A 143835-nucleotide genomic window follows, 5' to 3' on the forward strand; every position below is an offset into this window, starting at 1 on the left:
GGCTATAGATATATATGTCTTTCATTGTGAAAAAAACATCATTACAGATGCCGATTTCTAATATATCTATTGAATGTGTTAATTTCTAGTCTTTCATTTCCAGAGTTTATCATTTACTTTTAGTAATTTTATTGTCCTTCTATTTCATTTTTAGCTTTAAAAACGCTATACACTTTCTTATTCAAAATTGCCACAAAACCCATTTCCATAAAAACCAAGAATCCAACTTTTTCAAGAAGGATCTTTCATCATTTGGATAACCATCCCAATTTCGATGAAACGGCTGGATGCATCTGATTGATATAAGCAAAAAATCAGATCACAACAGGAAAATCCAAGTCTTCACCAACACTGCCTTTAGCCATGCCAAAGCAAATCGAAAGCAACTTCATTCAACGCTAGCTCACTCTTCTTCCATCTCCTTAAATGAACAGAGGGGTCTCCTATTTATAGAGGGAATGGGAGCAGCCTTTGATTCTCATGATTGCTCCTAATTAGTCAAAATAGAAGATCGTATGTCCGAAATCGGTATTCTAATCAACATATGGTATAAACATATACTAAATCATTTTTGAATTTGGTCGGTATTGATGAATGCTAATGTGATTTAGCTCATCCAATTGACTAACTTCTTCACTCAAGTTTCATAGTTTCATCACAAATACATTTCCTAATTTGGTTGGACGGTTACGCTTGCAAACAAACAAGGATGAGAACCCAAATATCGATGCAGAATTATATATTAGACATAGAGATTCTGCTGTCTATAAGTACATTGAAAAGCTACATTATAAATAAGCCATGTGAGTGAGGAATATAATTTAAAGTACTTTCTTTGGTGCATTTAAAAAACTACATAGAAAAAACTGTGGTTTTGGGTGGACCGACTGATGCTATCAAGGGCACTCGATACAATGATCACAGTCCTGTTGAGTATTGTCTATGTTGCATTTTGTTTCCGTACTTGATGCATTATTGAAAAGGAAAGAGAATATGCTCCTTTAATATAAAAATCTTTTGTTGCACTCATTTATCTTAAAGATGAGGAACCAAATTGAGTCAAACTATAGGGATTCGTACCATTCATAGTAGGGGTTATCAGGTCTAGGATGGATAGGTTACCCGACCCTGTTATAACCGGTTCCCCTTTTCTAGACCATGAACCCAATCCTGTTTGCACCGAACCCTATTTTGGAACCATCCTATTTTTCCGATCTGATTCCAAGGTTAATCCTGTTTCCACTTAAACCTATTTTGCAACCGCCCAATATTCTATACAACTTCGAATTTTACATTAATACGCGAAAAAATAGCATAATCCTCTTAATTTGTGTTGAAACATTAAGCACATATAATCAATAACTACATAAATTTTTGACTTAATAAGGAAGAGGAATGAGGAAGGAGGAGCACCATGTGAGAGGGAAAACGCAATTCTAAGATTAGAAATCAAGGAAAACAAAGATAGGGATTTGGAACTTTGGGCTTACAAAACCGGTTCCCAGACAAACTCGGTCGATCACCTTCCCAAGTGGGTATTCATTCGGAACCGGTTCCCAGACTGGTTTCAATGGGAATCGGTTTTGGATCCTGTTTTCCGGATGGACTAGTCCAATTTCCTAGTATATTCGGTCTAGTTGCACACCCCTAATTCATATGGAATAATGTCCTAATTTCATCAAATTTTTGTCACGTGATGCATTTGTCATACCTCAACTCCAACAAGTATAGAGAAATGACATGGCCTTCTATCAAACGTGACACATTGTCTCCTCGTTTTTTATGTTATTTTCTTCCTTTCTTTTTCAAGCCAATCCTTTTTTATTAGTCAACTTACTTCTTCTTTTTTTACACCAATGGTTACAATGTCACTCTCTTAAGTGTGAACATTTGAGATCCCGCACCTCGCTTTCTCTTTCGTTTGTATTTGCATACTTTTGTTTTGTCTTCTTACCTCTTGCAGAGCGCAGGACTCGAACCGGACGGCTTCCCTCCCCACCCCCTCAAAGCCCATGTCACTGGGCACATTACTCGTCTTTATCCTACTACTTGTAGAGCGCAAGATTCGAACGGTGATAATTAAACCCCGCTAAAAAAAAAAAAATGCCACTACCCACGTGGCCTAATGGTATGTGCTTGATTAAATTCTATTTGAATTGAGGAATGGAAACTTGCCCCTTGTGTTGTTCTCCTACTCTTCTGTGAGTTAAACCCTGACTTTCTCTGACAACTTACCCAAACCCCAAAGAGCAGCGAAACTATGGCTACCGAACCTCCACTTGCCTTCTCTCAATCACGAGTGCTTCTTATTCTCTTAGCCATGGCATTAGTCATGTTCCGAACAGTCACTTTGAATAGTCCCTCTCGAAGGTAAAAATTTATATTTTTGTTAATTCAATCCTAAATTTTTAAATTTTTTCAATTTAATCATGAACATTTTCACTTTTTATCAATTCAGTCATAAATTTTTTATTTTCTAAATATATTGGATTTCAAATGTTCACACTTAAGAGAGTGATAGTATAACCATTGGTCAAAAAAGGAAAAAAGGTTAGTTGACTGGTAAAAAAGGAGGGGCTTGAAAAGGAAAGGAAGAAAAAACATGAAAAAAGGAGGAGACGGGTACAATAAGTGTACCATGTCTGCAATGTGCGATAAGTGAGGACAATCTCTATTTTCTAAATGAAGTAAAAAAATTCATCTGATTTTTTCTTTAGTGATCAAAAGACAAATGGAGAGCTCATATGGTGTGATATCCCATTGAATAGCACCAATTTCAATTTTCTTTGAATGCAATTGAAGAGGCTTAATGACTTGATTTTAAAAAGAATTGTACCATATTTGGTTCTTCACTTGAGCACAATTTGAGGGCCTTAGTGGCTTGATCTCGAATCAGATAGCACAATCTGTGATTCTTATTTACGAACTGCATTCAAGGACTTGAAGACTTGATCTCAAATCAGATAGCGCAATCTTTGATTCATTTTTATGAACTGCATTCAAGGATTTGAAGGCTTGATCTTAAAATATAAAATGATCGAGGTTTTGGTGATCCGAATATCAGTGAGGTGTTAATGACCTGTGTTTTGAAATGTTGTATGACCAAAATTTGAATGGAGATCTTGATGACCTAAATTCGATAGGTTTTGTGAAGTTCTTTAATTTCCAAGAACTTCATGATAGCAATTCCATGGAATTTAAATTCGTCGTCCGTTTGCATTTTGAGAAATATACTCGGAAAGTGCCGGGCTTTCTGGCACATGTGCCTCAGGGTAACATCACTGGCCATTACAAGAATCTTTGGGAAATAGCTGCTCAAGAAGCACTCGGGCTGTTTGTCTTCGAAGAGGCAGATTTATATTATGCATATCGTTAATGCATACGAGCACAGAATCCATACAATCTATTAGCGCTAGCGGATCCATGTGAGTCAAGTAGTGGGTCGGCCGTATCCGTGGCAGCGAATATGGCGGCGGTGTTGCTGGGAACAGAGACGGACGGCTCAATTTTGTCTCTCTCCAGTTCTAACTCTGTGGTGGAAATCAAACCCACCCTTGGCTTGCCAGGTGGAGGTGGGGTTGTCCCCGTCGCTCCCAAACAAGACAGTATAGGGTAAATCGTCGTGAAAAACTGCGACACTCTTTATATTCACGTAAATTACTCCAAAAATGTGAACCATATATGTTGGATCTATTAGGCCAATGAGCAGGATTGTTGCACGTACCATCAATGTCCTTGATGTCACTATAGGATTCGATCCTCGATGCTAAAATCACGAGAAAGCATCAAAATACATCCCGAGATGGGGCTACAAGCGATCTCTCAAAGTGGACGGGCTCAAAGGCCAGAGAATTGGAATCATTAGGAACCCTTACTTTGACACCCTCTCAGGATCTCTGGTCCCCAAAGCATTTGAGAACCTTTTTAACACCCTGATGTTTTATATTGATATTAATACCCATTAGTTCCTCAAGTTTGGAATGAATTAAATGTTCGGCAGTGGGCTATGGAAGACTCAAGATGTCTATAACTAGTATATAGTTATAAGGTACAATTTCATATTATTTACTATATGATTCAACTGTTCCGTTACGCATTATCGTTAACATCTATTTCTCAAGAATATTCTACATATAATTGTTGCAATGTAAACAAGCTCCAGTTAACTAATGTGGCAATCATATTTTTTTACAAGAATCTTTTGGGAATATTAAAAATCATGCGCTAGTGAGGGCCCCATGACAGGTGCTTATGAAGCATTTGATCTGTCTGTAATAGAAGAGGCGGATTCGACATAATAATGTAAGGAAAGCCTCCTTTGGATCTATTTACCTGATCCTTAACATTACTACATATGAACAGAATCCATACAATTTATCAGAGGATCCTTGTGGGTCAAGTAGCGGGTCGGCCACATCCGTGGCAGCGAATATGGGGGCGGTTTTGCTGGGAACAGAGACGGACAGCTCAATCTTGTGTCCCTCCAGTTCTAACTCGGTGGTGGGCATCAAACCCACCCTTGGCTTGACGAGCCGAGGTGAGGTTATCCCCATCACTCCTAGAGAGGACACTTCGGGTGAGTCGTGGTGAAACACATTGACTTTTTATACTTATGCAAATGACCCCAAACATATTAACCACTGTACGTGGGATCTCTCAGGCCAATGTGCAGGATTGTTGCAGACGCGGTCGATGCCTCGATGTCATTGTAGGATTCGATCCTTATGATGCTAAAGCCACCACAGAAGCATCGAAGTACATTCCCAGAGGAGGCTACAAGCGATTTCTCAAAGCCGACGGGCTCAAAGGCAAGAGACTTGGAATTGTTAACCTTTACTTCGACTTCTACTCAGGAACTCCGGTCGGCAAAGCATTTGAAAGCCATTTTAACACCCTGAGGTAGTAAATAGTGATATTAATGCCCATTAGTTCCTCAAGTTTGGAACGAATTACTTTGACATAAAATGTATGCATATATTTTCGTTCCTTTCTTGGACAGGAAACAAGGTGCAGTATTGGTGGACCATTTGGATATAGCCAACATCAATGAAATCTACCCTAATGCGAGTGGTGAAGAAGTAGCTAGTGCGGCCGAGTTCAAGCTAGCCCTGAATACTTACCTTTGAGATTTGGTCGTCTCGCCAGTCCGATCCCTCGCGGATGTAATTGCCTTCAATAACAAGCACAAGCACGTGGTGAGTTAGAACTATCGCATAGCAATTTATTTCACCATCTTTTAATCGACTCAAAATTATGTAGTCACAAAATGTTCAGGGAACATATAGCAAAATCAAGCAAGAGGGCAGAGATCCTGTGACGGCGCGGTGCGCAGGGAGAAGAGATGGCAGTGCATCCGCGCCTCGGTCCCTGAACATGCATAGAGAGAGGGCATATCTCTTGTCCCATATCGCCTAGGGAGAGAGTCCTGAGCTACCTTATAAGACAATGGGCCTTTTAAATGTATACACGCGTTTTCTTGGAATAGTATAAACTGTCATGAGAAGAACAAAACTGTGAAGACGTCTACATGTACAGTGGAGACTCAGCCTGTGGCTACCCAGGCGGCGGTGCGCGAGAAGGAGGGATGGTCCCAACTGCCAGACGTGCGCAAGGAGGGGCGCGTCTTTTTTCCCACATCGTCTAGGGAGGGAGTTTTGGGCTACCTTATAAGATAATGGGCCATCTAATTGTATACACGCGTTTTTTTGGGATAATATGAGCTGTTCTGAAAAAAACAAAACACTGTGAACTTAGTATCCAAAACAGACAATAAGTGTACAGTGGAGATGAGCTATCCTGAAAAAAAACAAAACACTGAGAACTTAATATCCAAAGCAGATAATAAGTGTACGGTGGAGATCCGGGCTGTTATAGATGAATGTTTTCCAATCATGATCAATTTACCCTACCCTGTTTAACTCTAGGTTTTAGTCACCAAAATGGCTGTTCTTGCAGGAAAAGATCGACCAGTACGGCCAGAACTTGTTCCTCACAGCGCAAGCCACATGGACAGATTAAGCCGAGACGGGTTTGAGAAGCTTATGAGGCAGAACAAGTTGGATGCATTTGTGACTCCTCTTGCGATCGGAGGCTTCCCAGGAATAAGCGTGCCTGCTGGGTACGACGAGAAAGGAGTGCCCTTCGGGATTTGCTTCGGAGGCTTGAGAGGCTTTGAGCCTGCCCTCATTGAAATCGCTTACGGGTTCGAACAAGCCACCAAGATCAGGAGGCCTCCTTCGTTCATGCAGCGACCGCGAAGATTTTTCAGTTAATATACCTGTATCTCGGTCCGGAGTATTGCGTGAGTGGTGCTTCTCTATTACTGGATTAGATCCAAAAGTGATGAAGGAACGAAGAAATAAGCAGTCAGATTCATGCCGGCTGGCAGGGAATAAAAATTTCAAAGATTAAGAGGCGAGACTGTCAATCAATAGCGATTTAGAATTTGGTACTTCTGGTGACATGGCTGCAAGTTAACTTGGCTATGTATAGGGAGAGCATTCAATCCAAGGCAAAAGTACAAGGATAAGAACGAGCGTCGAAAGTACAAATCGGGTGATGAAACATGATAAGTGCTGCTTGCAGCAATACCGATGAAATGACTTGAATCCAAATCAGAGTGGCGTAATGACTATTGGTAGCTGGGATCAAGCATACCCTGAATGAATACTGTTAGCAATAGTGATGGGGAGTGTCAGATTATTTCTGTCCTAAATGAACTTTGTCTTCATCCATATTTTGAAATTATCATATCAAATGAATGCGTTGCTTACCTATAATTTTTCTTGATGCACTTAAACTAATAATTTGAATAAATTAAAGGCTTATTTTCAAATGAATGCGTTGCTTACCTATAATTTTTCTTGATGCACTTAAACTAATAATTTGAATAAATTAAAGGCTTATTTTTGACATTTTAAATTAAAGGGAGAAGTACACTATCAGTGCCATAACTTATGTATGAAGCTCACTTTAATGTCAAAAGTTTCAGTCGGATTACTTAAGTATCAAAAATTTTGAAAAATGCTCATTTCAATGCCAACGTCAATCAGGTTGGTCGGAAATCCAATGTGACAGTTTTTTTATTAATATTTGAAGCCGACGTGGATCGCTGGAGAATATAATCAGCATGCAAATAACAAAACGACACTGTTTAGCATCTTTTCTCCCAAATAAGAAACCCTAAATCCCCAAATTCGAGCAGAATCGGAAATTGAAAACCCTAAATCCCCAATTCAACCAAGTTGAGTGCATATTTCGATTTTCTCCCAAAGTTATTAGCTCGCTTTTGCAAATGAAGGGCAGAAGCTTCAGCAGTGGCTCACATTCCTATAAAAAAAAAGTGAATTAGATGGTGAGTGTTACTATTATTGTGGGTTACCAAGTCCGAGAAGAACATCTTGGACTCGGTTGAATCTCGGGAGAAGATTCCATGGGTGCATCAGATATAGAGAAGGCTTGAAGTGCAAATATTTCAAATGGGTTGATAGGAAATTCTCTGATCGAGCAACAGAGGTAATCCTGGAGTTATTTGAAGGCCGAAATCAACCTCCACCTGCATTAATGGACGAGTTGGAGGATGTCGACTCAATGTAAGCTCAAATGAAGGGTTTAACATCTCTGGTCGACCATTTGAAGAAGGATGTTTCAAGGCTAAAAATCAAAAGAAACTTTTATCGAGTGTTGATTGTGTTCTTATTTTCTTGGGTAGTTTATTCAAATGTGAAGTGAGTAATGAGAAAAAGTTTGTATGTCTACCATAGTCGAAAACATGGAATATGCACTTGTATTAGATTATTTATAAGTAAGATGCGTTTTTGGTTTGTTGCAATTTTTGTATGAAGCAGAATGTTTTGTTGTAATTTATAGTAGAAATGCAAGGTTGGAGTTGGAATGCATTAGTTGTGAGCACTTAAAAGTTTTATTATTTAATTGTGTATTGTCAATGTTTGTTTTGATTAGTTTTTACTTCAGATATAATGGTTTGCTTACTGCATTTTTTTATTTGGTAATGGTTTGCTGGTTTGCTGCAATTGCAAACCACGGCAAAATGAAAATGTTGGAGTTAGAATGCATTAGTTCTGACCACTTAAAAGTTTTATTGTTTAGTTGTGTATTGTCAATATTTGTTTTGGTTAGTTTTTACTTTAAATAGAATGGTTGCTGCATTTTTATTATTGTAATGGTTTGCTGGTTTGCTAGTTTGCTGTAACTGCAAATCATGGCGAAATTAAGAGATGGTGGCAAATTCATGATTGACCATTTCGGTGTCAAAAGTTGTAAATAGTGATCGCTTGAGTGCCAAGTTTTTATAAAAGTGATCATTTAAGTGTTAATCGCGATTACAAAGTGATCAGTTCTGTTGCACAAGTTGTAAATAGTGATCACTTGAGTGCCAAGTTTCAAACTTGCACCAGTTGTGGTACATCTTGCATCTTGTTGCACTAGGGCATCTTGTTCTTGCACCAGTTGGGTTGCTGGTGCATCTTCTTGCACTAGCCCATACAAGTGTTGATGCAACAAGATGTATCAGCACCTAAAATTGCATCTTGTTCTTGCACCAGCACATACAACTAGAACCCCATAAATAGCAGCCACAACTTCAACTAGTAATACTATATGCACACATCTAAATTTAAAAATAATATCAACTTCATAAGAACATTGTACCAATAGCAAAAAAATATACAGTATAACTGATAACTATCTTGCTATCATTACTAGCCGAAACCAAGCTAAAAGAAAATAATATAAATAGTTATTGTCATTGACATTGATTAATTATTTACAAAAGAAAAGAAAAACATGTTTAACTTCACTCTCCAATCACTGAAGGTTCAGCACCTTCTTTAAAAAAAAAAAAAAAAAAAAACAATGGCAATATGCAGGCAGCAACTATCATCAATGATATAATATTCATCACCCTCCTAAAAAAAGAAAAAATAAAAAGAGAGACCATGTCCACAACACCACATAAAAAGAGACCATGTCCAGCACTCTCCCATAAGCCAATTTGGACAACACCTCGATCTCCTTTTCGATTTGGAACTTTGAATTGATTCATAATCCGAGCACTCTTTCGAACTGGATGTGCAGTTTCTTTAACTAGGGTTTCTGTCATCTTTTTTTTCCTTATTCTTGACAACTGCTATTTTTGTTCTAGCACGTGTCATGTATTGGTCCATATCATTACTATTGCTCCCAATTGTTGGTTGAGATAGAACTGGTGTTAGGTTCTTTTTGGATGGCTGTTTTGCAGCTATACCCGCTGTCTTCTTCTTTGGAGCACTCTTTTTTGGCTACGCTATTAATTCTTGAGTTGGCCCACCTTGAGAGAGAAGTACCTCCGAAATTCTCCTAGGTTACAAGAACATAATGATATTGTCAACCAAATGAATTGAAGTACAACAAATTAAATGTATGAGGCTTACAAATTTTTCATTCAAAATAGTCATTCCAGTATGTTCATCTGTGTAAATCCCATAACCATATTGCCTTAATATTTTTCCAAGAGCCCCTCTTGTTCGCCGTGGTGCATCATTTTCAGTAGTAATTGGGGGAGCAACCTCTGCAACTTGTGCAGTTGGTCGTCTTCTCACTTAAGAAACACATAACAAATTTAAATTTCAACCCATAAAGACAAACATAGTGATGTACAACTTATAGGATATTTTTTTCTCGTTTGCTCAACAATGGACTCAATTGTTGTTGTTGCTGTCCTGCCCGTTCCAGTCCCTATTCCTGCACTTGAGCCTACAACAGGGCCTGTTTCTGACTCTTTGGTAGGCCTTACAATAATGTACTGTATCAGGATTATGACCAACTACAATGATTTGAATAATTAAATATCTACTCATTTTCATGGTGGGAAACAAACGGAGAAAACTTCTCAAATTACAAGTGCATGACAGAGAAAAAGTACAAGAGAAGCCAGTACACGTGGTTAACCATCAAACTCTATTGAATATGAACTGAAAAGTTACTGAGATAAAGAGGAAACTTACCTTACAGCAGGGCTTTCTATTTGCCCTTTAGTAGGCATTACAGCAGAGCCTTCTGTCCTCTCTTCAATAGGCCTAAGAAGAAGCTGTTCAGTAGGTTCTGTCCCTGGCATTAAATCAGCTTACTGTTGATGCTGCTTTTTCAGCTCACAACCTTTCTTATTATGCCATTCCTTAGGGCAATAGGAGCATTTTATCTTTGCCCTAGTCCTACTCATCATCTGACTTGATGCCTCTTCCTACTGAATTCTTCGTCTCCTTTTTGGCATTCCTATTTGCTTCTTTAATGGCAAAGGTAGAGAGCTTTCATGATTTGTTGGCTCCCAAAATTTGCTGCTTTTGATAAGTTGCATCATGAATTGATATGAAGCAAGGTATGAGTTTTTTTTTGTATCGATCATCTAGGTAATCATTTGGGTTTTCTTACTTCATCTAAATAGCACAAATGGCATGGGCACAGGGAATTCCATTCAGTTGCCAGGCTCGGCGTGAACATTTTCTTCTATCCAAGTTGACAACATATTTATCCTGATTTTGAATAATCTCATATCAATTATCTCCATTCTAAACTGGATGACAGAACCTATTAGCAGCAATGTTTGCATCTAATCTCTTCACAATCCTAGGGCCATAGTCTCTAGTCCATTTCGTAGCCTCATCTCTTTGCCTATGCAGTCTAGTCATCACCATAACTCGAATATCATCAAGTATGCTGATGATTGGTTTGCACCTAGCCTCTAAAATTTTGCCATTGAAAGCTCCACTAAGGTTGTTATCAATGATATCGCATTTGAACTCTTCGTTGAAGAAGGCCCGACAACAGTGCTTAGTTTATGTCTGGAAGAGTGCATCAAAACCTTCCTTTGTCAGTTGCAACAATCCTTGTTTAGCTAATCTGAAATCAGCCATGTTGGTACTCTTTGCTATCTGCCGGAACTGCTTCTGTAGCCTATCTCCTTTGAAGTTCCTTGACCAGTTTACATATATATGCCTCGCGCACATTTTATGCTCAGCATGTGGCATCAACTCAACCAATGTAGGAATAAGTCCCTACAAAAATTCAAACCAACAAATACAAGTCAGGGAAAATATGTAAGTGATTTATATTAAAAGGGAGTGAATTAATTAACAATGAAATTACCTTCTGTTGGTTGCTCATGAATGCCCATCCTCCCCATCGGTTATCTCAAGGTCAGCCATTAAATTTTTTAGGAATTCGGACCAAATATCCTTGTTCTCTATCTTCACCACCACCAAAGCTATCGAAAACATTTGATTATTGGCATCTCTCCCCACAACAGCCAACAACTCCCCCTTGCATAAACCCTTTAAAAAGCATCCATCTAATCATATAACTCTTCTACAACCAGCTAAGAAGCCTCATTTGCATGCATCAAAACAGACATAAAATTTATCAAATCTAGGCCCAATATCAGGAAGTGGTCTCTCCACAACCTTTATATATACCCTACTAGATGGGTTTTGAAACATGCATTTGCCAACATAATCTCATATCTGTGCATATTCTTCCTTATACCCACCCATCAATATTTTCATCACTCGCATCTTAGCTCTCTTGTATTGATTCATTGACACATTAACCCCTACTTGCTCATTCACTAACTGTTGAAATTGAGGACTCTTGATTTCTGATATTGCTTTGATAGTATTGAAAAAATGTTTTGATAGCCGCATACTTGTTAGCCTTTTATTATTAAAGATAATTGGATAAGTATATTCCTCCTAGAATGACCTAATATGGAATGACCCCTTCTTACTCAGCGCGCCATAGAGCTTCCATGAACAATTGGGTTGTGAGTACTTAACTCTTACAAATTCCTTCGTGTTTCTAATGAATTGAACACTCCTCTGTTCACCAATGGAGTTCTTCACAACAGCTTCCTTGAACTGTTTGATATCGTCAAATCTCATGTCCACAGACAAAACATGTTTATCAATAGTCGGATCATAGCAATGGTACTTACTTTTTCTTCTACGAGCAGGTTCTTCATCATCATTGTCAAGTTCATTCTCTGAACCAGCAATTTCATCGCCGCAGCTTTCTTCATCTTCACTTTTATTACCTTCAGCTGGAGCTCCATCCCTATTTACTAGCTCGGGCCTTTTTGCTAAAGCTACAAGTTTTTTCCTCAGAAATTCCCTTTGCTTTTGTCTTGACTGTGCAAGTTCATCATCATCTTCGTCATTTGATAAATTTACTAAAGCCAAATATTCATCTTCCGATTCACTAGATAAAGCAATTTCCCATTTTAATCCAATGAAGTCTTCATCGCCCACATCTTCACCCAAGATTTCAGGACATCTCCCTATTTATTCATCTCTATCAATATGACTTCTCTCCCTCTCATTTTGCCTTTCATCTAACCTAAACTCATCCCCGACCTGATTACTTGCTTGAATAGGATCCCTCACTTCTTTAGTAGTGGTCTGCTCATCCTCATCCTCATCCTCATCCTCACCATCACTATAATACTCAACATATAACTTAGCTTCTTTGCCGTGAAGATAATGATAAATGATATTCTTAATACCATTATCGTCATTAAAAAATCTCAAACCATCATTCAATTCCTTCACAGGAACACAGTAATGTAGATTTTGCATTTTGCATTGTAAAAAATACACCAAATCCCTTAGAAAATCAATATATAATGGCTTCCGAACATTGACATAGATAGTACCTTCATTTCCACCAGTATATTCTCAATACTCAGTGCTAATAAGAAACTCTCCACCATAGCAAACAATGATGCCTACCTGATTCGCGTCCATGTCGATGCTACACCCAATGAAAATAAAAAAAAAAAGTTATTACTTGTTGGGACCACATGACAGAATCAACAACTTCACATGTAGGTCATTGTCATTTTGTTGTCAAGAAACAAATGCGACTAATCTCCCTAATTCAGTCCCCCACTGTTTCCCCCACAGAAGCAGTCCAATTAATTAAACAAATTCAGTCCCACCACTGTTTCCCTTCGAGTTGAGCCCAATTTTCCCTTTCGCGCCCTATTTTTCTATTTGGTCCCCACAAAAGAAAGCGAACGAACGACGGAACTCTCAATTTTTCTGTTCGGTCCCCACCACTTTCCCCCTGAGCCGAGCCCTCAATTTGCCCTCCACGCCCTAACTTGCCCGTCGGAACCCTAAATTTTTCACTAAATTGACCCATGTAGAGAACATGACAAACCTGAGTGAGCGAGAGTTGGGGACGTAGCCAGCGAATGAACGTGAATGACGGCGCAACTACAGCAGTGGCCGAGTGACGATGGGCGAGCAAACGACATTGGGTGAGCGAGCTACGGCCAGTGGTGTTGAGCAAGAATCATATACGAACACCATTTTTGGCCGTAGTGAATCCACTCCTCTATTTTACAAAACGACGATCATTTTGTAAGTGATCCACGTGGAATGGTAAAACAACGTCATTTCTTATGAAGAAAGGAAAACAGCGTTGTTTTATGCCATCCATCGTGGACAGTCTTAAGAATTGTTGATTTTTTTTTTTTTTAAAATATAAAAGCCAAGTAATCATTTTGGCCGGAATCTCTCGCCGGTGGCACCAAAGTAATCGTTTTTTCTCCGATTTGGCACTTAAGTGATCTGACGGAAAATTTTGGCACTAAAGTAAGCGCCGTACACAAGTTATGACACTGATAGTATACTTCTCCCTAAATTAAATGATGCTTGAGTTCACTGAGTTCTTACATGAGAGAGAAAATTTTCGCTTGATCTAATTTTCTGTACATTTGTTTGGTGTATTCTCACATGCTCTTTGAGTCCTCCATTGGTGGGAGACCAGCTGTGACTTTTGGTGGTATGTAGTTACCAATCCATGTTCGAATGAGTTGATTACACTTTCTCCAGTGTTGGACCAAGTGCTCATCGAAGGGCATCTGGACATCTTCACCTAGAAAACCGTCGTTGTCCTTCATCATGAGGGCCCGCCGAAAGTCTTGCAACCACTTGGAATAGTTTTCTGGCCCGGTTAGGTGCAAACTAATGAGTCACAATTTTGGTCCTTTGGCGGTCAACACGTATAGGGGGTCACTAGGCTTCGAACGGCCACGATTGGAAAAGGCAAAAAACCGGGCACAAAACTCGGGTAGGAATTTGTCCCCATACCCGAATTGCATGACTCAGCTGCATGACCCAAATTGAAAAATTTCGAGCAAGTGTTTGTTCCCATACCCGGTTTGCCCGACTTGCTCGTCTACTCCGCGTTTAACTTGATCCAACTTGATGGCTAGGCTTGCCCCACTGCTGGTTGGTGGGCTTCAATCAAGTTGGGCATTGTTTTGGTAGCCCTAAACTCCTACCAATGATGGATTTGAGCTTGGTCCAAGGTACCATAGATAAGGTGTCCACTGGTAAGGATGGCCCGCGATGGGTTGACCCAGAATGGGCTACCCCATATTAGATTGAGCTTGGATGGGCTACCATTGCACGTATTGGGCTTGAGTGGGCTATTGTTGGGTGGCGGGAATTTCCACAGCTGGATCCTAAGTTTCTAAGGTAGCAGGCATGACTTCTCCTGTAGGTTGGTCATCCGAAGCAAAAGGCAAGTTCTGTAGTTGTTCGTGGTGGTAAAAGAAATCTTCGCTTTTTTCTTTTTCCTTTTCAAAAAATTGATTCCCATGCGAAGGAATAACTCTATTTTGCAAGTCAGAGTTCTGTGGTAGGCAATCAAATTGGAAGTTAAATTAGGAGCTTGGTAGCTCTAATACCATGAAAGGAAGCAAAAAAGAGCAAGAAAGATAAAGAACAACGTGACCGGAAATCAAGCCTATGTAAATATTGTACGAGATGTACACAATAAATGACAAGAATATATTCAAATCAAACTTAATCTCAATCTAATCCCTAATTAATTAAGTGCACAATCATAATCAGAAATGGATTCTCGAGCATATCTTCTAATACTTTCCTTAGTGGAGAGGAGGAGCTAATAATGGTCCATGTCTATTCATTTGTTTCCACACTTGATGTATTATTGAAAAGGAAAGAGAATATGCCTTTCCTGTCATGGGAGCAAAGAGAGCATTCCATTTGCTCTTTTAAAATAAAAATATTTGGTTGCACTAATTAACCCTAAAACCAAGTTGACTCAAACTGTAGGAATTCGCACCATTCACATGGAACAATCTTTGGTTGCATTCGTCTACCCTAAGAGATGATGAACCAAGTTGACTCAAACTATATGGATTCATACCATTCACATGGAATAATATCTAAATTTCATAAAGTTCTTGTCATGTGATGTATCTATCACATTCCGACTTCAACAAGAATGCAAAAATAACATGGTTGTCTCTTAAATGATTGAATTTGGAACATATTTAGCAACAACTTGTTATATATATAATAAGTGATTTGGCTATTCCTTTTCCTCCTTTCCTCTGTTCTCACTGTCCGCTCCTTTTATTTGGTTTTCTCTTCAAGCCCATCTTTTTTTACCAATCGACTTTCATTTTCCTTTTTCTTTCTTTTTACACCAATGGTTCCACTATCACTTTTTAAGTGTGAACTTATGATATCCCAACACCTTTGGCTTTTTTCTTCTTCTTTTTTTGTATATTTTTTTCTTGTCTACTAAACTCTTGCGGAGCGCAGGACTCGCCCGATGGCATCTTCCCCCTAAAGCCCATGTCACTAAGCACGTTACTCTCATCCCTACACCACTAGGCACGTGGTCTAATGGTGTGTACTTTTTTCTTTTTTCTTTTTTCTTTTTTTGTTCTTAATGGTGTGTACTTGATTATATACTACTTGAATTGAGATATGGAAACTCGCCCCTTCTTTTGTGGTTCTCCTTCTCTGCTCTGAGTTCTGCTGTGCGCTCCTCTACAACTTATCCAAACCTCGAAGAACAGTGAAACTATGGCTACCGAACCTCCCCTTGCCTTTCTTCAATCACGAGTGCTTCGTATTCTCTTAGCCATTTCATTACTCGTGCTCCAAACAGTCGCTCTAGCTCAAGCACAAGCAGTATCTCTCGAAGAAGCGACCGCACACGATCTCCAACTTGCTTTCGGGCAAAACAAACTCACCTCGAGGCAGCTGACTAAGTTCTACCTCAACCGGATTCGGAGGCTCAACCCGCTCCTCAGAGGTGTCATAGAGGTGAACCCAGATGCACTGTGCCAAGCCGATAGAGCAGACCGAGAGCGTAAGGTGAAGCCATATGGCTCGCTATCTGCCTTGCACGGGATCCCCATACTGCTCAAGGATAACATAGCCACCAAAGACAAGATGAACACCACGGCGGGCTCGTTCGCACTTCTTGGCTCTGTTGTGCCTCGTGATGCTGGTGTGGTGGCTCGGCTGAGGAGGGCCGGGGCCGTGTTGCTGGGGAAGGCGAGCTTGAGCGAGTGGGCTCACTATCGTTTTTCTAGTGACCACAGTGGATGGTGTGCCAGAAGCGGCCAGGGAAAGGTCAGCCAAACAACCGATCCACTTTTCTATTCTGGTCTATCTTTGCAAGGTTTAACAATTCAAATGCTTTCGTGTGAGGCTATTAATTTAATCGAACCTCCATACTTAGTGTTGCATTTTGTGAAAAATATTCGGAAAGTGGCACATGTCCCACAGGGATAAATCATTTCAAGAATATGCTGGAAATATTAAAAACATGCGCTAGTGAGTGCGCCATGATAGCTGCTTATGAAGCACGTGAGCTGTTTGTCCTAGAAGAGGCAGATTCCACAAAATAATAGAAGGAAAACCCCCTTTGAATCTATTTATCTGATGACTAAAGTTAATGCATATGAACACAGAATCCATACAATCTATCAGCTACTACTTGTGGGTCAAGTAGCGGGTCGGCCATATCCATGGCAGCGAATATGGGGGCGGTGTCGTTGGGAACAGAGACGGACGGCTCAATCTTGTGTCCATCCAGTTTTAACTCGTTGGTGGGCATCAAACCCACCCTCGGCTTGACGAGCCGAGGTGGGGTTGTCCCCATCACTCCCAGACAGGACACTGTTGGGTAAGTCGAGGTGAAATACGTCCACATTCTTTATACTCACGGAGATTACTCCAGACGTATTAATCACAGTATGTGGGATCTTTCAGGCCAATGTGTAGGACTGTTGCAGATGCCGTCAATGTCCTCGATGTCATTGTAGGATTCGATCCTTATGATGCTAAAGCCACTAGAGAAGCGTCCAAATACATCCCGAGAGGGGGCTACAAGCAATTTCTCAAAGCCGATGGGCTCAAAGGCAAGAGACTCGGAGTCGTGAAAGCTTTCTTCGACTTCTACTCAGGAACTCCGGTCACCAAAGCATTTGAAAGCCATTTTAACACCCTGAGGTAGTTAATAGTGATATTGATACCCATTAGTTCCTCAAGTTTGAATGAATTACTTTTGACATATAATATATGCATATATTCCTTTCTTGGACAGGAAACAAGGCGCAGTATTGGTGGACCACTTGGAATTAGCCAACATGAATGAAATCTACTCTTACAGTAGTGAAAGTGTAGCGATATCGGCCGAATTCAAGCTAGCCCTGAATACTTACCTTCAAGATTTGGTTGTCTCACCAGTCCGATCCCTTGCAGATGTAATTGCCTTCAACAACAAGCACAAGCATGTGGTGAGTTAGTACGATTACATAGCAATTTATATCACCGTCTTCGTTCAAGTCAAAATTATGTAGAATCACATGATGTTCGGGGAACATGTAGCAGAATCAAGCAAGAGGGCAGAGACCCCTCACCGGGATGCGCTGAATAATTTCTGGTTTTTACACTATCTGCAACTTACAATACAGATATGATGGAACAAAATGAATAAATTACGCTTAAGTACTCCATTTTAGTTACAAAAATGGCTGTTCTTGCAGGAAAAGATCGATGAGTATGGTCAGGACTTGTTCATCGCAGCGCAAGCCACGAATGGGATCGACAAGACTGTGAAATCAGCGTGGCAAAACATGACCAGATTGAACCGAGACGGGTTTGAGAAGCTGATGAGACAGAACAAGTTGGACGCATTGGTGACTCCTGAAAATATAGTGTCAACGGTTCTTGCGATCGGGGGCTTCCCAGGAATAAACGTGCCTGCTGGATATGACGAGGATGGAGTGCCCTTTGGGATTTGCTTCGGAGGCTTGAGAGGCTCTGAGCCTACACTCATTGAAATCGCTTACGGGTTCGAGCAAGCCACCAAGATCAGGAGGCCTCCTACGTTCCTACGGTGACCCGCCTGTGATTATCAAGTCCATGTATTTGTATCTCGGTCCGAGCTCCTGCATGTGCGGTAGCTTCTCTGTTATTGGATTAGATCCAAGCGATGAAGCAGCAAAGGAATAAGCAGCCACGCTTATATCGACCGGCGGGGAATGAAAGGTTTTAAAGATTAAGAAGTGAGATTGTCGAACAATAACGATTTATATTGCGGTGTTCACTCATTCCTATTCTTTCATCCATACATGCAACCATCGAAGCCTTCATCACAACTTCTCTGCCAAAACAAGATGTGGAGCACGTCAATTGAAATAATTCAAGTTATGAGAACATTGACAATTATGTGACGTGGACATCGACAGCTATGCAATACGGTCATTGACAACAATGCAATACACATGCAATCAAAAGAGAAAAAATTGTCCAAAATATTCTAAACTTATTATACTTTTGTAAATTCAGTTCTAAACGTTTCATTCTTGTCAGGTGAATCCTAAACATTTTCACTTTTTACCTAGTCCAATAGGTCTTTTTTGGCTTGAAATCGTTGACATAGATGCTGGCCGCAACCATGTGAACGACCGGCGGTGATGTGAATAGTTTTTAATATTTTAATATTTTTTCATTTTTAGTTATTTTTATTTTATTTTTTTCCTTTTCTTTTTTTTTCTTTCTTTTTCCCTCCATCAAACCTTGTTGCCTACCTCGGACAAGGGGGGTAGCCCTCACCTGAGGCCAATGACCTCTTTCGGCCATCGATAAGGTTCAACGGTGGTTGGTAGAGGGAAGAGAAAAGGTAAAGAAAAAAAAGGAAAAATAAAAAATTAATAAAAAATGCATTAGAATTCGGAAAAAAATATTTTAAAATTGTCCATGTTAGTGCCGGTCGTGCCACGTAGAACGGTCAACGTCTACTTCAGAGGTTTCCGACCAAAATTGGTCGAATGAACTCAATGGGCAAAAAGTGAAAAAAGGTTAAGATTCAATTAGCAAAATTGAAATATTTATGACTGAATTTAAAAAGTACATTAAGTTTAGGACTTTTTGGAAAATTTACCTAGTTGAAAGATGTGCAGCAAGCATCATGACTCATCAACAAAGCATACAAAGTGTCACGCCCCAAATCCTTTCTTCAAAGGACGTAGTTGCAAACTATACCCTAAATATCTAGCTCCCAATAGTTCCTGTGATAATGCTTTTGCTTTATTGACCACTAACTAAGGCACTTGAAAAACATGATAAGAAGAAAAAAATAAGCTACCACAGCTTATTGAATGATACATTTTTTTCTAAGTGAATCGAGTAATTACTATGCACATCTAAAACACAAACATAACTCACTCTCACCAAACCTGAAATTTAGCAAACCTTTAAGGGAAAAATGTGATATTTAAAATACACAAGATAATAACAAAGCAAACACCAATGGTCCAACCCATTGGTCAATCTCATAATAGCACAAGTCAATAGTCTATTACATTGGCCAAACTCATGTTCAAATATCTAGCTATAATCACGCATAATGCTCGTAATAAGATGACCAAAATTCCCCCATTAGTTAGGTTTTTATCTATTATAAGCCGGTGGCTCGGCCATAAGGATATCCTAGACCAATATGTGCATACATATCCACATACCCCTCAATGGGTTCACAAAGATACGGAACATAAATCATCAAACTCAATCTCTAGTAATCCACAACCAAAATCAGAAACCATCTCATAATTCAGGTTTAATAACCAAATCATAACTTTTCACCATCACAATTCAAATATCAATGATCAAGTATATTGATTAATCTTTATTAAATCACATTTTATATATTATAATATGTTTCCCAAACTATTTCAAACTCAATTTTGTAAACCAATTCATGAATCAATATATGACTTTTCATAAAGCATAGTTAAAATCAAGAACTTATTATGATTCCTTCCCAAAAGGTTTTGCAAACTCTTTTGCAGGCTATCCGTTTAGACTAGAATCAAATGATAACATTTTCACATTCAATGCACAAATAGTAATAATGCTTGATCCAATTTATACAAAGAATTTGCTCATTGTTAACTCATAACATAACTAATCAATATCACTTTTAAAATATGAGTTTACAAACTCAAAGAGAAATAGTATTACACACCTAAGAAAAGCCGAAAACTAATTTATGGTGGTTACTCGAGCCTAATACCAATGAGGAGATCTATGCTTTGAATCAAGGAAAACCAGGTTAGTTGCAGCAGGTATGCCATCGCATAATGGATGAACATGCGTTCAAGCCCTTTAAGGACTGCCTTTTAGTTGTAGACTATCTAGAAATTTACTTCAGAGCATAGAGACGCTTAGAGATGCTTGGATGATAACATTTCTAACTATCCAAGCTAAATTTCTCAGAGGACCCCATCAGGTTGGAGAAGAAGAAGTGTTTAGAGAGACATTGAGAGAATTTTCACACAGATTGCATAGACTGCAAGAAATCAACTCCATGCTTCATCTGTAACAAGAAATGTCATTTTGTCAAATCCTCCCAGACGAAAAAAGAGTAGAACCATTTGATACACCACATTGAATTGGAAACCGATGTCTCTCTTGAAAATGATGATGTTGAATATTTTTTCCATTGATGAAAATCCACTTAAGCAAATTCTTTGTGTCATTTCTTGCTATCAAACTCCCACTAAAACTAATTTTGATTTAGATTATGAAGATCTTTTTCATTTTGAAAGGGCTAGTAAGATCACTTAGAGGGGGGTGAATAGGTGATAAAATTTTTACGAAACTTCAAAGTAATTTGCTAGCAATGTAAACGGTAGTAAACAGTTATATGAAGCTGTAAATTGAAATAAGGAGTTTAAGGGAAAGAGAATAGAAATACAATGTTTATAGTGGTTTGGCTTAGATCAAGCCTACGTCCACTCTCCTACGCTGATAGGCTGGATTTCACTAAGGATCAAAAGAGATGTTACAACCTTAAGTCCTTGACTTTGCAGTGTAGAGACTCTGCTACACTTCTTCAAAGTTTCACGAGTGTTTGTTCTCTCTTTTGAGTACAAGTAAAGCTCAACAATTGAAATAGCGAAGAACTAAGAGCTTTAGACTTTGGAATTCTTCTTTCACGCACACACTTCAATAACTTGAGCGTCTTCCTTATTACTCCTTCATGCCTTCATGACTGTTGGCACTTTCCAAAAGAGGTCTTCTAATCTACCCATTGGACAGAATCAATCAAGGAGATCTCGAGTCATTTAAGGAATATGACGATAGCCCACCAATACTGCTCGTCCATACAATTAGGATCTAGGTCTCCATAAGTAGAATCTTTCGAGTATACTTCATCTTTCAACAGGTTTGATTATCCGAATTGATTCAAACAAGAATAATTGATCACGAGGTGCTATCTCCAGTCGTAAGACATTCTACAAACCGTGCGAACCGAATCCTTAAAGATAAACTCGCATCTGGATAAGTCTTCTCTTCATCGGTCTGGAAACTATCAGCGAGGGTAGACTTTGAGTCTTGAGTCTTGCAGTCTTCAGACTTTGACGACAGAGTCTAGAGTTCTTTAGACTTTAACACTTGAGTCTAGAAGTCTTCAGACTAAACTGATGGAAATGTTTTGTCAACTTCAAAATAATAAAATGTTTTTCTCCAACAATCTCCCCCTTTTTGATAGTGACAAAATTTTCCTGCAGATTTAAAAACTTTTGTCTTGCAAAACAAAACTTAAGCAATACATGATAACTTATAAAAATAAGTTGATTAGAACTTGGATAGTATCGATTTTGCAACCAAAGAAAACATGTTAATCCTGCAAGATAACTATCCATCCACAATTAGCATCTCAGGCTAAGTTATTGCAAGCATCAAAGATTCAAATCAATAACAGTCAAACAGTCAAGATCCAAATCAAAAGACCATAACCAAACAAAAAGTTTAAAGATAATAAAGACAAAAAGACAAATCTGCACATTCTCCCCCTTTTTGTCAACAGCAAAAAGTGGAGAATAAATAAAAAGAGTTGAGTAAAAAGAGTGGTGTGAAAATCATGGCTGTTTTGGCAAGCGAACAAGCTGGAATTCCCCCATAGAGCTCACTGTCTTCTCAAGCTTTCCAATAGTCTCCTTTAGTTGATGTAAATCTTCACCCTTCACAGTATCGAGCACTTGATTCTTCAGGGCGAGTAACTGTTCTTGCAATGAAATTGAAGTAGCCAAGAAAGCCTTTTTGAGATCTTTTACCTCATAGTCCAAACCATATTGACCCTTTTTAAAATCTAGCAGGATATCCATCATTCGTGAAAAATCCACTGAATGTAGCATTGGGTCCAGCCGAATTGTCCCTAGAGTCTTGAGATTAGAGGGATCTTTAGCAGTTTGCCTACTATGAGAAGGAGTGAATGCCTTAAGGTCTGGTTCTGGATGGTGAGAGGCATACACATCCTCTAGATCTGCTGCAAATTGACTAACATAATTAGTTAGAACAAGTGAAGAAATACCTCGTTTTTCAGTAGCTCCCCCTGTTTGTGTGCCTTCAAGTGGAGAAGTGAATTCTTCTTCCTGTTCTGCTTCAGCAAGGGAGTGATGTTTTCCTTTTCCTTTTGCTCCAGCAGTCCCACTCCTTGTCTTTTCAGAGTTGCTTGACAAGGATACAGCCAAGGTAGGCTCAAATGAATCATCTCAAGCCTCTTCTTCCTCTTCTTCTCCTCTTCCTTCCTTCCTCTTCTTCTTTTCTTCCTTCCTCTCTTTCCTCTGTCTCCTCTCTGGTTTCTCGTTCTTTTGTCTCTTTAAAGCTAACAAAACTCTTCAAGTTCCTTAGGGCTGAAAGAGTCATCTCATCCTCATCTTCTTCATCCTGCAAGATGAGAGTTCTCTTCCTCTTTACTGGAACATCCATGGGCTCCTTGCCTTTCCTTTTGGCCGCTGCAGAGTCTTGTTTCGCTTTGACGGGAGACTTCTCCTTCATGCGCTCTAACACTTTGTTAAGCTCTTTCATACGCATCTCGATGACCATTTTAAAGCCAATCACCATTGGAGTAATGCTTGTCAGATACAAAGATGCAGGAATGTGAATTTTAAAATGTCTGAAAAGGCGTGTGACAAGAGCAAAATAAGGGAGTTGTCCATTGTCTTTCACCACTGTCCTATACATGTGAAACATGATGGTGTGAGGTAGAGAGAATTTGTAGCTAGCATTGATGGCATACATTAATTTCGCTTCAGAACGAGACACATCAGTCTTGGATGTTGATTTTGGACGGATGCAGTTGATCATGATTTTATGCAGCAAGATGTTGGAGGCATTCATCCTAGAGTAGGAGATCTTGCCTTTAGCAAACCTACCTTTTACCAATGCCAGTGTAGTGTGAGCAACGGACACACTGATTGATTGGAAACACGCTTTTTCCATCCCAATCAAGTCAGCCAAAGTGTCCATATCCACCAAAAACTCATTATTCCTGACTGTGAAAGAGAAACTGTTTGCATCCAAAAATGATAGATTTGAATAGAAGTAGGCTGTGAGTTCTGGATAAGCAATTGTAGATTCAGAACAAAAACGCTCCAATTGAAGAAGTGCAAACTTTTCCCTCAAATTTACTTGCATAGAATCAAGAAAATCAAAATTAACGCTTCTAGGGTTCATAACCCCTCTCTTCATCAAATTCGAATAAGCCTTCTTGTGGTTTTTCGATCTAAATAAACTCGTTCCATCACCACCAATATTTGCAGCCACTCCCGTTCTAGGCTGGAAATGTGTGAACATTCGCTCGTCATCGTCCTGTCCTTCTGGCTGATTAAACGTGCTAAAACGCGGGTCACTAGGAAAGTTAGCAAAAGCCTTTTCAGCCGACCTTTTTTTCTGCAATCCCCAACTTTTCCATATCACGCAAGAATAGAGTTTCATTTTTGTAGCCTCTCTCTCTCAGATACTCATCGATCAAAGACATAGCATTCCGTCCTTCTTTCAACTTAGAATAAAGCTTGAAAGCAACTTTCGGTGCTAGTGTTCTTACAGGTTCAACTTCTTCAATTATTTCTTCTTCAGGTTGAGTCAGTGGAGGAGACTGATGCTGTTGAGAGGGTTGTTGCTGACTTGGTCGCTGCGGTTGAGAAGAGTCTTCTTCCTTAGTCAAATCGAAATGCGTAGGACCCTCAGGCATGTGTCGTAGTCCCCTGCTTGTGATTCTCGAAGACTTTCTTGAAGACATTGTTGCTTTAAGGGAGAAATTCTCAAACTGCTCGAAAAGATGCAAACTTTTGGAATAAACTACAGAGAAAGTGAGAGCAAGTGCGGTTTTTTGTATTCTAGGATTTGAGAGTGAAAACGGAGAAGACGAATCTCAACAGTATATAAAACAAATGAAGCGAGGTAAACGAATCGTCATAAAGGAAAAATAAAACTGCCTTTTTGAAAATGAAAAACTACCATAAATTCAAAAACTCGGAAATGACTTACAGTTGTCACTCTTTGTCTTTCCGAGTCTAAATACCTCTAGACTTTACCTCTGAGTCTAGAACACTTCCAGACTTTACTTGATAAAAGATGTGATGTTCAGTTTGGTGCGAATAGATTCAAATAAGCTTTTCTCCAGTGGCTTTGTAAATATGTTTGCCAGTTGATTTTTTGAGTCAATGAATTGAATCATAACTTCTCCATTTTGAACATGATCTCTAATAAAGTGATATCGAATCTCTATATGCTTTGCCCTTGAATGCATAATTGGATTCTTTGTGAGATTTATGGCGTTGGTGTTGTCACATTTGATCTCGGTGCATGATTCTTCAATTCCAAAGTCTCTTAGTTGTTGCTGTATCCACAAGATTTGAGAGCAGCAATTTCCAAGAGCCACATATTCTGCTTCGGCTATTGAAAGAGTTACAGTACTTTGTTTTCTTGAAAACCATGATACCAACTTGTTACCAAACAGTTGACATGTACCAGAAGTACTCTTTCTGTCCACTTTGCCGCCTGCTAAGTCTGCGTCTGAATATCCAAGGAGAGTAAGGTCTCCTTCTTTTGGATACCACAGTCCTAGCTTTGGAGTTGTTGCAATGTACTTGATGATGCACTTTGCAGCATTTAAGTGAGATTCTTTGGGATTTGATTGGAACCTAGCACAAATGCAAACACTAAACAAAATATTAGGTCTAGATGCAGTAAGGTAAAGAAGTGAACCAATTATGCTAATGTATAGCTTCTGGTCTACACTCTTTTCTTCTTCATCTTTATCCAACTTTGAAGAGCTTGACATAGGTATCTCAGTCTTTTTGCAATTCTCTAAACTGAACTTTTTGATGAGATCTTTCACATATTTTTCTTGGTGAATGAAAATTCCATTCTTCAATTGTGTGACTTGTAATCCGAGAAAGAAGATTAATTCACCTATCATGCTCATCTCGAATTCATCCTGCATAGACTTAGAAAACTTATTGCACAGATTTTCATTAGGTGATCCGTAAATAATATCATCAATATAGATTTGAATGAGTAGAAAATCTTTAGCTTCTTTCTTAATGAATAAGCTAGTATCTACTTTACCTTTATCAAAACCATTTTGAATTAGAAATTTACTTAACCTGTCATACCAAGCTCAGGGAGCCTGCTTTAGTCCATAAGAGCCTTTTTCAATATGAAAACTGAGTCTGGCTTTCTTGGATCTTTAAAACCAGGTGGTTGTTCCACATAAACTTCTTATTGGATAAATCCATTAGGAATGCACTTTTTACGTCCATTTAGAATAACCTGAAATTTTTATAGCAAGCAAAAGTAAGTAATAATCTGATTACTTCTAACCTCGTTACTGGTGCATATGTCTCGTCATAGTCTATCCCTTCTTCTTGCGTATATCCTTTGGCTACGAGTCTTGCTTTGTTACTGACCACTTTTCCTTTTTTGCCCATCTTGTTCCGAAAAACCCATTTAGTTCCAATAATAGACTTACCTTTAGGTTTAGGAATAAGTTCCCAAACATCATTAAAGCTAAACGTCTGAGCTCTTCTTGCATAGCTTCAATCCAACTTTCTTCAGCCAAGGCTTTTTCTACAGTTTTGGGTTCAATTTCATAAACAAGTGCTACAGCGCTAAACTCTTCATGCCTTTTGGATCTGGTGCGAATTCCTCCATCGATGTTGCCAATGATGAGTTCCTTGGGATGACTTGACTTATTCTTCCAATTGCTGATTGGGTTGTGAGTCTGCTAATCCTCTGTTTCAGTTGAAACTTCTGGTTCTTGTTGTTGAACTTCAGGAGTCCGAGTCACTTTGGGAGAAGTAGACTTTGTAGGATTTGGAGTAGGTTCAAATTCTTCAAGTTAAGCCTGATTCATTTGATTCTGTATTGAGTCTTAAAACTTGACGTTCATAGATTCTTCCACAGATTGACTCTTCTTGTTGAATACTTTATAGGTTTTGCTTGAGGTTGAATAGCCAAGAAAAATTCATTTGTCCAATCTTTCTTCAAACTTACCAATTATATCATTTGCATTCTTTAATATAAAACACTTGCAACCAAACACATGGAAATAAGAGACAATTGGCTTCTTTCCTTTGGATAACTCATAAGGAGTTTTCTCCAAAATAGGCCTTAAGAATACACTGTTAATAATATAACAAGTTGTAGAAACTGCTTTAGCTCAAAAACGGGAAGAAATATTACTTTCAATTAAGAGTGTTCTAGCCATTTCCTGTAAAGATCTATTATTTCTTTTTACAACTCCATTTTGTTTTGGAGTATATGGAGAAGAGAAAACATGCTGAAAACCAGAGTTATCACAGAATTTTGCAAAATCTTGATTTTCAAACTCATCTCTATGGTCTATCTTAATACACGAAATAGCACATCATTTTTCATTTTGAACTTTCTTTGCAAATATTGAAAAATAAGAAAAAGTTTCAGACTTACTTGCCTAGAAGTATATCCAAGTAAAACGAGAATAATCATCCACGATTACTAGGTAGTATCTCTTTCCACCAATACTTTGAGTTCTAGTTGGTCCAAAGAGATCCAAATGTAGAAGTTGCAAAACTCGATTAGTAGACACTTTGTTTATAGGTTTGAAAGAACTTCTAACCCGTTTTCCCAAAACACATGGTGTGCATAAGTCACATTTTTAATACGTCAGGTTAGGCAGTCCACGAACAAGTTTCTTGGATGAGATCTTGGCAATTTGCTTCATGTTGACATGACCAAGTTTTCTATGCCAGAGGTTTGTTTAATCTTAAATAAATATTAGACACCGAGAGCTTTTTGGTTTTATATCCAGAAGATAGATATTTTCATGTCTTCGTCCAGTGAAAGATTGAGATAAATCCTTACTAGTTCTCGAACACATGCCTTCTTGGAAGTTAATCTTGAATCCAGTGTCACACAATTGACTGATGCTGAGTATATTGTAGTTTAGACCTTCAACCAAGGAGATATTGTTGATTGTGAGACTATCAATTTTTACAGTTCCACATCCAACAATTCTTCATTTGCTATTTCCACCAAAAGAAACTTTTCCTCCTTTTACTTACACAAGTTTTGTAAAACAGCTTGGATCTCCTGTCATGTGTCTCGAGTAGCCACTATCCAAATACTACTTTATCTTTTTCTTAATAGTGACCTACAATTATAAAAGGAACTCAAGCTTTCTTTGGTACCTACATTTTCTTGAGTCCAGGGGAGTTAGTGCAACGAACAATCTTTGCTCATTCCTTCTTAATAGGTTTCCAAACCATAGGACATTCTTTTTCAAAATGTTCTGAGCTGTTGCACTTTGAACATTTGAGAGTACTTCGGCCAACAAGTTTTACCAAAACCTTTTGAAAATGATTTTTGTAAAATATTTTTGTAGGTCTTTATTTGATTCTTTCCTTTACTTTTGGAAAATCAATTAAAGGAATAATTTCTGGTGTCATTCCCAAACCTGATTTGTTGAAATATGGTTTTTGAATTGAAAGAATCTTTTCCAATTTCTCAGATCCTATTGAAAACCTTTTTATAATATTTGAAATACCCTTTTTCAAAAATGTGTTTTCCTTTGAAATAGAGTCTGCATTTTCTTTTAAGATAACAAAACTTTTGTTTTGATTTTCGAACTTTTCTTTTCAAGAGATTTCTAGTTATTTCAGTTTGGAATTTTCCTTTTTTAGTTCATAGATCCTTTTAAGAGAGGTTTTGAGACTAAGACAGAGTTCATCTATGTACTTCGAGACTTTAACAGGAATATTTAAATTACTAACCTCGATTTCACTGTCTGAGTCTGAATCTAAATCTTTTGCAAAATCTGAGTCTGATTCTGAGTTTGCCATTAGACATATGTTGGCATACTTTTCATCACTTTTCTCACATTCTGTATCACTCCATGTCTCTGCTTTGAGAGCATTCTTGAACTTTTCAATTCTTGCTTTCTCTTTCTTCAAAAGAGGGCAGTTGGGTCTGATGTGTCATTTAGACCACATCTTTGTTGATCTCATCATCCTCAGTTGATTTGTTCTGGAATTTTTGAGAGCCTTGCTTCTTCTAGTTAAATCTTCTTCCCTTCTTGTTTAGTTTCCTGAATCTCCTTATCATGAGTGCTAGCTCTTATTCATCCATGTCATCTTCAGAATTTGTATCATCAGAATCATCGTTAGATTTTAAAGCAATTGACTTTTTACCTTTTAGATCTTCTTCCTCATTGAGTTGCTCCACTTCATATGACTGAAGTGTGCCTACAAGCTCATCAACTGTAAGGGGCATGATCCTTTGGATTTCTTTTTTCGAAGTATTCACGTGATTTCAATTTTTGGATAATCTACGCAGCAATTTATTAACCTTCATTGGTCTTGAGATTGGTTGTCCTTGATATGATAGACCGTTTACAATTTCTATAAAACGACTAAACATCTCAGTAATGGATTCTCCTGATTTTATCTGGAAGGCTTCATACTGTCCGAGTAAAATATTGATTTTTGTTTCTTTAACTTGATCAGTTCCTTCATAAGTAACAAGCAACCTATCCCAGACTTCTTTGGCTATTTCACAAGATGAATTTTTGTCATATTTAGTAGGAGATAAAGCATAGTATAAAGAGTAGATTGCTTTAGCGTCAGAGCTTGTCTCTTGGTTATTTCTTCTTGTACTATTTCGCCAGCGTCTACAACTTCATTTCCTCTTTCTGAGACTGATGCAGCTTTAGGAATGATTCCCTTTTCTACCACGTCCCATTCTAGAGGATCTTTTGATCTTAGGAATGGCTTCATCTTGTTTTTCCAAACATTGTATTCCTTTCCATCAAAATAAGGAGGTCTGGTGTTGCTTTGGCCTTCAACCAAACCTGGAGCCAAAATACTAGCCATAGATCTTTAGCTCAAAAGTAAAAACACTTCAATAAGACAAGCACACTGGCTCTGATACCAATTAAAAGAGCTAGTAAGATCACCTAGAGAGGGGGTGAATAAGTGATAAAATTTTTACGAAACTTCAGAGTAATTTGTTAGCAATGTAAACAGTAGTAAACAGTTATATGAAGCTGTAAATTGATATAAGGAGTTTAAGGGAAAGAGAATAGAAACACAATGTTTATGATGGTTCGGCTTAAATCAAGCCTACATCCACTCTCTCGCGCTGACAGCCCACTGGTTGGATTTCACTAAGGATCAAAAGAGATGTTACAGCCTTAAGTCTTTGACTTTGCAGTGTATAGACTCTACTACACTTCTTTAAAGTTTCACAAGTGTTTGTTCTTTCTTTTGAGTACAAGTAAAGCTCGATAATTGAAATAGCAAAGAACTAAGAGTTTCAGACTTTGGAATTCTTCTTTCATGCACACACTTGAATAACTTAAGCGTTTTCCTTATATACTCTTTCATGTCTTCACGACCGTTGGCACTTTCTAAAGGAGTTCTTCCAATCTACCCGTTGGACAGAATCAATCAAGGAGATCTCGAGTCATTTAAGGAATGTGATGATAGCCCATCAATCCTGCTCGCCCATACAATCAAGATCTAGGTTTTCATAAGTAGAACATTCCAAGAATACTTCGCCTTTCAACAGATTTGATTATCCGAATTGATTCCAACAAGAATAATTGATCACGAGGTGCTATCTCCAGTCGTAAGACCTTCTACAAACCGTACAAACCGAATCCTTAAAGATAAACTCGAATCTGGATAAGTCTTTTCTTCATCGATCTGGAAATTCTCAGTGAGAGTAAACTTTGAGTCTTGAGTCTTGCAGTCTTCAGACTTTAATGACAGAGTTTGGAGTTTTTTAGACTTTAACACTTGAGTCTAGAAGTCTTCAGACTAGACTGTTGGAAACGTTTTGTCAACTTCAAAATAATAAAGGAGTTTTTCTCCAACACATTTAACCCTAACATCTATAGATTCATAACCTAAACTATATTACAGTCAATTCCATTACCCTCATTTCCCTATGAAAATCTTTACTTCAAAATTTATCTATTAATCTCAGTTATTGCTCTTATAGACACAAGCGCTAGTTCTTCAATTTTAGACACCAAAGATTTTTTTTTAGAATACTAGACTTCTTGTGTTCGATATTTCAATTCTACCTCAAGAGATACTTTTTTTACAAATATGTGCATCTCGCCAATGACCATCCAATTCTTCCCTCCACTAAAATATTTGAATCTAGTCTTTCCAACGAAGATTTGATTATTGGTTGGGATATCATGACACAAATTTCTCAATTTTGAATCGTTCCTGGAAAATGCCTTAAGTATAAAGACTAATTCTCTAAATTTGTCAATATCCAAAGGCTCTTCTCTATTCATATGAGTTTACTAGATCCAACCATGCAAAAATTGTTCAGAATCTCACTTTGATTTCTCTCAAAAAGTTCTCATCATTTGTGGAAAAATCCAGAGTTTTTTGTTCGCCTTCACTTAAAAAAAAACAAAAAAAGAGGACATAAATCCTAATAAGGCAAGCCACTTAGGAATGAACCTATAATATCTTGTTTCTGCTTAGAAAGAATGCTCATAGTTATTGCAGCAAGGCCTTATTGAAACCTCAAATTCCCAATGGGCGTGTGAAGCTTTCTATGTTAACAAATGAGTCGAGCAGAATAGAGGAAAGATGCGACCGGTAATAAATTACCAACCTCTCAATCTTTTCCTCCAAGATGATAAATTCCTATTGTTCTCTCGAAATTCCCTCTTTGCTGGATTATCAAAGCTCATATCTATTCCAAATTTGACCTCAAAGATGGATTTTGATAATTGGGTATCTATCCTGAAGACAGACCCAAGATAGGGTCATGTATCTCAAACCAACATTTTTTTTTATGGAAAGTTCTCCCTTTTAGCCTCAAAATAGCCCATTCCTTATTCCAAAAGGTCATGTGTCACATCTTTTAACCAATCATACGTAGCACGACAATTTACATTAATAATATATTACTTTACAATCTTGAAGAAGAATCTCACTATCAATTTTTTGAGCATTTTGTAGACATTGTAAAGGAATATGGAATCATACCTTGGCAAAGCAAGATGAACATTGTCTAAATAGAAATTGAATTCCTAGGTATGCACCTCAATAGAGGTACATACTATCTAGGGCCATATATTGCTTAAGGAATTATTGAAATTTCCAGAAAATGATTTCACGATAAAGCAAGTTTAACAGTTCCTTGAGATAATTAATTATCTCAAAGACTTTGTTCAAACTGTTGATCTCGCTGCAATTGATGTTGAAGAAAAATCCTCCATCTTGAGGTAAAACTCAAACCAAAGCAATCTTAGAACTGAAAGAAATCATGCATACTCTTTCCCCATTACAAATACCATCTACTAGGAAGAGAGTCCTCTAGATTGATGCTAGTGATGAATACTAGGTAGCCATACTATTTGAAGATGTTGAGGGTAAGCGACACATTTGTACTTAAAAAAGTGGAAAGTTCTATCGGGTTAAAATGCATTATCATTCTAATTTTAAGGAAATATTGGTAGTAAAGAATGGAATAAAAAAATTTGAGTTCCATTTTATTGGCTATCTTTCCTAATAGAATTGGATATGTCATCTTTTTCGCAGATGACCAAATTTAAGCATAAACAGATTCCTCATTTCCAGCTGCTTTGATGGGCTAAATGATATTAAAGTATTCTTTCGAAACCAAACACATTGCGGGAAAGAAAAATGTACTTGCTAATTTCCTCTTTAGACCAAAGGCAATAGCAAAAATCAACATGTACATTCTAAGGCATCACTTTCCCCAGTCAAAAAAGTATAAAATTGAAATAATGTGAGACTTGCCAAGCCTGGAATATCCCCAGGAGATTATTGAACAAATTCAGAATGACAACCCCATTAAAAATCTCGATAGCCTCACATGGCAGCGTTACACAGATCTATTCAGATTTTATGGAGGTTCAATTATTTATCATATTAGGTTTGAACATTTATGTCCTATTTGAATTGAGATGTGGATACTAGCCCCTCTTTTTTCCTCGCTATCCTGTACTGCGAGCTCTGCCCTAAGTTACTCTTCAACTTTACCCAAACCTCCAAGAGCATTTAAACTATGGCTACAGAACTTCCCCCTGCCTTTTACCAATCACGAGTGCTCCTTTTGTCATAGCCACTGAATTAGTGGAGCGCCCAACTGTCGCTCTGGCTTGAACGCTCTCTCTCGAAGAAGCGAGCGCATGCGATCTCCAACTTGCTTTTAGGCAAAACAAGCTCACCTCGAGGCAGCTGACTAAGTTCTACCTCTACGGGATTCGGAGACTCAACCTGCTCCTCAGAGGGGTTATTGAGGTGAACCTGGATGCACTGCACCAAGCCAATAGAGCGGAGAGAGAGCATAAGGCGAAGCCATATGGCTTGCTCTCCATCTTGCACTGGATCCCTGTACTGCTCAAGGATAACACAGCCACCAAAGACAATATGAACACCACGGCGGGCTCATTCACGCTTCTTGGCTCGATTGTGCCTTGGGATGCTGGTGTGGTGGCTCGGCTGAGGAGCACCGGAGCCGTGTTGCTGAGGAAGGCGAGCTTGAGCGAGTGGGCTCACTATCGCGTTTCTGGTGGACAATGGATGGTGTGCCAGGAGCGGCCAAGGAAAGGTCAGCCAAACAACTTATCCACTTTTCTATTCTGGTCTATCTTTGCAAGGTTTAACAATTCAAATGCTTTCCTGTGAGGCTATTAATTTAAGCGAACCTCCATACTTATTTGCATTTCGTGAAAATATTCAAATTGTGCTGGGCTTGAGCTGTTTGTCCTAGAAGAGGCAAGACTCGACATAATAATATAAGGAAAGCCTCCGTTGGATCTATTTCCCTGACCCATGACATTAATGAACAGAATCCATACAATCTGTCAGCGGATCCATGTGGGGTGAAGCAGCGGGTCGGTCATATGCATGGCAGCAAATATGGGGGCGGTGTCGCTAGGAACCGAGAGGGACGGCTCAATTTTGTGTCCCTCCAGTTCTAACTCAGTGGTGGGCATCAAACCCACCGTTGGCTTGGCGAGCCAAAGTGCGGTTATCCCGCTCACTCCCAGACAGGACACCGTTGGGGAAGTTGTGGCGAAATACAGCGACACTCATTTATATTCACAGAAATTACTGCAAACATGTAAACCGCTGCATGTGGGATTCTCAGGCCAATGTGTAGGACTGTTGCAGATGCCATCAGTGTCCTCGATGACATCGTAGGATTTGATCCTTCCGATGCTGAAGCTATGAGAGAAGCATCGAAGTACATCCCGAGACGGGCCTACGGGCAATTTCTCAAACCCAACAGGCTCGAAGGCAAGAGACTTGGAATCTTGAGAAGCCCTTACCACTTCCGCTCTGGATCTCTGGTCACCAACGCATTTGAGTACCCATTAGTTCCTTAATTTGGAATCAATGATGGGATGATGACATAAATGGTTCTTAAATTTTAGCTAAATGTTCAATATAGTCCTGAATTTTTAATTTATTTAATGTAATCTCTCAACTCTAGCTTAATGTGCAATGTAGTCCTTAAACTTTTAATTTGTTCAATATAGTCCTTGAACTATATGGAAAAATTCAATATTGTCCTTCCATTAATTCAAGTTAAGAGATAATATTGACTATTTACAAAGTTTATGGACTAAATTGAACATGTACCAAAAGTCCAGGGACCATATTGAACAAATTAGAAATTCATGAACCATAATACACATTTGACCAAAGTTCAATGATCATTTATGTCATTTTCCTATCGATCAATATAACAGATATTATACGCATATATTTTCATTCCTTTAATAAATAGGAAACAAGGTGCAGTATTGTTGGACCGCTTGGAACTCGCCAACATCGATGAAATCTACTTTGATTGGGGTGAGCGTCTGGTGATGTCGGCCGAGTTCAAGCTAGCCCTGAATACTTACCTTCAAGATTTGGTTGCCTCACCAGTCCGATCCCTGGCAGGTGTAATTGAATTCAACAAGAAGCACCAGCACGTGGTGAGTTAGACCTATCGGATATCAATTCATTTCACCATCTTTTAGTCGAGATACTAAAATCACAGAATGTTTGGGGACCATAAAGCAGAAGCAAGCAAGAGGGCAGAGATTCTTACCAGGGATACGTTGAATAATCGCTCGTTTTTACACCATCCGCAGCATACATTCATAGATATCATCGAACATGGTGCATAAAATACGTGCAAGTAGTCCATGCGAGCAGGGAGATGCGAACCTTGCAGTTTTCCGATCAACCATGCTACCCTGTTTAACTCTTTTAAGTTTTAGTCACCAAACTGGCCGTACTTGCAGGAGAAGATTGACGAGTTTGGCCAGGATTTGTTCCTTGCAGTGCAAGCCAGGAACGGGATCGACAGGGCCATGAAATCGAATCATGGACAGATTGAGCCAAGACGGGTTTGAGAAGCTGATGAGGCAGAACAAGTTGGATGCAGTGGTGACTCCTCGTCATCTAATCAGGCGGGTTCTTGCGATCGGAGGCTTCCCAGGAATGAGCGTGCCTGCTGGATATGACGAGGATAGAGTGCCCTTTGGGATTTGCTTCGGGGGCTTGGAAGGCTCTGAGCCCACTCTCATTGAGATCGCTTTCGGGTTTGAGCAAGCCACCAAGATCAGGAGGCCGCCTTCATTCATGCAGGGATCGCTATGATTTTCGAATTAATCAAAATATGTATCTCGTCCCCACTCTCGCGTGTGTAGTAGCTTCTCTGTTTGAATTTAATGTGAATGTGATGAATTCTGCAATTCAAGCATGCACCGGAGGATTGAGTCGGGGATACAAGCAGTTCTCCTTCAATGGAAAATGTTTGCTGCGTCTTTAGCCACTGAAACTGATGGTTCCATCATCTGCCAAAGTTCGCTCATATTTCAACTTTGAAATCCTCTATCGTCGCTAGAGAAATCGCAGGCCGTGTATCCAAATCTCAGAGTTGGATAAGCAAGAGCGTCTTGTCTATACACTTGCGATCTGAGAACACTTCGACAGAGGATGATTCTTCACTGCAGACTAACGTCGTAACATATAATGGACTTAGGATCTCGCAATTATCATCGCGTTTGTTTTTTTAATTCTTAGGATAAAATATGTTTTTTAATTGGAAAATTAACTTTCAGATTGGAGTTTATTGAATGTAAATTCAACTACATCAAACGTGTAACAATTGGGCCAAAGAAAAGAATGAAAAAGCCTAAGCCCATCTTAATTTAATATAAGAGTGACAAAATCAGCTCCTCCTTTCCGCGGAGAAGTCGTGAAAGAACAGAAGAATTTTTGGTCGGGAATTTCATATTAATATATTAATACATTTCGTGGCGATCTCGGTATATTAAGATTGTAAAATCAAATTGTTAAGCGAGACATAATTTACTTTTCATAGATTGAAGTAATATGTGTGAATTTCATAATCGCAGCTTGTGAACTTCTAAATAAAAACATATGATCTTACTTAAAAATTTTGTGGAACTAGTAGATATGGTCAATTTTAGTTATAGTTTTCTTTGAAATGATATGATGCGAGGAAAGTCACTAAGTCATTGATCTAAGAAGCGAAAAGTTTAAGTGATGATCCTTTAAGTTGAGAATATGGGATCCATTGAATTTAATGGAAACCGGATAAGTTCTTATATTGGTGATCTAGGAAGTTATGTGCATTCAATATTAAGTGATGATCTTTTTAATTAGTGTATTCTTTATTGAGAACTATGGTTTTAAGATAAGTTCTTGTCCTAGAAATCTCTTATCTCGGAGAGAACAATGGTAAATTGACTTGGGAGACAATTGAGATTAGAATGTGAAGAAGTGGATCTTTATCTCAGTGTAACGAGGGGAATTATAGTCGTTATTTCAATATAGTGGTACTCTGGATATATTAACGGTTAATTATTCTAGTATGCTGGATATATTAGCTACAGATGACCTAGGCCGAGACAGTGTAAAACAAGGCCCTTCTGCAAAAATCCGGGGAATGTCTCAAAATATGTTATGTCTGCATCCATGTCCCAGTGACAATTCAACCAAGTTTTGATGATTTTCAACAGTTACAAGGCACTTGTGCTTGTCTCACTTTTCCCAATCCATGATGTGTCTGAGCATCTTGCTTCTTTTCCCTTTCTTATTGAAAGGGCACGCGTGTTTCACATTTTGTTGCTTTTCTTACCTCCATTATTCAGCCATATTCTTGCATCTTGACGTGCACGCAGAAGGAGGACCGTTGCCTTTGGCAGGAGGGTCTTGAGTAGTGCGACCGAACCATGTCATCATTTAGCAACGCCCATTGGGAAAGACACCATTAGAAGTCGCAAGGTTTATGCTGATAACCAATGAATTCGTGTGGGTCACCATAATCACGGCCACCTCTTTCTTCGTGTAATTTAGCTTTTTCCCTCCCTAAATGAGGAATGACACATCCCCTCCTAATTCTGACGAGCGGATCTCGGCTTTTTCCTTTTTATCCTTAATTAAGTTCGTTTCGCTGGTGTTTACACTAAAAAATAGCCTACTCTTTGTCTATGACAAACAATGGAATTTTGATCGATATTGTGAGGTAGGTTAAGGAAAATAATTCAAGTTATGGATGTAATATATGGGCTTTAAAACAAGAAAATAAAATAAAATAAAAAGAAAGGGTTGAAAAGTCAAAAAGGGAAGCTGAAGGAAAGTGGAGGAAGCTTCGGCTGAGTTTAAAAAGATAGAGAGAGGGAGAGAAAGAGAAGAATATCGGCAGAAGCAGGGGAAAACACGAAACAGGGGGGAAGAGAGAAAGAAGAGAAGGGAAAAAGGGAAAAAATTTGGCGCGCTTGTGGTCCGGATGCCTCATCAAGCCGACTCAAGTGTGTTTTGCAACACCGGTAAGGAATCGAAGCTTTTAATCACCAACTTCAAGTAATCGCCGCGATTAGAGCTAAAAATTCGGATTTCTTGGATATTTGTATGGCAAAGCCCGATTTTTAAGTCGGTAAGCTGTATATTTTTTTAGAAATGGTACTTTGGGATGTTGTGAAGCTATGGCATCTTACGGATCGTGATTTGAGCTTGCGATTTGTTCGAAACGGAATTTTGAAGTTGGGGGTGCAATCTGGTACTGTAGCGAACAGTGGCTTCAAGTCTCTTTTTTTGTTGTTTTCGGTACTGTTTTGGGGCGGCTGAGTTGGGGTTGTTGTTGTATGTTAAGAGAGCTTTCTAAAAACTATAAGACGGCTTGAAACGGAATTTTGTGGAGGAAGTTATGGCATGATGAAGTTGGCGCATGGGCCGCGCCTAACTAAAAATAATGGGTTTCCGCTAAATTGTGAGCTTTTGAGGCGCGTAGGTGTCGTTTTATCAACTAATAGGCCTAGTATAGGCGAGTCGTTATAAGAATATCCTTTTTATTTGGCCTTTTGATATTGTTTTTCTGTTAATTGTTAGGGATCCAAATGCGTTTGTTCGTGTGAGCGTCGTAGTTGATTTTTGGCTTTTCCCAGGTGAGTGACACTATTTCTTCTTTGCATTTTAAACTCATATTTTGATAAACATGGCGGATTAAATACTCTATGAGTTGATAAAAAACATATTTTGTTGCATGAAACATGATCGAGATATTACTGACATTTTTGTTGTTCGAAGGGAGTTATATTTTGACATTGATTTGAATGGTTGTTTGAAAAGGGATTTGTGAAATTCTTTGTGAAAGAATCTTGAAATGCTTTTGAGAATGTTTTGATATTTATATATCGAATTTTGAGTTGTGATATGACTTCCTTTTTTATGTTAGATTACTAAATATTGTTATTGGTAGTTGGTGCTCAATGTCGCTGTGGACCCTGAGGGGTGTGTGGGTATGCGAATACTATTCTAGGATATTCTTGTGGGCCGAGCCACCGGCTAATAATAGGTGGAGACTTTGCCAAGGGGGGAATCTTGGTCGTCTTGTCACGGCGTTACGCGTGACCATGGTTAGACATTTGAGCATGAATTGGTCAATGGAGTGGACCATTAACGTGTGATTTGAGTTTGGTCGATGGAGTGGACCATCGATATGATTTGATGAAATTAATCAATGGAATAGACCATTGATGCATGTTTTACGAGATTGACTAATGGACTCAACTATTGGTATTTTCGGTATTCGAGTTATGATTTGATATTATGATAAAATGAGTTATGTTTGTGTTTTAAAATGTGCATAGTGATTTCTCGATCTGCTTAGAAGAAATGTGTTACTCACTGAGCCGTGGTAGCTCACTCCTCTCATCTACTTGTTTTTCAGGTTCTTCAGCGAGTTGCGAATAGGCATGAGCGTTCGTTCGGGAAGGACTTTTGTGGTGGAAATTTTTGGGTATGGCTTATGCATAGTTGATAAGTTTATAAGTTAGTATTTGTAGAAGGTTCATGTTTTGATTTTTGTAATATATATATATATATATATATATATATATATATATATATATATATGTGTGTGTGTGGATGTATATATGTTGATATTGGGTTGAATTTTGGTTACATTAAGGCTACGTCCTTTGGTAAAAGGACGGTCGTGTCATACCCTTCTTCTTGTGAATTGTGGTGTGACAATGGAAACATTGACAATTATGCAACGTCAACATCGATGGCCAAGCAATATGCAAGACATCGAAAGATGTGCAGCAATCATCATGACTCATTGACATAGCATATAAAGAGTTAGCTATCTTTAAATTTTACTACGTGTTGGGGGCAAAAGAGGAGAACGCATAGATCTGGATGTCGAATAGAAGCAAAAATACCGAGTGACGGTTAAGCATCCAATGATGTTGGAAGATGTAACTTCTTGTCGATGATAATTGCCAACATACAAATAGCATGCCAGAATCTTCGGGCATTTGCACTTGTAATTGCATTTAGAGTGATAACCCCTGTTGTAATTGTCATAGTGGGCTATAGATATCTATGCCTTTCATTGTGAAAAATACATCATTACAGATGCCGATTTCTAATATATCTATTGAATGTGTTAATTTCTAGTCTTTCATTTCCAGAGTTTATCATTTACTTTTAGTAATTTTATTGTCCTTCTATTTGATTTTTAGCTTTAAAAACGCTATACACTTTCTTATTCAAAATTGCCACAAAACCCATTTCCATAAAAACCAAGAATCCAACTTTTTTGTGAAGGATATTTCATCTTTTTGGTAACCGTCCCAATTTCGATGAAACGGCTAGATGCATCTGATTGATATAAGCAAAAAGTCAGATCACAACAGAAAAATCAAAGTCTTCACCAACACTGCCTTTAGCTCATGCCAAAGCAAATTGAAAGCAACTTCATTCAACGCTAGCTCACTCTTCTTCCATCTCCTTTAAATGAAGAGAGGGATCTCCTGTGACATCCTGAAATTCGAGTCCTCTGAGGAATGAATGGATGTGAATTTCGTCAATGCATTGTTGGTTGATCTCACTCGGAATTAATCACTCCTGAGATACTGACCTTGAGGGGAAAGGCTAATGAGGACAGAACTCGTACGACTAAAGGACTCGACCTGGGAAAACGACTTGACCGTGAGATTTACGTGAGGACGATCCTGTAGATAGGTAGGCTGATTCTAAGGACGACTAAAAGTCGATTCGCGGACAGAACATAATGGAACGACGGGTGATTCCGTTTACTGTTATAGAATCCACGAACGACCCTATGTCGATCCTCAGTAATCGTGTACTTTGAAATAAGAATCTATCCCCCGTAATTTCATGCGGTTAAGGACGTCCATGCGTCGAGATGTCTTGAACGTGATTTGATACGAGTCGGTCACGCGTGAATCCTCAAAGCCACCCGTCAGTTTGAGTTGTAACCGAAATGGCATTTGGCGAAATTGACATGGCAAGAGAACTTATGATTGGACTTCGAATTTTCGGGAATGTCCGGGACGGACTTTGGATGAAGTTACTTCAGACAGTCGACAGAGCCAGTTAAGCCGAGCAATTAGAAAATGGATTTTCGAACCGAGGAAGTAAGCCCGTGAGGTCGTGGGCCGGGCCAAGCCAGTGTGGGCCCTATGCCCAAAGTTGGACAGCCACCAAATGGGTCTAAGTCAAGCAAGTGAGCCCATTGGGCCAAACCAACTATTTCCGTTTTAAAGCCCATGGTCCAACTTTGAGCCCAATCAAGCCCAACCAATTTCCAAGCCCACTTCTATTCATGGCCAAGCTCATTTCTTAGGCCCATCCACCAATTTCAGCCCAAGGTCAGATGTGTAATTTGTGCAAGGTGGAAATGACCAAATTACCCCTAGTTGTAGGGAGAAAAGGCTAGAGAAGAGAGAGAAGATGAGGCCATCATGGGCATGGGGACTTGGGGCAGGTTTTATGGAGGCTTTGACAGCCCTCCCATCACTCTCTCTTTCCCCCATTCGGTCCCCATCTCGACGGAGCTTCTCTCTCCTCCATGTTCTTCTTCTCCAGTTCTGCTCCAGCTGACCCTTCAGTGAAAAATCGAGTCAAAAGTGGTCTTCCCGGATGAATCAGACAATGATCCACCTATCACCGTGACCGGGAGAGACAGACCGTTCCAACGAGTCCAATTTCGTCCCGAACGGAGCCGCCGGCCTGCCTGGGCGCCGTCGGGAAGGAACCGGTCGCCGGTCCGTCGGTCCGCCTGCAGCCTGCACTGTTTCGCGTTTTCGGCCATTTTTCTCCCATTCCGGTCCTTCCTCCGCCCATCCCAACCTCCAGCAAGACCCCCAAGACCTCCGGGAGCCACCGGTTGCCAACCACCCGCTTGCCGGAGCTCCGATCGGCCCGTTTTCGCCATTGAAGCTGCTGGTTTCTTCTCTGCAGTTCAGCCAAGAGCAGAAGCAGAAGACAGCAAGGTTTTGGAGATTTCGAGGCCCGTTTTCAGTGTCTTCCCGGCCTCCGTTGGTGTCGCCTCTTTGGGGTTTATCGACCGCCTTGGCGTCGTGGTCGCCGTGAACTCACCGGCGCGCAAAACCGGTGAGTTTATCCTCTAATTCTTGCTTAGTGAGTTAATGACGCTTAAGGGGTGTTTAGATTAGTCTAATTAGGTTTATGTGATTAAATTAGATTATTTTAATGTAAATTAGATTAGTTGTATGATTAGTTTAATGGATGTTTAATTAGGGCTAATTGTATGATTAAATTAGTGTAATCTTGTTTAAGCCCTAATTAATTATTTTCAATTAATTAATTATTTCGAATTTATAAATATTATTTTATTAAATTATATTATTATAATATAATATTTAATTATTTAATTTTCGGAATTAAATTTAATTATTTAATAATTTTGAAAATTATGCTTGGGATGGCCTAGGTCGTTAGAATTTCGCGCGATCGCAAAGCGGTGCGGTCGGTTTGTGTTAATTGTATGTTTAAATTGAGAAATTGAGTTATTGATGATTATGGTTAATTATTCCAAAAGTGTGGAATTGAGTGATATTGATGAAGTTGTGGTATTTAACTTGAAAATACCCGGTGTTGGCTTTTAGCACCGTAATTGCTTTGTATGACTAGTTTGAATCGTTGGTTGTTATTGGATTGAATATCCAGTTCTATAGTTTATTATTGAATGATCAGCCTTGGCGAGCATTGGTTTATATATATATATATCCGCTTAGGCGAGCAATTATGATATATATATATATATATATTGCGACAGCTTCTGGTGAGCTATAGTATACTATATTGAATATTGCGGCAGCTTCTGGTGAGCTATAATATACTATATTGAATATTGCGGCAGCTTCTGGTGAGCTAAGATCGTTTTATCAGCTTGTGCGAACACGATCTATCTATCAGCTTGTGTGAGCTACCATCTATGTATATATCAACTGTGCGAGTTACCATCTATATCGGCTTGACAACATTGCATCCATTTCAGCTTGTGTGAGCCGTGAATGTATTGATGGATGAATAGATGGTATGGTTTAATAGATGGTATGAATTGATAGATATGTGGATCGTATGATATCAATTGGATTGATTGAATTGATAGACCGATGGGTGTGTCGGTAGTTTCAGCTTGTGCGAGCATTGTTTGAATATGAATTGTACTGACGTGCAGGAAATGGACTTAGGCGAGGTAAGCCTTCTATCCTATTTGTGTGGCTAGAGCGCCCTGAGGCGTATTTTCTTCCTAATTGAGTTTTAGAGGGTAGGACTCACTGAGACGTAGTCTCATCCCGGTTGTGGGATAATATTTCAGGTCTCTATATGACGGTCGTGGAGGACCGGAAGTCCTGGAGTTCAGAAGGTGAAGGCTGAAGAATCGGCGAACGTGTCTGACAAGTTGGTCATAGGACAATTCCCTAGTTGTTGAGCCTGTCTATTTTGTAGACAATCCTGTGTTGTATATAAACCTATGTGTTTATAGAAAGCTTGTTTGGTTGTGATTGATTGCATGCTTTTCTATCCCAAGTTAAATGTTGTTAGGAGATTTGTTTCGCTTCCGCATGTGTAATATAAAAATGAATGGGTCGGCGACGTGTCCTGGGAAGTCGCATTTGTATCGACCAGAGTGGGATGTTCGCGCGCTCGGAGGATCGGGGCGTGACATCTCCTATTTATAGAGGGAATGGGAGCAACCTTTGATTCTCATGATTGCTCCTAATTAGTCAAAATAGAAGATCGTATCTCCGAAATTGGTATTCTGATCAACATATGGTATAAACATATACTAAATCATTTTTGAATTTGGTCGGTATTGATGAATGCTAATTTGATTTAGCTCATCCAATTGACTAACTTCTTCACTCAAGCTTCATAGTTTCATCACAAACACATTTCCTAATTTGGTTGGACGGTTACGCTTGTTTATGAGAACCCAAATATCAATGCAGAATTATATATTAGACTTAGAGATTCTGCTGTCTATAAGTACATTGAAAAGCTACATTATAAATAAGCCATGTAAGTGAGGAGTATAATTTAAAGTACTTTCTTTGGTGCATTTAAAAAACTAGATAGAAAAAACTGTGGTTTTTGGTAGGGGTGTGCATGGTCCGGGCAAGCGGTTCCCGACCTAGAACCAGGAATCGCCCGCTAAGTACCAGTTCCGAAAAAATGGAACCGGGATCCACCCGTTTGTTGCATGGATCCACCCGAGAACCCGACCGCCGGTCCGTTTTGGTTCCCGGGTGGATCCATGGAACCGATCTTGACGCGGGTGACACTAGTTCTTCGGGATCTGCAGAAGGGTCGCTTGGGCAAGAGGCAACGGCGGAGATAGGTTGCGGGTCACTGAACTGGATCACGGGTCACTAGGCGGCTGAACGGCGACGATGTCAGGGCTAAGATGAGCTCAAATCTGTAGTCGTCGAGCGAGATCAGTGCGGCTAAAGCAGGGGACGCCGAGCGTTAGTCACAGATGGGTCTCGTGGGTTGCTGGAGTTGCGGCCACCGGCGTGAAGAAACGAGCGACGGTTGCAGTGCTGCATGTCGAGGGGAAGGCGGATCTGGCAAGACGACGATGGCGGAGGTGCGGAGCTGTCGCAAGTTGATAGGCGCGCGGGTATGTGATCGGAGCGGCGCCGGCAGGAGGGTGGCGGACGACTGGGCTACAGCGGCTTCGCGGCTCGAGCGGTGAGGCGGACGCACAGGTCACCGAGAAGGAATCGAAATAGCGAGAGGAATCGAGGAAGAGAGAGAAAGAGAGAGAGGCAACCACAAAAACCGAAGAGAAGTGAGATGAGACGGTGAGCGTGAGATCTAGGTTTGTTTTAGCAATTTTTTTTAATATTAAAAGGGAATCGGTCCGGTTTGGGTGGGCGGGCGGGCGGATCCGCCCATGGAACCGGAACCGAACCGGTTCCCAAAATCTGAACCGGGAACCTGGATCGATTTCCTCAAGAACCGCCGGTTCGGGTGGTTTCGATCCGGTTCCGAGCGGTCTGAGCGGATCCTGGGTATTTTGCACACCCCTAGTTTTGGGTGGACCACTGATGCTATCAAGGGCACTCGATACAATGATCACAGTCTTGTTGAGTATTGTCTCGTTCCCTTAGTAAAGAGGAGGAGCTAGCTAAAAATGGGCCCCGTCCATGTTGCATTTTGTTCGTACTTGATGCATTATTGAAAAGGAAAGAGAATATGCTCCTTTAATATAAAAATCTGTTGTTGCACTCATTTATCTTAAAAATGAGGAACCAAATTGAATCAAACTATAGGGATTTGTACCATTCATAGTAGGGGTTATCAAGTCCAGGGTGGATAGGTTATCTAACCCTGTTATAATCGGTTCCCTTTTTTTAGATCATGAACCCAATCATGTTTGCACTAAACCCTATTTTGGAATCATCCTATTTTTCCGATCCGATTCTAAGGTTAATCCCGTTTCCACTTAAACATATTTTGCAACTGCCCAATATTTTATAAAACTTCGAATTTTACATTAATACACGAAAAAATAACGTAATCCTCCTAATTTATATTGAAACATTAGGCACATATAATCAATAACTACATAAACTTTTTGACTTAACAAGGAAGAGGAATGAGGAAGGAGGAGCACCATGTGAGAGGGAAAACGCAATTCTAAGATTAGAAATCAAGGAAAACAAAGATAGAGTTTTGGAACTTTGGGCTTACAAAACCGGTTCCCAAACCAACCCTATCGATTGGCTTCCCAAGTGGGTATTCATTCGGAACTGGTTCTCAACCCAGTTTCAATGGGAATCAGTTTCGGATCCTGTTTTCCGGATGGACTAGTCCGATTTCCTAGTATATTCAGTCTGGTTGCACACCCCTAATTCATATGGAATAATGTCCTAATTTCATCAAATTTTTGTCACGTGATGCATTTGTCACACCCCAACTTCAACAAGTATAGAGAAATGACATGGCCTTCTATCAAACATGACACATTGTCTCCTCCTTTTTTAAGTTCTTTTCTTCCTTTCTTTTTCAAGCCAATCCTTTTTTATTAGTCAACTTACTTTTTCTTTTTCCCGACCAAAAAAAAAAAGTTACTTTTTCTTTTTTACACCAATGATTGCAGTGTCACTCTCTTAGGTGTGAACATTTGAAATCCCACACCTCGCTTTCTCTATCATTTGTATTTGTATACGTTTGTTTTGTCTTCTTACCTCTTGCAGAGCGCAGGACTCGAACCGGACGGCTTCCCTCCCCACCCCCTCAAAGCCCATGTCACTGGGCACATTACTCGTCTTTATCCTACCACTTGTAGAGCGCAAGATTCGAACGGTGATAATTAAACCCCCCTAAAAAAAAAAATGCCACTACCCACGTGGCCTAATGGTATGTGCTTGATTAAATTCTATTTGAACTGAGGAAGAGGAATGGAAACTTTCCCCGTGTTGTTCTCCTACTCTTCTGTGAGTTATGCTCTGAGTTTCTCTGACAACTTACCCAAACCCCAAAGAGCAGCGAAACTATGGCTACCGAACCTCCACTTGCCTTCTCTCAATCACGAGTGCTTCTTATTCTCTTAGCCATGGCATTAATCATGTTCCGAACTGTCGCTCTAGCTTGAGTAGTCTCTCTCGGAGGGAAAAATTTACATTTTTGCCAATTCATCCTATATTTTTTAATTTTATTGATTTAATCATAACTATTTTCACATTATGTCTCATAAATCTTTTTATTTTTCAAAAATATTGAATTTCAAATATTCACACCTAAGAGATTGATACTATAACCATTGGTTAAAAAAAAGGTAAGTTGACCGGTAAAAAAGGAGGGGCTTGGAAAGGAAAGGAAGAAAAAACATGAAAAAAAGGAGGAGACGTGTACAATAAGTGTACCATGTCTGCAATGTGCGATAAGTGAGGGCAATCTCTATTTTCTAAATGAAGTAAAAATTCATCTGATTTTTTCTTTAGTGATCAAAAGACAAATGGAGAGCTCAGATGGTGTGATATCCCATTGAATAGCACCAATTTTAATTTTCTTTGAATGCAATTGAAGAGGCTTAATGACTTGATTTTTGAAAGAATTGTACCATATTTGATTCTTCACTTGAGCACAATTCGAGGGCCTTAGTGGCTTGATCTCGAATCAGATAGCGCAATCTTTGATTCTTTTTTATTAACTGCATACAAGGACTTGAAAGCTTGATCTCAAATCAGATAACGCAATCTTTGATTCATTTTTATGAACTACATTCAAGGATTTAAAGCATTTGAGAACCTTTTTAACACCCTGATGTTTTATATTGATATTAATACCCATTAGTTCCTCAAGTTTGGAATGAATTAAATTTTTGGCAGTGGGCTATGGAAGACGCAACATGTCTATAACTAGTATATAGTTATAAGGTACAATTCCGTATTATTTACTATATGATTCAATTGTTTCATTAAATGTTATCTATAACATCTATTTCTCAAGAATATTCAACATATAATTGCCGCAATGTAAACAAGCTCTAGTTAACTGATGTGGCAATCATATTTTTTTGAATCCGAACACGTGTTTTAGGAGAAAATCATCCAATAAGTCCTAAACGTATTACACTTTTACTAATTTAATCCTAAACCTTTCGATTTTGCCAATTGAGTTCATTCAATCAATTTTAACCAGAATTTGCTGACAAGGACGACGACGCTGACGTGGCACATTTTAAATAATATTTTAACAATATTTAATAATTTTTTGAATTTTTATGATTTTTATTTTTTAACTTTTCTTTCTTTTTTTTTTTGGGGGGGGGGGGAGGTTTGGAGTTTAGTTGGTGAGAGTGGCCCTCGCCTAGCCAAATCTAGCAAGGGTATCGCTGCCCACACTTAGGACCGACGAGGGTCACTGGCAACCCTGGCCGGCCCTAGCTCGAAAAAAAAAAAGGTAAAAAAAAAAAGAGAGAGAGAAAAAGCCATAAAAATCTAAAATATTATTAAAATTGCTACGTCAGCACCATCCATCCACGTCAGCAATTTCCGACCAAAATTGACTAGTGGACTCAATTAGTAAGAAGTAAAAAGTTTATAATTGAATTGGCAAAAGGTGAAAAAGCTTAATATTAAATTGGCAAAATTGAAATATTTATAACTGAATTGACAAAAGTGTAATAGGTTTAGAACTTTTTTGACAATTTTCTTCATATTTTAGTTAGCCCATACTTGATACATTCGCTTCATATGATTTAGGTTGGCCCTTCTACAAAAAAATCCTGGGAATGTTTCGGAATTTGCTATGTCTACACCTATGTTACAGTGAAAATTCAACCAAGCTTTGATGATTTTAATAGTTATAAGGTACTTGTGCTTATCTCACTTTTCCCAATCCATGATGTGCCTGATCGTCTTGCTTATTTCCCTTTCTTATTGAAAGTGCACACGCGTTTCACATTTTGTTGCTTTTCTTGCCCCCATTATTCAGCCATTCTTTCATCTTGACGCGCCATATGTCATCATGCAGAAACGCCCACTGGGGAAAGATACCACTAGAAGTCGCAAGGTTGATGCTGATAACCATTGAATTCATATTGGTCACCATAATCACGGCCACCTCTTTCTTCGTGTAACTTAGCCTTTTTGGATGCTAAAAGAGGAATGACAAATCCTCTCCTGATCCAGTTGAATGGTCTCGGCCATTCTTTTATCTTTTGCTTGGTTAAGATTGTTTCGGCTGGTGTTTACACTGAAAAATAGGCCACTCTTTACTTACGACAAACAATGAAGTTTGATCAATCATGTGATGTCAGTTAATAAAAATAATTCAAGTTATGGAAACATCAACAATTATGTGACTCGGACATCAACAGCTATGCAATACAGTCATCGACAACTACACAATGTACAAGTGGTCGAAAGATGTGTAGCAAACATCAAGACTCATCGACAAAGCATACAAAATGTTAGTCATCTTAAAATTTGATGAAGTGTTGGGAACAAAAAGAGGATAACACATAGATCAAGATGCCGAATAGAGGCGCAAATACCAAGTAATGGTCAAGCATCTAGCGGTGCTAGTATTTGTAACTCCTTGTGAATAATGATTGTCAGCGTACAAATGACATGCCAAAAATTTTGGCGGGTGTGCATTTGTAAATGCATTTAGAGTGTTGACTGCTTGTTATAAATGTTGTTAGTGGGCCAGACTGGACCATAAATATCTATGCTTTTCATAATAACAAGATATCATTGCAATGCTAGTGTTTAATATGCTTAACAATGTGTTAATTTCTATTTATTTTTTTTTCATTTCCATAATTTTTCATTCACTTTTAGTACTTATATTATCCTTATATTTTATTTTAACGCTGTAAAAATGCCTAATACTTTGCTATAATTTCTAAAAAATGAAAGAATCCAATTTTTTGGTGAAGGAATTTTCATCATTTGGGTAAGTATCCCATCTTCGGCGAAAGGGCTGGATTTATCTAATTGATATCAACCAAAAGTCATATCACAGAGAAATCCGAAGTTTTCACCAACACTGCCTTAAATAACGCCGAAGGAAATCGAAAGACGATCTCATTTAACGCTAGCTCACTCCTCTTCATTTCGTTTAAACGAATAGAGAGGTCCCTCATGTATAGAAATCTTGATCAGTATTTACTTTGGTATAAACAGATACTAAAGCCATTTAAAATTTGGTTGGTATTGATAAATGCTAATTTGATTTAGCTCATCCAAATTAATATTTTCTTCACTTAAGTTTAATCGTTTTACCATGAATACATGTCCTAATTTGGTTGGATGATTATGCTTGCAAATAAAATATGATGACCACTGACATATTAATGCAGAATTTTATATTAGACTTAAATATTTCCGCTTTTTATAAGTACATTTAAAAGCTACATTGAAAATAAGCCATGTGAGTGAGGAGAATACTTTAAAATACTTTCTTTAGTGCATTGAGGGTAAAAGTCACTAAAAACCCTAAATTGTAATTAATGTAACATATTTACTTTAAAAAAAAATTGTGACACTAAAAACCTTAAACTTATACCCACATGATACATTTATCTCAATTTTTTTTATAACACCAAATTTTGTAATATATATGTCACATGGATACAAGTTGAGGTTTTTAGTGTTACAAAAAAATTTAAAATAAATGTGTCATATTTTATAATTTTAATAAATTTATTTCATAAATATAAGTTTAAGGTTTTTAATGTTATAAAAAATTAAGATAAATATATTATAATGGATATAGTTTATGATTTTTAATGGCCTTTCCCTACACGGAGAAAACTGTGGTGTTGGGGGATTTAATGATGCCATCAGGGGCGCGCGGTACGATGAATCGATGATCAAGGTCATGTCGAGTGTTGTCGTGCTCCATCCCTTGTGGAGGAGGGCCAACGATGGTCCATGTCCATGTATTTGTTTCCGTACATGATGCATCATTGAAAAGGAAAGAGAATATGCCTTTCCTGTCGTGGGAGCAAAGAGAGCATCCCATATGAAAATCTTTAGTTGTACTCATTTACCCTAGAGTTGATGAACAGAGTTGACTCAAATTATAGAAATTCTTATAATTCACATGGAATAATCTTTGATTGCATTTGTTTACCCTAAAAATGATGAATCTAATTGACTCAAACTATAAAAATTCATATCATTCTCATAGAATAATATCTTAATTTCATCAGATTCTTATCATATTATGCCTTTGTCACACTCCGACTTTAACAGTAATAAAAAAAATAACATGGTTGTCTTTTTTGAATGACCAATCCAGAGCATCTTTAACAACTACTTATTTTATATATAATAATAAATGATTTGACAATTCCTTTTCCTCATTTCCTCTATTCTCACAGTCCGTCTCCTTTTATATTTTTTTTTCTTCAAGCCCGTCTTTTTGTACCAATCAACTTTCCTTTTTCTTTTTCTTTCTTTTTACACCAATGATTCCAGTATCACTTTGTAAATGTGAACTTACGAAATCCCCACCTTTGGCTTCTTTTTTTTTTTTTTTTTTTTTTTGGGTTTTTGTGCACCTTTTTCTTGTCTTCCTATCTGTTGCAGAGCGAACTCGAACCCGATGGCATCTTCCCCCTAAAGCTTTACTCTTATTATCCCCACATCACTAGGCACGTGGTCTAATGGTGTGTACTAAATTATATACTATTTGAAATTTTGAATTGAGATTTTGAAACTCGCCCCGTCTTTTGTGGGGCTCCTGCTCTGCTATAAGTTCTGCTGTGAGCTCCTCTACAACTTAACCAAACCTTGAAGAGCAGTGAAACTATGGCTACCGATCCTCCCCTTGCCTTACTTCAATCGCGAGTGCTTCTTGCTCTCTTAGCCATTTCATCACTCGTGCTCCAAACAGTTGCTCTAGCTCAAGCACAAGCAGTCTCTCTCGAAGAAGCGAGCGCACACGATCTCCAACTTGCTTTCAGGCAAAACAAACTCACCTCAACGCAGCTGACTAAGTTCTATCTCAACCGGATTCGGAGGCTCAACCCGCTCCTCAGAGGTGTCATAGAGGTGAACCCAGATGCGCTGCGCCAAGCCGATAGAGCGGACCAAGAACGTAAGGCGAAGCCACACGGCTCGCTCTCTGCCTTGCACGGGATCCCTATACTGCTTAAGGATAACATAGCCACCAAAGACAAGATGAACACCACGGCGGGCTCGTTTGCGCTTCTCGGCTCGGTTGTGCCTCGGGATGCTGCGGTAGTGGCTCGGCTGAGGAGGGCCGGGGCCGTGTTGCTGGGGAAGGCAAGCTTGAGCGAATGGGCTAACTATCGTTCTTTTGCCGGCCGCAGTGGATGGTGTGCCAGGAGCGGCCAGGGAAAGGTCAGCCAAACGACCGATCCACTTTTCTATTCTGGTCTATGTTTGCACGCTTTAACAATTCAAATGCTTTCGTGCTGAGGCTTTTAATTTAATCGAACCTCAATACTTAGTGTTGCAGTTTGTGAAAAATATTCGGAAAGTGGCACATGGGCCACAGGGATAGATCATTACAAGAATATGTTGGAAATATTAAAATCACGCGCTAGTGAGTGCGCCATGATAGCTGCTTATGAAGCACTTGAGCTATTTGTCCTAGAAGAGGCGGATTCCACAAAATGATAGAAGGAAAATCTCCTTTGAATCTATTTATCTAATGACTAAAGTTAATGCATATGAACACAGAATCCATACAATCTATCAGCTACTCCTTGTGGGTCAAGTAGCGGGTCGGCCATATCCGTGGCAGCAAATATGGCGGCGGTGTCACTGGGAACGGAGACGGACGGCTCAATCTTGTGTCCCTCCAGTTCTAACTCGGTGGTGGGCATCAAACCCACCCTTGGCTTGACCAGTCGAGGTGGGGTTATCCCCATCACTCCCAGACAGGACACTGTTGGGTAAGTTGTAGTGAAATACGTTTACACTCTTTAGACTCGAGGAAATTACTCCAAACGTATTAATCACCATATGCGGGATCTCTCAGGCCAATGTGCAGGACTGTTGCAGATGCCGTCAATGTCCTCGATGTCATTGTAGGATTCGATCCTTATGATGATAAAGCCACTAGAGAAGCGTCCAAGTACATCCCGCGAGGGGGTTACAAGCAATTTCTCAAAGTCGACGGGCTCAAGGGCAAGAGACTCGGAATTGTTAAACCTTTCCCTTTCTTTGACTCCTACTCAGGAACTCCGTTCGCCAAAGCATTTGAAAGCCATTTTAACACCCTGAGGTAATTATAGTGATATTAATACCTATTAGTTCCTCAAGTTTGGAACGAATTTCTTTGACATATAACGTATGCGTATATTCCTTTCATGGACAGGAAACAAGGCGCAGTATTGGTGGACCGCTTGGACTTAGCCGACTTCAGTAAAATCTACTCTGATAGAAGTGAAGGAGTAGCAATGTCTGCCGAGTTCAAGCTAGCCCTGAATACTTACCTTCGAGATTTGGTTGTCTCACCAGTCCGATCCCTTGCAGATGTAATTGCCTTCAACAACAAGCACAAGCATGCGGTGAGTTAGTACTATCACAAAGCAATTTATATCACCGTCTTCATTCGACTCAAAATTACGTAGAATCACATGATGTTCGGGGACCACGTAGCAGAATCAAGCAAGAGAGCAGAGACCCCTCTCCAGGATGCGCCAAATAATTTCTCGTATTTACACTATCTGCAACTTACAGTACAGATATCATGGAACAAAGTGAATAAATTACGTTCAAGTACTCCATTTTAGTTACACAAATGGCCGTTCTTGCAGGAAAAGACCGATGAGTACGGTCAGGACTTGTTCATCGCAGCGCAAGCCACGAATGGGATCGACAAGACTGTGAAATCAGCGTTGCAAAATATGACCAGATTGAGCCGAGACGGGTTTGAGAAGCTGATGAGGCAGAACAAGTTGGACGCATTGGTGACTCCTGAAAGTACAGCGGCACTGGCTCTTGCGATCGGGGGCTTCCCAGGAATAAGCGTGCCTGCTGGATATGACGAGGATGGAGTGCCCTATGGGATTTGCTTCGGAGGCTTGAGAGGCTCCGAGCCTACACTTATTGAAATCGCTTACGGGTTCGAGAAAGCCACCAAGATCAGGAGGCCTCCTTCATTCCTGCGGTGACCCGCCGGTGATTATCAGGTCGATGTATCTCAGGCCAAGCTCTTGCGTGTGTGGTAGCTTCTCTGTTATTGGATTAGATCCAAGCGATGGAAGCAGCAATGAAATAAGCAGTCTCATTCAAAGATTAAGAAGTGAGCCTGTCGAACAATAACTATTTAGAATGGCGCGTTCACTCATTCCTCTTCTTTGTTGGATATTGCGGAAGCGTGTGTGTGTGCAAGTGTGTATGAACTATGGCAAGGTGAAAAAACTTTATTATGATAGTTGGTTTTACAAGAGGAGAGAGCATTTCTAGTTTTCTGCTTGCTTCTACAAGCAAACGTCCACTACTCCTATTTATAGGCGTGAATCCACCGCCATAATCTACCGACTTTGAGTACAAGAAATAATATAAAATTCAGCTTGCGTTCTTTAGCTTCTCCTTGTTGCGGCTTCTCCCGATTCGTGTAGTTGCTTCTCCCTTATTCTCCATTTTTCTATTCTTTGCAACTCCCGAGAAAATATTGGGTGGTCCAAGACCTCCACGTCAGCGTGGTCCCCGGCCACTCACGAGGTGCCATGTGGAGGGGTGGGCCCCACTTGGTGTCCTCTTCTCTTTTTCTCTTGCTCCTCAACGCAGCGCTCCTCTCTCTCCTCTCTCTCTCCCAAATAACTCTCGGCTGATAGCTCGGCTCGGCTCGGCTTGGCTCGGTTGGCAGAAGAAAGCACGGGTCAATGGATAATAAATGCGCAACCCTCCCGCTTAAAGTTTCTCTCTCCTCACTTGAATATTTTCTGGACTCTCTCTCTCTCCTCGCGGACGAGCTGCACTTCCTTTGTTTCCATCTCGGCGTATCCCACCCCCACCCCCTCCGCCTCCGCCTTCGCCTCCACCTCCGCCTCCCAAAAAGCCTCGCCGGTCCGTCACCTCCTCCAAGAGCCCCACCAATCGCAGCTGCTTCCCGACCCCCTTCGCCTCCGACTATTTCCAACGCCGAGATTGAGCGTAAGGTTTGTGCTCGCCTGGGTCTCTAGGAAACTTACGGGCCTTCGTCCGGTGCCTCCCTCCGTGAACTCGTCATCAACTCCGACTCAGAGCCGCCGTCGCCGCCACCGATGGCGTCCTCCGTCTCGGCATCTACTCGTCCTCCCCCTCCCTCGGGCCGAAGACACCGCCGGCCTCCGCCGCGAAGTCGTCGGCCTTCGGCGGAGGGAGGCGGCCTCGGTCTCGTTCCCGGCGGCGCCGGGCTCCCCGCCGTCGGCCGGGTCTTTGTCCACTGTCCGATGAACTCCCTCTCTCTCTCCACCCCCCTTTCAGATTGGCGAACCACCGCGAGCGGCCGACGAACCCGGGAAGCGAACCTAATATTTTCTCCCTTCTCAGGCGCTCGATGCCCTCTCGCCCTCTACCCCGACGCTCAACGGCCGATTTAGCTCGCCTCTCCCACGACCTCCACGCTTTTGGCGGTTCTTCCCTCGCGGTTCGGTGAGGTCTCGGGTATGCCCTCGTGCTGCGTCTCTTCTTCCTTGCTCAGCAACATCGTACTGCCTCTCTCTCTCTCTCTGAGTGTGTCTCTCTGTGCATTCTTTCATCCATGAGGCAAGCATTTCGACTAGGGTTCAAGGGTTTCGCCACCCCCTTCTTTGAGGTCCGTCCGGGTACCTCTCATTTTTGCGTGAACCCGTGAATTTTATAGTCTTTCTTTCTATATGACTACTATTTTCACTTCGATCGGTCCTTGACAAAAGCGGCGCTAGCGACAATGCGACGCGGTTTCGAATCTGAGGTTTTGCTTTGTGATGCTAAGTGTTGCTTTGGTTCCTTAAAAAGTTGCTGACTTTTTCGCATGTTGTAGCTTCTTGGTTGCTCCGAGATTCTGGGTTGGTCGTTCTATCGTCTTGCTCGGAGCGAGAGAAATGTTGTCCAAAAGGAGCGTGTTGAATTCGTCGACACCTGAGTCGACAGCGACTTCTGGGGACAAGAAAGGGAAGAAATCGAAGGGATTGGTGGCTTCAGTTCCTAGTTCTACCAAAAGTCATGTCAAGGTATTGTCTTTTAATCGAACCTATCGTTCCACCTGTGTTTTGGGGACTTGACCATTCAGCATTCATTTTTTCTGCAGAAAAATTCTGGTGCAAGCATTGGTGAAGTCGTGTTGCCTAATATTGACCCCGCCTAATATTTAGGCAACACGACTTCACCAATGCTTGCACCAGAATTTTTCTGCAAAAAATGAATGCCGAATGGTCAAGTCCCCAAAACACATGTGTGGAACGATAGGTTCGATTAAAAGACAATACCTTGACATGACTTTTGGTAGAACTAGGAACCAAGCCACCAATCCCTTCGATTTCTTCCCTTTCTTGTCCCTTAAGTCGCGCCGACTCGTGTGTCGACGACCCGACACGCCCTTTTGGACAACATTTCTCTCGCTCCGAGCAAGACGATAGAACGACCAACCTAATCTCGGCAACCAAGAAGCTACAACATGTGAAAAGTCAGCAACTTTTTAAGGAACCAAAGCAACACTTAGCATCACAGAGCAAAACCTGATTCGAAACCGCCGTCCGCATTGTCGCTAGCGCCGCTTTTGCCGAAGGACCGATCAAGTGAAAATAGTAGTCATATAGAAAGAAAGACTATAAAATTCATGGGTTCACGCAAAAATGAGAGGTACCCGGACGAACCTCAAAGAAGGGGGTGGCGAAACCCCTGAACCCTAGTCGAAATGCTTGCCTCATGGATGAAAGAATGCACAGAGAGACACACTCAGAGAGAGAGAGAGAGAGGCAGTACGGTGTTGCTGAGCAAGGAAGAAGAGACGCAGCACGAGGGCATACCCGAGACCTCACCGAACCGCGAGGGAAGAACCTTCAAAAGCGTGGAGGTCGTGGGAGAGGCGAGCTAAATCGGCCGTCGAGCATCGGGGTAGAGGGCAAAGAGGGCATCGAGCGCTCTGAGAAGGGAGAAAATATTAGGTTCGCTCCCGGTTCGTCGGGCCGCTCGCGGGGTTCGCCAATCGAAAGGGGGGTGGAGAGAGAGAGGGAGTTCATCTGGACAGGACAAAGACCTGGGCCGACGGCGGGGAGCCCGGCGCCGCTGGAACGAGACCGAGGCCGCCTCCCTTCGCCGAAGGCCAACGACTTCGCAGCGGAGGCCGGCGGTCTTCGGCCCGAGGGAGGGGGAGGACGAGTAGATGCCGAGACGGAGGACGCCATCGGTGGCGGCGACGGCGGCTCGGAGTCGGAGTTGATGACGAGTTCGCGGAGGGAGGGAGGCAATCGAACGGAGGCCCGTGTTGCCTAGAGACCCAGTGCGAGCACAAACCTTACGCTCAATCTCGGCGTTGGAAATAGTCCAGGCGAAGGGGGTCGGGAACCAGCCGTGATTGGCGGGGCTCTTGGAGGAGGCAACGGACCGGCGAGGCTTTTTTGGGAGGCGGAGGTGGAGGCGGAGGCGAGGGGGGTGGGATACGCGAGATGGAAACAGAGGAAGTGCAAATCGTCCGCGAGGAGAGAGAGAGTCCGAAAATATTCAAGTGAGGAGAGAGAAACTTTAAGCGGGAGGGTTGCGCATTTATTATCCATTGACCCGTGCTTTCTTCTGCCAATCGAGCCGAGCCGAGCCGAGCCGAGCCATCAGCCGAGAGTTATTTGGGAGAGAGAGAGGAGAGAGAGGAGCGCTGCGTTGAGGAGCAAGAGAAAAAGCGAAGAGGACACCAAGTGGGGCCCACCCCTCCACATGGCACCTCGTGAGTGGCCGGGGACCACGCTGACGTGGAGGTCCCGGACCACCCAATATTTTCTCTGCAACTCCCAGCCACTTTTGTTGACTTTTCAACCAACTTCCAGCTGGCTTTGTTCCTTCATACGTATACTTAATTCATAAGCAAGTGTACTCTAGTGTAGTCTAGAATTTTCACAAAATGGATCATATTTTAACATTCTTATATCCGTACATGCAACTATCGAAACCATCATCACAACTTCCCTGCCAAAACAAGAAGCGAAGCACGTCGATTGAGAAATGATCAAAAAATTTCAAGCTTTTCTGGAGTACATAAAATACAGATTCCGTTTTGGCCACGAAAAAGAGTCTTGGTTGAAGAGACTCAAATCGCATGGCAAACAAAGAGTCTATAGATACCCGTGTGTAGTGAAATAGACTTCGTGAAATTACATCCTGGAAAAAATGGATCAAGTTGCTTTAATGAATTAAAAGAATTGAAGGGGTTTCAAAGAATCTCGACTCGTCCACGGACGAGACCAATTTATTCCTCAGGTTTTACCTCCGGGATGATGAATCATTAAGTTAAAAGTTTATCAGTCGGACATTGTAATTATGGCCCAATGCCCGATAAACCCAGCCCATGTCTCTCAAGCCCAGGCCCATTTCGTTTCCCTTCTTCTTCATCAGATAATGCACGTTGAACTAGCGGAGAAAACAAGAAAAATAAAGAGAGCTCGTCCGTGCAAGAGAAGGAAAAAAAAAAGGAGAAAGGGAAAAATGGTCGCGTATTCACGATCCGCACACCTCGGCAAGCTTATTATTTCTCTAATCGAAGTAATATTCAAAAAAAATTTGAGCTATGAGATTCGATTAAAGAGTTATCGATTTGCTTATATATATTTAGAATACTGTGAATAAACTTGATTTGAGTTTATGATTTGTTCAGAATAAATTTTCAAAGTTAATTGTGCATGTTGAACGGTAGCGAACGGTAACTTTCAAGGCTGAATTTCATTTGCTTCTGGCTAGACTTTGGATCGACCAAGTTGGGGGGTCTTGTAATACTTTGAAAAGGGTACGATCAGTGAATTACAAAATCAATTGATTTATTGATGGACTTGTGCTCTCAATTGATCCCCAGCAATTCTACGAAATTGTTAGCCCTAACGCTGCTGAACTTTCAATTTACAATGGTGTTGTGCTAGTATCGAGAAGTTCGCTTGAAATGAAGTTTGGTGGAGAAAGTTATGGCATGACAAATTTAGCACACGGGCTACACATAATAGACAATAATAAATGTCCGCTATGGGCGAGCTTTTTTTATGACGCGTAGGGATTGTTACATCAACGATAAAGCGTAGCTAGTCAGTCGGTTCATTAGAATATTGTATTACTAGGATTTTGATATTAGTTCTCAACTAATTACTAGGAATACGAGTGTGTTAGCTCAAGTAACCACTGTAAGCTGATTTTCAGTCTTCGTAGGTGAGTGGTATTATCTCTTCTATGAATTTCTAAACTCATGTCTTGAAATTGATAAAATTGATATATTATGAGTTATAGATAAGCATATTTGTTGCATAAAATGTGGATTATATATTTACTACAATTGGGTATTTGTCAATGATTTGATCATTGTATTAACAAATGTGTTGCAAAAATTTATATATCGATTTGTGAACCTAGCTAACAAAATAGATTCTGAAATGGTTTGAGAAATGCCTTGTAAAATTTATTATGGTTGATAAACAAAGTTGAGATAAATCATGTGTTTTTTTTTTTGGCAAAATTAATTGGTTATTTTTTATTTAGGATTTGATTCCTAGTGTTAGAGGATGTGGGTTGGTGCTCAATATCACTATGAACCCGGTTAAGGGTTTGTGGGTATGTGCATATTAGTAAAGATATCCTCTTGAGTCAATCACTGGCAATATAAGTTGAGACCTTTCCAAGGAGAGAGCTTGATTACACTGTCATAAGGCGTTATATGTGATCATGATTAAATATTTGAGCATGAATTTGGTCAATGGAGTGAACCATGAACATGTAATTTGAAATTAGTCGATGGAATGAACCATTGACATGCGATTTGACAAGATTAATCAATGGGATAAATCATTAGTATTTGAACTGATGAGATTGATTAATAGACTAGACCATTGATATTTGTTATGATATTATTAATCTAACGAATGTTTTCTGATATGCATATGATTACGTCAAAGTAATCTAACCCATTCTTATTTGTACACACACAAATATATATATATATATATAGAAATTCTGATGTGTTGTTTGACTTTGAAGCTGCATCATTCAGGTAAAGAAAATGATGATTATGCCATTACCGATAGGATTTGGGGTGTGACAAATTTAGTGTCGCATGGTGAGCACCAGAGCGAATATTATCTCAATTGGGGCTTTAGATATATATATACACACACCATAGCTTAATCTATTAAAATCTCATAACTACTCCTTTTTCACAGAATTGGTAAGAATAAATGAAGAAAGAAAAAAAGCGCTCAATTCCAATTTTTGCACGGCAAAATATTTTTGATGGTTTTAAGATAATGAGATAAACAGTTTGAGGTTGAGAGGTTTTGGACTAATACAGTAACCTTAGAGAAGCATTTTTTTTTCAATTAACATTAAGTAAAGAATCTAAGATTATGCGAAAGAAAACTAAGATATATATCATATGACTAGTATAAGCGAGATGTTGAACAAGGTAGCATTGTGTGGTGATTAGAGGCCTTGCTCGTCACTTTCTACTATAGTATCTCTTCGATAGAACTATGTTTCAAACTAATTCCAAAGCGAGCGAGCGGTTGAGCCAACTACTTTTAGCGCTACCAGTGATTCTATCTACGATGATCTCCAATGCGCCGCTTGCTCTCGCCATGGCTGATGATGCCCAGAAGGTGGCAACTTGGTTCACTAAGTTCAATCGTTCGAAGCCAAAAACCGCACACCTCTATTTCTTCCGCAACAATCTCCTAGAAAGAGCTCGAGTGCGGTGCACATCATCGAGGCTATGAAGATTGAGAAGTTCCCGACTCTTTTCAGCATAAGGATGATGATAGACGATCCAATGACGAAACGGCCTGAGCCGATATCCCCCGTCCTCGGCCAGGATCGAGTCTCCGGACCTGCTCGTGAACATGAACCTCGTTTTCAATGAAAGAACCCTGAGCATTGCGGGCCGCAACATGGCTTAGGAATCCTATCGGGAGATGCCTCCAACCAACGGACCCTTGCTTTCCGTTTGTCAAGTGGAGTTGCCATCATTGGTGACATCGAGGAAATCTCTTTTATTTTTCAGTTTTTCGAGCCAACATTATTCCATCGAAACCATCTAGAGATGCTTTGGAGACCAAAAGCCAAAACGATAGAGATCAAAAGGATTTCGATCTCGTGTTTTTTCTGCGATATCATGCGATTCGACCAATAGACAAGACATCGGATGAACAATTTGTTACGGCCCTAGCATGCAGCTACTTATTCAATCGACAATAAAACAAGAACCTTGAGCTCTGTCTCTTGCTTCTCCTTCAAATGCGTATCTTTTACCAAGAATCTTTCAAATTTGCCACTGCGGTTGCCCTGCCTTTTCATCTTCTTCTTCTTTTTTCAGATGATAACCCTAAACCCAATCGTAATTAGCCGAATATCTGGAGGGAAAAATATCACAGTAACTCACCGTTGCAACTCCCCACTTGAACTCGAGTTTCTATCTGAAAACCGAACCCATAAACATCTATTTCTACATCAACGCGTTAAAAAGTGATGAAATAATTATTATTGCTTTTTGCTAATTAAAAATGACTCCCACACCATTGAGGTGTGGTTCATACTCTTGCCATTAGAGGAGTTTTGTACTCTCTTTTTTCTTTATAATTGTGCGTTGAATCCTTGACACACACCTACCAACCCCAAAGCTAAGAATAAAGATATGTTGCAAAAAAATAAGTGTTATCTACATTCACTATTCACATTGCACAATTGGATGACCAAAACCGACATATTTGGTATGGTTTAATATTGGAGAAAAGTGCCAAAAAAGTCCTAAACCTTTTGCCTTTATGCCGATTTAGTCATAAACCTTTTTTTGGTGCCGATTCAATCCTAAACCTTTTTAAGTCATGCCAATTCAGTCCTTTTAGCCGGATTTTGCTGATTGGACACCAGCCGGCTGACGTGGCCTAATCGCCGCTAACGTGGACAACTTTTAATAATATTTTTTTTTTTTTATTTTTTATATTATATTTTTTTCTTTTAATTTTTAATTTTTGTCTTTTTCCTCCAGCCGGTCGCCGAGGTCCGGCGACCGGCCAAAGGCCACCGCCGGTGAGGGCGAGCCTCGCCCTCGCGCCGAATCTGGCGAGGTCGAGCCTCACCGACCCTCGCCGGCCATGGGCGAGGCTCGCCTTGCCGGATCCGGCAAGAGCAAGCCTCGCCCATGGCTGCTCGCCCTCGCCGGATGCGGCGAGGTCGAGCCTCGCCTCACCGAGATCCGGCGAGGGCAAGCCTCGCCCAACCTCGCCCGAGATCGGGCCATGGGCGAGCCTCGCCCTTGCCGTCGATCGCCTCGGCCGGTCGCCGAGACCTCGGCAACTAGCTAGAGGAAAAGAGACAAAAAATAATAATAATAATAATAATAATAAATATAAAATATATATTAAAATATTATTAAAAGTTGTCCATGTCATCGCCGATTAAGCCACGTCAACCGGCCGGCGTCCAGTCAGCAAAATCCGGCCAAAATTGACCAAAAATGACTAAATTGGCACAACTTAAAAAGGTTTAGGACTGAATCAGCACCAAAAAAAGATTTAGGACTAAATCAGCACAAAAACAAAAGATTTATGACTTTTTTGGCACTTTTCCCTTTAATATTGGCTTGAGAAACTTCACGACAAACCAAGTGCCGGTATCCAATCACGTCAATTACGATATTTTGTTACTTCCCTATTAAAATCATGAACGTTGATATGTGAGAGTAGAGCCTATAGGAAAGTGTCTACATTAATTTGCATTGCATTGATTAGGAGATCACTTTATATTTGCAAAAGCAGGATACTATTAGCATATTAGACAATGCACGAGAACTGAGTACAATCACATTTTCCAATTGTATTGGTTTTTACACATCTTGGTCAGGTAGAAATGCGGTTGGTCGGCTTACAATGAGTGTAGTATTTTAACGGTGGCAGGTGATGGAGGGGTCCATTACACGACATAATATACAAATGGCTCCCTAGGGTTCTATCCTTCAAGAGCCGTCATGGCAAAAGGGATATTGGAGAGGACAACCTAAGTAAGGAGGCTCGATCATACTTAAATATGTGGATTCTTCACACTGTCCATTTGGTTAATAGGTTAGCGTTATCCAAATTATCATTCAGGTGTTCTGAATCTATACATGATCTTGGATTGAACATTTCATTCACATTAGATTAGCGTTTTTCTTACAAAGTGTCCATCATCAACAGTCCTTATATTTTAAAGAAACGCAATACGCTAGTATAATTCTTCTTCTACATTCAAAGTTTCAACTGGTGATAAGAAATTAATATACTTTTTTATGCTCCATATTTAGGGAAACGAACACCGCGAGTTTCATAGTTTTAGTACGGCGCTCATTTTAGTATTAAAACTTGCCGACCAATCACTTGAGCGTTATTAATATTTATTAAACAAAGTCACTACAAGGATTATGAAATTCGATGCCCCATTAAACAATTTTTTAAAGTTATAACGTTTAAGTAATTGTTTAAAAATTTATGAGGCTAAAAAGAATCAATATATGAAAGTATAATATTTGTGGTGTTTATTATTTATTTTTTTTAAAATTTATGTACGTCTTTTAACATGTTCTCTGCTGCAAAGCGTGCCATTTTTTTACCCCCTAGAACTTGCAAAGATGCTATTTATGTTGTTTTTATTAGTTTAAAATCCAAATCGCAAACCGCGAAGACGATGTCACCAAAGGAATGGGCGGCCGCTTATGAAATAGCACGATCTATTAGTGATAGGCTTCCGTCTCTCGAGGTGTCTTCTTCTCGTAAGTCTCCTTTTGGGTTTATTTTCGCCCATCAACTCTTTCCAAAAGTATCCACTTTCCACACGATATCAGATTGAGAGAGAGAGATGGCAAAGCCAGGTTTAATGGCGATGGTGGCGGTGGCAGTGGCGGTGGCGGTGGCGGCTCTTGCTTGGGTGGCCATGGCCATGCCGCTCGCCTGTGCCATGGCCGATGACCCCAAGAAGGTGGACAACTGGTTCAATAGGCTTAGCCATGCTGAGCGTAAGACCACATGCCTCCACTTCTTCTTTCACGACACGATATCAGGCAAGAGTCCCACGGCGGTGCGCGTTGCCGAAGCCACGATAACAAAGAAGTCCCCGACACTGTTCCGGGTTGTCAACATGATGGACGACCCATTGACTGAGGGACTCGAGCCAGAGTCCCCCCTCGTGGGCCGGGCTCAGGGGTTGTATGGCTCGGCTGGGCTGGAGTCGCTGGGCCTGCTCATGAACATGAACCTTGTATTCACGAGCCCAAAGTACAATGGCAGTACCCTGAGCACATTGGGCCGCAATCCGGCGTACGAGACCTATCGGGAGATGCTCATCGTCGGCGGGACTGGCTTTCTCCGGTTGGCGAGCGGAATCGCAACGGGCAAAGATATAATTTCTCAACCACAACACCTTTGATGTGGAAGTTGAATATAACGTAATAGTTATGCATTACTAGACAGTAGACAGTTCTTCTTTTTGACCTTTGACTTTGCGGGATCCAAAGGTTTATGGCATAATTATATCGCTGTAGTTCGTGTGTGCTTTCTAAATTTGTAATGCTCTACATGCTTTCTGATTAAATTGGACTCGGTTCAATCACTGGTTAGAGATACGGTGGCCTAGCTGAAATACGAAGAGAGCAGGTGATGTACCAGTCGTGTCCGGTTTACGCCTTCAAAAATAGATCTTGCTGAAAATGTCAATGATTTTACCCACCTAATAGTGCTGAAATTGGAAGCAATCAACATGAACATTACTTTTTTACCAATTTGAAACTGTCTTACGGTATAACGTTGAGTTTGAACTAGCTAAGCACAATCAACCACTTAACAATTACATTGAGTTTGGTATACATAAATACTTTCCCAGTCTTTTACAGAAAAGTTCGAGCGACCCAATCGATATTTACTTTGATTTAAACAACTACATAATCCGTTTTGAATTTGGCTCAAAATTTTCGCCCTTTAAAACTATATTTAAGGAATTACGTTGAAATAAGCCCCGTTAGAGTAGAGTATGATTTAAAAACGCTTTCTCTAGTTTATCCTTTATTTAAGTTTAAACTCAATAAGAAAATAAAATATTCATGTAGTTCCTGTTTATTCATTTGCAGAAATTTAGATCCAATAAAAAGTAGGAACCCAGCATGCAACAAATCATTAAGCTAAAAGCTTATTGGCGAGATGCACATCACGTGGCAATCACGAAGGCAAGTTGAAGTGTCACGTGGGAAGCACGGTAACTAACATTCCCTCAATTTCGGCTTTAGTCGTATATAGATTACAGTGCCCTTTCTCATCAAGATTAATAGATAAATAAATAAATAACCCTTAATTTCAATTTTTTCAATGGGTGAAAATTTGAGGTTGAACTAATGTGCTTATCTCTCTTTAGATCGGCTTCCACACCTACCGCCCCCAAACGAAAAAGAAAACGAAAATTGCATAGAAAAGTGTATCGTCAGCAATCCCCCGTTGCACCGACTAGCTTATGTTAGGGAGATAGCGCTAACTGACCCGAACCAACATATGCGATTGGGTTTGAGAAACTTTACTAGCAAGTAATTGCAAATATCCCATAATCGGGTGCTGCGAATCACGTCACTTCAATGCTGCCAATTCTAATCATAAATGGTCATGTGACAAAGGAGCCTATTGGAAGATTTCTATATTAATATACATTACCATCAATTGCGATATCACTCTTTACATTTGAGAAATAGAGCGCCAATATATGAAATTAGACAATGCATGAAAACTCAAGCACAATTGTGTTATCAAATTATAGAAATGTGGTAGGATGGTGCACTATAAGCATAATATCCCAATTGTAACAAGTGAGGATGGGCTTGTTAGAAGCGACTATAGGCAAATGGCTAAGTGCTGTCTAGGTAAAAGGGAGATTGAAGTAGGAGACATAAGTGAAGAGACTCGATTAGAATCCAAAAGTAAAGTGGCATGATCAGAACCAAATCTATAGATCAGGCAAGTCTTAAAAATTCGAATTATCGTTTAAGTGTACCAAACAAATAAGTAATATATTGGTGATCTTGGGTTTGAACGTTTGGTTTATATTGGATAAGTGATTTTCTCACGGAGCCTTCGTGGTTAATACTCCTTCGATGTTGAAGAAATGTAACATGCTAATATCACTTTCCCCACGTTCAAATTTTCGATAAAATTAAGTGAAATGAAATTACTATGCATTCACCTACCCTGCATATCATATGCCTTTTTCTAACACGTTCTTTCGTGCAAAGCATGCCCTTAAACAGTGAACTTCTGATTAAAAAGAAATTATTAGTGTAAATTTCCAAATAAAAAACCGCAAGGGACGATGCAAAGTCGGTACTAAGGCGAGATTGACTCGGTGATCCCTCGTGAATCATTTGCTTTTTAACAATTATTTTGGTTCTGTGACCGATTAAGACCTATCCTCACGTCTGTCCATATGTTTTGCACTCACGTTTCATAACGTAGACACCATGATGAAGCCTGTCCCTAGTGAAAAAGCACGACCAGTTAAGTGATTGATCTCGACAACTTTTGTCGCATCTTTCCCTAAAGGTGTCTAAAGGTATCTTCTTTATAAGTCTTCCTTTTGGGTTCATTTCCGCCTATAAATTCCTTCCAATAGTATCCACTTTCCCAGCGATTTCAGATCGAAAGACAGAGATGGTGAAGCCAGGTTTAACGGCAATGGTGGTGGCAGCTCTTGCTCTGGCGCTTGCCACGGCGGTGGCGCTCGCCTGTGCCGAGGTGGATGACCCCGAGAAGGTGAACGCCTGGTTCAATAGGCTTAGCCACGCCGAGCACAAGACCACACACCTCCACTTCTACTTCCACGACACGCTCTCGGGCAAGAACCCCACGGCGGTGCGCATCGCTGAGGCCACGATGACCGAGAAGTCCCCGACACTGTTCGGGGTGGTCAACATGATCGACGACCCGCTGACCGAGGGTCCTGAGCCAGAGTCCCCCCTCATTGGCCGGGCACAAGGGTTCTATGGCTCGGTTGGGCTCGAGTCATTGGCCCTGCACATGAACGTGAACCTCGTATTCACGACCCCAGAGTACAACGGCAGCACCCTGAGCATATTGGGCCGCAACCCGGCACTTGAGACCTATCGGGAGATGCCCATCGTCGGTGGGACCGGCGTTTTTCGGCTGGCAAGCGGGGTCGCGACGGCGAAGACGTACTTTTTCAACCTCACCACTGGCGATGCTGTAGTTGAATATAAGGTCATAGCTATGCATTACTAGACACTTAGTAGATACATCATGGCTTGTTGTAGTCCGGTCCAAAGGTTATGGAGTAAATTACATCGTTGTAGTCGTGCGTGGATGTTCTGTCGTTTCCAATTTGGTATTGCTCTTCGCGCTTCGTGATATTTTATTGATTTTGGTGTTTTGGAATCTTTCTTGTGTGGCTCTAGATGAATCATAAATTGGACTCGGTTTATCACGGATTAGGTAATGTTACGATGTTCGCCGCCTCGTGAAATCGAGCTTGCTGAAAACGTCAGTGATTTTACCCACCTAATGATTATGAAATTTGATGCAGTCCACGTGATTTTTTTTATTATTATTTGGATGTCCCATTTTAAAGTTACGAAACCCAAGATTATGTCTTGATTTGTTTTCGATTCGAAAACTGTCGGCTGGCAAGCTCAATCTTACCTCTTAGCTCGGCCACTTGATTATTCTTATTTATATTGGCTTTTTTTCCTTGATCAAAGCAGATCAGCTCGCCTTCAAGTCTTCAATGTGAAGCTCCTTGCAAAAATTCTTTCAGCTTGATCAGTCCTCTATTCAGCTTTTGAATGAAATCAATTATGTATGAATGAGTAAGGTTGGATTGAGAACGCTCTGCCCAAAAGAGCTTAGCCATGTGCATTAAGGGTGAGCAACGGTCTAGGGTCGACCCCGGACCGACCCTAGACCGGCCCAACCCTACTGGTCCTAGTCTAGTTTCCAAGGGGATCGGGTCGGTCCTCGGTCCTAAGATTCTAAGATCGGTACTGTGCGGGTTAGTCCTCGGTCCTGGAAGTTTAGGGTCAATCCAACTCGGACCAACCCTGATAATATATATATATATTAGTAAAGGAAATATATTTATATATAATATGTTTAAGATATTTAATATATAATATTTTTTAATGTTTTTCTCATAAATAGCAAACCCAGCCACGTTTTTCATGCCGTGAAATGGGTGAATAGTGTTGTGAAATGGCTTAAATGTCCTTAGCCTCTTTGTCTTATTCTTCTTATGGTTTAATTGTTCAGTTGCACTTTGCTTTTGAATTTGTATCAAATGGAAGAAGTTTTCAAATAGTAGTATTGCCGTTGTTATGATGATGTGCCTATTAAGTGGTGTGAAGCTTAATTATTGGTTGATTAGACTTTGCTTGATTGAATGTATGAATCATTTTTGCATATAGTGTTACAAGTATTATTAATAGATGATTGCAGGAGAAGATGCCTAGAAAACATTTTTTTGCCTAGAATTCTTTTCTCTTAAACTTCCCATCTCATCCCATTTCCCGAAGGGAAGAATGATTCAAAGACAAATCAAAAACAAGAAAATTATAATATGCTTCAGCGATGGAAACATTTTATCTCTATTAGCAATCTCGATCATTTATATAGTTTCTTGTTTTTAACTAGTGTGAACTTTTTATGATAACCTTATCTTAAATTTATGTTGAATATGTACTTATATTTATAGTTTGGTTTGATATGTAATTTGAATTAATGAGTTTTACTTTTTAAGGAATAAAAAATGAAATAAAATAAAAAAATTTGGCTCGTCCCGGGTTGACCCTGGGACCGGACCAAACCCATAGGGTCGGTCCGGTCCTCAATCCCAGACTCAACCGGATCGGTCCTCGGTCCCTAAAATTGGGGACCGACACTGTACGGGTTGGTCCTAGGGTTAGGCATCGGACCGGCCCAACCCGGACCATGATCACCCCTAGTGTGCATAACATAGGTCGGCTGAAAGATATTTAGAAAACCCGATTTCCTATCCTATCTTAAGAAACTAACTCAAAAGAGAAAAGAAGGCCGGACTCAAATTCTGAGCATTCCTTTGCTTTACTAGTGAGCTTACGTTATCAAGGCGTCTATATAGGAATGTGGTAGGCGCTTTCAGGCAAGGGTAGGGGTGCATGCTAAGTGCTTATATGTTGTTGGATATTCGGTTTGGGTAGGTAATTGGTTCTCTTAATGGGTTCTATCCATGGTGTTTCATATAGATCGGGTTATAGATGAAAAGCAAGACAGTTTTCAAGCAGGCGCAAAAGGATAAGATATTCGGTTATCAAAGAGTTTGAGTCTCCCTAGGGGGAGTTCATTCTTTCCTTATATACAAGTTAGGGGTGTGCAAAATACCTAGGAACCGCCTGGACCGCCCGGAACTGGACCGGAACCGCCCGGAACCGGCGGTTCTTGAGGGAACCGGTCCGGTTCCTAGTTCCAATTTTTAGGAACCGGTGGGAACCGGTCTAGTTCCTGGTTCCATGGGTGGATCCGCCCACCCAGACCGGACCGGTTCCCTTTTAATATTAAAAAAAAATACTAAAATTGAATACAAAGCAATTGTTTTGTGGCAATTGTTTTTGCTGTAGGATAAATACAAAGCTAAATATTGGGGAATTCTTATGCTTTTTCGTTGTTTAGTTTATTTATTAATATAATGATGCAGGTGATGTATTCAATAAAGCCTTGTTTAGTTGCACTTCCTTTGTTTTCCTGTGTTTGGATGGTGCCTCATTTCACCTCCTTTGATTTGTTTGTGTGACTTCTGATATTTTGCCAAACCTAATGAGGGATATGTCCAGTTCATAGCTTTAAGAGAGACCCATTTTTCCTAAACACTTACTATCCTCTCTGCCTCTATATCAACTTGTGTACATCCATTCCTTCATTGGTTGCATTTATAGTTGCAACAAATGAATTTTTGTTCCACGTACTTAAATTTGATTTTTCTTTTTTGGCTTGCTTTGATGTCACGTAGTCATTTTATGTTGAAAATCAAAATTGTTTTGCGTCAGGATTTGCGTCAAGATCGGTTCCATGGATCCACCCAGGAACCGGACCAGACCGGCGGTCCGGTTCTCGGGTGGATCCATGTAACAAACGGGTGGATCCCAGTTTCAATTTTTCGGAACCGGTCCTTAGCGGGCAGTTCCCGGTTCTAGGTTGGGAACCGCCTGCCCGGACCATGCACACCCCTAATACAAGTACCTCCCTTAAAGTAAAGGTAAGCCCCTACAGCTGCAGCAAGCAAGCATATCCTTTTTTCCACTTTATAGCGGTTGGATTACTTGAGTGTAAAAATATTTATCCCTAAGATTATAGACTAGACCTATACTAGTGGGCAAGCAAGCTCAAGCTCTAGGGCCACAGATCATTAGGTTCAGTCCCCAGTGATCAAACCATTACTCTAAGGTGACTTTTCCCTCTTTCTTACGATAGAGCTCATTCCGTCCCTTGACACAATTATCAAGTTGGAGTCTTTACCAAGTTAAGCTACTTCTCTTCTTAGGCTCGGGAAAGCTATTCAGGCAAGTTAATTTGCAAGCTTTTAGCTTAATAAAACTATAAGCAAAATGGGCACCTCACTTTTGTCAGGCCCAAAAGCAAAAGCAAGGAACTTCAACTCGATTCAAGGAAAAATCTTTCTAAAAAGAAAACTTTCATGCAAAATATAGATATAAGATCGATCCTCTTACTTACTAAACCTCCTTTTTTAAAAACTACTTTATACTCCAATGTTGCATAGTTCAACGGAGAAAAGAGCCTAAAAGGGTAAGCATACCCCCATAAACCCCAAGGAAATTGCCTGTAAAGACACTCCCAAACAAAGGCTATAAACTTTATCCAAAAGAAAGGACTTGATCTCACTGGCTGACTTATTAGCTTATAACCAACCTACTCTTGTAAACAAAAATCCCAAGTATGAGAATAGTCTATTTAAAAGGAGGATACCCTTGTAGTCATAGTAGCCCCCATTATCAACTACTTAAGGGAAATAGTAGAAACGGTTACCTGCTAAAAATCTTTCGCTTTTATATTCAACTCGCTTGGTGAAGATAAAATAAAGGCAACCACGTAGAAGAAAACTACCTACTCATCATGATTTGGCAAAGACTTAGTATCCATAGTTAATTGATAGTTCTCTTACTATCCTCTTGGTTAATCTCGAGTAGCTCCCTAAGTTCTCCCACTCGCTAGAACTAGTGCTGCAACTCAGACTTCAACTTCAATTTGAAGGATAGCAAAAAATGAATTGAAAAACTAGCTACAAGAGATTATCTTTTCATAGCCTTTAACTTAGCTAGTAATATAACTAGATTAAGCGCTTTAAGGGCGTGGTGAAGCTGGTATTGAATTCGCCGTTGAAGGAATAAGCGATGTTGGCGGTAAGGCCCTTAGTTAGGAGATTGGAAGTAGTAAAGCTATGCCCGTGGGGTGAGACTTGCCCTCTACTCTGAGATGGCAAGAATTGTTTAGTTTAGTAAAGGTATGGCTTAAGCCAACTTGAGACGGGAGGTTTTTTTCTTATACTAGCTCTAGCTTTACTTTTATTTGACTCTTTCGAGGTATGATATTCAAGGGACAAAGGAACTCAACCATACCCTTGCTCCTAGCCCTTGGGACTGCAGTAAAGAATTGGGACGGATGGAAAGAGACTGGCTTTCTCATCATATGAGAATCTTTCACTCACTTCCCTGCTTACCTTTTTGCATACAAAAATGAAAAGGGAACTGCTTTAAAGTAAAGGCTTTCAAGGGGATTGAATGAGTTCAGGATAAGAACTTAGTTCAGTTCACAGGAGCTTAGTCATTTTCTTATTCTTATTAGATGGCTAAAAGGAATAAGAACTCCAACTACTGTATAGGCTTAGTCTGCTATTGTGGGGCTGCCTCTTTTCTTTACTTAGGGAGATTATCTAAGCTCTAAGCTGGCTCTTTAGACTAAGAAAGACTTGATATTACTTAATATTAAACTCAAACCTCTTACTCATTCATCATCCGATTCCACTTGATTTTTTTTAATTGTATTGAATTTTTTTTTTTAATGGTGTATAAACAAAACCTCTGTTTCTATCAAAATTCCTTTGATTGTTCGTATGCACCAACTAATTATGAAATTGCATTGATAGCCTCGACTCGTGTCCTAACTCGTATGAGAGCTAGATTTGCCTCAATTGTTTGTCTCTTACCTTCAGCTTTTCTTAAGTTAGCTTCAGTTAGTTCAAGAGTTTCTTGAGCTTCTTGTGGATCAATATCACTACCCTTTTCCGCGTCATTTACTAAAATAGTGATCTCATTATTACCTATTCTAGCAAAACCACCCATCAGAGCCATTGTTAACCATTGGTCATTAAGGCGTTGCACGTCTTGTTCAACTTAATAATTGGAATAGGTGCGTTTGAACAGGCCTTTACACTATATTAGGCAATGCATGAAAACTTAAGTGAAAATAGATTACCAAATTATATTCAGCTTTATTCATCAAAAATGTGGTAGGATAGCTTACTATAAGCATAGTGTTCTAGAAGTGACCAGTGATAGATGGGTTCATTAGATGCGACTATATAGATATGGCTAAGGTCTTCTCTCCATTTCCTAATGTACATACTTTACTATTCTATCCATTCGAGAGCCGTCAATTTTAAAGGGAGTTCGACTAGAATCAAAATCGTAGATTTCAAATATTATCCATTTGATTAATTAGGGATCAATTTTTTGGGAATATATATAATGTATAGCGATCTTGAGTTGAATGTTTTATTTAAATTGGATTGACTTACTTACGGAGTTTTCTTCATTAGTAATCCTTCTATTTTGACCAAAAAATGTAATATGTTGATATAAATCATCCTCTACATTCAAAATTTCTACTAAATAAAGTGAAATGAAATTCCTATACCTTTATACACCCTACGCAAGTAGAACTTAGAGAATGATGTCATAAGTGCCATAACTTTCATACAGCGCTCACTTTGGTACTCATAATATTTCAATTGATTACTTAAATGCCATAACTCATAAAATAAAATAAAATAAATCTCACTTGGGTGATGGTAGTGATTTTCTTTGCTAAAAAAATCCTATAAGGTATTAAAACCTGTGACTTTTGTGGTGATTTTCTTAAATTATGACACTCAAGTGATCCAAAGTTATGACATTTGTGATTAATGTTTTTCTAATAATAATGGCACTCTAAAGATCAATTGAAAAGTTATGACAACAAAGTAAGCGATGTACAAAAGTTTTAGCACTTTTGATGTCTTTTTTTTTTTAATTTGGAAACTATGTGCCTTTTTTTGTTGAAATAGGTAATTATCATGATGTTGGACATGAAATAGTAACAGTTAGATATGAAAGAAAATTATTGTTGATACGAAGAAAAGTTATGATTTTTTTTTTTTTGGTAAAAGGTAAGAGGTATATAGACTTTTGAACAAAAAGCTATACAATTGTACAGCAAGGGGGGCCCTGACACCAACTTACACTCAGAAAGACAGGAAATCCAAATGAGTGGAAGGGGGCCGGGGCCGGGGGGGAGAAAAGGGGAGGGAAGAGACCAGGGCGAAGAGCACACAACACTATGGCCCGCACAAGGAAAAGACACAGAGGAGAAGAGCAGGAGGGACACCAAGATGGGAACACAAGCCGAAGAAAAGTTATGATTGATCATTGAAAGTGAGGATAAGTTAACTATTCCCAAGTGATATCTTTATTGGTTATCTATAAATATGGCCAAATCATATATTGTAACACAATTGTTAAAGAGCAATAACTTTCTCTTCTTCATAGCATTCTTTCTTCTTCTCTTTTCAAATACAAGTTTGACAACTCATTCAAAGTGAAATTCCAAACAAGAAATTGAGTAATTACTAAACTCATTTCTTTGTGACTTTAGTGTCTATTTTGGAGGTATATCTGTTATTAACCGGGCAGCAATAGTAGGGGCAAATAGTACCTTTGATCGTCCAATCAAAGAACTATAAACCAATGTTCTATCTTCATCAGCAATAAAGTCTCTCCAATATTTTTAGTATCTCTTCTCGTGCAGAGCATGGCACGTTTATTAGCTAGAACGTGCAGAGACATGCCATGCGTATCCGCTAAAAAATTGACTTCATGAGTGTCAATTTCCAAATCGCTAACCGCATGGTCAATGACTTAATAAGATCAGCAAAAAAGTGGATTCGGCCGCTAATTAAAAGGTACGACTTGTGAATAATTTCCTCTACATCTGTTGCTTTTGTCTCTAAACATGCATTCCAGTAGGATCTTTTCTCCCAACAATTTCAGATTGAAAGCGAGATGGCCAAGCTAGGTTTAACGGCAATGGTAGCTACCGCCACGACCCTTGCCGGTGCCGAGGCAGATAATCCCGAGAAGGTGGATGCGTGGTTCTCTAGGCTTAGCCCCACCAAGCTCAAGACCACACGCCTCCGCTTCTACTTCCACGACACGCTCTCGGCCAAGAGCCCCACGGCGGTGCATGTTGCCAAAGCCGCAATGACCAAGAAGTCCCGGATGTTGTTCGGGGCCGTCAACATCATCGACGACCCATTGACCGAGGGGCTCGAGCCAGAGTCCCCCCTCGTGGGACCGACTCAGGGGTTCTATGGCTCAACTAGGCTCGAGTCAGTGGCCCCGCTCATGGACATGAACCTCGTATTCACGAGTCCAAACTACAACGGCAGCACTCTGAGCATATTGGGCCGCAACCTGGCGCTCGAGACCTATCAGGAGTTGCCCATCGCCGGTGGGACCGGCATTTTTCGGTTGGCAAGCGGAATAGCAACGGCGAAGAAGTACTTTGTTGTTGAATATAATGTCATAGCTATGCATTACTAGACACTTTGGACATTGTATTGGCTCATGTCATGGTCCACTTCTTTCATTTTGACCTTTGGTTCTATGCGGGCCAAAGGTTATGGCGTAATTATATGGTTGCAGCTTTTGTGTGGATGAGATGTCGTCCTCTATTTGGTAATGCTCTCTTCGTGTTCTCCATTCTCATTGATTTGTGGTGGAGATGGAAATTGGACGTTATGGTATCTTTTTGTAAGGCTTTAGGTGATCTAAATTGGACTCCGTTATCATCGAGAAAATTATCAAAAAAGTTCTAAACCTATCGTACTTATGCCAATTCAGTCGTAATTATGCTAATTAATTTCTAAACATTTTTTGACCAATTCAGTTCTAAATATTTTGCATTGATGCCAACTCAATCCATCCGGTTAATTTTGCCTAGTTGGCATTAATTGGAACTACCGGCGCTACTATGACATTTTAATCTTTTTTTAATAATTTTTTATACATTTTTTCTTTTTTCTTTTATTTTCTCTATAATTTTCCCCTTCTTCTTCCCCTTTCTCTTCCCCAACCCTTAACGCCAGCGAGGGTTGCTGGCCAACCCTCACTACCCTCATTGGCAATGGATAAGGGCATCGCGGCCCTCACTAAATCTGGCCAAGCAAGGATGCTGCAACCCTTGTTTGTGGCCAGCAATCTTGGCTGATGCTAAGGGTAGGGGAAGGGGGAGGGACAAAAAAATATGGAAGAAAAAAGAAAAAAAATAAAAAAATATATGAAAATATTATTTTAAAAATGCAACATTAGTACCAATAGCGTCATGTCAGCGCCAACCGGCCAAAATTGGTCAAATTGACTGAATTGGCACAAATATAAAAGGTTTAGGACTAAATTAGCAATAAAAAAAAAGTTTTGAATTGAATTGACATAATTGAAATATGTTTAATTTTTTTTTTTATATAATTCTCCCAATTATCACCAGAAGAAAGTAGATGATCCGCATGTTTTGCCATCATGAAAGATAGAGCTTGCTGAGTATGTCAATGACATTACCCACCTAATAATTCTGAAATTTGAAGTACTCGACATGAAAATTTAACTTTTTGTTTTGGGAATTTCGTATTATTGGAAACCCAAGATTTACTTATGAAAACCATCTTACGGAAAGCCAAAACTAGCTAAGCACACAATCAACCCCCTTAACGATAATATCAAGTGCTGTATGTCTTTGCAACTTAAGAATTTTAAATAGGTGCATTCTGAATATTACCAAAGCACCGAATGTACTTGGTTATGAAAAGTTGAGGGATCAAATTGAATAAATAAAAGTTTAGGGATTGAATTGAACATTTAAATTATTCAAGAACTAAATTGAACGAATTAAAAGTCCAAGAAAGAAATTGCACATCAAACTAAATTTCAGGGATTATTTGTGTCAATTTTCTATTCATTATGAGTCCAACAGGAAATGTTAAATTAATAGGTGAAGGGATCTATACCCAGATTTGTAATTCTGATTACAACCTGTTACACCGAATTTATAGTGGGGTTGAATTCAATTGCTGAATCATTGTCATTCGATTAGGCATGTCTCATCGAGTATTAAAGGCTATAGTTCGTAGAGTGAACGTGTTTTGGATCCGTGAGTAAAATTTCTTGTCTTGGTCAAATGCTCCTTTACTATCTAGGCCCAAAAAAGAAGCGCCCTAATATTTCCGACTCTTTTGGTGAAAGGTTTGAACGATGATCCGTGAACATTACAGCCAAAAGAGAGCAAACACAAAGTGTTGAAGTTTCCATGATGTAAGTTTGTATTGTGTCAAGTGCTAAGGTTGTCTTTTGTTGCCTTTCTGCTTTACTGTGATTCCTCGTTTTTTCGCTTATGTGTTCTAAGCTCAAGTTGATTTTAACATCCTGGATCATAAACAATTATGCGATTTCCAAATTCTTAATTACAGATATCACAAGGAGAGTTAATATATTAGGAACTATTATATTATTTTTGCTTTATTTCTTTTTCAGAAAATTTCGTCAGTTCTTCGTAATCAAACATAAACGAACATAGAAAGCTTCCCAGCGAAGCAAATCCCAAAAAAACTACAAAACCAAATAAAAACCTAAAACCTAAAAGAGTACAACATGTAATTATAAGCACACTCTCATTCCAAAAGATCATATATGTCATAGTATCAAAAAACAATCGACAACTAATTAGAATGCATCCAGTAACGCTTACATTTCGAGATTAATTTACGATCAAAAATTATTCTTTTTATTTTGTTCCCGAGAACAATTCTTAAGCATTTTAAGTCATTTGGTAACTGTCCAAAATTTCAATTCCTAGAATAGAATTGTGTTTAGTACCATTCTGAAAATTTCTAATCCAAATCATTTTTTTATAATTTTTTAATAATTTTATTCTTTTTCTTTTTCTTTTTCTTTTATTTTTTTATTTTCTTTCTCTTCTTCTTCTTCAACATTTGCAATTGCCAGCCTCGAGATGACCGGCGATCGGCCCGGATGAGGGCCGGCAACCTTGTCAGCATCACCGACCCTCGGCAAGGCCATGCCTCATCAGCTGAGCCTCACCAACAAGCGTGTGAGGCTCGGTGAGGCCTGGTTGGGCGAGCTCAACCTCGCCCAGCCATGGCTGAGCCGGGTTGAGCCTCACCCGACCAAGTGAGGCTCACCAATGGCCGAGGGAGGCCCAGGCAAGGCCCACCTCACCGATGGTTGGGTGAGCCTCCAGCAAGCTCGTCGGCGACTAGCAATAGTGAGCGGCGGACGGCAACGGTTGACGGGGGCGTGGCAACGCAACAACACTTGAAGAACAAGAGAGAGGGAAGAAGAACAAGAAGAAAAAGAAAAGGAAAAATAGGTAGACTTGATTCTAGAATTGTCCCAGAACAAAGAATCAACTTTTTTTACTTTTCGATTATATTCCAAATCTACTTTTGGGGACAAAAAAATAGAAATTTGTTCACGAGAACAAAATTTTACCAAACAAATTTTTGTTTCAAATCTACTTCCGGGAACAAAATTTGTTCTGGGAACAAAATTTGTTCCAAGAACAAAAATTTCACCAAACGGTTTCTGTTTCAAATCTACTTCCAATGACAAAAGAATAGATATTAGTACTATTTGGCCAATTACCAAACAAGCCCTTACCACCACGCCAAGATCTTCGCTTGATTGCTCAACTGGAAATTCACGTACACTCTTTGGCAGAATCATAAACAAAATCCTAATACACAACTCCTTGTTAGAAACTTATCGATAGGACATCATAAACTGTCAAGACACGAAGTTTCCAATTAGTGTCAATTTTGTGGTCGTCCAAGATCCGGATATATTCTTGAGAGGCGTGTCCTTCAATGTTGCTTCAAATCCCGACCAACTTATAAGAAAGCCAGAGATATCTTAACCCAAATTAAAATATTTAAAAAGTATAATAGCTACATCACCTACCCCGGAATCAGAGAGTAATATTCCATCAATCGCGCAAGCAGGGTGGTCCACCACAATCATATTTCAAACCAACTAGTCTAATCTCCGCAGCTAATCATCAGTAATTTCACTTTTCGAGCGCTTAATTATAACATTAATTCCAGGCGGTAGCGTTCACGATGAAATAAACTACGATTTATGTCGTAGTCCACAAGGTCTTTCTCCGTAAGTTAATCCAAACCTACATCAGCATTACATTAGGCATAGGATCCATCTGTAGTTAAGACAAACGTAATACCGAGGAACAAGAAATAGTTTCCAAGGCCGCAAGAAAGGAGAGTTTTAGGAAGTCAAACTTTGCTGTTCATCTTTTTCTTTGTATCAATCAAGCATGGGTGCCGAGATCTCGAAGCAGATTCAGAGAAGGAAAGATGTGTTGCGAGAAGCAAAAGTCCTGAGGGATCTCAGCAAGACCTGCGGGACGCAGTTTCCCGGTTGTGACTACTGCTGTTCGGATAGGAAGAACTGGATGAACGGCCTCGATCCCAGAAAGATCCCTCTTTTCAAGATTGTCTGGCCAGGAACTCATGATTCCGCGACAAACAGAATTGGAATCCGGTTCGTGTCTCGTCCTTTTGCCCAGTGCCAATCGCTAAGTATCTACAATCAGCTCGTGGGAGGCACTCGGGTATTTGATATTCGAGTCCAGAAGGATCGCCGGGTATGCCACGGGATTTTAGCGACTTACAGTGTAGATGTCGTCCTGAATGACATCAAGAAGTTTTTACACGAGACGAAGTCCGAGATTATAATTCTAGAAGTCAGAACTGAATTTGGTCATCAGGACCCGCCTGAGTTTGATAAGTACTTGGTGGATCAACTTGGGGAGCACCTGATCGGCCAGGATGATAGTGTTTTTGGTAAGACGATTGCAGAGTTGTTGCCGAAGAGAGTGATTTGTGTCTGGAAACCTAGGAACTCGCCCAAACCACAGGCGGGAGGCCCGTTGTGGGGTGAGGGCTATCTGAAGGATGACTGGCTCAATACCGATTTACCATCAACCAAGTTTGATAGCAATATGAAGCATTTGGGTGAGCAGCCGCCAGCTTCCATGAGGAAATACTTTTACAGGGTCGAGAACACAGTAACAGTGCAAGCTGACAATCCGGTTGTGTGTGTCAAGCCAGTCACTTATCGCATTCATGGATATGCTAGGTTATTTATATCTCAGTGCTTCTCTAAAGGGCTAGCTGATAGGTTGCAGGTCTTCTCAACGGACTTTATAGACGCAGATTTCGTTGATGCTTGTGTTGGCCTCACAAGTGCAAGGATTGAAGGGAAAGCCCAAAAAGTGCCATTTTATGTGTTCAGTTAGTCTATGTGAAGCTGATTATCCATTTTTCTCGGGTTGACTTTTGCACACTTGATGGTACAGATTCTTTGTTGTCTACAGAGATATAGACAGTCTGTTTTCAATGGGGTTGCAGTGTAATAATGTCAGTTATACTTAAACTTATACAATGTCTTTCTGTATGCTAATTGAAATTTCGAAACTTGGGATAAGTGCCTTAACTGGGTAAATCCCTCTGCTTTTTGAGTTGTCCTGGACTTGTTCTTGTTTTCATGGAATTTCCTGTAAGAAATATAACTTTTAACCGTGAAAGACAGTTGTCAGGACAATGATTTCTACTGACGGCCATGGCCTTCCTTCTTGAGCTCAGATTCCTACTTTGAAAAAGTCAAGATGCTCGAATCGTCGTGCATGAACAAACTGAATCAGCTGAATTACCACACAAATTACCAGGTTCGTTTAATGAGGACCAGTGTAGGAAGATTTTTAGTACCAGATAGAAGAAAGAAGAATTCTAGATGATGCAACATCATGAAAGGGTAGAGACGAGTTCACAATATCGGTGTTGGTGGGAATCACTTCCTGGATTGGTGATGTCGTGCATGGAGAATGGAAATAATCCCATTGCCGAGAAACTAAAGCGACATAGTCAAGATGAGGACGTGTCATAACAAAAAAAAACTAGGAATTCAATTCTGCAAATTGAACGGTTTCAGATAAAGATCCTAAACCAGATGGAGAACAGAGAATATCACCAGTATATCAAGTCTTGAAAATTTATTGATTTGGAGATTTGAGATTACTGTTTGTATAAAGATTTTGTAACTGATGATTCGTATGGAACTTTGGGAAACGCATACACTGATGAAGGCCCTTTATCTCCGAAATTTGGAAACCTGATCCTTCATCGTGAAACAGCCCTGAAGTGAAAGCCCTTGCTAACGATGAATTTGGTTTTCAGTACATGCTCACGTTGTTCTAATGACTACAAGAACAAGCTGCGGTTTACTAGAATATTACAGGAAAGTGTCCTGAAAAGACCTTCCAATAGGCAGATGGTAAAACAGAGAGCATGTGCCGTCAAAGTAGTCCTAACGATTGCCTCCCTCTGCACACTTTAAGAAAATGAAGAGGGAAAGCTGGAATCCAACGCATCCTAAGATAACACTTGGATTGCAGCACCAAGTATGTCGGGCCAATATGTCCTTGCCATTTGCTCTAACACTAGGCATGGCAAGAACAAGAGGTTAACATGGAAACAGTCAAGTTTAATGAACGTGTACAGCCGAAAGCTAACAAAATCATAACCAAGAGTACTACATTGAGCACCACAGAGAGGTTATCATCGATATCCTCAAGAACAGTTCCATTTAAAACTTGAATTCGGTACCACGATATGAATATGTCAAATCTCGTCATTAGAAACTTTTAATTAAAGGATCCTGAATGGTACAGTGCAAGCACAATGTCAATACCAGGCATCTATGTTTGCAGCTAGAGATGCAATGGCTTTCTGGGTCATCATGTCGCATCTGATCATCATCAAAATGCAGTTTAAACAGTTCTCGCATCTAAAACCACTCATACAGGAACCAAGTTTTCTTGCAAGGAGTCTTTCTTCCGGGATAGATGACAGAACATAGTCAAATACTAGGTCGCGCGAGTTGTTGATTACTTATGCTCATTCCCTCACAATCAGATCCCTAGTTGTTTAAATGCTACAGCAACCTTTTCAAATGAGCTGAGACCAAATAATTCAAAGTTGAATCCATGATGGTATGCTGGCCAGCATAAACAAGATTCAAGAACACTATATTGGTGGGAAACCTGAGAAATTGCATAGAGGCTCTCGGTTGGAGTTTCATAATTTGTATGTAGTTCTGCCTGTCGTAAAGAGTAAGTTAAGTTGCCCAAAACCCATTTTCACAAAGTTCACTGATTGTTTACATGGAAACATAACCAACTCACTTTGATCAACATACGATCAAAATTGGTCAATCAAACAAGACTGATTGAGGGAAGTGGTCCAAGATGATGGGAGAACAGTAACAATTTGAACAATATCGAATTAACGTGGCGGAATAAAATAATCTTCCCTCTTGTATAAACCTAATAGGAATCAATATATTAGAGTAAAATAAATACCAAGCATGTGAACAAGACGATTTTTTTACATGGAAAACCCCTGAGGAGATCAAAAATCATGGGACCGGAGTCCACCCGAAAATCTTCACTATCAACAAAATTGAGTAAATAATGTTCTTCTCTAGCAAATACTAGAGATACATAGCAGCAAAGACCTCAAGAACATAATTCTTGGCAATGCACATGAATTTTACAAAAGATCAATGATAAATCTGACAAAAAACGCAAGTTTTGATCAATTCACGAGAAACCTGATGTAGAGAGCTTCAAACGAAAATCAAACCGTTCAAATTCGAGAAAATTGCGCCACAAACATGCTGACAAAATTTTCAGCTCAATCGGACAACGAATCGACCTCCAATGCTAGCTTGATGTAAATCAAACTTTGCCCTAACCCCAGATTTTTTGCTTTCTCTTTTTCTCTTGTTACTATGTCTTTTTTGCGGCTACCACTTAAAAGATAGGGAAAAACTCTATTTTTCCATATAATTTATCATATGGGCTCAAGCCCTTTTTGGGCTTGCAAGTCATTTGGCCTCCTCCATATAGGAGTGAACCCAGCTAACACAAGCCACAGAGCAATCAATAACTATATGGCATGGATATCAATGTCTACAAAATAGAGTTATCAACAATTATGTGGAATCGACATCTACAAGAAGTCGATAGGTGTTAAGTGAAATTCATTAAAGAAACAAACAGGTGGTTAGCCATCTTGAAATTTGGTCAAAGTATTATGGGCAAGAGGAGTACATGAGGATCAAGATGTCGATTAAAGGCAAGGATACACAGTGGCGGTTACAATAGCTTCAAAAGTTGACATAGTTTGTGAATAAGATCGGTGTGCAAATAGGAGGCTTAAAATCTCGGGAGTGTAATTATAATTGTACTTAAAATAGTAATTGCTAGTGAAGGGCTATAACCAGTAGGCTATATAAGTGGCGGCTAGGGGTGAGTATGGTCCGGATTGGGCTGATCCACCTCATAACCCTAAGACTAATCCGCATAGTACTGATCCTTAATTTTTGAGACCAAGGACCGATCCTATTGAGCTTGAGACCAAAGACCGAACCAACCCAGTGGATTCGGATCGGTTCTACGGTTAATCTGAGACCAACTGATAATTTTTTTATTTCATTTTTTGTACTCCTTGAAAAAGCGATTAAAGACCAAATTGACCCAATGGGTTCAGTCCGGTTCCAAGGTCAACTCAGGACCAATCAATAATTTTTTATTTTATTTTTTGTACTCCTTGAAAGAGTAATCGAGGACCGGACCAACCCAATGAGTTCAATGACGAATAAGGTCAACTAAGAAAAGTAAGCGATGAGGGTTGAGTAGGGTAAGTATTGAACAGAGTGAGCATCGAGTGTCGAGTGGGTAGCAATAAGCCAAGCAAACATCAAGCGGCGAGCGGCACGAGTGACCTAAAGCAAGCGAGGCGAGTGTCGAGTGGCGAGTGGAGAAATCATTTCTTTCGATTTTGGCAAATTAGAGACTAAGAGAACAAATAAGACAGAAGAGAACGAGTATGTCACGACCTAATTTTTGGGGTTCACCACCTAGGTCTAGGTTAATGGATTACCAAGTCTTTAAACTTAGCTCGGGCTCTCACAAGCTCATACCAATTCGCGACTTATATTCAGATTCTTAACATGCAGATAGATTTTATTTAGGAGTCGCCACTAATCTATTTTTTGGTGGGTCGATTAGAAACTTAAATAAAGTAATGGGAGTTTTACTTTACTCCTACAAACCAGAGACTCTAAGTACAGGGACTTAGTTACACTAAATTTCTCTAATACCCTTTCGGTACCATACTTTTATTTTCAAAAATGATTTTGCAAGCAGCTTAAATTGATTTTAAATTTATTTCCCTAACATGTGATATCATGCGGGTGCGCAAACCACCAATTTAACAGACAAAAGCAATTAAATAATGCAGAATTTACCTCAAAAGCAACGAAAGCATCTGCAGTGTTAAATTAAAATCCACATCAACAATCCTAGGTATGATTTCTAATTAACATGCAAACATTCAATTTTTGTTTTCACTTGTTTAATGAGAATCATGCAATGCATGCTAATATGAAATAATATGACATGGCAACATGACCTAAACTATATGACATGAGTAAAGTAATTCATAAAGAAATGTAATAATTAAATGCAATCTAAATGATCTAATTCTAATGACGGGCAATTTCTAATTAAACGAACATAATTCTATATGACGTGCATTTTATGAACCTATCTTATATGATGTGCACAGAATGCCCTAATTCTAATTTTTTTCTTTTACGAAATTCGAAATTAAAATTTCCAAATAATTAAACATGCAATTCAAATTTAAAACTAACATCCTAAATGAATACATTTTTTATTTTTCAAAAAAATTCGAAATAAAATCCCTATCCTAAATATGCAATCTATTTCAAAGATATCATCTATCCTAGATATCATCCAAATATGCATTTTTTTTAAAATGACTAACTAACCTATCATGCAATCAATCCTAATTTACATGGGATGCAAATGCAATTTTTTGTGTTTTCGAGATAAATAGAACAATCATGGACCCGAGCAGGTCCTTAAACTGCTCCCCCCTGAATAGATCATCCCGGGGGGACTCCTCCTCACAAGCCATTTACAGGCAAGTGAGGGGTGAGTAGTATGGGATAATGATCCCATTGGGAGACCCGGCCGAGCCCTTTACGGGTTAGGGTCCCACCTCTGATCCCCGTAAAGCCTTCCTTGGTAACCAATCCGGGCGTGGTTCAGGGACATGACGAGGCCTGAGCAGTGGCACGCTGCTCGGGGTGGCCGGCCGGCAAGAGATAAAATTCAAATCATCCATAGTCATTCAAAACGTTATCTGTCACTCAGCTTGAAATATAAACTCAATTATCTCGCTAATAAAATTAATAAATTGATCTTAAATCTTAAAAATTAAAATATCAATTTTACCTCCGCATGAATAATTATTTCATCTAAAGTCTTATAGATAGAATAAAAATTCATGCGGTTGCGAAATGGACGTTACATTAGGGATTTCAACCATGCATTGGGAACTATTTCAAACAAAGAAATAATATATCAAAACTAAAATAAGATAAAGCAAATTTACCTAAATAAATTAAATCTACCTAAAAATAAACCCATCAAATAAGATAAAACAAATTTCTACCTAAATTTGGATTTTTTCCTAAAAATCCGATGATAGATTGAACCCCAATGGAGACTCAACGCGGCTCCGGTGCAAGGGCAGCGGCTATGGTGTCGCTAGGGGTGGTTCACTGGGGGAACGGGTTACCGTTCGGAGTGGGAGATTGTCCGTCGGAGCTCCGGCGAGGATCGGCAGCGAGCAGTCTGGCGGCAGCAGCAGGTCGCGGGTGGCGTTGCGGGTCGGTAGCGGGCTCGGTAGCTGGCGAACCGGCTACGAACGGACCAGGAGCAGCGTCGGGGTCGTCGTGAGTCAGCGCGGGCTGCAGGCGAGACGCGACGGTGGCGGGCGGAGCGACGAGCAGCGATGGCTGGCGGTCACTCAGGCGCGGGAGCGGCGATCGGCAGGAGGCGAGCTGCTGCGGGATGGGCTGCCGGAGCGACGAGGGTGCTCTCGCGGGTTGCGGGGTGGTTTGCTGGCGTCACTGACGGAGGCACGGCAGACCGACTCAGAATCGGCTGGGTCGCGAGTTGCAGAGACTCAAACAGAAGGTGGGGAAGCAGCGACGGCAGATCTCGGACCGGCGAGTGGGGCTCGGATGGCTTCAGGGGTGTGCAGGCGATTGAACGGAGAAGCGTCGCTGCTGGGCTTCAGGGACTGCGACCGGTGGGACAGGACGACTGGTGGAACAGCGGCGGTGGCGCGAGCGCTGGTGCTGGTCGGCGAGGGGCTCACCGAAGAAGAGAAATAGTGTGTTGTTTTTTTTAACTTTTTCCTCTCTCCTCTGCTTTCTCTTTCTCTGTTCGCACGTCCCTCTCACTCTGTTCGCACGAGTACTAAAAGAAGATGATGTAAAGAGCTGTTGCTCTTTCATACACCGTGAAAGACTTCTCGTACAAATATTTTCCTCCTTTGTAAATTATGACTATTAACATTATAGAAACATTAAAAATCTAAATTATTAAAGAATAATATAAAATTAATTGAACTCCTCACTAAATAGCTATTTAATATTATTGACGCCATTTATTTTAAAAAAATTCTATATAAAAATTATAAATAATATTATATATATAGTCGAGGTTGGCCAGAGGTTAGGCCAACCTTAAACTCTCGAACTTATTATCAATCTGCACAATACCGATTCAGAATCCTATGATCAAGAACCAACCCAGTCTTCCTAGAAATTGGACTAGAACCAACAAAGTTGGGCCAGTTTAGAGTCGATCTAGGATTGACCCTAGACTGATTCTCATTGTACTTTTTCCAGTTTATTTACATCATTGTCCTTTTATTTTACATCATTTCATTTCTAGTGTTTTATTTTCAAGTTTGCTAATCATCTTCATTATCTAGCTGAATATATTCCTATCTAAATCACCACAAAATTCCATTTCATTTATTAATAAAAAAAACAAAATCTAAAAAAAAAAAAACAAAATCTAACTTTTGACGAAAGATTATTGACTATTTGGCTAATGCACCAATTTTGGGTGAAACATCCTTATCGATAAATTACCGACCAAAAAAAAAAAAGATCCTTATTGATAAATTCCGACACACTTTGTAACCGATGTGACTTATTAATGAATTAGTCTAGCGCATTAATATTCTTCCAATCTAATTCCACCAACATACTGATACAAAAGTTGAAACTTAGTTCTTCGTGAAATCGGATGATGGGAAGACTTCCAAGTAAAGGAACAAAAAGCAATGCGGCGCACTCATTCCTGAGAAAGCAAGGGCAACAGTGAAGTGTAAATGTTAAAGACCAGAATCTTTAAAATTGATTAGTGTACGATCAGCACCTCCTGTTCATGCACATCCATTTGAGAGAGAGGCATCTCCCTCTTCCTTGCTCTTTGTGGTGACAGGGTGGTTTGACTTGCGGTTGGGTTCTGTTTTATAGTTGGTTTTGACAAATACCACCTCTCCTCTGTAGCTGGAAATTAATCATCTTTTGGATTCAAAGCGAATACCAATATGTAGACCGCAAAAAACACGGCGATGATGATGAGAATCAGAAAAAGAAAATCGCTTTATGCGCTGTAACAAAAAAGTAAGTACAGTACTTGCTACTGTGCCAGCATCTGACTATGTTTGCGTGTATGCGGAGTGTGCATTACTCTAATTAAAGTGAGATCAGGTTGATGCTGGGTATCTAGACCAAGGCCCAACATTCTTGCTAATCTATGGCGCAAGGCAGAGGAAACAAAAGGAAAGGTGATGAACAAAAGAGAGAAGAAAAGAGTGGATAAAAATTAAGCAGCTCCCTTTTGAATCTTCTGAACAGATGGAACAAGGACGGGGACATTCCTTGAAAGCGAAAACCACAAAACGCTCCCTATTTTTTATGTCATTGTACACCAATGCAATGAGATTAGAAATGGTATTATAGGAATTTCTTAGGTAGTGGTTATATTTGTTTAGTAAAGATGGACATAGTAACCCCATTGGATTGAATTGATTTTTGCTTTACCATGGGGCATCATAGGTGGCAGATCGACACGGACCATTCCTATCCTAGACATTAAGATGATGACAAGTTGAATTCTGCGCTCTCAACTTCGGCGGGCTTATCCCTTTTCTGTCACTGTTGTCTTGCTGAATCCTAATCGGTAAGGATAGCAACAGGACCAGATGACATAGGAGCTAAAAACAGAAACAGGGCTCTCTCGTTTGATACTGAAGATGTAAGATCACAGCAGAGAAAGCGGCAAAGTCCAAGTGGAAAGTCCACTTGATGAACCTTATAAGGTCCTTTTTTCAGCGGACGCGTGTGATCTTTGGATGTTTGATTGATTCAAAGATTTAGGATGAACATGTGAAGGAGCGGATTTAGTAATGATGACCTGAAATTCCTGCCATTAAGGAGGACGATGAAATTGGGGGACCTTTCGAAGAAATCCAGGTCTATCCAAATAAACAGTTGGCTGAGTCAGCTCGGGACAGAATCCTATATGGATAAGCCTCCCAAAAAAGGCCTCAGAGAAATGTCAACCTTATTCGAATTTAACCATGGTTACCGCTTCCCTCCCCCCATACTCTCTCTCTCCATCTCTTTCTATATAATCCCATATGAAACGCCATAACATTCTCAAGCCACCCCCAAGAAAAGCTCCCTCATTTTCCCATTCAAACGTCAAATGTTTTCCTCATCTCAAAGCTTCACTCACTCCCCAATCCAACCCAAAGTCACCCACACGCATTACGCTCGATCCTCATCTTCTTCAGCTAGACTTCCAAGGCCCAAAACCGTGGCTGCTTATACTTCCACAGAATTCAGGAGGCCACCAAGTGCGAAAACCGAAATGGCAGCATCCGCGTCGTCTCTGTACGAGGTTCTCGGGATTCCCACGAGCGCTTCGTTCAACGATGTCAAGGTCGCTTACAGGAGACTGGCGAGAGTATGCCATCCCGACGTCGTGGGGATGACCCATAAAGAAACGTCGGCCACTGAGTTCAAGAAGATCCATGAAGCATACTCGACTCTGTCTGATCCTGACAGGAGAGCAAACTACGACCAACATCTTTTCAGGCGTAACCGGCCATACGGGTCGTCCCTCAGTTCTGCGACGATGGCGGCGGCCGCGGCGTCAATGTCCCAGTTTTCGGGGTATACTTGCAAGAAGTGGGAGACCGATCAGTGTTGGTAGATACGAGACTAGACAAATACGTATAAAGTATAATAGCAGATAGGAAGGGACAACCCTGATCTTCAGTCGAAAAGCAGAGTAGAAGAAACAGGGGAAAATGTAAGGTGCCATCAGTTTTCGTGTATGCTAGTAAAAAGTGTCTCCAGTTCTTCAGTTAGTTCTTTCTTACTTTTCGCTACGTACAAATAGATGCTGTGCACAGTACTTCTGCTAATTAATGCAAAACCCATCATGCTTCCCCTTAAGCTCCAAACCATTTATGCCGAAAAGAAAGTGCAAATTCTGCCATGGACCATGCTAGTTCATTGGACTACTTCCCCAAACCAGAAAACTTGCGGTCGGCATTCCGAACTCGCTTCTCTTCGATTACCATAACAAGCGTCCAATGCAGACCATTTTAGATAACCCAATCTCGATTAACGATTAACTCCACCCGTTGGTTTAAGCTTCGGGACATTTGCATAACACGTCTGCTGGCGAACAGCTGACCAACTTCTGCCTAAAATCCGGGCAATGTTTCGTTGGATTCCGAGGTGCTCCGGTTCGCATGAAAACTGTCCGAGACAAACAAGGGAGCGCTCGACGAACTCAAAGCACAAGGTCATTAGTTAATTCCCAATGGCAGACACAAGAGAGAGAGAGAGAGAGAGAGAGAGTGAATGATATGATTCCGGCTAAACAAGCGAACGACATGACTTCGATCCCGACGAACTTTTTTCGGTCTTTGCTAAAATGACGCGCCAACTAACGGTCTCTCCCGCTCCCCCGTCCCTCTTGCAAAGAAGGGTTTCCATCAGTTATGGTAAATCTTTCGAAGGGTCGCAATTTTTTCCTTCTAGATATGTTAGCAATCCATCAATTTGTAGATAAGGTCGTCTATGAGCTTTTGACATTACCGTAATGTTCACACAAGATTTATTCACATAATATGAGGCTCAATTCACGAGAAGATAGGTTTGACTAAATTAGATTGAATGAGAGATATTGTGATTTGATTATAAAATTTGAAAAAAAATTTTGATAACTCAAAGAACCCTCATAAGTCAGCAGCCCAGCGAGATAAATCCTAGAGCAGGTAGAGTCACCACCACCCTTGTCTGCCGGGTAAGTCGTGAGTTCCTTTCTAACAAGACAGACGACGTAGGGAGTCGAACACTGAACCTCTCGCGAAAGGAACAAGTGCTCAATCAATTACGTCGCCACCACGGGTGGTATTATAAAATTTGAAATTCTCTTTCTTTTTGAATTAATAAGTAGTGACTTTTGCACGTAGCATGTTTCGGTTTCTTATAATTAATGTACTTTTTATTCGTGAGACAGCTAATTACAAAGCATCAGACATTTTTACATCACCAGGATCCTACCATTTTGGACCCGAAGCCCTTAAAACGCTGCCCATTTCGTCCAAAAACAACAATATCAAAACACTAGACACCAATCAAACAAGCGGCGAAACGGCCGTTCTGATGAGATTTTCTTAAGAAAATTGACGAGGGAGAGAGAGCGGTTCGAAAGCGGTGCCCAATAAAAAGTGAGCCACCTCGAATCTCGGAAACCTCACACGTCTTGTCTCCATTATTTGGTATTTGAATAAGAGAATTGAACAATTTTTCAAGCCTTATCGGGACATGGGGCATCTTCCATTTCCCCCGCATTGATTCGATGAACTGAAGATGCCTTGGTTTTCAGGAGCCGGCGACACTTGTGTACGTGTCGAAGCTTGTCCATTTGAGAGGTGACACTTGTGGATGACGAGATTCGGGAGCGTGCCACGTGTCGGCGACCCCTCGAATGTGACGTTCCGGATAAATCGATAAATGAGAAATCATTAAACATCGACGATGATGCGGGCCCATTTTCATCGACATCCAGCCGAAGTTGGGGAGATTTTTCCCTTGTATTTTTAATTTGATTTTTGTGTGACCCCCGTATATCAGGATACAGCTTCCTCATTGACCGGCGGGTGGCCGGTGGATGGCCAGCTTGGACCGGATTAAGGTTAAGCTCACAGTTGTCATAATTTTTATATAATACTTACTTCAATGTCATAATTTATGTATAACTTTTACTTGAATATCATAACATGTTCTCTAATCACTTCAATACTTTATAACTTTTCAATTGATTACTTATGTCATAACTTTCTTATAACATTCATCACAAGTATCATATCGTATCGGATTTTTAGCACTAGAGTGAACAATTTTAAAAAAAAATATTATAGAACTTAAGTAAATAATAGAAAGTTATAGTACCTAAGTAAAAGTTTCTTAAAAATTCATGGTACTCAAATATTTGGGAAAAAAAATTACGATATTTAAGTTAGCGTCGTATGAAAGTTAAGACGCTCATTGTATCATTATCTTATGAAAAATATGACAGCTTGAAGGACCTAAACGGGTTGAATTGAATTGAAAGTTACGCAAGTTAACCAACCCGGCCCATCTTCGAGCCCGTGCATCGCAGACTCTCCCATGGGCAAAATGAGGCCCATTGGGCGACGAATTGTCGAGCCCAATTTTCTTTCGGACTAATTTTGACGATGCTAGCTACTGCCCAAAAGACTTCATATCGAATGCAGGAAAGATGCATCGACTCTTTCGCCAATCTCTCCTCATTATGTGTTCTCCCATGGGGGATTAAAGTTTTGAAACAAAATCGAGTTATTACTGCAAAATCAAGTCAATTACTTATGAAAAAACAAGAGATGAATTTGCACGTCATTCAAGATCGGGGATTTATTACGTCAATTATTTGATTATCCATGAAATGAGTGTATCTAATATATGTTTTTTGTCTTGTGAAATGCATTGACTGCACGCGTTGGCTTTACCATAAAATTAACTCTACAATCTTGAGACAATTTCATCATATTCGGAGCAATTGCTTAAGATTAGGTTTTATAAATGAACAAGATTTGACAACACTGGTTAATTTGAGATAGTCGTGCGGGGTTTATGTCCTCGAATCTTGTTGGCTCCGATGTGGGTTAATGTTGTTTTTTAATGTGTGTTCTCATTGACTCGAGTTAGTTGATTAATTTCACTTAAAAAACGACGTTTTCATTGATCTTAATTATAGATGTTTGTAAATCAAATAGCACTATATATAGAAAATGAAATACATTTCTTTTCAACCGGTTAAGAAAGAGCAAAATTTTAGGTTGGAAATCTTACGAGTAAATCAAATAGACTTGAATCATTGCTCTTAGATAAAAACAGGCGAATTCTCAATGATTTGTGCACTGCCAGTGGTTCTCCTTGAATGAAAAAAGAATTAATTAAACTAGTAAATAGCTCTTTAAATTGACGGTTTAAGTTTTTAGAATTGAATTATTGTATCCTCGACCTGATACGATTGTGCCCCATGTCTAGTTTAGAGGACATCATTTGAGATAAAATGCACGTTTTTTTTTTTTTTTTTTTTGGCATTGTTTAACATAATGACATTAATTTTTGGGGAAAAGCCATCAAAAATTTTAAACTATACTTATTGTGACATGTTTATCTTCAATTTTTTTGTGATGTTAATAACTCCAAACCATGTTTATTGTGACGCATTTATCCTATACCTTATCTTATGACACCAAAAACCTCAAAATTTATACTCATATCATATATTTACCCTCTGTCAAGATTTTATAAGATGATTTTCCATTCAAAACAATACTGTTCTTATTTCACTTAAATCACGTGCGATTTATGTTAACACCATTTGCCTTCCGTTGTCCATGTGGATCAATTCTTAGCGGTGGGATAAAGGATAAATGTATGATATGGATACAAGTTCAGAATTTTTAGTGTAAAAAAAAAATGTTTAGGATAAATATGTCGTAATGGGTAGTATAATTTGAGGTTTTTGGTAGCTTTTATCCTTAAATTTTAAGGTGCATCACGTAGAGAAACTTATGCTCATTGACTGGATTCAGCGTGGCCCTAATTTTAATATGATTCAATAAAGTTCACCCCTCAAAAGATCAAGAATATTATCATAACAGAGAAGTTCCAAATCCCTGGGTAGACCATCGTCAATTTGCCTTCCGAGACGAGAGCGGAAAGTCACAGAAATCCGCAGGGCTTGGGGAAACTGCAAAACTGTTCTGTGCAGGAAAGAGACACAGAGAGAGAGAGAGAGAGAGAGAGATCATGACAAAAGTTCCATCACAATTGCAGCTCATGCAACCCTGACTTGGACGTCTTTGATTTCCGATCTCAATTTGGACCTCATCCAAACGGACGAAAACCAAAGCAAAGATCGAGAAAAGTGAAGTCGAAGTGAGCCACCGCCGACACGCATCTCTCTAGCTTTCCGTCTCCAGTTGCTGAAGGAGCCACCCCAAGATTCCTCTTTTCCACTGCAGTCTCTGAGCTTCGAGCCTTACCCGAAAGGATAGTGAAAACGAATACGAAATCTCGCCTGCATGCGAACTGAGACGTCCGGATCTTGAGCTGGGATTTGCAAATCACTCATCACTATTCACTCCTGCGCATGCATGTAATGTACGCGCGTACTGTGACTCACAGAGTCTGGACCAAACATAGCAGGGGCGACGGCCTTATTGGGATCAAAAGGACATTTACATGGTTTCGCAATAACGACGGGCGTGAAGAACACGTGTTTCGCTGTGATTGGTTTCTGTGTCCCAAAGAATTTTTTTTTATTTTTTTTGCGGTGTCGGTGGGATATAAGAATTCTTAATGACTACCGAGAAGAGTCGACCTTTCCAACTCTCCTTAACCCCGAAACTAATGGGCCTCAAAAGATGTCGAAAAAGTTTTCGTCGGTCATTCTGATTAATATTGGTAATTTCTAAATAGACGCATTAAATTTAAGGTATTGTGCTAAGAATTGCAAATAAAAGTTTGTAATCATCATTGAGTAATTTAAACGAGCGTTTGTTACCCCAGGTGATAAATCAATAGGAGAAAAGCCGGTGACTCAAACCAACTTATGCTGGTTATTTTTTAAAAAGAGTTGGTAATGTTAGGGGTTGCTAACCAAAGTAAACAGAAGTTGGTGACTAAACAGAAAAGTTGGCAAGTAAATATGCACATATATATAAATACCAAATGTATACAGGGAAAATTGTCTAAAAAAATCCAAAAAACCTATTGCACTACGGGCAATTCAAATCTAAACTTTTTAATTTAGACAATTAAATGTCGAACCTTATGACACTTTGCCAATTGAGCTTATCCAATCAATTTTAGCTAGAATTCACTAATGTGGACGCTGATGGTATCACGTAAAATAGTCACCGCTGATGTAGACAATTTTTATAATTTTTTTTTTAAAACTGATTATTTTTTAAAATAATTTTTCATAATTTTTTATAATTTTTCCCTTCCTTCTTCCTTTGGCTAATCACCGGGCCTCAAGATGGGACGACTAGCCAAAGGCAAGGGTCTCAGTTGCCTCGAGCAAGGTCGAACGAGCACTTCGATAATGAGGCTCAACCCTTGCTAATGGCAGGGTAAGGCAAACCTCTCACCCAACAATAGTGAGGTTGAGCCTCACTCTCGCCCTCACCAGTGACAGGCAAGGGCGAACCTCACTCGAGGCCCGACATCTAGCTAGAGGAAGAAGGAAAAAAAAAATTAAAAATTGTTTATACTTTATATTAGCGTTCATCATTTGCATCAAAGTCAACAATTTCTAGTTAAAATTGATCAAATGAACTCTATTAATATACTGTAAAAAAAAATTAGACTTAATTGACAAATTTGAAATAATTAAGACTGAATTTGTTAAAGTACAATAGGTTTAAAACCTTCTGGAAAATTTTCCCTTTAAATACTATTTAAACTCCTTGAATTCCTCAGCGAGTTCTTCTAATGTGTACTCCACATTCTAAATTGTAGAACAAAAATTCTCGCAAAAAAAAAAAACTATAGGATAAGAAAAGTATAATCTTTAGCTATACTTTTAGCTAATTTCTCCACAGCTTGAATTTATAGAAAATCAATTTGTCAGATATATTAAGGCCAAGAATTCAGGTTAATTTTTGCACTTCCTCTTATCTTTGTGTTGTCTCTGCTTCGTGATAGCTTAAACTTTCGAGAAAATAACTTTGCCAAACATGAAAGATATTATTAAGAGGACTAACACTGGTTTTATTAGGGTAACGAATCTCAGACCTCGTCCAATTTCCCTTTCTTCCTTTTTCTGGCTCCTAAAAAAAAATAGTGACATTTAAATCGGCCGTCAACGCATCATTAGCATTAAGATATATATTTCCCTATAAAAGAAAAATCTTTTAATGGGAAAGAATGGCTAATAACAAAACAAGTTTACATATTCATTCAGGTATATTAATGCATAATACTCTTAAGCAATAGATGCGATTATAAACTAAGCCTTCGTTCTAGGCGCCTCGAATTCAATGATTACCCATTAGAAAGACAAGAACAGACCCATCATTATACTACTAAAAAATGTGACTAGAAACTTAAGATATGCATATAAATCTAAAAAAAAAAAAAGGCATAATCTACATCATAATCTAAAAATGGCTCTTGTCTTCTACTCATTATTGCTTAGCTGAAAGAGAACTCCATGTATATGCCAAGATTACTCTTATTATATAACTGAAGTATGCAACTTCGTCGCAAGCAGTAGTTCCTAAGCAAACGACAGTGCGCGTCATGTGTCTTCAGCGGCAGTGAACGCCGACAAAATCCTCTCGAAGCGAATAGATTTGGTTTCGGTACAAGTGTTCTCGATGATGTGACAAATCGATGAAGCATCCTATGCTCAAGAAGGTCACTCGAAGCTTTGGACGTTACTATACTATGAAGCTTACAAGGAAAGTTCCATACGAGAAGAACAAGTTCTTGCTCGCAAACGTGAATTTTGTAGCCTCCAAAGAATGAAAATAAATATTGCTTTACCCCATACTTCCTTTCTTTTTCTAAATTTTTTTGCCGGAATCATATATAATGGGATGCAAAACAGCACTCCATCCGAGCGTGAGTGCCGGAATGCGATCACGATTTCGACGTGCACACCTTCTAGTTAATCTCAACCTAATCGAAAAAAACTAGTGTCGAATCAATGAGCCCGGCAGACTAAACGTGCCCAAATCGACCTTGTTGATCGGGGGGGCTTTCCAAAAGATGATTTTCGGCCTGTTTCCGAAACAGTTGACAAGGCCGAGAGTGAGAAGCGAGGGAACCGGAAGATCGAAAGGACGAATTAGGGTTTTGTCACTTGGGAAGGAGAAGGGGAGGTGATACGAAGGAGAGACTGCACGTCAGCTTGCCCTTGCATCATTTGGAATCTTCCTGCGGTTTCCATGGATTCCCTGTGCGGGCAAACGCAGACAAAGAGTACTCCAACCCCATCAGTGGTCCGAGCCCTATTCACTCGTACCGTTCATCCCCAATCATTTTAACCAATTCTCTCCCATTTCGTCCTCGATCACATCATGTGCATATCAACTGACAATGTTTGAATTTTGATACCTATAGCCCGTGAATGGTTTTCACCACTGGGTGAATTTCTGTCTCTTGCACACGCATAAAATGGGATTCTGCTTGTGTGTCTACTAAGTGTTTCGATAGAATACAAGTATGCTAAGACAGGTGTACAGAGTTGATGCACTAAGTTGTGCAGCCGACTCTTTCCCTTTTCTTGGTGCTAGATCAAACTTTCCATGCCATCAGAAGCAGTCATACATTACAAAGAAATCCCGTGCCTATGCTAAAGCGATGAAATAAAGAAGACCCCACTAATATTATATTTATAACTCTAAATGAGAGATTGTTACAATGAAAAGAATATCCAGTTCCTACTAATGGTAAGCTCAATCTGCAAGCTCATGGGCAACGCCATTGTTGGGACTATGGGTCCGTGTCAAACTCCATGCTGTGTTGCAGGGAGATAGAAAGCGAGTGCCGATAGGAAATGCTGAATAATCCAAGGCTAAAGATCATTTTGTTGAATGGCATCAATTAAGACCTTATAGTCACTTGGAAAATCACCTGGTGGATACTATGACACTGAGTGAATGTGCAAAGAAGAGTTACAGCTTCCATTTCCATCCGCAAGTTCCACCTTCCTCATCTTGTCCATGCTTGGAGAACGGAGCTTCTAACCAATTGTACAGCAAAACCTACAGCCCCTCTGCTATCACACCTCGATCTGACCTTTCCTCCAAGCGAACCGGCTTCCTGGCTTATCACTACTCTATTCTCTTCCCCAAACATGTAAGTATATGGGGTGTTCAGTTCGTTCTCCATTTGCTTAAACGTCCACACTCTTTCTAATCGTCGTTAAGCATATAGACCATTCTTTATATTCCAAATATTGTTGTTATTTCCTTACTGCCGCGTCGAATGGGTTGATTCGCCTTAATGTTGTTATTTCGTGTAATCATCTACAGAAACATATACTGCGTAGAGAAAGAACAAATAAAGATAACACAGCGAAGTTAGCCCTAATTTTTTACCCTTTTGCCATAGCACTAACGTTTTACTTTGGTTGTTGTCCATTTCTTTTTCTTTTCTTTTTTTGCCAGAGGTCGTTGTCCTTTTTGACCAATGTAATTGGCTTCATTGATCTTTGCCTAGAGTTAGAAGAGGAAAAACTGAACCATAAAGTCATTTGTTGAAGTTGATTTCCTCGTTACACTTATTTGGGAAAAATTACTAGAAAAATCATAAACGCATTACACTTAATTCAGTCCTATAACTGTCAATTTGGTTAATTTAATCCTAATATTGTGATGATTTATCAATTCAATTCTAAATATTTCAACTGTATTAATTAGTCATAAACATTTTAATAATTGCCAACTTAGTCATTCTGGCCAATTTTGGTCGAAAACCATTAATATAGTGATCTAGTCAACGCCATCCATCCTACACAATATGAATGATGTTGACATCAATAATTTTTAATTTTTTTAATTTTTATAAATTTTTATTATTATCTTTTCTTTTTCTTTTATTTTCTTTTTTTCCTAACCCTAAGCCAGTGACCCTTGCCTAGCTTGGGCAAGGGCTGGGTGAGGGTCAGGCAATGGCCAACAACCTTGTCAGCCTAGGGTTAGAAAAGGAAAAAAAAAGAAAAAAATAATAATAAAATCTAAACATTGTAAAAAATCATGTCAACGCCAACTATACCGGGTAGAACGGTTATCATAACTCATTTCAACGATTTTTTAGCCAAAATTGACCAAAATAACTAAATTGGTAAATTGTCAAAAAGTTTAGAACTAAATTGACCAAATTTTTAATAATAAAAATTGACCAAATTAAAAGGTTAAGACTTTTCTGGTAATTTTCCCCACTAATTTGAGGTTTTGCAAGACTATTCTATCATGCAACAACTAAGACACGAGCAGAGGATCCGATACCCAACAAGAACCGATGTTATGCTTGGGTTCATTCTACAATGTATATAGATCGGTCTATTATAACTTCGAGACAACAATTCCAGATACAGATTTTCGTAATTTTACTTCTTCTGATTAAGCCGCCTTCATCAATTTTCAGATCATGTCATAAAAAAACATTGGATAGCATGTCGGACCATTGTATTGCAACTAGCTACCCTTACAAGCTAATCATACGGAGCTCCTGGACAATTCACTTGAATCCCATACTGGTTATTTTAATCAAAATCAAATCAACCTTTCTCGAAATTGAAGGCAGAATTAGCAATGCAGAAGGCTCCATTGTTAGTTTTTGCTTAAGCTGCGATATATACAATGAGCACCCGGAAACAGAAACCTAGAGACGGAAATTATACAGTAGACCTATAGGTGCCCTATTTCAGATGAAAACCCTAGAAACTTTTGTTCCATCTGAATGCCATTTTCAGTAATGCAGTGCACCGGGGATTTGACTTTTCACCTTCTCACTGGCTTATCAAAGAAAAGAACACACAGGAGCGGGTGAAACGGGCGCTGCATTTGACACTAGAACGACATCAAGACGTGTAACTATAGCCCCTCCAGTTTTATATCAAGAGGAGGAACTAGGAGGGGTCTTTATCTTTGGAGGCTTGCACTTAATTATTATTCAGCTGTTAGTATAAATCAAGTGACATTCGCACGTGTCCTGTCCATCCACCGCCGGGTTCGTTTTCTTTTCGATGGGGATGTTACACCGGGCGATTGATGGATGACTGGGTACTTGATGGTTTCATCATGCTGAACCGCGAGCAAACAAAAAGAAAATGGAAAGGAGTAAAGAAAAAAAAAAGGGTAATGCTGGTTTCAGTACAGCTGCAATTAGATTGTAAACCCTACGGATACGTTCACGGAAGAACACAAGCTTTGCCTATTTCTATGTTCTTGCTGAAACCGCCACTGCAGTTGTTAGAGATATTAGGATGTTAGTAATATTAAAATATCGCTTAAAGATATTTAATATATTTTTTCTGATTTTCTATATCTATTTTGATCATGCACATTTTATTTGATTTCCTTTAATTTTCTCTGTCTTAGCTTATAAATAGATTGTTCTTGTACTCTTTTATATATATTTAAATATACTAAAATCTCTCAATTTTCTCTCCTGTATTCTTATTTCTAACTTGGTATCAAAGCCTCCGTTCCTGTGAAAACCTTAAGTACACTGAGTGCACATGTGCACTTGATGCACATTGAGCATCTTGTTGCATATTCAAATAAAGCCACCCCCATACCTCAATAGTGTTCACTTCGTGCACACAAGTCTTACTTGAGGAAGCACTCAATCGAGTTGTTCCCTAATAGTCAATGTTTTGATGCTATTCGCACCAACTTCATTGCATAGTCAAGCATTTTTCATGAAGGAGGCTTTTTTTCTATGCCAGCCACATAGGTCGCATCGCTCAATAACTGTATTCCCAAGCCAGCCGTATAGGCCACTTGATTCTAGGACGCTAGTCGTATAGGCCATGTCGCTCAATTACTATTTTGTAAGCCAGCCGCATTGGCCACTTGCTATTTCCACTTCAATCCTCGACATTTCACGCGTTGTTTCGACAATCCAACACAACCACCAAATGACTCACTGCCCTCAAACAATCCAAATTAGGAAGACGCTACTTCACACACTACCCCACCACAGATCAACAAGCCCATTCCGCGATGACGTTAGAGGAACCAGTATTTTGTCGCATTGTTTAACATTAATTCTGGCATTAATAAACTCCAATTGACAATGTCACACTTGAGTTTGAGAGAGATATTAGAGATATTATAGATGTTGGCAATATTAAAATATCGCCATGAATGGGTAATTAGGAGATCTAAGAACGAGCGCTTATTGATCTGGATTTGAGGGGACCTAAAAAGTTTCCCTTACACCGTCCAAGTTTGCGATGGAGAGTGATAATAAATTGACTTCAATATGCGGGTACGACCTGCCTTGAATAGACGTTTCTGGTTTCATCAACCATAGCAAGAACATAGAGGTCCCCCACATCAATTTCTTTAATCTGTCTTACCCTCTAGGCTCTAATAAACAAGGCCAGATCATCTTACCCTATAGTTATAATGGCTATGCTATAAAGATCATTATTCAAATAATGCACCAAGCAGTTTAAAGAATCCATCTCGATGGGTTAGGCTGAATTAAGAAAATGGAAATGCACTCAACTCGACATAACAGAAAAAGATAAGCTGAAATGAAGCGTGCATCTACGTAATCTCGCATTTATCCACGTCGGGAAATGATTCGCAGCTTCACAACTAGAATGTCACAACGAATATACAGAACAGGTTGGTGAAATCTCAACTCTCAAATGCGTCTAGATTTTATGCTAAATAACGCTCTAAACGGAAAAGATGAAACGTTCTTGTCACGGACGGCAAAAAAGGTCACGATGAAGCCAGTTCGCACGCCCGGGTTGGTGCAACCAGCAAATTCAAACAATTTAAGGAGATCGATTCGCTCTTTTTCTTCGGCTGACACGTTAAAGAAATCTCTTTCAATATTTAGGAGGGAACATATGCGTCATGCTCCATGGTTTCAGATGCAATCTCCCACTTACTCTTTTTTTTCCCTCCACCCCTCCATCCATTCATTCTATTCTTTTAGGACAAGTATGACATCGTTTTTTCATTGTCGATTGTCTCAATCAGCATGCAATAAACGCCTGAAGCAGAGTTTCTTGCACGTAATGTAGTGATGTATGATGGAAAGGAACATATCCCTGCGCGTGGGATTTCGAAGGGACTTTGTATGTATTCTCCGAGCAGAAGATATGGACTGGTCCCAAATGCTATACTAATCATTAAAATGAGAAAAGACCCAAGAAAGAGAAGGTGGAAGTGGACCAACCATAATTAATGGCAAGAGACAAAGGAAGAGCTTGAAATCCCCACCACGATTAGAAAACCCCATTTCATTTGGACTCGAATTGAAAGTTCTGTTAGAGTAATTACCATTCAACCTACTTTTTCCATTTTGGTCTGAAAACAGGCTAGCCTATCCATGCACTATACTCCCTGTATGGTACTACTTTCAAGAAAGGGAAAATCCCAATATAAGCAGCTATCCTTTTTGGGGGTTTTGATTCGCCTCAAAGGAAAATTAGTAAAACAGTAATTCAAGATCCCACCGGCACCAGACACCTCAAAACTATAGAAGGACACAAAAGCAAAAGGCTTGCTAATCTAACTATTTATTATCTATTTCTTGTCCTCTTGATGAAATGGAGCATCTAGATTTTGTTTATCGGACTAACTCCCTTTGCATGCAAAGCCATCCGTTCAAAGTGGGAGACATTTGCATTCGCATAAAGAAATCCTTCGTATCCAAACCAGCAATTGATACTCGATCGGTGGCTGCGGGCATCTCATTTTCCCATATGTTCCTTCAGGTAACCCCTTCCCTATATCTCACCGGTGTCTAATGATTGAATTTGCAATAGATCGCGAATTGTCATATCTATTCAACTCAGATTGTTAATCGTGTATATAAATCAATAGGGCTGTGGTCAAAGGCAAAACATGATGTAATCCACTTAGAATTATACTCAAAAAACATTATTAAAAAAAAAAATCAATGAAGCTGGACTCTGACTCAGTAACATTATCGGGCATTAGCACTCCAACGGCTTTGATACATATTTTTTACCGTGCTACGCATGATAAATTAGTAGATAACCGGAAGGGTCAAATCAAGTCGATATTAAATTATATGGAGGAACTATTCTAAAAGGGGGTGTTGGATAAGTTGGAACCATACGTACATTAGAGATATGTTCCTCCTTTTTTGGAGGAAATGCAAGTAGCCTATTTGTACACATCAAGAACTATGAGATTGCACCATTTTCATTTTTGGGGTGATGGAGGGATTGGACCATCCAAACTTTTCAATTCGACTAAACTTTATGATTTTCTTATCTTCGACAACTCATGGCAAAACTCGAGATTAGTGCACTAGGTTCCGACACATGCCTAAGTTGCAATTAGTTAATGGAACTTCATTAACGAGCCTTCTAGAGACATTTGTTAACTAACGAAGTTTCATGATTTTCAATGTCCCGATCACTCTCATGTTATGAACAAATTAAATTGCCACAAATAAAAATACCGAATTAGTACCTCGAGACACTCGCAAGCAAGATCCTTAGTTTTTTTTTGTTTTTTGGTCGAAGCAAGATCCTTAGTTTATTCAATCGCTTTAGGAGCAAAAGTAAAAGATATAATTAGAAGTTGCTTGTTGTGTTTGTCGGTTATTTCTTATTTTTACTCATGATTTTTCCAACCTAAGTTTGAATATAGAAAATATTATGAGAGTGCATAAATATTTAGGGTTAGTACCATGAACTACCTCAAATTGGTATATTTACGAGAAATTGATTACAAACTAATTTTTGAGTCATCAAAAATCCAAAATTTGTATACTTATGACAAATTAAACCCAAACTGATTTTTTAGATAACTCCAAAATCGATACACTCTTGACATGGCTATTCTCCATTAGCTTCCATCAAATTTTATCGTGAAAATACCTATCAATAACTCAATTGATATGATAAGTTTACATGGAAATCCACTAGATGAACTAATTTGAGGTTTTTGATAATTCAAAATTTAGTTTTGGATAAATTTATCTAGGTTGACCAATGTAGGAATTTTGGGTTGGTAATTCGAAGGTTTATTTAAAGTAAGTTTATTACAGTATACCAATTTGGAACTTTTTCGTAATATTGACCCACATATTTATTCGTAAATCTTATATACGTTTCTTTATAAAGGCATCGAAGGCGAACAGCAATAATTTACAAAGTGCTTATACTTCTCGCGGGTCCCACGGCATGCAAGCGATTGGCGCTGGTGGTGACGAGGCAAATTCCATTCCCATGCGGAAATCACGTCAAGGGACGTCACCGCCCACTCGCCCACTCGCCATGCCCAGCGCGTGCACCTCCACGCCGCCCATCCGACGCCGCAATCGAGAGATTCGGAGGATCACACCGAACCTCGTCGCCGTCGGATGGGGATCGCGTGGCGCCGTAGCGCGTGGGGAATCCGGCACCGGGAATCGCAACCGAGAGGGTTTTTAAGACCAACCAATTCACTTCCTATATATAACCGAAGGTCCAACGGCAGCTCGAGATTAATGTCTGAAGGAAGCTGGAGAGACAAACCCGTTTGACCGATTAACCCCCCACCACCCCCGGAAGAACCAAGATTCTCACCCTCCTCCTCCTCCTCCTCCCTCCTCCCCACCACCGCCAGCCACCACCCCGCGCCGCCGCCGCCGACGCCTCCGCCGGCCGCACGAAGCCAAAACCCATCCCAGCCCCACCACCACCGCCACCACCATCTTGAGGGGGGCGCTTCAAGAAAGGCCAAAACTTGCAATTTCCGAGCTTCGATCGTCGCCTTGAATGATGGTGGTCTCCACATTCGCATACTTATAAAGAACACACCTTCTCAATTGGGTCCCTCACCGTCGCCAAGAAGAGGTCCCCAACTTATACCTTTTTCCGAGAGTCTCGAGAGTTAGCCGAAATTTGCCCAGAGATCGATCTCGGGATTCCCTCTGCGTTTCTCTTCTTCTCCTTCTAGTCCGCTGATCAGGCCATGGCGGATATAGTGAAACAGATCCTCGCCAGGCCGATCCAGCTGGCCGATCAGGTGACCAAGTTGGCCGACGACGTCCACGCGTCGTTCAAGGCCGACTGCGCCGAGGTGAAGGCCAAGACGGAGAAGCTGGCCGCGCTGCTCCGCCAGGCGGCCCGCGCCAGCAACGACCTCTACGAGCGGCCGACGCGACGGATCGTGGCCGACACCGAGCAGGTCCTCGAGAAGGCCCTCGCCCTCGTGGTCAAGTGCCGCGGCAACAGCCTGGTGAAGCGCGTGTTCACCATCATCCCCGCCGCCGCGTTCCGGAAGACCTCCATGCAGCTGGAGAACTCGATCGGGGACGTCTCGTGGCTCCTGCGGGTGTCGGCCTCCGCGAACGACCGCGACGACGAGTACCTGGGCCTCCCGCCGATAGCCTCCAACGAGCCCATCCTGTGCCTGATATGGGAGCAAATCGCGATCCTCTACACGGGCTCCGTCGAGGACCGGTCCGACGCGGCCGCCTCGTTGGTCTCGCTGGCCCGGGACAACGACCGGTACGGGAAGCTGATCATCGAGGAAGGCGGGGTGCCGCCGCTGCTGAAGCTCGCCAAGGAAGGGCGACTGGAAGGGCAGGAGAATGCGGCCCGGGCGATCGGGCTGCTGGGGCGGGACCCCGAGAGCGTCGAGCAAATCGTGAACGCGGGCGTGTGCTCGGTTTTCGCGAAGGTCCTCAAGGAAGGCCGCATGAAGGTCCAGGTCGTGGTGGCCTGGGCGGTGTCGGAGCTGGCCATGAACTACCCGAAATGCCAGGACCATTTCGCCCAGAACAACGTCATCAGGTTGCTGGTGAGCCATCTGGCGTTCGAGACCGTACAAGAACACAGCAAGTACGCCATCGCGAGCAAGCAGAAGCTGTCGATACATTCGGTGGTGATGGCGAGCAACAGCAATCAAGGCGATGCGCACGGGCAGGAAGACGATCACGACAAGCAAGCTCCGGCCGCTCACATTGCTCAACCGATAGGTAGCGAAACCACGAGCCAAATGCAGAATGTGGTGGCCAACACGATGGCCATGAAGCACCAGACATCCTCGCACTCCAAGCCGCCCACGTCGGTGCAGGGCCACAGCCCGAATCACCGTACCAACGATGCAAAGACCTCCCAGAACGCCACCAAGCCCCACCACCACCACCACCACCACCACCACCACCACCACCAGCAGGCCCAGAACGTGGCCCTGGCCGGGAACAGCATCAAGGGGCGAGAGTTCGAAGACCCCGAGACCAAGGCCCAGATGAAGGCCATGGCCGCTCGGGCCCTTTGGCAGCTCTCCAAGGGGAATGTCGGGATTTGCCGGAGCATTACCGAATCGAGGGCGCTCCTCTGCTTCGCCATCTTGCTCGAGAAGGGCCCCGAAGACGTGCAGTCCTACTCGGCGATGGCGCTGATGGAGATCGCGGCCGTGGCCGAGCAGAACTCGGAGCTGAGGCGCGCCGCCTTCAAGCCGACCTCCCCGGCCGCCAAGGCCGTCGTGGACCAGTTGCTGAAGGTGATCGAGAAGGGTGAGTCGCACCTACTGCTGACTTGCATCAAGGCGATGGGCAGCCTGGCGAGGACGTTCCGAGCGACCGAGACGAGGATCGTCGGCCCGTTGGTGAAGTTGCTTGACGAGAGAGAGCCCGAGGTCTCGATGGAGTCCACCATCGCGCTCAATAAGTTTGCGTGCGCGGACAATTTCCTCCACGTCAACCATTGCAAGGCCGTAATCAGCGCGGGGGGCGTCAAGCACTTGATCCAGCTCGTCTACTTCGGGGAACAGATGGTCCAGATCCCAGCATTGATACTCCTGTGCTACATCGCGCTGCACGTCCCTGACAGCGAGACGCTCGCGCAGGAGGAGGTGCTCATAGTCCTAGAGTGGTCGTCGAAGCAGGCGCACCTGAACGAGGAGTTCACAATCAAGGACCTACTGCCGGAGGCCAAGAGCCGGCTCGAGCTCTATCAGTCCAGGGGGTCGAGAGGATTCCATTGATTTGATCGGGAGCTGCACGACAAGCGAAATGCTTAGAGAGATTAGAAATAATTGGGCGGGGATAAATTTTGGTTTTAGTTTGTCTCTGCTGTGATCGACGTTAAAGTGTATATAAAATAGATATGTCACATTCAATCGCCCTTCAACAAAGAGACCGGAGAGTCCTGGAATTTCCTTTTGTTGGAATGCCCTTTGCTTTTACCTTCTCTTTTCTAGCTTTCGGTCTATTCAAAAGCTATCCAACAACTGGTCGTCGAGTCTCACCACCTTGCTCGACGCAGAAACTGTATATGGTTTTTCCATTCACCGAAATCGCCGTACGATAAAGCAAGGTTTTCTTAGCCACTCGAATCCCATAGGACCCGTGCCCAATTCAAACCCACTTGAACAACCTATCGATGTGATGGCATCAATGAAGCCACCACTCGACTCCGCCACTACCACTTTGGTGTTGTCGCATCGCAATATCAATGCCACTGCCCTCGTAGCCTCGATGCTTTTGTGGACCCGATGCTGCCTAATGTACCAAACCCAAGAAATTACTTCATCCATCATGTCTGTAAGGATTGGTACGGGGTGATAGAGAGATCTCGCGAACATGGGAGTTGGGAATGAGCCAGAAATGCTGACCATCAGCATTGCTTGAGGACTGACTATTTGAAGCGGTTGTAGAGGGACGATCATGGCGAGGGAGAGAGAGGGAGAGAGATCACCGAGAGTGAGTCAAGAGGAAAGGAGAAACAAAAGGCGAGGCCGGCTGACGACAACAACCATCTCTAGATCTCTTGCCTCCGACAACCACCAAGAAGTGGTACTAGTCCTATTGTTCGGATTCCCTAAAAGAAAGAATCTTGCTTTTTCGCTTTCCCGTCGAAATTCAAAAACGAAAGAAAAGAAGTGAAACCAAAAGGAAGTTGGTGCAGGCAAGCTTTTGAGAATGCTTTTCGGGTAAGAGAAAAAACAAGTCCAGCCCTCTTTAGTTTCGGCGAGGGCCCGTTACAATGAGCCCAATCCTGCTGGTGCTGAGCCCAAAGTGCAAAAACATTCATCTCCAAAACTTCAGCTAGTCCACCGAATTTCTTTATAAAAAAAAAATAGAAATAAATGAAGAGAAGCATCGAGGGCATTTATAAAGCCTCGCTGGAAACTGGAGAATGCACGAAAAATAAATAAGAAGAGAAAAAAATCGGAAAGAAAAACAGAAAAAGCAAAAGAGAAAATTTCAGGAACTGGGGACTGCTAGTACTTTACACATACTTGAGGGGAGGGAGCGGTGGGGACAAAGAGGACGCTGCGCATTTCTGCTTTTGCTCGGTCCGCCTGGTTTTCGCAACAGCCGTGTTCGGTTGTGGTGGTGGACCGAATCTGCACCGGCCGAAAGGTGCTTTTTGACCATCCCATCCCACGCCCTTTCTATTCATTTGATAACACGGAGGGAAACAGCGAACATACCAAAAGCATTTGGGGATGGAAATTTTTAGACCATAGGTTGCACCCGTCGAACGAGATCCGCTGAGACTCTCGGAAATTTGACCGATGCGCTACTAGGAAACGGGATTCCATATATTCTACAGGGGACACATGCCGACGATGCCGCAACATCGCACGACTCAAATTCCATGCAATAAAGTATGTCGGGAGTGTCAAGTCGCGCACCCAGCATAACACCGCATGGCCGAATTCCTTATCATGTGTTTGTATCAACATATCGAAGTCTTGTTTCGCCGTTGGCCTTATTTTGAAATGTTGGTCGTCTAAAGCGTGTCCACAAGATTTTCCAAAAAATAAAAAATCTTATAGATGCGGCTTGGTTAGTAGTAAGCAATGATGTTGCGCGAGAAGGGTATGACTCCGTCCATGAGATTGCGCATCGTAAAGTAACATCAATTTTCACACAAGGCATCCGACACAAACCTCGAGCGAGCAGCGAAGCCGCATGGAAGCTTCCACTTTTCAGGAACACGACGACAACTATTGAGGAGTCCCATCCGGAGAGACCCTTCCGAGTTTGACCGTCCCTTTGACCCCTTTGACCGGTCTTCCCCCTACTTTTTCGGATTTTTTCTTTTTATCTCTTCTTTTTTTTTAAATATCTGGAATTGTTATGATAAAAATCTCTTTCTTCCCAGTGACGATTATGATATGCTGCGCCTGCAATTCCCAGAGAGAAAGGAAAAAAAAAAAAGGGAAATTTTTAAAGCTATTTGGTACGGCCTGCCCTCACGTCCCGTTTATCCTCCAAAAGATGGCCTCGCATTATGGCATGTTTGGCAGCACGGACATGGAGGCTATTACCATAGTAACCTTTTTACAATAAGTAATGGATAAAATTTATCACAGCATTTGGATATTTAGGATGACCTTGATAACCAATTTATTTCTGAAAAAAAAATTTACTCAAAAATGATTTTTTTATTTAACAATTTATGAGTTTTTGAAAGCACTTCGTAACTATCCAAAATTTCTATTTCCAAGATAGAAATGCGTTTAGTAAAATTCTTAATTTTTTTCTTTTAATTTTAATAATTTTATTCTTTTTTCTTTTTTCTTTTTTTCTTTTTTTCCTCCTAATTTGTGGCTGATCGCAGACCATGACAATGTCCAATGATCAACTATGCGAGCTTACCGTCAACAAGGCTCTACCTCACCCAAATCTACAAGGCCTAGGCAAGCCTTCAATAAGCTCACTGGACCTCACCCAGTCGATCATCGACAACCAACGGCAACGGTAGCAACTAACAATAGCTAGCAGAGGAAGAAAAAGAGAGAAGGAGAAAATAAGAAAAAAAGTTGCACTTGATTTTGAAATTATCGGGTTTTTTATTCTCAAGAATAAAACATTTATCAAACGAATTTCTTTTTTTTTTTTGTTTCGATAAATAAAATAATAGAATCGCTTGTTCTCAAGAATATTGTTAAATAGGGTCTTAGACAACTAATGTTTATAAGAAGCTTAGTGCTACAATTTTGTCTAGAGTGCATTTGGTTTTGATTTAGTGAGGTCCATGACAATCTCCACATGTTTAGGGGGATAATGGTCCAAAGAGTCATTAGTCTATTGTATGGCGATCAATGTAGTCCTAAGCTTTTTAATTTGGCTGATTTCATCCTAAACATTTTGACAACTTTTCAATATAATATTTCCAGTCAATTCATATTATAAATTGTTGACATATGTATCGACCATCTTATGTGGTGTGGCTGGTGCTAACATGGACAACAATTCCTAAGGCTTCAACCACCAACAAATGGAAATAGGAAAAAATAAAACAAGAGAACATAAAAGAAAAAAAAAAGGAAGAAAAATAGCTAAAATGACTAAATTAACATATCATCATAAAAGTTTATCTCATTTGTGTTTCACATTTCAATTTTATGGCTTTCGGTCGAATCACACAAGTATTAGTTCATTAATGTTGACTGTATAATTATCTTAGACATCTCCTATTCTCCCTATGATATTGAAAGTGATTATGCATATAACGTGTATTTTGGCAAAATATGATGTGTTTGCAAACGCATGATGGGTTTAAAGACAAATGTCACTATTTTTTCTTGAAAGAGTAGAACTTTACAACAATTTATAATTATTTAATTTTTGATTTTTTTTGTGTCAAACGTAAACTGTTATTTTTATAGTAGATTTCAGTCAATCATTCTTCAATGCACTATATCTCTTGCAAATTAGGCAATTTTTTTTTGTGATAAAAAATAAGGCGAACTTTGCCAACATAAAATTTTACATTTATCTAAAAAAGGAAACAATATCTACAATCATTGTTACTTTTCTAGATTTAGTCACTTAGGGTCCGTTTGATAACGCTTCTGTTCCGAGAAAAAAATTATTTTTAAAAATAGTTATTTTTTATTTTTATTCTCCGGAATAATTTATCAAGAAATAATGTATTTTGTAACTATACAAAATTTATGTTCCGGTGGCGAGGGGAAACGATGACGATTAGCAACGGTCGGTTAACGGGCGGGTGGCGACTAGTAGTCGGCGGCAGTTGACTAGTGGCAATGGGGGTGGTAGCTAGCAAAGAAGAAGAAATGAAGAAAAAAAAAAAGAGAAAGAAAAAATAATTCATTTTTATAAATTGTTTCCAAAACAATAAATTACTTTATTTATTTATTTATTGTTTTGTTCCAAATCTATTCCCCAACCACTTTTTATTTCAGGGAATCAAAAATTTAATTAACCTTACTAAACATATTTCTATTCTTTTTTTTTGTTTAAGAAAATGAAAGAACATAAATTATGAAAAATAGAAATATTACCAAATTGAACATTAGCATCCCACCACTTTGGTATTTTATGAGACATCTCATGATTGGAACTGATTTTCCTCTCCTATGTTTAGTCTAGTCAAGCGTTACGCATTGGTTGTCCTATAATCGACCTTTTTTCCGTTCATTCTCTAGGATAATTCATGTCATGATCTGAGCCGTTAATTTAATTGGTAGAGGATCATACGGCGCGCCTATTGAATTTTATTCTCATAACGTGTATTCATGATCAGTTGCATTGAATAAGTATCCCTAAAAACATACCGTTGGTATATGATTGATTAGATCTCCAAAAGTACCAAAAGAAAACATTCATATTATGTAATTTTCCATATCTACACTTTGAAGAAATCATAATCGAAGAAATTCAGAGAAAATTGCCCAACGCAAGAGAGAATCTCGAAGAAATGGACGAAATGGTCTTTTCAGCAAAATCCGAGAAAAGAAAAAAGAGAAAAAGAAAAGGGAAAATGAAGAGCTTTCGCTTTGACCTATTCAACTTGCGCGCAAATCTCCTGAGGGGAGGTCCGCTCTGACACGACGCCCCGACCGTTGGATCAGAAAAGTTCACGCAATTCTCGCCGTCGTTGGGGATTCCCCAAAAAGGGCACCGGGGCGGGCCCCGCGAGAGCATCCCGGGAAAGGGCAATTTCTTAATTACACACACTCCCCCACTCTCTCTCTCTCTCTCTCTCCTCCCCGCCTCGTGCCGCGTCGCTCTCCCCTAAAACATTTCTTTTTTGTATATATTGAAGCGCCCCCCCTGCTCACGCTGTGGCAGAAAAAGAGGAAAAAAACTCTCTCGCTTTCGCAGAGGAGAGAGAAGATAGAGAGAGAGAGAGAGAGAGAGAGGGGGTCGTGGGGGAGGTGTGTTCTTTTTCTCTCTGTGCGAAGGAGGGTTGTGAGGTTCTAGGGTTTCGGCGAGATGGGGGAGAGGCTCACCGGGAAGGTCAAGTGGTTCAGCGACCAGAAGGGGTTCGGCTTCATCACCCCCGACGACGGCGGCGACGACCTCTTCGTCCACCAGTCCTCCATCCGCACCGAGGGCTTCCGCAGCCTCGGCGACGGCGAGTCCGTCGAGTTCCAGATCGAGTCCGACGGGGGCCGCACCAAGGCCGTCGACGTCACCGGACCCGACGGGGCCAACGTCCAGGGCAGCACCCGCGGCGGAGGCGGCGGAGGAGGAGGCGGCAGGGGCGGTCGCGGGGCGGTGGGTATGGAGGAGGCGGAGGGTACGGCGGCGGCGGTGGCGGGTACGGCAGCAGGGGTGGGCGAGGCGGCGGGGGTTACGGAGGGGGCGGGTACGGCGGCGGCGGCGGCGGCTACGGCGGCGGCGGCGGCGGCGGCGGGGGAGGGGGTGCTTGCTACAACTGCGGGGAGACCGGGCACCTGGCGAGGGACTGCTACCAGGGCAGCGGAGGAGGCGGCGGCGGCGGCCGGTACGGAGGATCCGGCGGCGGCGGCGGCGGCGGCGGCGGAGGAGGAGGGAACTGCTTCAAGTGTGGAGAGCCAGGGCATTTCGCGAGGGAGTGTCCTCAGGGCGGCGAGTAAATCTCGCCCGAACGGAGCTCGTCTTCGGCCCCCGAGTCCGACTCTCCTCTATTTACATCTCTATCCCTTCGGTTGTGTGCGCGTGACTTTTGCTGCTTAGGTCTTTCATTTTTTTTTCTGGGTTTAATGCTCTGCATGCGTTTCATGTGACAACATTGTTGTTGTGTTTAGGACTCGTGTTTTTTTCTCTTGCCAAAATCATCTTTTCATTTTTGGTTAAATGCTGTTGGGCGTGGTGATGCGATGATGATGTTGGTCCCTGTAGGGTCGAAAGCGGAACTCGAAATTGGTGTGTAGGTTAGGTCCTTTTGAATGCACCATCTAATCGACAAGAAATTTCGTCCCGTGTTTCTATCTGGATGCGAAGTGCGTTTATGTGGGGGTGTGATTATGGCGGACTGGTAGAATACCCATTTTGGATTTCGACGCCATTATTATTGCTGGTAGCGAGAGTCGCGACAACATGGGCGCCGAGTAAATGGAGGAGATACATACATTTACGGGAATGTCGCCAGAGCATTAGAAGCTCACCAATTATAGGAAACGCACTCTGTTTCGTGGGGGGCCAGTGTGCGCTCCGCTCCCGCTCTGCTTTATTGACTAGTGGGGGTCGGGCCAGTCCGTCCCATCTTTTTCCGCTTGTGGCTACAGTGATTGAACTTGGTATGGGCGAGAAGTTGAGATTTTGACTTGGGGGGAAAGGGGGACGTTTCGTAACTGTGGCTGATTAGGTAGGACCGTAGTTAATGCGTGGATGGCGTTTGGGCATTTGATAGCGCGAGGGCAGGGGGACTTGGGAGTGAGTCGGATTCGAGTCCCCTCTCTCTCTCTCTCTCTGTCGATCTTCTCTGTCCCACCTTTTAATTGAATGCGGTGGATGGCGATTTAGTCTAGTTCGAGTTCTTGTCCTCTCGTCATTTGGCTTCCTACCTATATTTGCACAGTAAAAGCCCTCGGAAAGATGTATTATTTAAGTACGGCGTGGCTTCACGTTCGACCCAGAATATTCCCGAGCGTGAAGAGATGTGCTTTCTAATCTGTTGTTGAAAAGAGGGAAAAAGAGAACGATATCTACGGTGAAAGCTACTCGAGTCTCCAAAATCTTATCGATATCTCTTGTTTTGCCCTATCTTTCAGTAGTCGTGATTATGAGATGGGCCTTGATCGATGTTACGAGGCCCCCTTGGTGCAAGCCGAAGCCTAGGATGTCGTTGTCTCGTTGAATTGGAGACTTTCGTGGAATTCGGGTTACCATGAGGGTGATGGGACCGCGGAGGCACGGTAGGGTAGAGCGGCGGTCCTGGTGGCGATCGGTATGAGGTCATTAGTAACATTTCATGAATAGAGTGTCCCAACATGTCTATTTAGTGCGCCAAATCTGTCGTGTTCGTGCCCAATTGCTGAACTGCGAGGAACATAATTACGTGTTTGCCCCATTGCTGAACCGTGAGGAACATAATTACGACCGCCTGACCGACCACGAATATTTTTGATCGTGCCCCTGCTCCTCTCCCGACTCGTAGGCGGTTGCACCTCTCCACTTCGCAGAATAATCTCTGATCTCAGTAAGTTATGATTCAGATGAGGTCACTAACCATGAGTACCTAATTTCATGGGCATCTTCCAGGTTGAAAACTCGAGAAGAGCAGGTTTAACATTGAGGGGATTATACAATTAAGATTTCTCGTGTAACAAATAATATCTTCCAATAGATAGCAAGAGTGAGACGATACGCCTAAAGTGAGATCGGCTAAATCTTTTATCGAACACATTTAGAAAATCTTTTACTTGATTAGATATTTTCAGTTAGATTTAGTTAATGTCATCAAACGTACTGATTATCATTTGGCGTTGAGTAGCTGTATTTTCACATGGAATTTTACTAATGACAAAAATCGTTTTCTGTGCTGTATACCCAGCATCGGTTTCCCTTTTCTATGCAGCATCTCGTGATGCGAGAGATGGCTCCAACTAGCTCCAAGACAAAACACGAGGACCGCGACTCTAGCCGACCATGTCGTTTGCCCATCGACTCCTCTCCTACAGTAAACAACCACAAGCATCACGCAATTTATCTATGTAAAGTGGATTTTTCTCACGATACGAAAAGGGAGTTGAAGCCTCTTTTGCTTTGTTTTTCATGGCTTCCGCCAGCGTCGTTCATGAGCCTCTCCCATTTTAAAAAAAAAATGGGCTTCGTAGACTGGGCTCTCTGGCAATTGCAGATAGCAAACCCGGTCTGCCAAGAAGGGTCCCCGAGCCATCACGAAGTCGAGCCGAACCGGAGCGATCCGGTTCGGTTAAAGGCTCGCGCAGATACCGCGGTCACTGGATGTGCAAAAGAATCTTTACTGAAACAGACGGAGAGTGGTCCAGGCGGTAGCTGATCCTTCAAGCAATGTGGCGTGGCGGGCGTACTTTGGTAGCAAATGTCACCGAGAGCAAAAGTCATTTTCGCGATGCTGCAATAATAGATACTTTAACCCTTTAACTTATTAGACTATGCAATGGCCTTCTTTTTCCCCGATATTTCTAAGAAATGTCCCCCGCTAACTTTTTAATTTATTAATTTCGCTGTCGGGCGGAGCCTTTTCATTTCGGCCATGTCGGCCGTGGCTCTTGAAGGTGGTCTTGAGAAAATAAATTTTGCATCGTAATTAAGCATAAATACACTTGATATAAAAGTTAGGTTAATATCATATAAAAAAACTAAATTAGTATATTTATGAAAAATTCATCAAAAATTTTAAATTGATATATTTATGATAAATTTAATATTTATTAGCTTTCATTAAATTGAATTAACACAACGAAAAATCATTAATTAGTACAAGTAACAATATAGAAGATAAAATCCCAAAGCAAAATTTCCTTAAGTCTGCGTATAGGCCTCAATTTGCTGAAGCAAATTCCACGTCCATAACTTCTTAGGTGGACAGAATTATTTTGGTAAAATTTTACGGAAGAATTAATGAAGGGTAAATTTTTTACGGATATATCAATTGGGGATTAGATTAGTTCAGTATAAATTTGTCATGTATTAATTTGAGTTGTTCTTTTTTTTTTTTCGTTTTATAATATCAATTTTAAAAGTTTAAATTGTTCAGCAAGTGCAGTTATGCTGATGAGTTCAGTTCTCTCCTCCACTCCAGAAAAGTAAAGTTCTTTGAGTGACAGCGACGCCCAGCCCAGAATCTTCTGTTTTCGTTTTCCTCCGGACTCCGAAACTGTGCAGTCTTTGAGCGCGCAAAGAGCTCTTCCCAATGGATCGCCTCCTCGCCGTCGCCGTCGCCGTCGCCGTCCTCTGTCTCCTGTCAGGTAAAAACATGGAAAACCCAAATTCAAGGAGCTGCCTTTTTCACGTCCCTCGCATCGTTATGCAAATTCCGCCCGACCCTTCTCTTGATTTGTTCCTGCAATTTGTGAATTATGATGCGCGCTCGCAGGAGTGCACTCGACGTCCTTCAAGATCGTCAACAAGTGCCGCCACACCGTCTGGCCCGGCCTGCTCTCCGGCGCCAACACGGCCCAGCTCCCCACCACCGGCTTCGCTCTCCCCAGCGGCGCCTCCCGGACCGTCCCCCTGCCCAGGTCCTGGTCCGGCCGGATCTGGGGCCGGACCCTCTGCGGCCGGGACTCCCAGGGCCGGTTCGCCTGCGGCACCGGGGACTGCGGCTCCGGGGAGGTGGAGTGCGGCGGCGGCGGCGCCAAGCCGCCGGCCACCCTCGCCGAGTTCACACTCAACGGCGCCGACGGGCTCGACTTCTACGACGTCAGCCTGGTGGACGGGTACAACCTCCCCATGCTCGTGGTGGCGCGGGGCGGGAAGAGAGGCGGGTGCAGCGCCACCGGGTGCCTGGTGGACCTGAACGGCGCGTGCCCCGCGCAGCTGAAAGTGGCGAGCGGGAACGGGACGGGGAGGGCCGTGGCGTGCCGGAGCGCGTGCGAGGCGTTCGGCGACCCGCAGTATTGCTGCAGCGGCCCGTACGCGACGCCCGACACGTGTCAGCCGTCTCCGTATTCGCTTTTCTTCAAGAACGCTTGCCCACGCTCATATAGCTACGCGTACGACGACAAGACGAGCACTTACACGTGTGCCGGGGCGGACTATATCATCATATTCTGTCCCTTGCCTTACACCAGGTGAATTTTGCACAGCTTCGGTTTTGCTTTCGCCTGCTGTTTCTAAAGTTTCTAGCCTGCTATCAATTGATTTCATTAACTTGTGCTATGATGATAGATGGTGTTTTTTCGCATTTGAAATGGGAGCATTTTGAGAAAATAGTATATTTCTGGGATGAGAATGTGACACTAGCGTGAGAGTGTCACAGTGGAGATGCATTCTTGATTACTCAAGGTTATTGTCTATTTTCTATTTGGTTTGAGCTGCAAAAGTGTAGCTTTCTTCACCTGAGAGGTGAAGTGGGGAGATGGGTTTTATGAAGTTCTTTTTGCATCATATAGAAGCCATGTCTTCGGCTTAGTGGCATCAAGCTGTATGATCCAATCATGGTTCCATCATGACTGTAAGATTGTTGTGTGATGAAGATCAAGTTTGAGATGACATCAATCTCACCGTCTATGAAAAAATGTTTGATAGCAACTCTGCTTATACTTACGGCAGAAAAAACGGTGTGACTTTGGTGTTTTTTCTCAGAGAATTTAAGCCAAAGTTGATCAGCTTGTTCCGCTACTTGAAAAATTTATGAAAATCTGAATTTCTCTGGGCATTAAACTGTAGTAAGTGCGATTCACTGAGATATCCACAGAAGTCATAGGAAACAACTAGTTAAGTAATTCTTAGACTTCCATCACGAGGCTTTTGAAGTGACTCAACTCATGCTTTTTTGAGTGAAACCAGACCTAAAATTCTTTTCAATCAAAGCAGCTCTAATTATGTAAAACGCTTGCACATGGGCATCGAAATGTAAGATGGAGTCATCGCGATTGACGTATAAATCTTGTCCATTCTTCAGCGTTGCTAGTTTGTCAGCATGAAGAAATGTCTATGCTCCCGCTATTCTGTCCCCACTGCTTCTTCAGCTTACTACTGTAGTTGTAGCCGTGCTTATGTTTATAGTTCATCTAAAGTGAATCAAACTTTAAACTAATGGCCCGAATTTCTAGGAATTAGATTACAGGAACACCAAGCAAGAGAGTCAATGACGTTAGGATCCCTTTTTATGTCTAGTTGATTGTCTAAAAGGCTTTTAAAGATGTTGGATTGATGATGTGCACTTTTAATATTGTGAATCCTCCCTATGTAAACAGAAATACACTGTCAACAGTGCTATCGTAGTTATAGGTAGTGATTCGTGGTAGAATTAACTGTATTGTGCTCAGCAGATTCAGCAAAATATCATATTTGTCATCGAGAAGTTGTTTGTTCTACATGTAGATGCAGCCTTCTATGGGCTAGATTAAGGGTAATGCTGTTGGTCGAAGAGTTATAGCAGTGGATTGTCACAAGTCATAATTTAAGTCGTGTCTGTGAAATTTAGGTGAAAATAAGAAAACAGGTTTTCTAAACAATTTGTCTGATGTAGGGGCTTGTAAGTTCTGCTTTGAGTAAATGAGAGGTTATCTATGTTTCCTTTGGTTAACATGTTTCCTTTTCCCTCTGCCATTATAACTTGTGTGTCTTCTTACTCATATGGAGAAGAAACTCTGGAATATGCAATGACAATCTAGTTCTATATAGCCATGATCATGCTTCAAAGCTCTCATATATTGTTTATCGTGTTTAGATACAGAATGGCTAGAGTTTCACTGTGTCTGTCCGTCATTATTGCAAATGGTTCATCTTAGCCAGGTTTAAAGCTACAATATTCCCCTAAAGATCATGTCTTTGAAAACCTTTTGTGGTAGCTTCTGAGGCCAGCTTTACAAGGTAAAAGAGCAAGAGGCTAATTTTGATTGAATTATGAGAGGCAATTATTATACTCAGCCAGTATGTTACCGTTGGATTAAAGGTTCACTGGTTAAACAAGAAGCAATTGGTTCCCATGCAGATCATTGGCCTTCTTAAAAGCATCTCTCCACCCTCGATGACTACTGTTGTGTGTGCTTAGAATGTGATAATTATACTCTTAAGGATTCCAGAACTCTTTCATCTTTGTTTCATAATGCCACACTGGTTCAATCAAGTCATGTTCAACCTGTCAACTTGTTACCTTCTCAATTCACTGATGAGTCTTTTACCAACGATGTGGCATGAATATGCAGCCAAAAGGTCCTGACCGCACGCAAAGAATCGGCAAAGCTACTACCTCTGGTGAACAAGACGACTCTGTACCTCATGAGCAAGTATGCAAGTGGCGCTTCATTTTCAGGTCTGCTGCAAGTGCAATTCGCTTGGGGTTTTGCCATATCTGTTCTAACATCAGTTATCCTCTTCTGGCCATATTTATGACCCCCGTGACTGACATTATTAGCCTGGACACTTCCAGGCAGGTAAATCATCTCGAAGAGGTTTTTATCAGGAGCATTTCGCCGCCTAGACGAAGAAGGGTCTCCGTTCTTGTATCCTGCAAGCTAAAGTTGACTCTTAATTTTGCCTGTAGCTAGTGGAACCACAAAGTTCCGCAACCAATTTTGTACATAGATGTCCTCTTCATCTGCTGCCTTCTGGTCATATTCGAATTCGTCGGGGTCTCACGCCGGTCTGAGCATGATTACTACAGAGGACGATTGCCCCTTAGACAGGAGTGAGACCATGGCGCGCCATTTAGAGTCTCCAAATGAAGAATCAGGCAAGAAAACATAGGCGTGTGTTTCAAGAATTGCATTCTAAATGGCCTGTCTGGACATGGATTTGGATATTCTTTTCCTTTTCTGGGTAGACAACCAAAGCAATAGCATGAAATGGAGAGATTCTCCAATTAATTAGGAAGATCAGCAAATCATACTAAAAATTTGTGGACCTAGACCCTTAAAAAGAATTGCACAGTACGACTGCTTAGCAGGCAGCTCCTTACGCCTTTTAGGGCCCCTCCAAATATCATATGAAGGTTGTAAAACTGTGGGCTGACCTAAGGTTCTTTCTCCAGAGAATCTGCATATTCTCTTTCTATAAACTTATCACTGGGCCAAAGAAAAAGTAACCCAGGAATAGAATACAGTCCCTTGCCCTACAACCGTAGCAGCCTATCGAATTACTAACGTCATCATTGACCATCAGATCCCACTCTCCTCGACTTCTTGCTGGCATAGATCTTGGCGTAGACCTTCTTGGTCCTCACGGCAAGCAGCACGTCGAACCCGAACCCCACGACACAGGCAATAGCCATGACCACAAACACGAGCCGGTAGCAGTGGGGCCCCACGCAGGTGTTCCCGCCCCCGGCTGTGCTGGTCGCCTGCGCGTCGTACAGCAGGCCGGCGAGGAGTCCGGAGAAGAGGAACGAGCCGAGCGGGAGGTTCAGGATCAGGACATTGTAGATGAGGCCGTAGTACTTAAGCCCGAACAGCTCGGAGGCGGTGGGGACTGTGACTGCCAGGCGGACGCCGTAGCAGACGCCGACCACGATGGAGCCAATGTATAGGGAGCCAGGCAGTGCCATGGCCAGGATCACGTAGCCAACAGCCATCAGGATCTGGGACGCCGCGTTCCAGAGTGGTCTTGGAGTTCCGGCTTTCCTGAAAAGAACGACATCGAACAAGCCATGAGATCACTGGGAAACCTTAAAACTCATAAGAATCAATCTGCATTGCAAGAACGTGTGGCTCTTTTATCTGGTCGGTATGCATAACAAGGGATTAGACAGTAATTCAACTGCCAAGGTGACGTGACGTATGGTAAGAGTTGGTGCGGATCGGGCTGTTACTAGAGCGAAAAATGAAGATACTAGTCGAAAGCAACTTTAAAGCGACGTGCCCATTTTGATAAATTCGGACACAGACCCCGAAAATCTTTCCCCCAGATACGGTCGACACCAATAGCCGACCAATTTGAGCGAAAATTACATTAATAAACTATTAATGAAAAAGTTAAATTGAGGGTTTTTCATGGATTTAGAATTTAATGAGACCATAAAGTGACAGGGAGCGGAACGGGGGGGGCAGGGAACTTACTTGAGGAAGTATTCGGACAGAGAACCCGACCCGATCCGGCCGAAGAATCCCCAGACGCTGGTCAAGGAGACGAACATGGACACGTCGGCGTAGCCCAAGGCCAACCCCATCTGCCCCATGTTGTTCATCACCGCCAGCCCAGTCCCCACGCCGCACAAGAACGATACGAACAGGATCCAGAAATCCACGCTCCTCATCGCCTCGAATATCGTGTGGTCCTCTCCGATCGCCGGCCTCCTCTTCTCCACCGCCGCCGCCTCCTCCACGACTTCCGGCTTCTGCTGGCTCTCCGGGACGACCTCCTGCCTCAGCAGCGGCTCGGCGAGGTCGCCCAGGCCCGGCTGCTTCTCCATGTCGGAGCCCCGAGAGAGGGGCCCCCGAGGGGGTCAAGCTCTTCAAGAAGCAGTACGCCGGCACGGCCAGCGGCGAGGCCAGGAGCACGAGGAGGCCGGCGGCGAAAACGCGGGAGAAGGCGGGACCGTGGGGGGCGGTCACGTCGAACGTGAGCAGGTAGACGGCGATGGCGACGGCCACCGCGTTGAAGGCCCCGAAGTAGCGGGGCTCGTCCTTGGGGTCCTCGGGGGCGGCGGCGGCGGTGGCGGGGGCGGGAGGAGGGGACTCGCGGAGGAAGAGGACGGCGGAGAGGCAGACGGCGAAGGGGACGAGGGAGAGGAGGAGGAGGAAGGAGGAGGGGAGGAGGAGAAGAGGGCGGCGGCGATGTCGGTGAAGATGGCGGTGCTGAGGCCGACGAAGCCCTTGAGGATGCCGGAGACGGGGCCGCGGTTGCGCCGGAAGTTGCGGATGCAGGTGACGAGGACCGCCGTGTTCATCCACGTTGTGCTGTTCCCTCCCATGCACAGGAAGATGCACATCTGTCCCCATACAACCCCGAGCGGTTCAGTGACGGGCGAAAACGTGGATTGTCAGCAGGTTTTCCTTTCTCTTTCTTTCATTTTTTTTTAATTTTCTTTTTCGAGTTAGGTCAACCGGTATATCGTGAATATCAAAGTGGGAAAAACATAAACAGGGGCAAAAGGGGGAATTCCCCTGCCTTGTTGTGCTCATTCCTACCTTTGTCCAATTGGAATAATATTTATTATTAGAGGCGAAGAGAAAGCTTGTTTCCTAAGCAAACACAGACTGGGGCAAACTGGGCAATGCTTTGCCCACAAGTTCAATACCCTCGAGGGAAAAGTTCTCTTCTACGTTAAAGCAATACAAAATACAATAATAAAAGAATGGCCTAAGATACACTAAATAAAATTTTCAATTAAAGAATAGAAGTTTATCATGTATGACTTGAAAATATCGATTTAATGAGGGAAGAACCTTTTCCCGCTACCCACAGAGAAATCTTCGATATTGAGTGCACTAAGCACTAAGAAAAGCCAAAAAAACTCCAAAAATCTCAATTTAAGGCAAAAAAGGAAGAAGCCATATATGTTAGGGTCGTTTTTAGGGCAACACGGAGCATCATCTCGGAAAATATTCTCTGAAACATCGATTGGGCGGTGCGTGTGGTTTACCTGCCAATACGGGAGGGGCTGGATCCGCTGGCTGACGACCAGCCACTGCGCCCCGTAGCCCAGCAGCCCCTCGACCGACCCGATGAGCAGGATCACCGGCGTCGGGAGCCGGTCGGAGGCGAGGCCGGCGAGGAGGCCGAAGGCCTTGCCGACGTCCTTAGCGACGGAGAGGTTGTTGAGCTGGAGCTGTGTGAGGCCCATGAGGGACTTGAGGGCGTCGGAGTAGTTGGAGAAGGTGTAGTTATTGCCGGAGATGGCCTGCACCCACACCGCCGTCACGAAGCCCAGCCACTTCCACGCCTCCGCCGCGGCGGCGGAGGAGGGCGGGGAGGACAGTCGGAAGGCCATGGAGCCGAACGAACAGCCCGAGCCCGAGCAGCGGTTGAAGGGAGCAGGGAGGGGGAGAAGAGAGGGGGATTTGAATGGTGGGTGGCGAGTGCGTTGAACGGGGGCAGCGTGTTTATAAGGAGGGAGATCTAATTCCCACGTTATTTTAATTTGCCTTTTTTTCTTTTCCGAGTACGTTATTTAATTATTCGGGATTGCGAATATACACGATTCGAGGACATCGAGGTAGGTGACCGCCGGGAGCGAAGCCGACACGTACGGTGGGAGGTTCCTGCCTCTTCTTTCTTTTACGGTAAAAACAACAGACGAACGTATGGTATGGACCATATGGTTATGGTATGGCACGCCTGTTCTTGTCTTTCTATGACATATCTGGCGCTAAAGAGTATACGTATTTCAATAATTGTGGGGACCCTAATGGAAAACGGGAGCATCAGGAAAATGTCAAGAAGGTGGGTGTTTTTTTGGCTGTTCATAGTCAAGACTCGAGAACCATTTCAAAACAGGGGATGGATTTGGAATGAGGTGCGCTGAGTGCGAATCAAGGGGAAGGCGAGTGGAGAACTGGAGGAATCAAAATTATTCCTGGTTGCTTTTACACAACGAGGAAGATAACTCAGTAAAAGTTTCAACGCCTTTAGATACGAAAATCAATATGATGGTGCGGACATCCATGTTGAATGTTAGGAAAATTACCAAAAAGTATTTTGAATTTATTACACTTACACTAATTTAGTTCTAAACTTTTTAATTTGGCTAATTTAGTCCTAAAATTTTCAGTTTAATTTTAAATATTTTAATTGTGTCAATTTATTCATAAACCTTTTGACGATTTGTTAATTCAGTCATTCTAGTCAATTTTGGCCGAAACCCCTAACTAGTGGTTTAGTTAGTGCTAGACATCTTACGTGACATATTTTTCTAATTTATTTTTCCTTCTCTTTCTTTTCCAGCTCTAGGCCGCGACACCCTTGTCCAGATCAAGTGAGGATCGTCGACCCTTGACTATGGCCGACTAGGGTTGGGCAATGACCTTGCCGGCTTAAGAATGGAAGAAAAAGAAAAAATAATATTAAATTCAAAAAATTACTGCATTAGCGTCAGTTATGCCATAAGACGTTTGGCATTGACTAGATTGCCACATCAGTGATTTTCAACCAATTAAATTGGCAAATCATTTAAGGACTAAGTTAGCACAATTAAACAATTTAAGACTAAATTAGTCAAATTGAAAGGTTTAGGATTGAATCGGTATAAGTGCAATAGATCTAAGATCATTTTGGTAATTTTCTCCATTGAATGTCGATAGAGAGACTTGATTATCCCCAAATATGCTTGTAGACGTTTTCACTTTTGATGTAGAGAGATGAGTGGGGCGAGGCCTTATTTAATGTTTTTAATCATAGCATGCACGGGCGAGGCCTTATTTAATTTTATAATCATAGCATGCACGAACCAATGGCTCGGAACCATGGCGATCCGCAGCAAATTACCATGATCCACCACCACCGGTCAATTGCCCAAAAGTTTAAACTGTTAGAGAAGTCAAGGCCACATGTTTGAGAACTTAATAACTAATGTATAGGAGGGAAATTTCTCAAATGTGAATGCGGATCTATCATCCACGTTCAGTACTCCCATTTGTCATGTTGCTCAATAGGTCGCGCCATATGTCCATTTACTTTGCGTCGTTTCACTGCCGTCGCCGTCTCCACCGCGGCTCTACCATTTCTTTCCTGCCCGTCACGTGTGTCTTGGAGAGTTTTCCTAGAGAGAGGGAACGGACATCAGCGATGCTTGTTGCCATCGCCCTAGGTTGCGATCACCAAAGACGCGGCGGCGACGGCAGCAGAGGCTGTGGATGGGGCTTGGGCAAATAGAGGTTCGCGAGGGTTTATACGGGTGATCGGAAATTTTGAGGAGATGATAATCTGCTGTGGTGAAAACCAAAAGTAGAATGAAGGTGTGTCCAGATCTGGGGAACGAAACAGGAGATGGAACGTGAACGGTGACAACAGACATGATTCCATCAATTCCAGAAGAAAATGATGGGAGGAATCAAATTTGAGACTTAAAAAGTTTTATAGCATATAAAGTTAAAAGCGAAAATTGTCCAAAAAGTCCTAAATCTATTACACTTTCACCAATTCAATCTTAAATATTTCAATTGTGTTAACTGAATTCTAAACATTTTCACACTTTGTCAATTAAATTTATTCGATTAATTTTGAATAGAAATTGCTAACGTGAATGTTAATAGTACCATGTAAGATAGTCAGCATTGACGTGAATGGTGAGGGTTGGAGGTGAGGGCTGGTCGGCGACCCTCATCGAGTTTGGAAGAAAAAAAGGGAAAAGAAGGAGAAAAAAAAATCAGTTTCTTAAAAAATTATAAAAATTGTTCACATTTACATCAATTATGCTATGTAAGATGCTTAGCGACTACATTAATGATTTTCAATTATAATTGATTGGATATGCTCAATTGACAAAATATGAAAATGTTTATGACTCAATTGACTAATTTGAAATGTTTATAACTGAATTGATAAAAATGTAATATGTTTAGAATTTTTTGGATAATTTTTCTAAAGTCGAATTTGCATTCATATCTCTATGCAACCGCAACCATATGGATTATACATTAAATATTAACATATATCTTAAATATCAACGCCCAAAGAAAAAGAAAATTCCTATGAAAGTCGAGGCATTATCATTCTTCTTGTCTTGGTTCTATCACCCATAAACACCTTTAAAAAGATTCCCTATGCTTAGGTTGGCTGTTGCGAACTATTGAAGAAATTTCCCAAATTGATTTTGAAGATTAACAACATTTATCTGGAGTAAATAATTTGATTCTGATGATAAGTAATTTTCAAATGGAAAATCTGATAGGATGTAATAAGACGTTATTAATTGGAATCAGAATCACTTAATTATTTCCTTCCTTATGTGTTTTATCAAATGGTTAGGAAGGAGATAATATTCTCGTGTAACGGCTAGTGATGATTAGTTGGATTCCATACCATATTTATTCCAAAAGGAAAGTCCTCCTAATATCTATCGGTGATTCAACTTTTCCGTAACAGCCCATTTAAGGCAAAATATAGTTTCCAACTTGAAGTACTCGACTTATGGAAACCCAAATTATATATGGGTGACAGATATTATGGGAAGCATCAACCGATCTTCTCAACTAGATTCAGGCCAATGGGTAAATTGACTAAGGCTGCATTTGGTTCAGCATTTGCAATGGGCTTTAAGTCCAATATAAATGCTGAAAGCCCAAAACTACTTGGAGAAATGCAATTGTGTTTGATAATTTTTTTTTGCAAATTGACTTTGAGTTGAATGTGCGTTTGGTAAAGAAAATTTTCGCAATGAGCTTTAATGGGTATATATATATATATATATATATATATATATATATATATTTTTTTGAAAATTGAATTAAACCCTTCACTGGATCGGCAAAGGGCTACGACCACTGACGAGCCAGATCTGGCGTTGATGGTCGTAGCCCTTCGCTGGTTCGGCGAAGGGCTGCCTCCTTTTTCAATTAAAAAAATAAAAACAAACAGGGGCAAAATCGGAAATATGAAAAATTAGTGAGGATAGTTTTGGAAGAGAAAAAATAATTTTAGCATTCCGCTGAATGCTGAAGCCCATTTTGAAGGCAAGTTAAAAGCTGAAAGCCAGCAAAAAAATTGAACTAAACGGTCCAGCATTTCCTCAAAGGGCTTTCAAGGCTGAAAGTCACTTGAAAATGCTGAATCAAACGCACCCTAAGTTCTCCTGGAGATATGGTCAATGGTTGACTTGGGCTAGGAGGAGTATATAAGGAGGTTTCGAAGCTGAAGAAAAAAATTTGCATTCATGAGAGTTTAAGCTTTTAATTCAAAAGTCTGAAGAGTATTTGTGATCTTATACTTTTGTCTCTGTGAGCATCATTGTGTAACAATTTAGAGGTTGAGAATGTGTGAGGAGTTATACACACGAGCTTGAGTGTTCAAAAGCTCAAATCTTGTAACCTCTGATTGGTTCTTATCAGTGGATTCCAACCAATAGGTTATAATATGAGAGAGTAAACATAGGCTTGCAAAAGCCAAATCACTATAACCTTTTGTATACAATTTTCTATCATTTACTCCTTTTTTATTTATTGCGATAGAATTGTATACCGGTAAGATTTGACAACTTCTGATGAAGTTGTCTCCTTGCAATATTTGTTTAAATTCTTTCACTTTCACACAATCACCTATTCACCATTCTCTAGGTGATAGATCTAGCCATAACACAAACAACTGAAATTGGAACATCTCAGCATATTCTTCGATACACGTTCGCAAATGAGAAAGGTTCTAATATCTGTGACCTATGCGCTCGTCCAATTGCAAAAGTTAACCAATTACCAGGTGATGTCACTCGGTTGGTTTCGGGAAGCAATTTCGGCAGGCTAAATTGCTAGATTCGGTATCAAAGTCGAATCCGCCATCGGTTCTTTGTTTCTTGAGGACGACTACAACACCACATAAGGCATGACAGAGAAATGATTCGTAAGTGTCCTCAAGACAAGACAATCGAGCTTTGTTTTGGACATGTTGGTCGTGTGTCATTGTTTCTTCCTTGCGAGTTTTGGTCAGTGCTACTTGTGACCCGATGATTTAGGCAATAAAGGGACAGAAGCGAAATGGCTTTCTTGAGCACGCACGAGGCGAAAACCCTTCCGGGCATTTTGGATTCGAAACGAAGCTCGGTTCAGCTAAAGCGAGAAAGGATAGAGAAAACACAGGTGCCTTCAAGAGAGATAAAACCCTAGATGGAGAGCAAGAAATAGAATCTGTACCTTGAGGACAAGATTGGCAGCGCAAGACGAGCTTTGAGGAAGATAAACAAGCACATGGTTCACACGAGATGTCATGTTGGCACATCCATAATTTAGATGGGGACTAGTTTGGATGTGAAATGTCATATCAATGTGATACGATACCTTTTGATTCGACATTTGATTGGTATACATTCATTATCTTGAGGATCATTATCAATTCAATCGAGACTTTTTATCATCCGAAAATGAAAATATCTTAAGTACAATGTTCAAATACCACTTGGATAGATAATACGAAAGAGACGAAACTGCTTTTAGTTTACCTTAGTGGTGTAATTACGATTGATCCCACTAATACCAAAAATTAGCCTCTCAAATACACGGTGGAGGTCGGTAACTAATTAAAGTCCTTTCGGTTGAGACTTTCCTCTCTACTAAGATCCATTCACTCCCCAAGTTGTGAATAGATAAATAAATCTTTGTCGAATGAAGTGTCCGGGATGTACCTTCCAGCTAGATCGAATTGGGAAAAAGCAGAGGCAAAAGCTATTCAATATTCAATATAAAAAAATAATCCACAGGAATCCTCCTGGTGAGCCAAAAAAAAAAAGAGGGGACTATGACATAATGCTAGGAAAGATGCTCTTCACATGGGTGATAAGTCATTTCGGTGATATAAGATAGCGAATCCAGCATATGCTTTGATGCGTGCACGGATCTGATCAGACATAAGAGAAGTAGACAAACCATACACGTTAACTCCATATTAAATTCTTCTTTTTGTATTCCTTTATCATCGAGTTTTCCCACTCGTAAATGAGATAAATGCTTCGGATAAATAAACAGGATTTCGAACAATTGTTTCACATGATTTTCAGTAACAATGGCAAACGGAAGATTTAATCTGAGAACTCCGGCCATAAAGTTTAGCTCGGAGCGAGTAACCAGTAGAGATCCAACTCTGTCCATGTCAGTCAAGACCGATCGCGCACAGATTATCGATCTAGAGCCAGTCACTGGGTTGGTGGTAAAGGACGACGGATCTAGCAAGAGATATAGGGATTGATGGAAAAGTGATTGATATGAACGGCGGGTCCCTTGTCTGGCCTCGTTTATGTTCGTTGTCTGTAGTGCTGTACTGACAGGCAATTTTGCTTGCCATGGCCGACCATCTTGGCTACTTCCACATTATCATCGAGCGATTCGACCCGGAGATGCCCTAGTTTTTGTTTGAATCCGAAGCTAACAGAGGACCGTCCAAAAGCCCGCTCTATTATTGAAGGGCAGACGAATTTGCAGAGAAACTGCATGCATGCAAGACAATTGTGAAACGAACCTTGGCATCCGAGGGGTGCGAGATACTTTTAGTACCTCTCTCTCAATTGTAGATTAGACTGAAACAATACGAGAAACATTCAAGAAATCGGATTGTTGAAAAAAATATTAGAATACACTAAAATAGTAATAATTACTAAAAATACATTGAAAAAGATCAGAAATTAAAAAAAAAAATTTGTCTGAGACATATAAGCACTATCCTTAAAGATAATTCTGCTCCTTAGAGAACGAAACTTGGTGCATAAAACTTTAGCAGCTATCCTCCCAATATACAACATATCTTCTTCTTTATTCCACACTGAATAATAGAAGGAAATAGAATAACGTTATGTGTATAACCCAGTAAAAAAAATGAGAACATAGTATATTTTCAAATATTATGGTTTGAAGTTTAATTTATATTTAAATAAGAGAAAGAGAAAGCCGTTAGGAAATCCTCATAAATCAATTGGTAATTAAAAGGATGGCCGTTGGAAAGCCGTTATATGGCCGTTAAAAAGCCATTATACGACCATTGCAAAACTGTTTAAAAAATGATGACTTTTATAATGGTTATAATTTTTAATAAATATTTCAAAATTACTGAAATATCTAACACGAACAACCGGAATAAGAAACCGAGTGCATGATAAATTATTAGGTGACACACATCTAGAACGGAAATTTGGCTCCCATGCTGCCACTCTAGCAACGTTACTCACTTACCGGAGAAATGTGTGATTTCAATATGTGAAACAACCATACAAGACCCAATTAATACCAACAAAGATTAAGCATGGTCTATCATGAATTTTCATAGATACAACAAATGAGAAAAGGTTCTAATTTCCTTCGAATTAGATACAACAAACTAGAGAATGATTGAATATAGAGGAATCCAATAATACAGATCCGTGAGATTTGTTTGTTTGTTTAGAAAAAGAAGAAGCATATTCTCCTCCAAAATATTAATAAAACGAAAAAGGGTCATATTAATGATTATTTTGAAAGCTTGTGAAGTCTTTTAAAAAAGAGAAGCACTCGAGTATAGTAAACTACAAATAATGGAAGTTTTTGCTTGGATGACCCGATATTTTAAAAAATTGAAGCCATCGATATTAAATAAGAAAATCAAACTTCAAAACCTTACAAGAAAAGAAAAAAGGGCGAGCCACACTAAACATGCGATCAAAACACTATCGTCAGATATTATTACTAGCAAAAACTATTGATAAGAGATAATTAAGAAATAGTCATGACTCAAATTGAATGTCTAAATCATGAGCGTGGAGTTCTTGCGATGACAATCATCGAGAATTGAGGATTGTCAATATAAGTAGTCTTCCTCCATCTTATTTTTTTACTCCAAAATAAAAAAGGAAAAAAAAATCCAAGGACACTCAAGATTGTAAATCAAACATGGATAATACTTCTTAATATAAATTGCCTCAACACGATAGTGATTTTCCACACCTAAATTCTCTAGCGGTAATGAACAGGAAAACAAGAAAAGATTATCATCAAAACGCAAAGACTCATCTGATTTTTACATCCTTTGGTGGGAGGAATTCAATTTGAAAGATTCGTGATCTTGGCCGTGGAGAAAATGCCAAACCGAGAGGGACCCGTGCTTGTCAGCTATCACCACTCACGCTCGCCCCACCCTACACGACTAGTTGATAAGATGCTGATTGTTACAGTATGATAAACACTCGATCAAAAAAGACTATCGTCAGATATTATTACTAGCAAAAATTATTGATAAGAAATTATTGAAAGATAGTTATAATTCACATCAAATGTCTCAATCATAAGTGTGGAGTTCTTATGATGACAATTATCAAGAATTGAGGATTGTCAATATTGATAGCCTTTCTCTACGTTGTTTTTTTACCCCAAAATATAAAAAGAAAAAATTCTGAAAATCATTAAGATCGTTATACATATACGAGATAACATTTCGTAATATAAATTGCCTAGTTACTGTAGCGGTAATGAACAGGAAAACGAGAAAAGATTATCATCAAAAGGCAAAGACTTATCTGATTTTTACATCCTTTGGTGGTAGGAATTCAATTTGAAAGATTCGTCATCTTGGCCGTGGAGAAAATGCCAAACAGAGAGGGACCTGCGCTTATCAACGATCACCACACACACCCGCCCCACCACGCACCACTAGTTGATAAGACGCATGTGGTAGGTACGGTCTGTCGTACAGCCTGTCCCTGATTTTTTTCATCAATTTGCACACACGTGATCGAACCAGACAGGTTTGTACCTACCTCAGGAGAAATCAGCGGTCTATCGCAGCAAATCAAAAAGGATCCGCCTTCCTTATTATACTTAAGAAGAGCTGGATCGATAAAGAAATGAGAGGAAGACGATACTTTTGACAAATCTCACATGGAGGCTGCGTACTGTCCTCAACTTCCGGCCTGACATAAGACATCAACTTATCAGATAAGACCACCAGTCGACTTATCAGTTCAAGTGTGAGACAGCTGTATTGATCACCATTGACGGCCGAAGGCGAAGACAAGATTAATGGCCGTCGCCTTTGGGTGGCTCAGCCCACGGCCTACCGCCGTCGCTATCTTAGACTGATATTCCGTCCGTTCCTCCTCTCTTCCACTTGGTTTCTTCTCAGTACCTGTGGTAAACATTGACTGTACCTAAACCACCAAGCTTCACGTACAGCACAGAATTTCGAGGGTTTGGCTTCATGTCAAAAGGTCAGTTCAAATCACGGGTACCCAATAAAACTGGCGAGCCTATCGATTTGATTATGAGCAAGCCCAAGGTCAACAAGTAAACTCAGACTTGAGATCAAGCCAGCGTTAGACGAGTTGATCTCGATCGTTACCTAATCAAAACTCGTATGATTCGATCGGTTCATTTATGTCACACGAGTAATAATTTCATTTTTGTCGATTGGTCCGTGTTGGACGACTATATGCAAGTTGCTATAAAAAAAGGCGATAATGAAGGAATATTATATTGACTGATTCTGTGAATGATGCGGCGTATATAGTCTATTCAGCTGCAACGTAACTTTTCCACAGGGACACGCACGAGCAACGGGTTTCATTGGCCGAAGGGGATCTGTCAGCTTCTTATCCGCCATGATTTTCCAACCTGTTGTCATTGGCCGTACCTTTTTTTTTTCTTTTTACTTTCGGCAGATTAATGGACAAAACCCTAGAGGTCCCACTCTTGACGAAGACCCCTGAATTCACTGTATTGATGTCGCATGCTGGGTCCGATCGCCGTGGTGCTCTTTAAATTAACGTATCGGAACGCGTAGCGAAAGTGCTCTGCAGAAATATCTAAGAGTCTTATTCCAATTATATCTAGCGGGAAGAACATATAATAAGCTTTTGAATTGTCCTTTTGCGCCTGGTGGCGGATCATCTTTGTTTCACGCGTACATGTCTTTGAAAGAGAATCGAGCATCCTAAGATATAACGAGCATTTTTCTTGAACAAAAGATAAATTGATTCTAGAATACTTTTCTAAAGTTGATCGAATCGTCAGCAGTTCTTTTGCATTGTCGGCAACGTAGAAGCAAATTGCAACGTTTTCACATGAGCCGAGGAGGTCCACATGAGAGAACTTGAGAGTACACAAGTAATTTAGGCAATGTAAAAATAATAATTTTCTTAAAAACTTCCTATCTATTAGCATTCAAATTTCTGTGAAATTTCTTATACATAAAATTTCTCTATTAAAGAAAAAATATATATGAGTGCCCTTGGGCTCATGTCAAATATACTTAAAAGAGAAATGATTCGTTTTTGAAAGTAGTAATTATATGTAACGAGATAAAATAACGAATTGAAAGCTATAAAATTTTCTTAATTAGGCTTCTTTCGTTTCACGAAAATTACGTTTCTAAAAATATTTTCCAAAAAACTATTTTTCAGGAAAATAATAATATTTTCCAGGAAAATAATAATATTTTCTGGTATTTGGCTTAAATCTAAGAATGAGTACTATGTCAAATCTCATACTATACTTATCTATTCGGCAGTGACCTTTTTCGAATAAAAGACGGGAAGTCTACCTTCCCCTCGGAGGCCCCCCTATTCCTAGACATATATTTTTCTTCCTCACCAAGGAAGGAATACCCCCATATTTTAAGTCTCAAAGTTCATATGGAACATTTTAAGGATATGCCATCGTAATGTAAAAAATAAAATAATGTATTGAAAGCCGTGAAAAAAAAATTAATTAGTTACTTGTTAGCTAAATCTTCTTAGAAAACACGTCTCTTCAATTTTCCAAGCGCACTGAAATGTCGAGAGCACTGAGCATGCTGAGCAGCAATAGCTTACTGGTTGAGTGAATGGATTATGCTCCGAAGTCATTCTCTTCGTCCAAAGCTTCAAACTTTATGATATATCACCGGAAAGAATCGATAGTACATCAAATTCAAGCAAGTTAATCATATCTCAATCGAAAAAAAATAATGTCCTCTTCCTTGCCAAAAACCATTGATTGGGCGAAATTATTGATGGGTTTTGGCTCCAATTAGTGCTCTCGCCAACCTCGATTCTAACTTTAACTCTTCTTGGAGTTCTTGCTCGCTTGAATCTTAGCATAAAGTGCCTTGGTCTTAATCGCCAAGAGCACATCCAATGCACATCCGATCAGGCACGCAACGGCCATGACTATGAACACGATCCGATAGCAATGCGCCCCGCTGCAAGTGTCGCCGCCACTGGCTGTCGATGTCGCCTCAGCATCGTATATCAGGCCAGCAAGGAGGCCGGAGAAGAGGAAGGAGCCGAGCGGGAGGTTGAGTATGAGGACGTTGTAGATGAGTCCATAGTACTTGAGGCCGAAGAGCTCAGAGGCTGTGGGGACCGTGATGGCCAGACGAACGCCATAACATAGGCCGACGACAATGGAGCCGACATATAGGGATCCCGGGAATGCCCAGGCCATGACGACGAACCCTATGGCCATCACTATTTGAGAGCCCGCATTCCACCAAGGTCTTGGCGATCCATTTTTCCTAAATGAGAAAAAATAAGGTAAGTTTCAATACTATGTATGGACCAGTTATGAGTCTTTTGAGCTGGTATGGCATAGACTATAGAGATGTGGACCGACAACAATATGAACCGCTGATCTCGTGAGTTTCACCACGGGCCCACGTAATCAACATTCCAGATGAGCTTAGAGGACGGAAGAGTTTTTTTTTTCTTGACCGTGTGATCTATCCTCAGTGGGTTCACATAAGAGAACAAGGCCAGCGAGTCATGATAAGTTGAGAAGGGACAAAATGGAAACAGCGAGATCTCAATGCAATTAATGGCTTGTTGGACCGCCAAACGCAATAAGTATCGCTGCGCGCTAGGGGGAGAGAGATTGCTAGTCGACAGCAGGAAAACCCAAAAAGCATTTTGCACCAAGAAACGAAATTTGTCTTCAATGGAAGTCATTTAATCTAACACTTCACGAAATTTGTGGGGGAAACATGCTACATGATGTGCAAGTTCTTGAAGCTCTCGCGCGGCCTACTGAGCCGAGCAAAAATCTTAACATCGTATTTCGCTCATGCATACTTTGATAGGGTTTCTGCAACCGATGATCGAAAAGAGTGGAGCAAGAATTCCTACCGCGGGCGGACTATTAGTTGGGAGGAGGGAGATTGGTAGTTACTAGTCGGGGTCAAGCTAATGGGGCCCCATCATTCATCAATGTGACAAGATCATGTGAGCCCCCCACTCTGTTTCTGGCAGAGAAAATTCCTCTCTTATCTCCTCAAAATCAAGAAGAAGACCAAAACCCCCGTCGAGCAGAAAAGTACAAGCTCAGGATACGGGATTTTTCGGTTAGGGCCAACAAGCCGACGGTGAAGTGTGAAGTGAGACAGCGAAGTTGTCGGGAGTCTCTACTGTCTGTAGATCTTTTTTAGTTTGTTTAAGATGTAACGTAGCTTAGGGTCAAACGGAACCTCGGGGTACTGCCGTGTGTGCAGAGAAAGGAAGGAACTTACTTGATGAGGTACTCGGAGCCCGTGCCCGAGATGATACGCCCGAAGAACCCCCAGATGCTGATCAGCGAAACGAAGACGGACACGTCGTCGTACCCGAGCGACGACCCGATCTGGCCCATGTTGTTCTGCACCGCCAGACCCGTTCCCACTCCGCAAAGGAACGACACGAACAGTATCCAGAAGTCGTACGTCCTCATCGCCTCAAATATCGTGTGATCCTCACCGATCGCCGGCTTCCCCTTCACCTCCCCCGCCCCATCGGCGGCCGCTGCCTCCGGCTCCTCCGTCGCCGGCTGGCGCTGCACCTCGGCCACCTCCGCTGTTTCTTGACTCGCGAGCAGCGGCGCGTCGATGGCCTCGGTGCTCTCGACGTCCGGTGAGCCGCTCTTCTTGAAGCTCTTCAACAAGTCATACAAAGGTATCAGCAATGGGGAGGCCAGTAGGACCAGCAATATGCCCACGAACACGACGTTGAAGACTTGTCCATGGGACGACCCGATGAAGTCGTAGGCCAAGAGATAGAACGCGACGACCACGGCGACGCCATTGAGGATGGTGAAGTACCGGGACTCGTCCTGATTGCCTCCTTCCTCGGCGGCAGACGGTGGGACCTCACGGAGGAAGAGCATGGCAGTGAGGCAGACGCCGATGGGGACGACAGCCAGCATGAGTAGGAAGGAGGCAGAGCTGTCGGAGAAGAGGGCGGTGCAGATGTCGGTGAAGATTGCAGTGCTCAGGCCGACGTAGCCCTTGAGGATGCCGGAGACAGGGCCCCGGTTCTTCCGGAAGTTCCGGATGCAGGTGACCAGGATTGCCGTGTTCATCCACGTCGTGCTGTTGCCCCCCATGCACAGGAATATGCACATCTGCGTGCATGAAAATTGAAACACTGGATATTCTTCGGACAATACAAATGAACAACATTAAATAGGATTAAATTCCGTCGGTCTTAATCTGTACTTGGGAGGAATTAATATGTCTAAGTACCCTTTTTCTTCTCAACTAACACAATTTTCTACATATGCATTTGTTAACATCAATGGATTTTATTTTATTTTTTTGGTCGAAACACATCAATCAATTACATGGCATAAAAATGTGATTTATATGAAGATATGGCTGAGTTGAGACGTTTTCTATTTTTCATCATATGACAATAACAGGGACGGAAGTGCATTGTTTCTCTCATACTTTCTTTCTTCTGGAAGGTTGGAGAAAGAATCTGTTCATTCTTCCCGTTTTGGGACTCATTTGGGTTACTAAGAACTCAGAGCAAAGATGGAGAAATAACATCATAGTAAGGAAAAAAAAAAGGTCCCCGCAAAAAAGATGTTGGGAAGCAAGACAAAAATTTAGAATTTTTGCGGCTTGAAGACAATATTAATTCGAGACCAAGACGACCCCAAAGAAAGAGTCATTCTTGTGTGGATCGAATGCATACACACCCAAAGCCATATAGACATTTGACTTGAGTGGTCTATCATGATGTTTTTGAAGTGGTTCGTGCAAGAATTTTCCGCAAAGAGCTGCGTCGCACTAAATTCATAAACGAGTAAGACCCAAAAAAATCAACGCGAAAAGTAGCGCAAAGTAATCCCAAAAGGCAATGCGTTTTACCCTAGAAAACTAAATCCTACTTGCTACGCATATTTTATCGTTATTAATTTATGTATACCTGCCAATATGAGAGCGTGGCTCTCTCGCTGACCACGAGCCACTGAGCACCGTAGCCCACGAGCCCTTCAACGGAGCCGATGAGCAGGATGACCCACGGAGGCAACCGGTCCGAGGCGAGGCCGGCGAGGAGGCCGAAGGCCTTCCCAACGTCCTTGGCAACGGAGAGGTTGTTGAGCTCGAGCTGCGTGAGGTTCATGATGGACTTGAGGGCGTCGGAGTAGTTGGAGAAGGTGTAGTTGTTGCCGGAGATGGCCTGCACCCACACCGCCGTGACCAGGCCCAGCCATTTCGCGGCGTTCGACCTGGAGTGCTGCTGGAACACCATGGGGCGCTCGGAAGGGGGACGAAGCCAACACTTTGAGAGAGAGAGAGAGAGATAGAGGCTTTAAAGAATTGGAGGGTTTTTATAGAGAAAATCATTTTGGTGTGTCAGCACGTTCTGAGGAGTATACGTATACATTGTAATGTGTATATTCCGTAATATGCTGAACTAACATCATTATTTGGGAAAAAAATAAAAATAAATCTTGTGCTAATTAAGTGTTGTGATAATTTCTTGATGGACGTGCTTTTCTTCATCCGATAAACAATCAACAACGCATGATTTTTTTAATGGTCGATACCACGTTAGCAGACGACCGATACAGGAAAAGTACGTTTCTTTATTTTTTTTACATGTCATAGATTTAGAGAATTATCAAAGTTGGAAAAGAGAGTTGAGCTTCTGAATTCGATAAGCACATCTCTCGTGATTTTACACCTTTTTATTAGGTCAGCGCCGATGGAAAAGTGATTGTGCAGCTGATAAAGGGCTGGGGTACTTTTCGACCAAAAAAAAAAAAAAAAAAAAGGGCTGGGGTACCCAAAGACAAACACAAAACAAGTTAATAAGTAATAAATAGTAGAAGCTGAGATCAAGAGAATAAAATAGAATAAAATCCCACGACCCCGAGGGAGGTCGGCGTTACTTCAATCGCACGGCAAGCCAGCAACTGACAAAGAGGCTCCATTTTTTATGTCATGTCTCCGTTTTGAGAGGGATACAGTACCTGAGTTCTTTGGTGTCAAGATATACGTATGAGTCATGTTTAAGAAATCCCGAGTTGAAAAATTAATATGATGTAAAATAGTTAATATATTTCAATTATCTCACAGTTATTAGTTTAAGCTTTTGAGTAAAGTTGGGTCTAACTTAATATGTTGATAGGTTCGAATTCGGGGGCTTTATCTTCTCAAGTAAGGGGAGATCATATGTGACGGAGAAATTGTTGAGATACATGTGTGTATTGTGTTGAGTAATTTTAAGGAAGTCTCGTGTGAAGTTTATAACTCATTGACTTAAACTTAATATATGGTTTGCATCATCCGAATAGTTAGTTGGTAGATAAATAAAATATTATTTTATAAGATAGGCATCGGTTTATTGCCTCTATCCACATAGGCATTAAATTGGCATAAATTTAATTTATGAACGAATCGATAAACCATCAAAATATTTGGAATTAAAATCAGTATAATTGAGTGCTTTAAGATTGAATTGATCGCTATGCAATTGATTTAGAACTTTTTGAATAATTATCCCGAAAGTCGTTTGTGCTATAACCTTTTTCGTTTCGATGCAAGTACATATATAACCTTAGGCCTAGGACAAGTCAATGTTGCATGTCACTTTTGGGTTTGAGCTAATAAGAACCTTTATCACAATGACGTGGGGAATCCGTTAGATGCAACTGCTGGCCCTCCCCCACGTCTTCTTTTTAACTGGCAGTTTGGAAAGTTAGGTGGGGGAAGGGCTTCGACTGTCGGAGAATACCGGCATGCATCTTGAGTTCGCGGCAAGGCCAAGTGGTCCATTTCTTATTTTTTATATATTTTATATGAGAAGACTTTTCCCAGCGCAACACAATATCTTAAAGTGTCATGATATAAAACGGACAACGGAGACCTTTCAACCGGCTACTTCGGATTTGCGGAATTTCGCCGATCGGGATTGACTTTTGAACAATGGCTGAAAATTGCTCGCTTCGCGACGAATGCAAATGTCAAGCCACCAAAAACCGTTGGAGAACTATCTGATACGAGTTCGACTGAAAAAAGAAAAGAAAAGAACATATATGTGTGTGTCTATATATATATCTGATACGAGACGAAACCGTGTCCGAGATCAAACTCTATGTCAAGAGCGCCTTGAAAAAAATTTCTAGCTAGGGTTCCCTTCCCCGTGCTTGTTTTAAGGTTTATAGCCGCACCCCCTCTTTGATCTCTTTTGCAACCAGATAAACGAGTCGTATTAACAGCGGTCGACGTTCTTCTCTTTCAATTTTTCGGGCCATCTCAAGATGTTTAACAAGTCAAGAGAGACATAACCCGATGAGGACGTACATTCTTGCGTTAGGGAAAATAAGGTTTTGATTTTTCAGCGGAAGGATAGATGAACGACCGAGAAACATGATCGGGGCAGTTATTCACTTTTAACTGTCAAATCAATATCGACTTCGACACACCACTCCGAAGCTTCCTTCTTGAGAAAATTGTCAGAATATTCATAAACTTATCATTCTAGTTTTGTCATAAATTTTTTAATGTTGCCAATTTAGTTTTAAGCTTTTTGATTTTATGTCAATGCAAGCAACCGTTCTAGCTAATTTTGACAAAATATTGTTGACATAGACGTTGGCTGATTTACATGGCGGCGCGTGGTATCGATATGAATAATTTTTAATAACATTTTTCTCGATTTTTTATTATTTTTTCTTTGTTGCTGGGAAAAGGAAGAAAGAAAGGAGAGAAAAAAAATAAAGAAAAAAATAAAGAATTATTAAAAAATTGAAAAATTATTAAATTTATTACTAAAAATTGTCCAGGTTAACACCAAAGAATGTCACGTAAGCCGATCAACATTCACGTCAGTAATATCCTGCCAAAATTAGCTAAAGGGATTGAATTGGTACTAAGTTGAAATGTGTAGTGCTATGTTGGCACTAGATTAAAACGTTTAGAATTAAATTGTGGATTTATGACCATTTTGACACTTTTCCCTTTTTTTTTATCGATGCGTGCACGACTCTTCTTGGGAAAAGAAAAGGAAAAATACGTCTGATTTTTTGCATGAAGAGGATCGTCCCACGGTTCTCTTCTCTGCTCATCTTTGAATACATCGGATCATTATAGGTGTCACTGATTCTTTTCCCCCTCAAGCTCAGTCGTCACCGTCCCCGTATCTTCTTTCCCTCACTGGGAATTTGATTTTTTATAATATAAATTACCTTATTTTATGCGTTCCATTGCATTATTGGAATCAAAATCGACCCGACTAGATTTTCTATAATCTAGTATAGCCTATTCCGTGTGTTCCGCATGTTTCACGTTTTTTTTTTGCTAGGAAACCACATGTTTCACGTCAGTTTGCATTATTGAAATCAAAATCGATCCCGATAAAGTTCCTCTTTATTTATCTTTTGCGTTTTTTTGGAACTGCTCATACGTAATTTTATAGTTTGTTTTGTTACAAATGAACAACTACGCATGTGCTGGTCTTTGTCCTAGAAACGGCATTTTAACCCTACGTCCAACAATGCAATAAGTTCATGAAAGTCACATGTAACATGATGTGTCCAACTAAAAGTATGCGCAAAAATAAATGGGTCATATTCAAAGACGACCGAAAATTTACCATTTTAGCATTCGAACTTTTATAAATCGGTTTTAATGTATCCAGCATCCATCACTATTTTTCAATTTGAAGAGATTAATTAGATTATCTCTCGATCAAATGGTCAAGACCCGTTGCTCATAATCCATACGTTGATGAAAGCATGTACTTGATCACCAGAGGATTCAGAGCTCCATAATCAAAGAAAAGTGATGAATACAAGGGGGGTCGAGGTAACAACTAGAACTCTGAAAATCGGCACAAAAATCAAAGATGGCGGGATCCATCACCGGCAACACATTGAATTTTAGTTGTTCGGACATTGGCTGGAAAGATGGATCGAGAGGGTAGCAGTCGGGCGTACAGTACTTACGTAAAGGGCAAGCGAAGATAAACTGAAAGTGATCCCTGAACTAAGATTTTTAGCTGGAGATATGGATGTCACTGGGCTTAGTTTAATGCTGATCATGAAGCAACGTTCTGCTTCAGCATGCCCCACATCAGATCCCGATCCTGATGAAGGACAAACGAATCTTGACATGAACTTGACCTGAGTTATGCGATCACCAACCTTCGTGGTCATCTTGGTGCAACGCCAGCGACTCGGTGCTTTGTTAAAAGACTAAGTACAAGACTTTAGGAGTAGTCGATTCCAAAGTATGTGAGTTTCAGAATCAGTTTCTAATTTTTGAAATCTAAAATCTAGTCTATTTACTAGGAACTGACTATGGAAATTACCTTACTTTTCCGATTCGATTCTAGGGTCTATCCTAGAACTTATTTTTTTGTCCTCTTTTTTTTTTTATCATTTTATATAGCAAAATAATATGCTTAACAAAACGGTTCAAATTAAAAGATAAACGAGTGCAAGCGAGCAAATGCAAGTTAGGAATGAGTGAGGGTGGGTGAATCGCTTGTGCACGCGCGCATGCGAGAGAGAGAGAGAGAGAGTCGTGAAGCATCTAAATGAGGTTAGAGAACAAAGAAAAAGAGAAATAGAAAAAAAAGATGCTAAAAAAAAGGGTTTGTAGGCTTTATGAAATCGATTCCAAATTGGGTCTGGTCGGTCCTTTCTTGGGTGGTCCTTCACTCAGAATTAGGAATCGAACCAATTTTCAGGATAATCTGATTTGATTCTCGAGTATAACCAGTCCAGTCACGTAACCCTACGAGAGTTTGCTTACTTTCATGATTTCATGCGAATTACAAGATTCAAGATTGTCGAAGGAAGTAACTACTCCTTTTTGTTTAAGAAATAAGCTATATATGCATCGTACGACTATTTATGGGTTTTGATTTTGACATTTCTTTTCGTCTTTCTTTTGCCCATTGTTCCCTACCAATTTTAAGTCAATTATACTATGTATTCACCCAGCAGATGCCGCCGAAGTAAAAAATACGCGAGCATTTCGAATGGACATGGGTCCTCTACCAGCCCAGGTATCATGCTCTCATGGCCTGTCTTAAACGTATGGCGATCGTCGGTGGAAACACCTTTTTACATGCGTCAATGATAGACAACCGATCAAGTCAACGGTAGAAGTATCGTGTAGGGTAGAGGATCTTCACCCGCATCAAATATCTAAAACATTGCTCGCTACATTCAAATGGTAAATGGGCCAAAATATATTCGGTTTCACTTTAGGTATAACTACTAACTAGTGGTGTTGATATTGGCATTTTAATGTTTTTAATTTAACATACGTTAAAAAAAAACTGATCTTCTTACAGGAAAAGATCAATTTGAAGCTGGTTTGATCGCATGTCAAGCATCCTAAGGACTTTTGCCGGCCCAGTAGTATTAGTTTCGCTCGGCCCATATATATAATCAAGCCCGATTCATTTAGATCGTTAAAAGGTGGCCCGAATCAGTTAGCCCATATCCACCTCACAAGTACATCCAGTCTAATAACAATAACTTGAATTAATAAGAGGGAAAATTTCAAATAAAAATCTAAAATGCCCTCATTTTCTCAAATAATAACATAGAATGTACTTTATTTCAAATGAGAATATGAAGTGACCATATGAGAAGGTTATGAAGTAGTTATGACCGTTTCAAATAAGAGCCTAATCTTGCCAACTAGCAAAATATTCCTACCGATAAAGGATTTTTTTTGTCCAAACACAATTAAATTAAATTAGATAAAAATTAAGAAAGAATTTTAACAAAAAATAAAAAGGAAAAATATAGGGGAAGGTAGTTGCCCCATCGTCAATGGGTCAGTGGTGATGGTCGGCAAAGTCGCTAGTGCACCTTTTCTTGTTTTAGCAAGGGTAGGCCTTTAATTGAAACGACCATAACCGCTTCATTAGTGTGTCCTCTCCTGTCTCCGGTGAGGTCACCAACCCTCACCTAGGTGCTGGTGACCTTGCTAACCATCGTCACCACCCAAAGGGCGATGGGGGCAGTGTGCTTATTTTAAAATTTTAATTTTTTGAGTATTTTTATGAGAAGAAAAAAAATTAAAAATTATGGAAGATGAAATTTTCCTTCACTAGCTGGTGAGTTAGGCCCCTTTTCTTATTGGTATGACTATTTCATACCCTTATTTGAAACAAATTCCCCTTTAGGCTTTTATTTGGAATTTTCTCTTAATATCATGAAAAACCCACACTAATTATAAATTTAGGTGATAATGTATCCCAAATTAACTCTTAGGTCACCAAAAATCTAAATAAATACACTTGTGACACATTTACTTTTCGTAAATTTCCATCAAACTTTATCATGAAATTGTTAAGTTGGACAAGTTCAATGTGCCCTCTCTACCCTCACCAAAAACCAATGACCTTGCCAGCCGTTGTTGCTGCCCCACGGGCAATGGGGCGGCGTGCTTTTTTTTTTCTTTTAATTTTAATTTTTTGAGTTTTTTTAATGAAAAAAAAGTTAAAAAAAGAAAGGAAAAATTAAAAAATTTAGAAGACAAAATTTTCCTTCACTAACTAGTGAGTTAGGCCTTTTTTTTCAAATTGATATGATCAATTCATGCCCTTATTTTAAACAAACTCCATTTTAGGCCATTATTTAGAATTTTCTTTTAATAATATGAAAATCCCACACTAATTATTAGATTACCAAAAACTCTAAACTAGGTGACAAATGTGCCCCAAATTAATTTTTAGGTCACTAAAAATCCAAATAAATGTACATGACATATTTATCTTTTGTAAACTTTCGTCAAACTTTATCGTGAAATTGTTAAGTTGGACATGTTTAGTGTGCCCTCTCCCATTTCTAGCAAGGGTCACCAGCCCTTGCCCAAGCACCAATGACCTCACTGGCCATCATCACCGAACAAGCAATGGGGCGGTGTGCATTTAATATATATATTGAGTTTTTTTTATAAGAAAAAAAATTAAAAAGAAAGGAAAAATTGATTTTTTTTTTAAAATTTTTTTCTTCACTAACTAGTGAGTTAGGCCATTTTTTTTAGATTGATATGATCACTCCATGCCTTTATCTAAAACAAACTCTACTATAAGCCCTTATTTGGAATTTTCTTTTAATATCACGAAAAACCCGCACTAACTATTAGGTTACCAAAAAACTCTAAATTAGGTGATAAATGCACTCTGAATTAATTTATAGATAACCAAAATCTGAAACAAATACACTTGTGATATATTTATAGACTTTTGTCAAACTTTATTGTGAAATTATTAAGTTGGACAAATTTAGTGAGCCATCTTCCATTTATAGGGAGGGTCGCCGGCCCTCACCCAGGCATCGATGACCTCGTCGGCCATTATTGCCGCCTCACAAGTGATGAGGTTGCGTGCTTTTAAAAAAAAAAATTAAAATTTTTTGAGTTTGTTTTATGAGAAGAAAAAAATAAAAAAGAAAGGAAAAATTTAAAAATTTAGAAGACAAAATATTCCTTCATTAAGTAGTGAGTTAGGCACTTTTTTTTTAGATTGATATAACTACTTCATGCTTTTATTTGAAATAAACTCCACTTTGGTCCTTTATTTGGAAATTTTCTTTTAATATCACGAAAAAGCCCACACTAATTATTAGGTTAACAAAAACTCTAAATTAGATGATAAAAGTACCCCAAATTAATTTTTAAATCATAAAAAACCCAAACAGTGACATATTTACCTATTGTAAACTTCGGTCAAACTTTAACGTGAAATTCTTAAGTTAGACAAGTTTAATGGAAATTCATATCATCTTGAAGTAAATTTAGTGCAAACGTACGACTTTGGAGTTTTTAGAGATTGTTAAAAATTAATTTAGGATAAAATAATTATAAATGTATTAATTTAGAGTTATTTATGTTATTATTACTAGTGGTGATCGGTTCTTAGTTTGGCCTTGTTCCCAAAATTCAACATCAAGGATTGGAGTGATCAGATTTAGGATCAAGAATCGGACCGCATCATTAGTCTGGTTTCGGTTTCGATTCAATCTAGTGAAATTGGTCACTTAATTTTCACTACTACTTTGTTTTCATTATTCTTTTTTTTAATATTGAGAATCAAATCGAGATAGTGTTTTTTGAAGAAATAATAAAATGTCGGGACAATGATCCCATTTTTAGGAAGGGATACATTCGAGAAACTAAACCGATCGGTTCGATCTTGTTTAGATGATTCACGATTCGAGCGATGGGTTTTGCACATCCGTGATTACTGACCCAAAGACCCATACGTCGACGACAGTAAAATAATAATCTCCAATCTGCACTCCAATCTCACTCGTGAAGTTGCCACTGACGAACGGGAGTACGGCCCGCAATCTCGCTGACTTCTCAATCAATCAATCAATCAAATCATGGGCTCGGTTCCGATTCCTGCAGCAACGGATCGACATTGAGGATCCGGGAGCCGACTCCCTTCGCTCGATGGAGGTTCGAGGGGTCGCGGCCTGACGACGATCGAGGGCGCCCGCCTTCCTATGCCATCTTCTCATCTTCTTCATCTTCTTCCGCGGCTCGGGAATGATGCGTCGAGAGATCTCGGTCCTGCTCCAGCCTCGCTTCGTCCTCGCCTTCCTCGCCCTCGCCGTCCTCCTCCTCGTCTTCGCCTTCCCCTTCTCGAGACAGGTGCGCGATCTCCCCGTCCGGCGCGCGCGCGTGTTGTCTGGTTATGTGGATTTGATCTCGCGAGAATCTAGGTTCTGCGCTGTTCGGATCTCGTGGTGTGATTTTGTGCGTTGATTGTCGATTTCGCGCTGCGCATTTTGGGAGTTGGAGCTGTTCTGTCGGAGCGCGGTCTTATCGAAATTGAACTCTGAACGTCGTGTTTGATGTTCGCGATCGTCAGCCTTCTTTTTTAATTTTTTTTTTTTTTTTTACGGTTTTTAGTTACTTAATTTTGGAGGAGACGCTTGGTGTCGAGTTGATAGAGAATGCTTTCGAGTATTGTGAGCCTTTCTTTGAGCGTTCGGGTTAGGCTGATCTGATGCTTGTTGAAATGCTAGACGGTGTGCCTTTGGCTGCGGCTGAGATGTGACTTGGGTATTCTAATGTTTCGTATGGTAGATGTGAGTTTCGGTGGAAGTTTACATGATTCTCTGGTTTGCTCCGGTTGGTGAGCGTTGATTTCAATGCGGATTCAGAGGGTGCTGAGCTTCAGGTGCTTGCAGTTGCCTCTAGTTGGCTTCACAGAACAGGAGTTGGGAAGATCTTGTGAGGCATTTTGGATGTTGATGGACTGATTTGGCTTAAATGTTTGGGATGGCTTAGTGGAGGAGTATGCGGAATTTAGCAATCTAGTTTGAGGGCAATCGCATCTGGAGGGAATGCTTACAGATGAACAT

General features: G+C 40.7%; 14 protein-coding genes and 1 pseudogene across 15 annotated transcripts in view; 13 read left to right on the forward strand and 2 right to left on the reverse strand.

Annotated features, from left to right (window-relative positions):
- The first annotated feature begins 3466 nt into the window (after nt 1-3466).
- Nucleotides 3467-6317, forward strand: LOC108954012 (probable amidase At4g34880). The gene is given in 6 exon segments (XM_039302498.1): nt 3467-3612; nt 4661-4689; nt 4692-4899; nt 5000-5195; nt 5956-6001; nt 6004-6317. Coding segments are annotated over 6 exon segments (894 nt in total). The 3' UTR covers nt 6273-6317.
- Nucleotides 6318-15801: 9484 nt separating this feature from the next.
- On the forward strand, nt 15802-18469 carry LOC104418919 (probable amidase At4g34880). Its single transcript, XM_010030397.3, has 5 exons — nt 15802-16457; nt 16799-17013; nt 17100-17339; nt 17434-17626; nt 17876-18469. The coding sequence occupies exons 1-5, from the start codon at nt 15903-15905 to the stop codon at nt 18230-18232; spliced, it is 1560 nt and encodes a 519-aa protein (XP_010028699.2). The 5' UTR covers nt 15802-15902; the 3' UTR covers nt 18233-18469.
- A 14361-nt stretch (nt 18470-32830) lies between these two features.
- LOC104420569 lies at nt 32831-35317 on the forward strand (annotated as a pseudogene).
- A 15368-nt stretch (nt 35318-50685) lies between these two features.
- On the forward strand, nt 50686-53413 carry LOC104418921 (probable amidase At4g34880). The gene is made up of 5 exons (XM_010030398.3): nt 50686-51354; nt 51697-51911; nt 51998-52243; nt 52337-52529; nt 52779-53413. The coding sequence occupies exons 1-5, from the start codon at nt 50800-50802 to the stop codon at nt 53133-53135; spliced, it is 1566 nt and encodes a 521-aa protein (XP_010028700.2). The 5' UTR covers nt 50686-50799; the 3' UTR covers nt 53136-53413.
- A 9602-nt stretch (nt 53414-63015) lies between these two features.
- On the forward strand, nt 63016-63564 carry LOC104430324 (dirigent protein 23). The gene has a single exon (XM_018867053.1). The coding sequence runs from the start codon at nt 63016-63018 to the stop codon at nt 63562-63564; it is 549 nt and encodes a 182-aa protein (XP_018722598.1).
- A 2176-nt stretch (nt 63565-65740) lies between these two features.
- Nucleotides 65741-66667, forward strand: LOC104430323 (dirigent protein 23). The gene has a single exon (XM_010043070.3). It carries the CDS (start codon nt 65823-65825, stop codon nt 66408-66410), a length of 588 nt encoding a protein of 195 aa, XP_010041372.1. The 5' UTR covers nt 65741-65822; the 3' UTR covers nt 66411-66667.
- A 6822-nt stretch (nt 66668-73489) lies between these two features.
- LOC104420572 (dirigent protein 23) lies at nt 73490-74029 on the forward strand. The gene has a single exon (XM_010032387.2). The coding sequence runs from the start codon at nt 73490-73492 to the stop codon at nt 74027-74029; it is 540 nt and encodes a 179-aa protein (XP_010030689.2).
- A 3608-nt stretch (nt 74030-77637) lies between these two features.
- On the forward strand, nt 77638-79100 carry LOC104418922 (PI-PLC X-box domain-containing protein DDB_G0293730). Its single transcript, XM_010030399.3, has one exon. The coding sequence runs from the start codon at nt 77829-77831 to the stop codon at nt 78810-78812; it is 984 nt and encodes a 327-aa protein (XP_010028701.1). The 5' UTR covers nt 77638-77828; the 3' UTR covers nt 78813-79100.
- An 8307-nt stretch (nt 79101-87407) lies between these two features.
- On the forward strand, nt 87408-87752 carry LOC104418923 (chaperone protein dnaJ 11, chloroplastic). Its single transcript, XM_010030400.2, has one exon. The coding sequence runs from the start codon at nt 87408-87410 to the stop codon at nt 87750-87752; it is 345 nt and encodes a 114-aa protein (XP_010028702.2).
- Nucleotides 87753-102442: 14690 nt separating this feature from the next.
- Nucleotides 102443-104980, forward strand: LOC104418924. The gene has a single exon (XM_010030401.3). The coding sequence runs from the start codon at nt 102784-102786 to the stop codon at nt 104800-104802; it is 2019 nt and encodes a 672-aa protein (XP_010028703.2). The 5' UTR covers nt 102443-102783; the 3' UTR covers nt 104803-104980.
- A 4873-nt stretch (nt 104981-109853) lies between these two features.
- Nucleotides 109854-110984, forward strand: LOC104420573 (glycine-rich protein 2). Its single transcript, XM_039301427.1, is given in 2 exon segments — nt 109854-110288; nt 110291-110984. Coding segments are annotated over 2 exon segments (624 nt in total). The 5' UTR covers nt 109854-110014; the 3' UTR covers nt 110641-110984.
- Nucleotides 110985-113755: 2771 nt separating this feature from the next.
- LOC104418925 (thaumatin-like protein 1b) lies at nt 113756-117276 on the forward strand. 2 transcript variants are annotated; one of them, XM_010030404.3, is made up of 4 exons: nt 113756-113958; nt 114087-114783; nt 116866-116972; nt 117090-117276. In XM_010030404.3, exons 1-4 carry the CDS (start codon nt 113904-113906, stop codon nt 117095-117097), a joined length of 867 nt encoding a protein of 288 aa, XP_010028706.2. In that variant the 5' UTR covers nt 113756-113903; the 3' UTR covers nt 117098-117276. The 2 variants fall into 2 exon arrangements, with proteins under 2 accessions (XP_010028706.2, XP_010028704.2); XM_010030402.3 differs by having other exon boundaries at nt 113757-113958; nt 116866-117276.
- Nucleotides 117277-117495: 219 nt separating this feature from the next.
- On the reverse strand, nt 117496-120683 carry LOC104418927 (protein NUCLEAR FUSION DEFECTIVE 4). The gene is given in 5 exon segments (XM_010030405.3): nt 117496-118278; nt 118714-119093; nt 119095-119408; nt 119411-119585; nt 120240-120683. Coding segments are annotated over 5 exon segments (1689 nt in total). The 5' UTR covers nt 120588-120683; the 3' UTR covers nt 117496-117806.
- Nucleotides 120684-131106: 10423 nt separating this feature from the next.
- Nucleotides 131107-134771, reverse strand: LOC104418928 (protein NUCLEAR FUSION DEFECTIVE 4). The gene is made up of 3 exons (XM_010030406.3): nt 134415-134771; nt 132740-133605; nt 131107-131752 (listed from the first exon to the last, which is right to left on the reverse strand). The coding sequence occupies exons 1-3, from the start codon at nt 134739-134741 to the stop codon at nt 131296-131298; spliced, it is 1650 nt and encodes a 549-aa protein (XP_010028708.1). The 5' UTR covers nt 134742-134771; the 3' UTR covers nt 131107-131295.
- Nucleotides 134772-142748: 7977 nt separating this feature from the next.
- Nucleotides 142749-143835, forward strand: part of LOC104418929 (peptidyl-prolyl cis-trans isomerase CYP21-1) — a 4809-nt gene continuing 3722 nt past the window's right edge. Inside the window, exon 1 of the mRNA XM_039302114.1 lies at nt 142749-143119. Within this exon, the coding sequence (XP_039158048.1) occupies nt 143015-143119 (105 nt within the window). The 5' untranslated portion in view covers nt 142749-143014. The remainder of the gene's footprint in view (nt 143120-143835) is intronic.

The sequence above is a fragment of the Eucalyptus grandis genome, chromosome 9 (genome assembly GCF_016545825.1).
Source record: "Eucalyptus grandis isolate ANBG69807.140 chromosome 9, ASM1654582v1, whole genome shotgun sequence".
Lineage (NCBI taxonomy): Eukaryota > Viridiplantae > Streptophyta > Magnoliopsida > Myrtales > Myrtaceae > Eucalyptus > Eucalyptus grandis.

Coding starts and splice junctions, on each gene's coding strand:
- LOC104418919 (XM_010030397.3), top strand. CDS start 15,903: ATGGCTACCGAACCTCCCCTTGCCTTTCTTCAATCACGAGTGCTTCGT. Junction 17,340..17,433: donor AGCCATTTTAACACCCTGAG/GTAGTTAATAGT, acceptor TTTCTTGGACAG/GAAACAAGGCGCAGTATTGG. Junction 17,627..17,875: donor ACAACAAGCACAAGCATGTG/GTGAGTTAGTAC, acceptor CTGTTCTTGCAG/GAAAAGATCGATGAGTATGG.
- LOC104418921 (XM_010030398.3), top strand. CDS start 50,800: ATGGCTACCGATCCTCCCCTTGCCTTACTTCAATCGCGAGTGCTTCTT. Junction 51,355..51,696: donor CCAGGAGCGGCCAGGGAAAG/GTCAGCCAAACG, acceptor ATATGAACACAG/AATCCATACAATCTATCAGC. Junction 52,244..52,336: donor AGCCATTTTAACACCCTGAG/GTAATTATAGTG, acceptor TTTCATGGACAG/GAAACAAGGCGCAGTATTGG.
- LOC104430324 (XM_018867053.1), top strand. CDS start 63,016: ATGGCGATGGTGGCGGTGGCAGTGGCGGTGGCGGTGGCGGCTCTTGCT.
- LOC104430323 (XM_010043070.3), top strand. CDS start 65,823: ATGGTGAAGCCAGGTTTAACGGCAATGGTGGTGGCAGCTCTTGCTCTG.
- LOC104420572 (XM_010032387.2), top strand. CDS start 73,490: ATGGCCAAGCTAGGTTTAACGGCAATGGTAGCTACCGCCACGACCCTT.
- LOC104418922 (XM_010030399.3), top strand. CDS start 77,829: ATGGGTGCCGAGATCTCGAAGCAGATTCAGAGAAGGAAAGATGTGTTG.
- LOC104418923 (XM_010030400.2), top strand. CDS start 87,408: ATGGCAGCATCCGCGTCGTCTCTGTACGAGGTTCTCGGGATTCCCACG.
- LOC104418924 (XM_010030401.3), top strand. CDS start 102,784: ATGGCGGATATAGTGAAACAGATCCTCGCCAGGCCGATCCAGCTGGCC.
- LOC104418925 (XM_010030402.3), top strand. CDS start 113,904: ATGGATCGCCTCCTCGCCGTCGCCGTCGCCGTCGCCGTCCTCTGTCTC. Junction 113,959..114,086: donor CGTCCTCTGTCTCCTGTCAG/GTAAAAACATGG, acceptor GCGCGCTCGCAG/GAGTGCACTCGACGTCCTTC. Junction 114,784..116,865: donor TGTCCCTTGCCTTACACCAG/GTGAATTTTGCA, acceptor ATGAATATGCAG/CCAAAAGGTCCTGACCGCAC.
- LOC104418928 (XM_010030406.3), bottom strand. CDS start 134,741: ATGGTGTTCCAGCAGCACTCCAGGTCGAACGCCGCGAAATGGCTGGGC. Junction 133,606..134,414: donor CCACGCTCTCATATTGGCAG/GTATACATAAAT, acceptor TCATGCACGCAG/ATGTGCATATTCCTGTGCAT. Junction 131,753..132,739: donor GGCTCCGAGTACCTCATCAA/GTAAGTTCCTTC, acceptor TTTCTCATTTAG/GAAAAATGGATCGCCAAGAC.